The 132,339-nt window shown below is 34.7% G+C and overlaps 1 protein-coding gene across 1 annotated transcript; it reads right to left on the minus strand.

Moving 5' to 3' along the window:
- Positions 1 to 45,527: 45,527 nt before the first annotated feature.
- KIF14 (kinesin family member 14) lies at positions 45,528 to 104,895 on the minus strand. Its single transcript, XM_023501858.2, has 31 exons — positions 104,744 to 104,895; positions 103,187 to 103,278; positions 100,685 to 101,875; positions 98,032 to 98,286; positions 97,595 to 97,682; positions 92,762 to 92,860; positions 91,418 to 91,470; positions 90,314 to 90,344; positions 89,612 to 89,719; positions 89,073 to 89,189; positions 88,668 to 88,783; positions 84,643 to 84,815; positions 83,239 to 83,386; positions 82,910 to 82,973; positions 80,887 to 81,071; positions 79,375 to 79,477; positions 79,022 to 79,182; positions 78,050 to 78,197; positions 77,257 to 77,409; positions 75,081 to 75,207; positions 74,402 to 74,495; positions 72,243 to 72,381; positions 71,581 to 71,681; positions 67,663 to 67,751; positions 62,927 to 63,148; positions 62,573 to 62,751; positions 59,925 to 60,083; positions 58,353 to 58,484; positions 52,998 to 53,072; positions 49,916 to 50,054; positions 45,528 to 48,057 (listed from the first exon to the last, which is right to left on the minus strand). The coding sequence occupies exons 3-31, from the start codon at positions 101,770 to 101,772 to the stop codon at positions 47,684 to 47,686; spliced, it is 4,920 nt and encodes a 1,639-aa protein (XP_023357626.1). The 5' UTR covers positions 101,773 to 101,875; positions 103,187 to 103,278; positions 104,744 to 104,895; the 3' UTR covers positions 45,528 to 47,683.
- Between the last annotated feature and the right edge of the window lie 27,444 nt (positions 104,896 to 132,339).

A 132,339-nucleotide genomic window follows, 5' to 3' on the forward strand; every position in this document is an offset into this window, starting at 1 on the left:
ATTTTTAATATATTGTCATATATTTTATTAAACATTTTCCAATTATATACACAAACATTTTAGCATTCATTTTTAAAATTTAGAATTTCAAATTTTCTTCCTTTTTTCCTGCCTCTCCCCAATCCATTGAGAAGGCAAGTAATATATGTGTGTGTGTGTGTGTGTGTGAAGTTATAAAATACATTATTTCCATATTAGCCATATTACAAAAGAAAACATACACACAGATAAAAAAACAAAGTTTTTAAAAGTATGTTTCAATCTTCATTAATTCTCTCTTTACAAGTAGATAGGTTTTGTCAATAATGGTTATAAAATGATAAAAAAGTGAATTCAATCTTTGCATCTCAAAGATCAAAGATGCTATACTATACAAAAGATATAATTATTTCAATGGATCATAGACAAGAATACTGTCTTTATACATTCTCAGCCTGGGCAATTCTTGTCAAGATCTTTCAAAAAATTCTCCATAAAGGATCTATCCAACAAATTATAGGTCTTCTAATTCTTTTACTATATCATGAACACCAGTGTCATAGTTGGGCTATCCATCTCTTATAAATCATTCAATACCTGAACAGGCTACTTCCTTTTTCAATCACAAATAACCCTATTGATACCTTTTATACTATTTCTTATGAGTAAGCCATCACAAATAATATGTTGCATAAATTTTGCACCTATCATGTTCTTTGATCCAGCAGTGTTTCTACTGGGCTTGTATCTATCTCAAAGAGATCATAAAGGAGGGAAAGGGGACCCACATATATGCAAAAATGTTTGTGGCAGCCCTTTTTGTAGTAGCAAGAAATTGGAAACTGAGTGGATTTCCATCAGTTGGAGAATTGCTGAATAAGTTATGGTATATGAATGTTATGGAATATTATTATTCTATAAGAAACTATCAGCAGGATAATTTCCTAGAGGCTTGGAGAAACTTACATGAACTGATGCTAAGTGAAGTGAGCAGTATCAAGAGATCATTGTACACAGCAACAGCAAGATTATATAATGATCAATTCAGATGGACGTGGCTCTTTTCAACAATGAGAGGATTCAGGTCACTTCTAATGGTTTTGTGATGAAGAAAGCCATCTGCACTCAGAGAGAGGACTGTGGGAACTGAATATAGATAACAACATAGTATTCTCACTCTTCTTGTTGTTTGCTTGCATTTTGTTTTCTTTCTCTTTTTTTTCCTTTTTTGATTTTTCTTGTGTAGCACAATTAATTGTAGAAAGAGGTATAGAAGAATTGTACATGTTTAACATATATTGGATTACTTGCCATTTAAGGGACGGATTGGGGGGAAGAAGAGGAAAATTTGGAATACAAGATTTTGCAAAGGTCAATGTTGAAAAATTATCCATGTATGTACTTGAAAATAAAAAAGCTTTTATAAAAAAAAAAAAAAAAAGACTTCAGATGAGGACAAAAAAATTGCACTTATATCTACCAGACATCTTTTCATTGCTTTTTATATCATCAGTAATTTTGAATCATCTGAGATTGTAGTGTTCCATGATTCACAGCCACATGACATTCAAATGTAGCATCATTGTGAAAAATATCAATGTCAAATAAGGTAGGCTTTGCTTCAGCAATCACCTTGGATATGTTAGAAACTTTGTGCAGTTTCTCATATGTCTTACATATATACACACATGCATATACACATATACACATATATGCCTGTGTGGATAGAAAAATATATACAGCACATACATATGTGTACAACAAATATACCCATATATATGCATATGTATATGCTATATACAAACAGACTAACTCAATGGTTTGTCTAACTACTTGTTATTTATTATTCATTCACTTTACTATTTTGCTGTGTATGGCTTGCTCCAGTCTCTTGAATGACAAGGGGTTTCATTGAGAATATTCTATACTGACCCAAAATGTAACTTTGGAATTAAGATTAGGGTTATCTCTATAAAAGTAACCGTACAAAAGCTTTCATAGGGAATATTTTCTCTTTAAATCCTTTCACTTTTCTTTCACTTATGGTTTCTTCTTGGGACTTTTCCCAGGTTTTATTCCTTTGGTAGGAATAAATACTTGAAATTCAGCAATAGAGAAGTAGTACCTATATCACAGAAGAAAGCTCATTGATCTTATTGATCTTGTTAGAGAAGAGTGAACAGGTACAATGCTGTTAATAAAAACTGCCATTTAAAAATAATGACCTAAAAACAAACTTTTTTTGATGGTCTGATGTTGAGGAAAGAAGAAATGAAAATATGGAAATTAGCCTATAATGAGACTAGAGTGTAATAAACAGAAAAAAACTAAGTGATATCCATTTATTAATCTATACACATATATATGTACACATAAACACATTTTGATAGATAGTAGAAAGATATACATTACGTGTATACTGTAAGACAAGAATTTGTTCTGGAATAAAATCTAGAAAAACTTTCTTATCAGATATATATATCACTAATAAAGTATGTCTGAAACTTAGGGATCATAGATTTAGAACTAAAGAAGACTTTAAAGTTCAAGGAACATTACATAGACTATAAAGAGATGAATCTGTTTATTTGCTTGTTTTTTACCATTTTTTACCCAGGGACTTATATTTTAAGATAGGCAAGCATTAACAGTCATCAAAACTATTTGATGATTATTTGGTATTGATTGGCTAAGAAATAGAGTAGCTGATCAGGGGAATATGTTAGGTTCACAAGATACAATAGTCAACTTCTATAATAATCTAGTGTTTGATAAACCCAAAGATTCCATCTTCTAGGATAAGAACTCACTATTTGACAAAAATTGATGAGGAAATTGGAAAATAGGATGGTAGAAATGAGGCATTGACCAACACCTAACACAAAGATATATTCAAAATGGGTTTAAGTGATACTATAAGCAAATTCAAATCTGTGGAGAAGGAAGTAATTTATCGTCAAAGAAGAACTAGAGTATATTATGAAATGCAAAATGTATAATTTTGATTATATTAAATTAAAAATATTTTGTACAAACAAAACCAATGCAGACAAAATTAGAAGGGAAGCAGAAAACTGGGGAAAAAAATTTTACATCCAAGGGTTCTAATAAAGGCCTCATTTCTAAAATATATAGAGAATTAATTCAAATTTATAAGAATATAAGCCATTCCCCAATTGATAAATGATCAAAGAATATGAACAACTTTCAGGTGAATAAATTAAAACAATTTTTATAGTCATATGGAAAATGCTTTAAATCACTGTTGATTAGAGGAATGCAAATCCAGACAACTCTGAGGTATCATTATACATTTCTCAGATTGGCTAAGATGACAGGAAAAGATGAATAAATGTTGGAAGGGATATGGGAAAACTGGGACACTGCTACATTGTTGGTGGAACTATGAACTGATCTAACCATCGTGGAGAGCAATTTGGAATTATGTCCAAAGGTCTATCTGTGCATGCCCTTTGATCCAGCAGTGTTACTACTGAGCTTATATCCCAAAGAGATCACAAAAAGGAAAAGGACCTATCTGTGTAAAAATGTTTGTGGCAGCTCTTTTTGTAGTAGCAAGAAACTGGAAACTGAGTGGATGCCCATCATTCAAGAAATGGCTGGATAAATTACGGTATATGAATGTAATGGAATATTACTGTTGTATAAGAAACAATTAGCAGGATGATTTCAGAAAGAGATTTCCATGAACTGACGCTAAGTGAAGTGAGTAAAAACAAGAGAACATTGAACATAGCAGCAACAGAATTATGCAATGATCAATTCTGATGGATATAGGCTGTTTTCAGCAATGTGGTGATTCAGGCCAGTTCCAATAATCCTATGACGGAGAGAGTCATCTACATCTAGAAAGAGCCTATGGGGACTGAATGTGGATCACAATAGTATTTTCACCTTTATGTTGTTGTTTGCTTGTTTTTTTGTTTTCTTTATCATTTTTTCCCTTTTTGATCTTATTTTTCATGTGCAGAATGATAAATGTGGAAATATTTGTAGAAGAATTATATATGTTTAACATATTGGATTACTTGCCATCTAGGAGAGGGGAGTGGGGAGGAAGGGAAGGAAAAAATTTGGAACAGAAGGTTTTACAAGGGTGAATGCTGAAACTATTTTTGAATATATTTTGAAAATAAGAAGCTGTTTAAAAAATAAAATAAAATAACTGCCTAAAGATAGGCAAACATTGATGTGGATAGGTAAAGGAGGAAAAACATCTAGATATCCTCCATAACACCTTTCAGTAATTCTGAAGATTAATGACTGTCTTTCTTCTTTTACCAGGAAAAACTATCAAGTACAGGCAGCCATTACCATCAATAGACAAGCCCCCTGCTAAGATGGCTCCCAAATGATCACAGAGAGAACATTATAGAAATCAGGTCCCCAGAGCAAGCAGAAAGAATTACTCATAAAGACCCAAGAAGCTTAAACTCCTGCAATCATGCATATGTTACCTGAATTATTTTGGTCAACATATAGCTATAATATCACAAGAATCAGAGATTTTTGGAGAGTTTTTTAAAATGGGAATTTCTTTTATATACAAAGAATATACAAATTAGAATTTTTTAAATGACATTTCTTCCCCTTTCATTAGGGTATTTAGGAATGATAAATTTCATTTCCATGACTAAAATAGAGATGTCACTCAAATGACTTACAATAATAGCTTATATGGTATTCTTGTAAGACACTTCCATCTAGTGGCCAATGTGAAGACAAAGAAGCAAAGATGGTTTTCTTTAATATTATTACCTCGTTAATTTAGGCTCATTTTTAACAAAAGAATGTCATTTAAAGGATTTTATACCCACCAATAGTATCAAATACAGTCTGATCAAATACAGTTTGAAGACAGTTCTTTAAGGGTTTTTTTTTCATGAGGGAAAACTAGATAGGTTATTCAGACGCACAGGATCTGATATAGCTTGTTTTTTTATCCCCCTAGACCTCGAATGCCATTGGTATAAGAAACGCTAAGGAAATAAAATTCTCCCTACCAATATAGATCTGCCATTGTTTTGCATTCTGCTTCTTGGAGAGATGTTTGCGACACTGGGGATAAATGAACTTGATGAAGGTCACAATTAGTATTTGTCAAAAATAGGATTTGAATATTGGTCTTCCTGGTATTAACTCTGGCTTTCAGGTTATCATGCCCTACTGCCTGGCACATAAGAGCTACTTAATGTATATAAAATTAATTGAACCAGAGTCTGAAAAGTAGTAATATTAAAAGCTATGAAGATAACCATAAGCCAACATACCAAAATTGCTAGGTTATAACTAAAGCAGTATTCAAAGGAAAATTATAATTTCAACATGTATTTTATAATTTAATTTTAGTGATCTAAAGACATACGTTAACAAAATAAAAAGGACATAATTTGAGGAAACAATTTGAAAAACTGTAAAATCAAGAAGTAAAACAAGTAAAAAGAGGAAATCTTGAAAATTAGAAAAGAAAATAAACAAACAAGAAGACTAAAGATTTAAGACCGAAAATTGGTTCTTTGAAAAGACTTAATAAAGAAACCTTTAGTTGGCTTAATCAAAAAGAAGAGAGAGGGAAATCACAAAACAAAATTAAATAGCAAAAGCACAAGAAGAGAAGGAAAACATAATAATCAGAACTTCCTATAGACAAACACTAGAAAAACTGAGTACTAACGGAAATTGAGGATTATCTACCTAAATGTAAAATACTCAAATTAACAGAACAAGAAACAGAGGTGGGGTTTTTTGGAAGTTATATAAATGAAGATCTCCTTTGGGGAAGGGGCAATGAATATCTTGCATTTAAGTAGCTTTACTTTGGACTTTGTAACAGGGATGATTGAATTTACCTAATCTCATGGGACCACACATTGCTAACCAGAAGCTCTAAAGTTCAGTGGAATGAATCAGTGGTCTGGTTATTTTTGTAAGCAGCAAATACAAAAGAAAATCCATTTTGGTATCAGGAAGGCCCTTATTCTCATATCCTTGAGAAAGGGGAGCTCCTAATGTATTATTAATGTGGCTCAAGGTGGGGGGAAAGGAACCTCAGTCAATTTAACTGAGAAATACTATGCATGAGCACATAAACTCTCTCTTGTATTTGGAGGATATACTCTCTGGGTCTAGCTTGTCTATTAGGCTGCACAGTCTCTGCCTTCTTGCTTTCATCACTGTCAGCAGTTGGCACAAGAGCACATAATAAGTACCATATCACTTTTGCCTTTCCCTAAAGTTCTAGACACATGAATGAGCCATTCGCAATTGGGTTTTGCCCTCAATTCACAATGGCACTTGAAAATGTTAGAGAGAGAGAGAGAGAGAGAGAGAGAGAGAGAGAGAGAGAGAGACAGAGAGAGAGAGAGAAAGAGAGAGAGGCTTTAATTTACTTAAACTTTTATTTATGCCTTATGCTTTTTATATCATGGTTAATTTCTCCAACTATACTTCTATCACCATTTCTGTTGAATCTCCCTTTGTAACAAAAAAAATTAAGCAAAACTGACAAATGACAGTGTGTGCAGCATTCCATAAAAAAAAAGGATTATAACAATAGAAGGGACCATTTAATACAACATCCTCCTTTAACATGATAAAACTGAGGTCCAGGGAATCTAAGCAATATATATTCAGTCACAAAAGTGAGAAGTGTGTTGCATCCACTTGTTTTTCTGGATCTAGATTATTCATTGTAATTGATTTTAGTTTAATTATCATTAAGTGTTGTTTTCATTTGTTTATTGAAGTCATTGTGTAAATTATTAAAAAATCATTTTAAAGCTAATTTATTAATCTTTTAGGTTTTTTGTGAAATTTAGGTTGGTCCTGAAATATAGAGAATTTATTTGTCTAAGGATGGCAGGTTTTTTAACAGGACTTCTTAAACTTTTCCAGGTCAGGACCCCTTTTTGCCAGAGAAATGTTTATGCAATCCCAAGTATATAGGTATAGAAAATAAGTATACAGATAAAACATTTATTGATAATAAGTCATAATTTTGCAACCCTCATGTTCAGTTATGTGACCTTATATGGAACTGAAATCCATAGTTTAAGGAGCTTTGGTTTATAAGATCTAAAGCTTCCATTCATTGTCATCATATCCTAAGTAACTGCTTATTTGAAGAAAAAAACTGTTTTTAAACCTTTTACCTGATGGTAACATGTTTGAAAAGCAAATTGGATTAGCTGACCATGACTTTGCTAAGTGAATGATATGTGACTATCCCAGTGGGTAACACACAGAAAAAAATATAACAGGGACAAGTATCTTAAATATACAAATTAAACGAGTTTAGGATTTTTTTAATGAGGCCAATTTTCTAATACTTTCCACACTAAGTGTTTTGGATTATCCAACAAATTTGTAAACATACAGTTTAGTGCGAGTTGTCATTAGTGCAGAAGATAAACTGCAGTTGAAGTCACAGTAAATATTTTAAAGCCTATGCATATAGCATCCATTTCTTAAACAGCCTGTTTAACTACCCCAGTGCTTTCCAAAGCAACTCTTGCCTTTTATGTAAGTGTTCTGACAAGGGAAGTTACTAGGTTCGATACTAGCCACCCAAGAGAGCAATTATCTTCTTGTAATTTTCTATCTCTGTTTACTGCCAGCAAGTCTTAGAGGTACTTCTCATGCTGTCTGGACTTGAATCAAGGAAATGCCAGAATGAGGAGATAGGTGAACCTCTCTAAGAGTATTTGGTGTCTATGCAGGAATGGCTCTTTTGACAGTCTATGGATAGAAATGGTCATCAGTTTATTAGAGGACTAAATGTCAATGCTGAAATTATGTCTTATTCTTTACATAGCATTTTTTTTTAAAATGGCCATATTCCAGTTCAACACTATTCTATTGTCATGCACATTATTTGAAAAAAAATTATAGAAAGTTTTTTTTAAAGAAATATAAATGAAGACATTAAACAATTTCTATAAAAGTCAGTTGTTGTATACCAGGAACATTGTATTTAACTATAGCAGTCAAATTTATTCTGATGAATTTTGATTTCACAAACAGAGATAAACAGATTTCCTGTAGAGAAGACATCCTCAAAGCCCTCTACAAAGGGTTTATCTTTCAACTTTGTGAAAGTACCCAGGCTTGGAAAATCAAGATTCTAGTACAATTTCACCAAAAATATGCCTAATGAACTGGGGGCAAATCACTTATGTAGCTTCTTTCCAGCTTTCCAACTTAAAGTGTGAGTAAAGCACTTTGAAAACTACAAAATACTAGAAAAATGTGAGCATTTGTTAATACAATTATTGGCATCATCCCAGAGAGCAAAATTAGTTCTCAGACATGGGAAGACCCAGGAAGTTCCACCTCTAAGATATGTGGGCTCTGTGGTCCAGAGCAAGTCACTTCCTTTCAAAGTGCTCAAAACTTTATAAGTTTAAGGTTCAGAGAAGGTGCCCACTTGCATTGACTCTATCAATGAAATCTCAAGTATAGTCCCTAATTCTATTGTTGCCTTTACAATTATTAATTAATCAACAATTTAACAAAGCATTTGTTAAATGCTTTTTATGTGTCCATCACAGTGCAAAGCACTGGGGATGTTAAGAAAGGACAAAAGTAGTCCAATAACTGAGTCTAATGTGCTCTTTTCAATAATGAGATAATTCAAAGCAATTCCAATAGACTTGGGATAGAAAATGCAATCCATATCCAGAGAGAGAAATATGGACACAGAATGTGGATCAAAGCACAATATTTTTACCTTCTTGTTGTTATTTGTTTGTTAGTTTGTTGTTTGTTTTTTTCCTTTCTTGTGTTTTTTTTTTCACTTTTGATCTGATTTTTCTTTCACAGAATTATGAATATGGAAATATGTTTAGAAGAATTGTTCATATTTAAACTATATTGGATAGCTTGCTGTCTTGGGGAGGAGAGAGGGAGAGAGAAAGAAAAAAATTGGAGCACAAGGTTTTGCAAAGGTGGATGTTGAAAACTATCTTTGCATGTATTTGGGAAGATAAAATACTATAATTAAAGAAGTAACCATGTTTATCAATAAAAAGAAGATGATGTGGCCTGTCCATCCCAACCTCTCAGGGATTTTAAGTATAAAACAAATCATGGATGGATAAAGAGAATGTTGGTGATATAAGGACAAATATTTTTAAAGGGACAATCCCAAAACAAAAATCATACTATTATAAGGGGGGGAAGTGAGGGAAGTAGGGGAAGTAGAGAGGGAGGAAGAGAAGGAGATGGAGGGGAGGGAAGAAGGGAGAGAAAAGGAGAAAGAGAGGGCAATGGAAAGCAAGAAAGGTAAAGGGAGAGAGAGAGAAAGGAAGAGAGGGAGATGATATTACCAGAAAACAAAGTGGTTTTTCTATCACCTGCCTAAAATCATCTCTAAATAGATACCTCAGTGAGGTATCTAAATCTGACATGTTCCAAAACCATTGGTTGGTTGTTCTTCATGCACAAAGACAACCAGAATGACATCACTATGTCAGAGTTAAAGTACAATGTGTTTGACTGTGGCTAATTTGACCAATAGGAGGAGCTTGGAAGGTTCTGCCATAGTTGGGCATAAACAGTCCATGTATTTCTGTTCATAGCAATGGCCTCTCCCTATCACCCAGACCAAAACTTCACCATGGTTCCTTTCCTATCCTATTTTCCTATTCTTTTCCTAAATGTGGAAATATGTTTAGAAGAATTATACATGTTTAAACACTGTACACCAAGATAAGGTCAAAATGGGTTCATGACCTAGGCATAAAGAATGAGATTATAAATAAACTAGAAGAACATAGGATAGGATACTCCTAGAAGAAAACTGAAAGACTGGACATAAGCAAATCTGACCCGTGCTTTTCTTGTTACCATTTAGCAATTGTCCAAGGTCAACTCATACTCAGTTACAAGTGATCAAATGGCAGAAATTTCTGGATATACTAATTATGCCTCCAGATCCAGAAATAAGCCCCCTATAACTGCTTTATACTTACTACCACATGGCAACATTTTGCCTTCACACAAACTTTTAACTTTTGCTGCTCAGATCTTGTGAATGAAGAAGATCAACATTACCAAAAGCATACAATAAGCTCTGTTTGCAAGAAGCCCCCTACTAGGGCTGAACAAAAATGAGCTAAGATACGCTTCTTGCCTTTTAGAAATTTATATTCTATCCCAGTCTTAAAATAACAGCTCACATTTATATAATGTTTTAAGGTTTGCACAGCACTTTACAGACATGATTTCATTTGAACTGCATAGCAGCCCTGTGAAGGGGATACTTAGGTATTACTATTCCCATTTTAAGGAAGAGGAACTGGCAATTTAGCAGATTGCCCATGACCACACAACTAACTAGTACATATTAGAGTGGGATCCAAACATAGGCCTTTCTGATTAGAAGTTTAGCACTTTTTATCTACTGTATTACACTAACTCCCTTAAATATGAAGGTTTTTTTTTTTTTTTTTTTAATATGGATCCCAATCAGGCTAATCTGCAACAGACAATAAATAATATAGTCAGTGCTGTACCTACAAGGTAATGAATGAGCATTTGCCACACAGCATGATGAAGCTCTGAATTTCTCCACTGGTCCTTGTTCTCTTATTTGTATCATTATTCATTCAATATTGAATACAGATGAGAACATATGTATCAGTATTGTGAAGACAAATGCAGCTGGAACACATTGTGAATAATGGAACCACAGCACACCTATGATGGAGATGAAAGATTTGGAACTGCTCATATTCATTCATTGATTCATTCAACAGGTATTCATTAAGTGCATGTTAAGGGCAGAGCATCGTGCTAGGTGTGGGGTGGGAGTGGAAGAGGGGGTGATAGGGAGATGGGACACTGTCACTGTCCACCTGGAATTTAAGAGTCACAAAGAGGGACAAGACAAAGTCAATGATAATTACAATATAGGCTGCATATATTAGTTACCTAACAAAGTAGTTTGTGAAATCTTTGGGGAAAAGTCAGGGAGCAGGGAGAATCAAGAATGATCTCATGGTATTTAATAAGCAATAAGGTAGAGGTAGGCATTCCAGGTATCAGGAACACTGTGAACCAACAAGCTGAGGGGGAATGTTCACAGAGCAAAGAAGAGACCAAGGAGACCAGTCTGACAGAAGCAGGGTATGCATGGAGGGGAACAATATGACATAAGACTAGAAAGGCAAAGTGGTGCCATATTGAGGAAAGCTTTGAATGTTGGACAAAGGAAGTGAACTTTATTCAACAGGCAAGATGCCAAGGATATTTGAGCAGAAGAGCAGATAATGACATTTGTATGTGAGAAAGATTATGGAAACTTTTTGTGGTAGCAAACACTGGAAACAGAGTGGGAGCCGCTCCTCTGGGAAATGCTGAGCCATTTGTAATATATGAATGTAATAATATTATTATACCACAAGTAACCACAAGTATGAATTACAAAGTATTATATAACTACATTAGTTACATAGTAAGGCTTGTGCAAAGTGATGCAGAAGAGGAATCAAAAGTGAATTGTTATTCACAAAATGAAAACAAGAATGTAAAGGAAAACATTAAAAAACAACAGATTTTATTTTCAATATGATAACATGTCATTACTATAATCAATCAATAAACATTTGTTGAGTACTTACTATATGCCAGGCACTGTGCTTAAAGGTACAATATTTTTCCATCCTCTTAATAAGAGGTGTTGGACTACAGATGTAGAATGAGATATACAGGAACTGTCAGACATTCTATATATACCAATATAGCTTATTTGTAAATAGTTGTTTTTCAATTTTTTTTAGATTTTTGGGTTCTTCCATAGCAGGGGCTTTTACCTTTTACCTTTCTATCTTGATATCTTTAGGATTTAGCACATAATAAGTGATTAATAAATATTTATTGACTAACTTTTTTGTTACGTCAGTTTAATTTGCTTGTTACCCCTTTTAATTATATGGGACTTTTCTATGGGAGTTAGGGGAATGCTGGGAAGTATAGCAATGTCTTTAAAAGTATCATTAAAAATTGTTTTTATGAAGGTTATTCTGGAGACAGCTTTCAACTAATTGGAGTAGGCAGTAGCTTGCTATTACCTCTAGCATCACATATAGAGACCTTGATTTGATATTTAAAGCTCTTCATAATCTGTCCTTACTTACTTTTCTAGTTCATTGGTCTATATTGGCCTGTTAACAGTTTCTTACACAATATCCCATCTCTCCCCTCTGTGAGTTCTCTTGCACTGGTTGATTCTCTTCCCTAGGATGCTCTCCTTCCTCATCCTCTTCTTAGTTTTCTTCACTTCCTTCAAGTCTCAGCTAAAACATTATCTTCTGGGGGAGACTTTTCTCAGTTTCCCAGCTGCTAGTATCTTCCCTTGGATTACCTCATACTTTCTCTAAATAGATTTTGTTTATATTATTTATTATTATATATTACTTATATCTTTTATTTATGACTTATCTTATTTAAAATTATTTACAAATCATCCCCCTCTATTAGAACATGAGCTCCTTAGAAATGCAAATTAAGACAATCTGAGGTACCACTAAACACCTCTCAGATTGGCTAAGATGACAGGAGAAAATTATGATAAATGTGGAGAGGATATGTGAAAACTGGGACACTAATACATTGTTGGTTGAGTTGTGAACTGATCCAACCATTCTGAAGAACAATTTGGGACTATGCTCAAAAGGCTATCAAACTGTGTATACTCTTTGATTCAACAGTGTCTTTACTAGGTCTGTATCCCAAAGAGATCATAAAAAAGACTCCCGTGTAAAAAATGTTTGTAGCAGCTCTTTTTGTAGTGGCGAGGAACTGAAAACTGAATGGATGCCCATCAAATGAAGAATGGCTGAATAAGTTATGGTATATGAATGTAATGGAATATTATTTTTCTGTAAGAAACCATCAGCAGGATGATTTCAGAAAGGCCTGGAGAGACTTCCACGAACTGATGCTGAGTGAAGGGAACATTGCACACAGCAACAATAAGATTATGTGATGATCAACTCTGTTGGACCTGGCTCTTTTCAACAATGAGGTGATTCAGGCCAATTTCAATAGATTTGTGATGGAGAGAGTCATCTGCATCCAGAGAGAGGACGGGGGATTGAGTGTGGATCACAACATAGTATTTTTACTTTTTTGTTGTTGTGCATTTACCTTTTTCTTTCTCATTTTTTCCCTTTTTAATCTGATTTTTCTGATAAATGTGGAAATATGTTTAGAAGAATTATACATGTTTAAACACTGTACACCAAGATAAGGTCAAAATGGGTTCATGACCTAGGCATAAAGAATGAGATTATAAATAAACTAGAAGAACATAGGATAGTTTACCTCTCAGACCTGTGGAAGAGGAAGGAATTTATGACCAAAGAAGAACTAGAGATCATTATTGATCACAAAATAGAAAATTTGATTATATCAAATTGAAAAGTTTTGTACAAACAAAACTAATGCAAACAAGATTAGAAGGGAAGCAATAAACTGGGAAAACATTTTCACAGTCAAAGGTTCTTATAAAGGCCTCATTTCCAAAATATATAGAGAATTGACTCTGTAAGAAATCAAGCCATTCTCCAATTGATAAATGGTCAAAGGATATGAACAGACAATTCTCAGATGAAGAAATTGAAACTATTTCTAGCCATATGAAAAAATGCTCCAAGTCATTATTAATCAGAGAAATGCAAGTTAAGACAACTCTGAGAGACCACTACACACCTGTCAGATTGGCTAGAATGACAGTGAAAGATAATGCGTAATGTTGGAGGGGATGTGGGAAAACAGGGACAGTAATACATTGTTGGTGGAATTGTGTATACATCCAGCCATTCTGGAGAGTAGTTTGGAATTATGCCCAAAAAGTTATCAAACTGTGCAAACCCTTTGATCCAGCAGTGTTTCTACTGGGCTTATATCCCAAAGAGATACTAAAGGGAAAGGGACCTGTATGTTCATGAATGTTTGTGACAGCCCTGTTTGTAGTGGCTAGAAACTGGAAACTGAGTGGATGCCCATCAGTTGGAGAATGGCTGAATAAATTGTGGTATATGAATATTATGGAATATTATTGTTCTGTAAGAAATGACCAGCAGGATGATTTCAGAAAGATCTAGAATGATTTACATGAACTGATGCTGAGTGAAACGAGCAGGGTCAGGAGATCATTATATACTTCAACAACGATACTATATGATGATCAATTCTGATGGACCTGGCCATCTTCAGCCATGAGATGAACCAAATCAGTTCCAATGGAGCAGTAATGAATTGAACCAGCTTCACCCAGCAAAAGAACTCTGGGAGATGATTATGAACCACTACATAGAATTCCCAATCCCTCTATTTTTGTCTGCCTGCATTTTTGATTTCTTTCACAGGTTAATTGTGCACTATTTCAAAGTTTGATTCTTTTTGTACAGCAAAATAACTGTATGGACATGTATACATATACTGTATTTGACTTATACTTTAACATATGTATTGGTCAACGTGCCATCTCGGGGAGGGGATGGGGGAAAGGAGAGGAAAAGTTGGAACAAAAGGTTTTGCAATTATCAATGCTGAAAAATTACCCATGCATATATCTTGTAAATTAAAAGCTATATAATAAAAAAAAAAGAATTATACATGTTTAACCTATATTGGATCACTTACTATCTAGGAGAGGGGAGTGGGGGGAAAGGAAGGAGAAAAATTTGGACACAAGATTTTACAAGGGTGAATGTTGAAAACTATCTTTGCATGGTTTTTTTTTTTTTTTTTTTTTTTTTGCTCTGTCATTTATTGTTCTTGTTGGTACCCCTCTTTTTAATTAAAGATTTTAATTTTCAAAACATATGCATGAATAATTTTTCAACATTAACCCTTGCAAAAACCTTGTGTTCCAAGTTCCCCTCTTCCCTCGACACCCCCCCCCACCATGATGGCAAGTAATCCAATATAAACATATATTAAATCTAATATCTTTGCATGTATTTTGAAAATGAAAAGCTATTATTAATTTTTTAATTAAAAAAAAATATGAGGTCCTTGAGGACAGAGGCTGTTTCTGACTTTCTTTGCATAACCAGAGCTTTACACAGTGATTAGCATATGGAAATTACTTAATGCATATTTTTATTTCCTATCTATACTCCTTTGGACTTCTCCATCATGTTCCCAGGGACCTTATCACCAGGAACTTCAGCAGCTTACAAGATTACATCAGTCTTGTTACTCACATTTCATCAGAATCCTGTGATTGGAGGGGAAGTGAAGACCTTTCAAAAACTCCTTTTAAGGAACGGACCCAGTTCAACCATCTCTTCATTTCCCACCCAGCTGTACTCCTTTGAAGTTCAAATTGAAGATCAATTCTCTCTGATATGGGAGCCACCTGCTAGTGGCTGCTGGGGATCTAATTCTGACCAGCAGAATAGATCACATCACGTGAAAGGACGATAATGACACAAGGAGATGGAGAGGCAGTTGCAGTGAAAATCTCTGAACCTCTCTCTTTATTCCATTCTTAATACAAAATGTATATAAAAGTTTTTTAAGTATAGCAAGGTTATTAAAATAAAAGCATATATTCTTTCACAAACAACATCTGTGTTAGTAAATTTGTTTTATGACCTCCAGACGGATATCTCTGATTTCTCTGCTTTATGCTGCTCTTTCTTGAAGTTTGTCAGCTCTGCTTAGAGAGAGATAAAAATTGCCAAAACATTCCTTTCATTTCTCTAGTGTGCTGTGATTCACAGCTGTGGGGGCTGGGATTCACAGTTATAGGGGAGAAAGGGCTTTAGAGAACCAAGCCGCTCCTTAAAGATGCAGTTCCCTTGAACCTTTTTACAGGCTTTCTAGGTTCCACACTTAAGCATGATCCTCAATACTTCTCCATCTGAAGGCCAGGTGCTTTTTCTCCTCCCACCTTGTCACTCCCCACATTTCAGCTTCCTTTTGTGTGTAGTCTTCCCCATTAACACCAAGAAAACACAGGTGCTCCACTAGCAGACTCCACAAGGTCCATAAGTGGAACCATCCATTATAGTTGGAGAAATTTTGAATATTGTGGATAAATTCACTTAACTTGATAGTAATCTTCCCAGGGAAGTACACATAGATGGTAAGGTAGATGCACTGAACACCAAAGTTACTTCAGTGTCCCCAAGTACACTTGATAAGTTCCCAAGAAAGTGTGGGAGACAAGAAGTATTAGACTACAGGTCTACAGAGCCATTGTTCTGACTTCAGTGTTGTGGGGCTATGAAACCTGGACAGTTTGCCAGCCCCATGTCAGGAAACTGAATTGCTTCCATTTGAATTGTTTTAGGGAGATTCTGAAGATCACCTGGCAGGATAAAATACCAAACGCTGAGGTCTTTCCCTAAGCTAAACTAGGATTCAAATTCAACTACAGAGAGCATGCTTTATGCACTGGCTACCTAGTTCACATGTCAAATATGTTTATATGTTTATCTGAAAGAATATTTTATGAAAAACTCACACAAGGCAGATATATGGTGGTCAGAAGAAGTAATATAAGGAAACTCAAATTCTCTCTGAAGAACTTTGAAATCTAGTGTGAGACATGGGAGACATTGGACCATGCAGCATGGTGTGCAAGCATCAAAGAAGGCACTGTGTATTTTAAGTGAAGTAGAATTGCAATAGCTCAAAAGAAATGAGATTAGCAAATTTAGAGACATCTCCACACCAAATGCTCATATGGCTTTTTGTGCCCTATCTGTGGTAGAGCATCCAAGCTCCTATTGTTCTGATTAGACACCATCAGATGTAGCATACTTTGACTCCAATATACTGATGTTATTTTGGTCCTCTTTGAGAGGTAGGACAAACAAATGAGTCTTTCCCCATTAGATTGTAAATTCTTTGAGAGCAAAAATTATCTTTCTTTTATAGTTTTGGATCCCTGATGCTTAGCATACCTGGCACATAATAGGTGATGAATAAATGTTTATTGACTGACTGCTTAATTGGTTTTTAGAGGTAATAAGATCTGTTGAATATTAACTTCTATAAAATTAAGCCACTCCTTAGTGCAAATTCTTATAAGATTAATTAAGGCAAAAAATGCAAATAAAGTCATAATAAATAATAAACCTATGCTATGATCCTATTATGTATAATATATTCCAGCTGTTTTTGCTTTTACTATATCCACTAACTAATCAGTTAATCAATCAATAAGCATTTATCAAATTTTTACTCTGTGCTAGGCTCTAGGCTGAGTACTGATTAAAAAAGAAAAGTGAAAGTCTGTCCTTAGGGAACTTGCATTCTAACAGGGGATAAAATGTGTTCATATAAAGTGTATTTAGAATATATGCAAAATGAATCTGGTAGTTTTTTGGACAAGGGCACTATAAGTTAGGGGGCTAAAAGCTTCCTAGAAAGTAAGATGAACCTTGAAGAAGAAAATCAAGAATTCTAGCAGGTGGAGACAAGGAAGAAATCCATTCCAGGTATGGTAAGCAGAGCAAAAGCACAGCACTGAAGTACCCGTATGAAATGGCAAATAAATCATATGGTTGGATTGTACAGTGCACAGGAATGGAGTGGCGTCTAACAAGAATGAAAAGGTAAGAAAGGGCCAAGTGGTAAAGAACTTTAAACACAAAATGGAGGAATTGATATCTGATATTCATGGAATAGGGAACCACTAGAGGCAATTGAGTTGGAGAAGGTAGTTTTCTGCCATGATCAGATCTGTGCTTTAAGAAAATCACTTGGACAGCTGAATGGAAGATAATCTTGCTGTAAAAAGACAGTTGAGGGTAGATGATCAATTTGCAGGTGACAGCAATAATCCAGACTAAAGAGAGAGTGAGGACTCAAACCAAGGTGGAGAAATAAAATGCTAAGATTGATTTGTAAACTGATTAAATATGTGAGGTGAGGGAGAATGAAAAATCAAAGATAACCATGTTTAACAAATTTTATAGAAAATTCTATTTCCAAACATTCTATTAATTGAGGTTCTAATATATTTTCAAAATGTCCATGTGATTGAGTTAGCTAGAGAGATTTCATGTGTATTTCATATCAGCTTTTTGCTTATAAGTTGTCTTTGAAATCATACTACTTCATGATAATAATGGCAATTCTGCTGATCAGCTGTCGTTAAGCCCATTCACTCAGAAGGAATCACATGGCATTTCTTACACCCAGTCCTCTTCTCAATTTACTCTGCAGAGTCAGGAGGGACCATTAAGAGGATAAAATTGATAAATAATAAATAACATATTTACTCAGCAACTGCCATCCCAAAGGATTCTAAAGTGATTTACAAACTGATATATAAATATGCCTTGGGATTGCATTCTCTGCCTCTAAAATGGAGCTGGTCCCCACAGTGAAAAGTGACAATCCTTTAATGGACAGGAAGCTAAGCCCATTCTATTTAGTTAAAATTTGCTGGAGAATAGAAATAGAAAATAACCATTTAGAGATATTTGACCAAGATGTTTTTATAAAAAGTGGCATGGGACTTCAACATTTCAGAGGCAGAGAGATATTAGATTGAAGGGAGAGAACTCTCATTATTTTCTGTCTTCTGCTTCTCCATGCCTCTCTCTCCCCTTCCCCAAATTTTATCAATTTGACCAGTATCCATTCTTATCCATCAGAGTCTCGGGATTGTTTGTTTGGAGGTCATCAATTAGAGATTGTACTTTTAAATTCTATTATTCTGAAATGTCCAGGAAAAAAAGTGGGTCTCGATAAACTGAGTGAGAAGGACATCCAAATTTGAGCTATATTTTAGTGTATATGGAGTTTCACAGAAAAGTTGTAGGTGTCTTCTGGGTAGCCTTGCCCAGTGTTAGACTTGCCCAGTAGGAACTACCAGATCTCCATTGCTATAGGAAGAGAAGGAAAAGTAAAGCTTTTTCTGGCCAGTATGATTTACCAATTTGAGAATATGCCCTTGAAAAGATTTCTAAGGTCCTAGCCATGTCAGCAGCTTTTAGGAAAGATTAATAAGGACATGAATTATTTGGAAATGATGATTTATTATTCCCCCAATTGATAAATGGTCAAAGTATAGGAACAGATATTTTTCAGATAATGAAAGTTACAGTCATCTATAGTCATATGAAAAAGTGCTCCAAATCACTATTGATTAGAGAAATGCAAATTAAAACAACTTTGAGGTAGCACCTCACGTATTTCAGATTGGCTGAGAGGACAGGAAAAGATAATAATAAATTTTGAAGGAGATATGGGAAAATGGGAACATTAATGCAATGTTGGTAGAGTTGTGACATGATCTAACCATTCTGGAGAGCAATCTGGAACTATACCCAAAGGGCTATAAAACTGTGCATACCTTTTGATCCAGCAGCGTCTCTACTGGGTGTGTGTCCCAAGGAAATCATAAACGAGGGAAAAGAATCCACATGTGCAAAAATGTTTGTACCAGTTCTTTTCATTGTGGCAAGAATTGGAAAATAAATAGAATGTTCATCATTTGGGGAATGACTGAATAAGTTATGATATATGAAAGAAATGGAATAGTATTGTTCTATTAAAAAATGATAAACAAGCTGGTTTTTTAAAGGCCTGGAACGATTTACAGGATCTTATGCTGAATGAAACAAGCAGAACCAAGAAACATTGTACACAGTAACAGCAAGATTGTGCAACGATCAACCATGAAAGACAGTTCTTTTTAGCAGTTCAGTGATTCAAGGCAATCCTAATAAACTATGGATAGAAAAATGACATCTGCATTCACAGAGAGAATTATTCTATGTTCACTCTTTTTCCTTTTTATTCTATTTTTTTTCCTCGTGGTTTTTCCTTTTTGTTCTGATTTTTCTCTCCCAACATAAAGAAATGTGCATTAAAAAATTAATTTATGCATATAACCAGAAAAATAAAGCAATTTAAACTTTTAAAAAGGGAAATATTAGTTTTTTAGTATTATATTCTTTGGAAGCTCTTAAGGAAAGAAGACTTAGGCATTAGATTGGCTAGAAGTTTCCGGTTTAAAGCAGTAAACTGATTTGTGACAGTTTAGTAGAACATCTTTGAATTATGTAGGTCACATCATCTCTCAGCAGAGAGTGATTACTGACCCTGAGAAGATAGATGAGCTCTTTAGCTCCCAAAGTTGAAGAATTTTTCTGAACTGAAGAAGTTTCTAGAGTTTGATTACTATTATTAAAGATTTTTAAAAGCTGGGCCATCTTTACTAAGCCTCTAGATGAGCTTATCCATTAATATAGAAGGAGGAGATGGCTCAGAGGAGCCATCTAGTGATGGCTTCTTATGAAGATGAGAAAAGGGCAGTCTGGTTTGGACCCCCTGGAACTTTTTAGAGATTGCTGGGGTGAAAATGGAGTCAGGCCTCTAAAAGGATTGTCTGCACACATCAGGCTGACTTTCATAAATTCAAATAAGCCTCTTGTTCCATATCAACTTTAAATAGCCTATATAAGTGATGACTGCAAGAAATTCATTGAATTTAGAGGAAGTCTAGTTTAGTGAAAAGGTTACTAAAATTGGAGTTGGAGGGCCTGTCTTCAAAATCCAAATCCACCGTTTACTGCCTTGTGACTTTCAGTAAGTCTGTGAGCACTAGATGTGGTATTAGGAGATCTGGGTCTCGTTTTTTACCCTAGCATTGATTAATTATATGCCACAAGCAAAGCACTTCCTTTCTGAGCTTCAGTTCTAGAAAAAGAAGAAACTGGAGAAATGTTAAGCTCCTTTTCCTAGATCTAATATAAATCAGATTTTATTAACCTCTGCTGCAAATAATTAAATCAAGATCTAAACTGAGCATATTAGCTGTGAAGGTCTAGAGACCATTGCTTTGAAACTGTCAACCCAGAGGCAACATGATCTAGTAGACTGAGTACTAGAATTATGTAAAAAGACCTGGGCTCAGGGAACCTCAGGGTTGGAAAGAACCTTTAAGTCCAAGTAGTCTAATTCATACCTGAACAAGAATCTTCCCTACAACATTCATGCCACGTAGTTATCAAGCCTTTATTTGTAGGTACCATCTACTGATGAGGGACCATAAGCTCCCAAAGCCTCCCCTTCCAATTTTGGTCAGAAATTTTTGACAATTTTTCCTGTTATCATTCCTAATTCGCTTCTTTGCCACACCCATTATCCCTAGTTCTGTTCTCTGGGGCCTGGTAAAATCATTATAATCCATTCCTAGTGAATTTTCATACGGTCAAGTTAATTTTGGGGTATTGTGGTCACAAAGGAAATCACTTGGACTTTTTAATTGGATCAGTTATGTTGCTTATTTAACATGTGATGTTACCTCTCTAATGCTCATCTGTAAAATGGAAATAACACCATTTATACAACAATAGAAATGTAGCTCCAGGGGAAGCCCACTAGCAAAGTTAGAATGTCACCTACATCTCAGCCTGCACTCTTAGTGACCACAGCAACGGAACGTGAGAAGCTTGAATCTTTCTTGAGGACAGGAAAGGGGTTCTTGTCAAACAGTACATAACCCTGCAAGAGGGGAGAAGATCTGACATCTGTTCCCCTCCCTAGGAAGGGAACTCATGACCTCCAATGAATGCCAAAATCATATCAGCTGCCCTGCCTTTTCTCCATACAAATCGATTCTGAAGTCAGCTTCAAGGCAAAATAGAAAAGGAAAACCTTCTGCCTTCTCCTATTTCTCTAGTGCTATTTCAAATAAAGTGCCCGGTCACACCATCCTGCCAAAGACCCCATCCAGACGCTCTAGTGGGGCTTCTTTTTCAAATGCTTTTTTAATGCCCTGTACTTATTGCTAGAGGAACATCCAAGAGTCAGGTCTCTTTGCATAAATCACTGAGAACTTTAAAGGAGACCCATTCCTGCCCTGCGGATTTAGCAAATATCAAGTGAGGCAAAACCATGACATCACCACCCTTGCATTTCCCAGCAATTATTTTGAGGATTATGCTTTTGTGGTGGTAGATTAAAGAGTGTCAGCCTCAATATTTCAACATCTCCTAAAGAAAATGATCAGGGGACCAAGTCACTGACTCGTCAGCATCCTATCTGCTGAGTCAAACCCATTTAAGTCACTGGGCACTAAGTCCTTCTGCCTCTCTTGTGGGGAAAGCAGGGAAGGGGAACACAATAGAGTATGGTTTTTTATTGTTTCAAAAACCATTGAACTTTCCAAAAATTATATGAATGCTTAAGAGGCAATGAGGGTAAACCAGAAAATTTTTAGCATATGTAAAATGGACTTTGTTAGGAGCCGCTCTTAACCCTTAAGATGTGCTCATGTGTTTCTCATTAGACCAATTCTTTGCTTCTATGGCCAAGATAGTATAATAACTGGTCTTGTGGAAATTTTTATTTTTCTGAAAATATTATTACCTTAGCTAATGATTATGGTACATTATCATGCTATACCTTGGAAATATCAACATTAGCTATCACATAAATCTATGGTTTGCATTTTCTGTCTTCCAACATTTTCTGAAGATGTGTGTAATCAGATGAAACATCAGTAGTTTCATTGTGAAAAGAATTGTGCATTTCCTAGGGTATCAAAAGAGAGAGAAAGGTTTGATCCTGCCCCTCTTGATTCTGATAGAACTCAGTCATCCTATAATAGATATATTTATGAGAACAACTAAGGCTAGAAAGGCAAATTCAGTCACTGAAGAATTCCTTACAGTTGCTTGGCTGGCTATCAACCAACTCTTCCATCTAACAGTATAACCTGGAACATTTCTTTGGGGGCAAGAGGGGAGGTAGTTGGGGGAGGGAAGCAGCCCCAGATGTATTTTGTGATTCCACATATCAATTTCATGTTTCTATGCCAGGGCATAATTGAGGTAGTAGAACCAGTAAAGTTACACTGAAATACAGATCAGCTTAGGGGCACAGATTGGCATGGGGAGCTCCCAATCAAATTTAACTCCCTACATCCTCATAACATTTCACTCCAATCTAGGAGACCATATGGGGATATCTTTATAACTTCTGATTATATTACCCAATCCTTTCATCCCAATTCCAGAAAGAAATGAAAATCACTAGAAACGGCAAGAGTACCTCCTCTCTATAACTACTGGCATTTCTCTCACTTCCTCATATAAGTGTTATTAGTTTCCTTTTCTCAGACTTCTGACTCACCTGTGGACATTTCATAAAAAGTCAGAATCAGAAGTGACTTTGGTGATTATGAGTCCAAGCCCTTTCGTTTTACAAATGAAAAACTAAAACCCAGAAAAATGAAATAACTAGCCCAAGGATCAAGCAGACTTGATAGTTAAATAGCAATGCTCTCCCATTTTGAGCATGCCTATAATCTGCCTGTGTTGTTGCTGTTCAATTGTTTCAGTCATGTCCAATTCTTTGTGACCCCATTTAGGATATTCTTGGCAAAGATACTTGTTTGTCATTTCCTTCCCCAGCTGATTTTACAGATAAGGAAACTGAGGCAGAGTTAAACAAATAGAAGCCAGATTTGAACTCAGAGTCTCCCAGGCTCAGCACTCTCTCCACTGTGCCACTTAGCTGCGTTCAAACAGCTCATTCCTTCTAATTCATGAATCCTTGCTCTAGGCTTGGATTTAGAAGGTCCTCAGATTTAAATACTACTTTATTCATTTATTTACTAGGTGATTCTGAGCAGGCCATTTCCCTGTCAGTTATAATATGAGGGACATGGATTAGAATGGCTTCTGATATCCTTCCAGATTTAAAATTATTATCCCATGAACTATAACCACATACCCCAGATCCTGAATCTGTCACCATGAATCAGCAAAGACAAAGTCATTATTCTTGGTATCTGACACTGTCTGATCTGGTGAACTGCTTTGCCTTTATTTGGCAGCCTTTTTAGGGGCACCTTATTCTGGGTCTAAATTGTGATCCTGGGAGGTACAGAAGTAAACCTTTGCTATGTCTATCATAGCAGCTGGGACCGTTAGGAATTTTACAAGCACAAGGTTCCCCAGGGATGACTACTTCTTCTTGGGCTACCCATGATCTTCCAACAAGGGAGCACTACAAACTCTTTTGACTCCAACAGATATTACTGCAAGAATCCTAACACCTAATACTAGACAAAAACCATCCATTATCCTCCATGATTTCTGTTTATATCAAAATAATGAATTTTTTAATGGGAGAATTTCAAAGGCAATTATTTTGGTACAAAGGGCCTTTTGAACCCACAATATCATACTACTGAACTAAATAAAACCTCTCTCACTTTGCCTCCAAATAGGTAAAGTCAACTTAGGCTATTTATGTGGCCGCTACTGAAAGATAGACTAAGACGATAAATAGGATGACCAGCAGTACATCTTTAGCTCAGAGAATGTGAAATACAGATGAGAGTCCTAAACTTGACAAACTGACTTCTCTTAGCTATCCTGACATGCCATTACTGGGCTCTAAGAGAAATTAGTCTCTATACAAGCTCACACTTGCAGTTCCATAGGAGTAGGTTATTTCTGTATTTCCTCACAGAGGAAGTATTGGCCTTTTCCCTGAAACCAGCTCTGCTTTATAGATGCTGATCTCACGAGGATGAGTCAATATAACAATAATAACTTACATTTGTATAGCACTTTTGATATTCCTAAAGTATTTTTTTCACTCCATTTTTATCATCACCTAGGAGATGAAACAGCATTTAAAAAAAAATTCTGTTTGGGGTTATTTGTTTCTCATTAGCTCTAGATACTAATGAGAACACATACCAATTAACTCTATTATAGAGACAAAGAGAAAACCACCATTTAATTTGTATTTTAAAACATTCTGTTCTCTTCAAAATATGCTTTTAAATGCTCAAGAAGAGAAAATGTTTCCAACAACAGAAAGATGATAAAAGTTTTAGAATTTGAAGAGTTTAGTTAAAGTGTTTCTATCCTACTAGCACAGTTTCAAAGCAGATTGGAATGAGAGAGACTACAGCAATTTAGTTGTAATTGCTGTAGCATTCTACAGTACTCTAATCATAACAAATAATTCCAGCTGATGACAGTTATTTCTTAGCCTGGTTTGGGAGTGGGGGAGGAAAAAAAGAGAGGGTCAGGGTATGTGTGCTAAGCAGTTGAAATTAATCAAGGAATTTGTACTTAAGTGTAATATTTCTTTTAATTCTTCTAAATTTATCTCTTGGATTATACCTTGCAAACATAGAAATTAAATATATATTGCTATTTTTTAATAATTTTTGCTTTGATATCATCTCCATTTCAAATATATTTCTCTCTCCTGCTCATTATAACAAAGAATAAAAAAGAAAGTTGTGGGGGGGGGGAGAGGAAGAAGAAGCTCATAAAAACCAACATATGAACAGTCTGAAAGATTATGTTTCATCTCTGCAAAGAATCATTCAAGAAACATTTATTAAGCACTTACTATGTGCTAGCCTGGAAAGAAAAGAAGGAAATTTGATTTGTCCTTCTTTCATTTAGCCAAACTTGAATGCTATTGTTTTATTGAAATTTATATCTATAGAAAATAAAGTATTGGGTGGATCACATGTTTTGGCTCATTTTTCTCATTCACAACTGGGATGCTCTGTGGAAAAATAAAAAGAACCCTGGGAATTGTGGGAAGAAGACAGTGTGTGAGAATCTGGAGGAGTTTCACACCTCCAAACACCCAAGGAGACATCTGAAGATGTACCAGATGTAGCAGTGATAAAGAAAACCAAAGGTACATATCCTTTAAGCTCCTTCATACAGACCAGGGCTACCCAAAAAGACTCCCATAATTCGGAGTGATGAGCCAGGCTAGGCAGAAGGGAAAGCAGATTCAGATATGCAAACAAGAGATGAGGCCCCAAAGCAGAACCGCCCTACCAGAAGCTTTAGAGACAGAGCAAAAAACACATGCTGAGTATCTGAAGTCCTCAATGTTTTACCAAGACTTCATAATACTTAGTAATACATTCTAGATTCCTTTGAGTGTTGTTATTTGTCCTCTGAGAAATAATCACTGATTGACAAATTTGAGATGTATTAGGAGGTTTCTTGTTACATCATCCATCTACCTACATATATGTAAGTGTACAAATATATTATGCACATATGTATGCATATGTATACACATCTATGTATATATGTAAATATCCATATGAATACATACATACACCTTAGTAAGATGGCAGATCTTTTGGATGTTTTTCTCAGATTGATAGATAATTAATTGCTTTGCAAACTATTATAAATAATACATGGAAGAGAACATTAAAATTAACTTCCATTATTTTAAATCAATAGTATTACCTCTTTGTCAAAAAATGTCCAAGTTATCAAAAGATATGAACAGACAATTTTCAGATGATGAAATTGAAACTATTACCACTCATATGAAAGAGTGTTCCAAATCATTATTGATCAGAGAAATGCAAATTAAGACAGCTCTGAGATACCACTATACAAATACCTGTCAGATTGGCTGACAGGAAAAAATAATGATGAATGTTGGAGGAAATGTGGGAAGACTGGAACACTAATACATTGCTGGTGGAGTTGTGAACGAATCCAACCATTCTGGAGAACAATCTGGAATTATGGCCCAAAAGTTACCAAACTGTGCATACCCTTTGACCCAGCAGGGCTACTACTGGGCTTATACCCCAAAGAGATACTAAAGAAGGGAAAGGGACCTGCATGTGCCAAAATGTTTGTGGCAGCCCTGTTTGTAGTGGCCAGAAGCTGGAAAATGAATGGATGCCCATCAATTGGAGAATGGTTGAGTAAACTGTGGTGTATGAATGTTATGGAATATTATTGTTCTATAAGAAATGATCAGCAGGATGAATACAGAGAGGCTTGGAGAGACTTACATGAACTGATGATGCTGAGTGAAATGAGCAGAACCAGGAGATCATTATAGACTTCAGCAACGATACTGTATGAGGATGTATTCTGATGGACATGGTTCTCTTCAGCAATGAGAGGATCCAAATCAGTTCCAATTGATCAGTGATGAACAGAACCAGCTACACCCAGTGAAAGAACTCTGGGAAATGAGTATGGACTACTTGCATTTTTGTTTTTCTTCCCAAGTTATTTTTACCTTTTTAAATCCTATTTTTCTTGTACAACAAGAGAACTGTATAAATCTGTACATCTTGTATTTAAGATACACTTTAACATATTTAATATGTATGGGATTACCTGCCATCATGAGGGAAGGGGGGAGGGAGGGAGGGGAAAAGTTGGAATAGAAGTGTTTGCAAGGGTCAATGTTGAAAAATTACCCATGCAAATGTTCTATCAATAAAAAGCTATAATAAAAAAATATCCAATTTATAAACTGGACTTGAGCCAAGACATGGGGGTAATCTGTAATTCTCTGTCAAACAGATTTTCAAGCCTTTTTCTCATCTACCACAGTTGTTATGTATTTAAGCTATAACTCTTGAAGGATTGTAAGTTACTATTGTTGCCTAAGACCTAATCATTACATTTTTGGTTTGGGCTTCAGTCAGCTAGCAGTCATCCAATAGTATTTATCAAGCAACTCTTATGTGTCTGGCACTTCGTTAAACACTGAGAATTGAGTCTGGACCTGAGAATGCATAAATATTGGGATCTTCCTAATGAGGAAACTTCCTCTAACAAGGCTGATAGGTGACTCCTGGACAATTTATATTATTAGATAGTTGCCCAGGACACTAAGAGGTTGACTGGGATGGTCAGGGTCCCACAATCAATCTGTATCACAGGCTGGACTTGAACTCAAGGAGTTCTGACTCTGAGGCTATCTTCTCAAATCACTATGCACTGCATCTAATCGCTGCATAATATTATTTAAATTATCACATAAACATTACATAATTTCAATTATATAATGATAAATATGGAAATATGAAAATTCCTCTCACAAGAAGCCAAGAAAGATTTTAGTATATTAAAGAAGGGAACTTCATGTCAGACAAAGCTTTGGATTAATCAACAGACATTTATTAAGCAAGTGCTACATGCTAGGCACTGTGCTAAAGCATGAGATTACAAGGCCAAAGACAGAATCAGAAAGGAAAAGAAGTAACATGGTGCAGAAGGACACTTAATATAGAATTTAGGGTTTGGGTGCAAATCCTTGCCCTGCTACTCATGTGACATACACATTAAAAATCAGTTAATTTCCTTAAGTCTGTTCTTTTTTTCTATAAAATAAGAGGTTTGCATGAATTGATCTTAAAGTTCCCTCCAGCTTTAGCTCCTGCAAAAAAAATTACTCAATTTATAACGTCTACATTACTCTGCATTATGCAAGAAAAATCCAATCCTCTTGATTTGAGGCACAAATGTGACAGAAAGACATGTACTAATTAAATTATTCTAAGCATTACTACTTAGAGAAAGGAATTTAAAGGGACAGAGAGCCATTCTGCCTTTGAAAATCTCTCAGATACAAACCATTTCTACTCACAATTTATAGGCTTCCCAAGCAAAACATAATATTACATAATTGAGATTAAACAAAAAAGACAAATTTTTAGATAAGTTTTACTTGGTCAGACACAAAAAAGGCAACTTAATTTTCTCTGTACCCTGGAGAATGAATGGCTTTACCCGCAAAATTCCTCTATAAGCACTTCCTCTAGGGATTTTTCTTTCAACTTGGTCAAAGATGAACTCAAGAAATACTTCTAATATTTGCATTCATCAGATATTTTCTTCCTTCTTAGTTTAATCATTACCCTAATCAATTTCAGGAGGATCCTTAGTGAACTGATCAGGACTTTCTCTTTAGAAACTAATCAGACCAACTAAAAAAAACACCAAATTCCCAAGTAGTGACTCATAGAATGTTAGATCTAAAAAGGACCATAGACATCATTTAACCTTCCCCATTCTCTCTCTTTCTCTCTCTCTCTCTTCCCCCTCCCCCCCCCTCTCTCTCCCTCTTCTCCCCACCTCTGTCTCTCTCTTTTTCTCTCTCCTTCTCTCTATGTATATATATGTAGGTAGATATAAAAATTCTTATATGTGTTATATATCATATAATTATATTAGTCTATAAATAATATAATTTATAGAATTAGCATAGTATTAAAAAACACTTATTTAGAGTTTAGAGTTTAGGTACAAATCTTTACCCTGCTACCTCTGTGACATGCTAAAAAATCCATTACTTTCTTTAAGCTTCTGTTCTCTTGTTTGTAAAATGAGAATGTTGGATGAAATTTCAGATCTTAAGGTTTCCTTCCAACTTTAGATCCTGCAAAATTAAAACAGGCCATCTACTCAATTTATCACTTCTAGGGTACTTTGTATTATGCAAGAAAAATTCAATACTCTACATGTGAGGAACAAACATGTGTGTGTATACACAACACAATACACATGCATGTGTATATATAGACAGATACATTTATGTGTACATATACATGTACATATATACAATATCCTTATATCTTCATTAACATGTCATTTTAAGGGAGTAGACTATATCCATTTTAAGATGAATTAAGTAACTATGTGAACTAGGGCATCACTTCCCCTCTGGGTCTTAGTTTCTTCATCTGTAAATATACATCGATCAGAGAGAACATTTAGATGAATCCAAAGGGAAAAGGGACCTTGCCCTTCTTTGTCCTTGTACTCAGTCATTTGGTTTAATTGGGCTTTTTGCTGACAAGCCAGGTGAGGAGGAAGTCCTTTCCCTCAGATTTATTCTTCTCTGACCTGTGTCAGGACTCACGATCAGTATTACAAAACTTGGCCCTCATTTTTTCCCATTCGTTTATTTTTTTTCTTATGTCTGAGTTTTGTCTTCCCCTCTTTGAGGAAAAAGACTACATCTTGTATTTCATTTGCGTAGCAAATAACACAATACTGTTTTCTATGGGTGCAAAATCTCCTATTGCTAGGCTGCTGCACTGATTCAGAATTTCTATGGTAAACATTTTCATTTTCATTATTTTAAAGATTACTCACTTTCATCTTCAATTTAAAGAATAATTACAGTGGGAGACAGTGTGGTACAGCAGAAAGAGTGTCTGAAGCCTCTTAATAGCTTCGTGGCCCCTGGCAAAGGGGGAAGGGTAAAGAAGCATGTATATAATGCTTATTATTGTGCCAAGCACTGTGCTGTGTGTTATAAATATTACTTGATTTAATCCTCACAACAATCTTGTGGCATAATATTAATAAACATAAATAATAAGCATAAAATAAACAATGTTATCATCTCCATTTTACAGTTGAGATAATTGAGGGAAATAGAATTTAGTTTAAATCACATAACTAGTGTCTTGGGCCAGATTTGAACTCAGGTTTTCCAGTCTCTAGGGCCAGCATTCTAATCTAATCACTCTAATCACTTAACAGCTGGCAAGTCTTTTCATTTTTCTGGGTCCCAGTTTCATGATCTGTAAAATGAAGAGATTAGACTAGATGATTTCTGAGGTCTCTTATTTTACATCTATGATAGAAAAAACAAATGAATTTTTCTAGATTCTATCTGTTTGTATTTTAAACATTTGATATAAATGAGAAGAAAAGTTATTGGACAGTATATGTATTTGGAAAAATAAAATACTATTGAGAAACAACAAAAAACAAAAATCCAGTTGCTAATTTGCATCAGCAAAGAGAGTTTCCATAGCTTTGGAATAAAAAGGTCATGAATGTGTCTGTTTTCGTGTAGCTTGTTTAATTGAAAAATAAAATAAGATGGAAATAATAAAAAGAAATTCAGGTCTAAATTCAAAAATCAAGTATTTCTGAGGTTCACTGCTTGGTTGCTGAGGGATGAATCATGCAATCACAAAAGAGGTTGGGGATCAAAAGACAGGGAGGATCTTATGCTCTACTGGACATGAGGCTAACAATAGGATGGGAAAAAATGTCTCCTGCCCTTAAAGGGCTATTTATGAACATATAAATTTGCAAGACAAGAGTGTCACTATGTATATAGATTTATTTATGAGACTACTGAATAGCTACTTTTTAAAAACAAGTCTGATTTTATATTATATGTATATGTATGTACACATATGTGTATGTAAGTACACATACATATTTGTATCTATCTACTTTTTTTCTAAGGGAAACAGCTATGATTTACCCAAGTACTTAAAGCAATTACTCAATAAACCATTTGCTAAGCATCTTTTATGGACCAGATACCATGCTAAGCACTGAGGATATGAAGGAAAAGCAAAAATAGTCCCTTCCCTCAAAAAGCTTACATTCTACTGGAGAAGACAGGTGAGAAGAGAGGGCATTGCAGGTAGGGTATTAGCAATCTAGAGAGGGTTAGCATAGATTTATTTCATAATTCAAGATCATCTAAACCAAAGTTCTCATTTTACAGATAAGAAAACAGGCTTAGAGAAGCAATTTACTCAAAGTTGCACAGCATATAGTAGATGCAAGACTTGACTCCAAAACAAATATTATGAAAAAAAGATTAATATTCTATTAAGGAGATTTCCAATATTATATTAAGACATGAATTAGTCTTTAGTCATATGGTATTCTGCTCTCATTAAAAATCAAACCTTTGAGAAAATGGCTATTTTTTTAAAAAGTTTGCTTGCTTTCATCATTCCTGCTGCATGCATTGGTTTTGTGCCATTTTCCACTCTGGGATGGAATGCTGCCCTGAGAATGTGTCTAATGAGGAGAAGAACAGAACAGTCCTTAAGACTTCTGGCACAAGGGCTGGGTTCATAGGGGACTCACAGCAGCCACTCTTGCACAAAAGGGCCATAGTTCTCAACAGGCTGGAATGATAAGAATAAAACACAGGCCCTTTCTGTCCTGTCTGGCCCCAACTGGGGAATGCCTCTCTTTGGGAACAAAATATTCAGTTTCCTTTAGAGTTAGGAGCCCTTCCTGGGAATGTCTTTGACAAAGATGAATTATCTCTTCCCTCTTTCATTTTTTAAAATTTAAAAGGAAGAGAGTCTTTTTTGCTTAGAAAGAAGCCAAGGAACTCAGGACCGTGACTAAGACCATCACTTTTTTAGAATGCTAATGTTAGAGAGGGTCTTCTGGTTCACCTGGAGATGCCATTAGTGAACCAGCTGTCACTCTTAGTACTTTCTTCCAACACTCTGATTATAATTTACAATTACAAATTACAAAGTAATTTGCTCTTCTATTGCTGATTGAAAAGAATTCTTTGTGTTCATTTGCTTTTCGCTGCATTTATAGTATAGAAAGATGCTGCTACATATTTAAATGTAAAGGAGGGAAACAAGCAATTTTTAAGCACTTACTATATACCTGGGGATTTACAAATATCATCTTGTTTGAGCCTTACAAAACCCTGGGAAGCAGATGATAATTTTATCTTCATTTTACATTTGAGAAAACTGAGGCAGACAACTAAAAATGATGTATTTGCCTGAGTTCACAGTAGTTAATTTGAAACTCAGGTCTTTCTTGAGTCCAGGCCCAGTCCTCAATACCCCAGGCCACCCAGACTCCCATAGTTACTATGGTTCTTTTGAAATTTCCCGGAACCCTAAAAGCAAGTTCCTAGGCCTGAGATTCATTAGGAATTTCTATGAGAATAGTAGACCATCATAGTATCATTGATTTTGAGTTAGAAGGGATCTTAGAGGTAGTTTGACCTATTTTAATCAAATGCAGGTCCTCCTGACCCCAAATCTAGTCCACATTTATTTTCATCAAGTAAATTCCAAAGTGGCAATCACACATCCAAAAGATAGAAGGTTTGTGGGAACCCTGGTTCTTGGGAACCACTCTTACAACTCAATCAATTATTTATTAAGCATCTTCTATGTGCCAGCCTTGCTATATTGTGCTAAACTTACTCCTGTCATCCATGGAGTTGGAGGTGAAGGTGGTAGATGATCAAAAGCAATGGCAGTATCTAAAACTCTGTAATAACTCCTTATTATTATAGGGCATTTTACAGTTTACAAAACCTTTTATTACATGATCCCTACAAAGTTTTCCTTTCAATCTGGACTTGTGATTTTGTGGGGATAGATTACTTTGGCTAATTATATGGCTTTGTGGATACAAAACTGGGCCCAGAGTTAAGGGGACATGGGTAAATCATACCCTATATATATATCTCAGTTTCCCCAACTGTAAAATGGATTTAATTCCAGCACCCTATTTTGCAGTTATTGAGAGGATTCAATAAGATAATTGTAAGACACTTAGCATAATACCTGGCACATTTTTGCTATTCCATCATATCTGATGTTGTGACCCCATTTGGGTTTTCTTGGCAAAGACACTACAGCAGTTTGATTCACTAGCTCATTTTACAGATGAGGAAACAGAGGCAGGTAGGGTTTGCCCAGGGTCACAAAGCTAAAAAGGGTCTGAAGCTGGATTTGAACTCAAGTTTTCCTTTCTCTGGGCCCAGTGCTCTAACTACTGTACCACCTGGCATGTTGTGGATGCTTCCTCTCCCTTCTCCTGCTATGGAACTTCCCTTCTCTGGAAATTGTCTGTAAAGTCTATCATAAAGTTAGTTGCTTTGGGCACTGTGAGGCTATAACTTGGCCACTGTCTCGGAGCCAGCAGGTACCCCCATGCCTACCCAACAAGGTTCGAATCTGGAGGAAAGAGTGAGGCTGACAACTTTGCACAGATTCACACACATCCCTTTGTGATATCATTGGTTCTCTTAGAGAACGAAGGACCAAAAACAACAATAATAATACAAATGGGGAAGCTGAAGGTTAGAGAGCTGATGTGTGACTTGCCTAAAATTACGATTACCACCAAGTGTCAGGGACCAAATTTGAACTCAAGCTAATGACTTCAAATTCTGTGTTCTCTTCTTCATCCTATCTCACAAGAGATATAAACTCTGCTATTGAATGTGAATGTAATTTTTAAAATTAAAATTATTATTTTCCAATTTTGGGCCTAGACTAGGTTTTTTTTTTTTTTTTTTTTTTTTTTTTAAATGGTAATGAGTCCTCTAATTTGCACTTCCAGCTTGCCTGGTACTTTGCTGAATGGAGAACAAAGGTTACACAAGGAAAAGAATCAGATCCCTCCCACCTGGCCCAGAAAGAAGTGGAATAATTCTGAGCAAATACACTGTGGCACACAGAATGAATATGGTCAGAGCACATGTTCACTCTCTCTTCTCTATTACCATGGCCAGCTCTCTATGCCTTTGCACATATTTTGTCCAACTCCCATATGCAAGAGTCCCTTGGGAGGAAGTCAACAATATGCTCTCTTTGTCTGGACACAAGCACAAATAACATTTCCTTTGTCCTTCTGGCAAGAAGGGTAAGGGGAACAGTTTTGCTTTATGTGCAAAACTTTCCTCTTCCCCCCTCCCTTCCATCCTCTGCCCATTTTCTGATATGCCCTCTGACACATCCAGAATGAAATAAAAGTATCCAGATTTGTAATTTATTCCTGAAATACATCTTCCAAGATCTACAGATATCTCACAACGTCAACCTCTCTTAACCTGAACCTGACCTGTCACCCACATTAAATTACTTTCTAAACCAGAGGCAAACTTTATATCATAAAACACCATTCATAGCCACATCAATCCAACCTGAAATCTGCATTACTCTCTTGACCCGAACTTTCTAGATATCCACAATTCATAGATCGACCAGCTTTCCTCTATCAATATGCCTCCCCCTGATAGTGTATTACACTAATATATTATGAGAGGCCCAGCTCGCTTTGTTGATGTATAAGGGCAATGCATTAGGAAAGCGGTAGCTCACTTCCATGATGTATAGCTGTAATACATCGTCAGAGGGAAGCACTTGGGTGATGAATAACTGCAACAAGGGCACCAACGGAGAGAGAACAAGTTCAAAGTGGATTCGGTTTCGCTTGCAGAGTCAAGATGAAGCACATCTAAGATTGGACCAAGTCCACCTCCTCACCCACCACAAACAATGCCGGGTCTGTGCATGAAGAAGGGCCGTCGTACAAATTCAAAGACCTAATTTTTCAGCCCATGTCTTCCCTGCTTTTCACAGTGACAACTCATACAGAGGCAAGGCAGGAAAGCAAAGGAAATTCACATAAACATTCTATTGTAATAGCACCGAGGCTTAAAGCCTATGTTTCAGATGAGGCTGATTTTCACTTCATCCTCTCCTTCCCTCCTCTGTCGCTGTGTCACTTGCTCAAATCAAAAATTCTCTGATGTCAAGTTGCCCAACAAAGGGAAATGTCGCAGCTTCTTGCTGCATTGCCACCTTCAACCCCGCTCTCATCAAAAATGCAAATTAGTCCCCCCAAGAAAAGTACAAATTATCCCCTCCAAATGCAAATCAGCCCCCCAACAAAAGTGCAAATCATGGCTCTAAAAAAAGTACAAATCATTCCCTCCAAAATGCAAATCACCCCCCCCAACAAAAATGCAAATCATGGCTCTAATAAAAGTACAAATCATCCCCCCAACCAAAGTGCAAATCAGCTCTCAATAAAAGTGCAAATTTTCCAATGTTATTATTTGGGGCCAGTCTAGCTAGACTTGAACTCAAGAGGTCAAAGTTGAAAGGTGGTACATTCCACACTTTTAATTTGTGGGATCTGGACCCATCATAAAGCAGTTCAAACTGTCAGCACAGAGTGCTACTGGGAAATCAAACCAGAGCTGAACCAATATTTCTTTGGAGTTTGGAAATGAGATGGAGAAGTCATATTTCTTGATTGGAAATATTAAAAAGATTGTGATAAGCATGTGCATTATTTTATAATGGCATTTTTGCAACCAATATGATACATGACAAAGAGAGTCAGCTGCTTCACAGAGGCTTGTTATATTATGTAGAATTTCATATGCCCCAAGAGCTTAAAAAAATGTTTTTTGAATGAAATCAAGTGAAATATTTGCATTTAGGTTGACATCTATATTAACAGAGTACCGTGTTTTCATTCATTCAACAATCTTCATTTAACAACTACTATATGACACCATACTGGCCTACAGATTTTATAGCAACCTTTGGGCAAGTTCTTCAGTATTCTGATGTACCAATAATGTACAATAGCAAACTATGGATTTAAGGGTTAGAGTGGGCTCTTTCTCCATGGATAGAGATGGAAATCCACTCATACCTTACTTGGACCATTCCCCAATCTTTCCACAAATCTTATAGAAAGGTACATGTTGCAAAAGAGGCTCATGTAGGCTTGCTTGAAGGGAATATATTCTAATTTAGACCAAATACAACTTTGAATGGGCAATCTTTGGTGGTAGTTGGTTCCTCCTCAACTGAGATCTTCAAATAATGGCTAGATGTCAGATTTTTTTGTCTAGTCAAGTCATTTTCAGGAATGGATTAGATTAGAATAACTTTGAAATCACTTCCTCACCTTGAAATTCTACAATCCTGTCAACACAGATATTTTCCTCCAATTTTAAAAATTCTCTTTGGAAATATGTACAATTCTTAGGTTGTCCATTTGTTGCCACTGCATACACAGTCCACCTCTTTTTTTTTTTTTCTATTATATTAATCCTCAATGATGCCATATATGCTAAGTAATCATTGGCTACTCATGGCTACTATTTAGAGAACCATAAATGTTAACAATAGCAATAAAAACAAGAGAAAGAATAATAGCATAAACATTGGCAAAGAGATTATACAATTATTCTCATTTGCATGTGAAATAAATGCTTCCTAAGACACCTCAGAGAATCAGTAAAAAAAAAAATTGATATAACTAATAATTGAGGCAACTAGGTAAGAGTCAAGAAAACCTGAATCTAAATTCAACCCCCAACATTTACTAGCTATGTGACACAAGACTAATCATTTAATCTGCCTGCCTGTTTCCTCGAAAGTAAAATGAATATAATTGTTGAGGTTGGGAAAGGGGACCCCAGACTGCTTTACAAGGTGTCTCAAAAGAATTTGAAGGCTTGAACCCATCTTCTAATCAAGGGGCAAAACTTTATTGTAAGTAACGCTATTATAAAAGCAGGCTTGAATTCTAAGGGAATTCAGGAGGAAAGAGAGGCAAGGAGATACATTTATCCAGCTTCTAACATTCATATGCTAATTCAAAGTAGGTTCTGGAATTTAGTTCTAGATGACATTATAGGTTAGCAATGAACTGAGGGAATGGCTCTGGAACTTGGTTCCCACTAATAAGATTATCAGTCATCAATGAATTGAGGAGTGGTCTTATTCACTATTGTCTCAGGAGTTAGCTTCAGGCCTCAGGAAACTCCCACAGATCAATCTGAGTAAGGAGTGGTCAGACATTGGGTGTGGGGATTTCCTGAGACAGTTTCCAAAGCTAGAATATTTAGGACTACTGACTTATTGTTAGACCGTAAACCCCCCAAGGTCGGGGACCCCAAATCTATGGCTACATTTCCCTAGAAGCTATAGCATATCATAATTAAAGCTTCCATCTCCCTAGATTGTTGTGAGGATCAAACAAAAAGCTTTTAAAGTGCTTAATGCAGTGACTAGCACATAGTAGGAACTTATTTGTTCCCTTCCCTTCCTCTTTTAATTGTTTTAATATAGTATCGAGATATGAAATCTACAAAATTATCATTTATATGCAGCAGTAACAAAATCCATAAGTAAATAATAGAAAAAAAATTCTATTTTAAAGAATAACATAAAGTATCTGAGACTTCATCTATAAGGGACACTCAAGATTTTATAAATACAATTAGAGAACAATTAAGAATTAATATTGATTTAAATGATTGGAAGGATATTCATTGCTAATGGTTAGGCTGTGCCAATATTAGAAAAATACTGTCTAAATTAATGTAGAGATTTGGTACTATACTAAAGTAGCAAGCAGAATACTTTATTACCAATAGATCTTGGATATGATAACCAACACAAAATATTAAGGACCATGCCTGGGTGAAGGGACAGTCAATTCTCCAAGAACCTCCACAACTGTGGATGTGACACTTGAGGGAGTTGAGGGGCAGCCTTTGCTGACAGAGGTGTTGCTTATAGACTGGGAATGAAATAAATTGGAGGCAGAGGGAAGAGGAGAGAGATCAGACAATGCAATGGCCTGTCAGTGGAGAGGTCAGAGAACAGCAACTGCCTCTCGGTCAGGAGGTCAGAGTGAAGGGAGAGGGAAATTGTTCCCTTTAAAATTAAATTGTGTCCCCTTTTTGATCTGAGATCAGGCTCTCCCAGGCTCCAAGGAGTCTAGAGAGAGGGCCCATCCTCCCAGGATGAGATAAGTAACACTATTCAAGGGCAAATCAACTCCCATTGATATTTTTGAAATTCTAAATTCCCATTCAATTGAGAAATCCTGGTCTGATCAGCTCAGGCTGTGCCAGCCCCCTCACCAAGAACTATCCATATAATAGATTTCCTTAAGCTCACTCCTTGCAGAGGTCCAAGCAGGTGCTAGGACCCTGCCAGCTGAGAAGGCATTCTCTTCTCAATATCAGACTCCATTTCCCTAATAGGACTTTACCACTATAGAAGTCAGTCTCTTAGCAAACCGGTTTCTATCTAACAATAAACTTTTATTTTTGCCAACTAATATTTTGGATAAGTGAATTCTTTCACTTTGAACCAAAAGGGGATTTTAACAACACTCTTATCGCCACTAACTTCATCACCACTGGGAATCAAGGGGATACAAACCTCATCAAGCGAACAGCAACCTTGTATCATCATTCTCCTCTCAAAAATGTTGTTTTTTTAAGTGCCTAAAATGTCCATATTCTTTGAGCTTACTGCTAGAATGTCTCAAAGATATCAAAAAAAAAAAAAAAAAAAAAAAAAAATGAAGGTCTCCAAATGTTCATAGCAATATTTTATGGTAGCAAAGTAGTTTTAAAGAATAGATAAATAAATTGTTTTATGAGACTGCAATAGGAAATTACTATTTTTTTTTTAAGTAATGACAAATATAAAGAGTTTAGACACCCAAGGAAAGACATTTATGAACTGATACTATGTTAACTAAGCCAAGAGAGAAAAACAATATGCACAGCACAAATGGAAAGAACAACAACTTAAATGTAATTTATGACCAGTTTTGGTCCAGAGGAGAGTTGAGAAAATTTTACCCCCTTCCCTTCAGTGCAGATGAGAAAGAAACTCTGGAAGTCAGCTACTGCACAAACTCTCAGACCATGGACAGATTGATCAACTTTGTGAAACTCCTTCCTCCCTACACCCTTATTCTTTTAAAAAAATCTCTATCACTAGAAAGAGCTTGCTACATTAAAGAAGGATATATTGTAATGCTGGAGAAACTGAGGCAAGACAGAGATTAGGTTTTTAATATTTTAATAGTGGAGAATTTGGACTAGTGGCCAAATAGGACCCATGTCCGCCCCTCCCCCGACAGCTCCTGGATAAATGGGACTCTTGTTTCAAAGAATCCAGCGCCCAGCAAGTAATTCCAGAGACTTTTATAGGGTTCCAGCTAATAGGGAAACAAAGGCAAAGGGTGGTTGGGGGGGGGGGAGGGGGGAGAGAGACAGAGCACTGGGTGAGTAGAATTTCCAGTAAAGGACCATAACTTTTTAATTGACAGGTTGGGGGTCAAGAAAGTAGTCGAGGGCCAAAAAGATAGTGAGTACCATCCAGACAGTTGAGATAAGACATCTGTAGTTTTATGACTCTTTGAAATGTGAGAGTGGCCCGAGCTTCAAGGCCCCAGTTCTCTTAGTACCGATGGGGCAAAGAAGGAGGGTGGCCACTAGGATAAGTGAGGCAGAACAATTCAGGGAAACTGAGGTACTTCAATATTTGGAAGTTAATGTGTTGTAAAAACAAAGGGCATCAAGGAAATAGGATTTTAAGACAATTAAGAGAAGTAAATGGGTATAGCCAAAAATATGCTCTGCTTAATTTGGGAAATCTGGGTTCAGGTTCTACCTACAAAATTATTAATATGTGATCAAAAGCAAGTTATTCTGGACCCCAGTTTTCTCTATAAAAATGGAGATAACAGCTGGAGCAAGTACATGAGAGGGTTGTTGTGAAAATCAAAATGAATATAAAGCAATCTTTGAAATACCATATAACAGGGCTTCTTAAACTTTTTCCATTCAGGACCCTTTTTTGCCTGAGAAATTTTACATGACCCCAGGTATATGAAATAGGTATGAAAATCAAACATTTACTGATAATAAATCATAATTTAATGACTCCTCCATTCAGTTAAAAGACTCTATATGGGGTTGCAACCCACAATTTAGCCTTATAATATCACCTATTCCAATTTTAACATTCTCCTGCTCAAAACCCATCATAACTGACTATTGAATCTAGAATAAAATCTAGACTTCTAAGCCTGGTATTGAATACCCTCTATAATCTGGCTCCAAATTGCCTTTCCAGAGTAATTTCATATTTCCCTCCTTATATCCATAGATCTTTAGAAGGTCTATCTTCATCTTTTCCTTTCAGAATATTTCTTCAAAGTTCAGCTCAGTGCCACTTTCTCCATGAAGCTTTATCTGACTCCTCATCTCATCCCCAAATGAAAATTTCTTCTTGTTGAAACTTATGTTGATTACTCTCCACTGGGTGAGGTTTGCAAGATCTGCAGCAAGACTCCTCTTCCTTCTCCTCTCTCATTGATTCCTCAACCCAATAATTGCTCTGTATTTGATTCCCCATCATATTCATAGTATCTGGTGCAAACTTCTTTTCTCCTCAAACTATTCACCATACATATTCTCTTAATCCTTTCAGCTGAGGGCTTTGCATCGTTTCACTGAAAAAATTGAAATTATTCACTGAGCTCCCTTTTCTTTCCTCCATACCATCTCACATCTTCTGACATCTACCCTAGCCAGTCCTTATCCACTACAGGCTCTGAGGATGAATGATATGGTCCCTCTGCTTGCCAAGGTCAACCTCATTTTGTTACTTTTGAAAATCATCCTTTCCCATTTTCTCCAGTAGGTTGCCCCTGCTATCACCATTTTCTATGTACATATTACTTCCTTCCTACCTGCAAACATGCCCAAGTCTCACTCATTCTTAAAATAAGCAATTAGATTATCAAATTTATTGACATAAAGTTAGACAAAATAATTCCTAATTATTGCTTTAATTTCCTCTTCAAGGTGCAAAGTCCTCTCTTTTCATTTTTGAGACTAACAATTCTTTTTTAAATCAAAGGTTTATCTATTTTGTTGGTTTTTTTCAACAAGCCAACTCTGTTTTATTAATTCAATAGTTTTCTTATTTTCAATTTTATTAATCTCCCCTTTAATTTTAGAATTTCAAATTTGGTATTTCATTGGGGGGTTTTAATTTGCTTTTTCTAGCTTTCTTAGCTGCAAGCCCAATTCATTGATCTTTTCTTTCTCTATTTTATGCAAGTAAGTATGCAGAGATTAAAATTTTCCCTAAATATCACTTTGGCTGCATCCCACAAATTTTGATATGTTGTTTCATTATCATTCTCTTGGATGAACTTTTTGTGTCTATGATTTGCTGTTTCACCCATTCATTCTTTAGGATTAGATTTCCAATTAATTTTTGGTCTATTTTCCACTGGCCTTTTATTGAATGTAGTTTTTATTGCATAGAGATCTTAAAAAAATATTTACTATTTCTGCCTTTCTGCATTTGATTTTGAGGTCTTTATGCCTTAATATATGGTCAATTTTTATATAGGTTCCATGAACCACTGAGAAAAAAGTGTACTCCTGTCTCCATTCAATTTTCTCCAAAGATTTATCATACCTAACTTTTCTAATATTCTATTTACCTCCTTAACTTCTTATTTTGTGATTTGATTTATCTAATTCCAAGAGACCAAGGGTGAGATCTCCCATTATTACAGCTTTGCTGTCTATTTCTTCTTGTAGCTCTCTTAACTTTTTAAGGAATTTAGATGCTATAACACTTGGTGCATATGTTTAGCATTGATATTACTTCATTATCTGTGGTACTCTTGAGCAAGATACAGTTCCTTCCTTATCTTTAAATTAGATCTTTTTTTTGCTTTTGCTTGATCTGAGATCAGGATCACTTTTTTTTTTTTAATTTTACCTGGAACATAAGAGATTCTGCTCCAGCCTTTTTACCTCTACTCTGTATGTATCATTCTGCTTTAAATGTGTTTCTTGTAAACAACATATTGTAGGATTCTGGCTTTTAATCCAGTCTGCTATCTACTTTCATTTTATGGGAAAGTTCATCCCATTCCCATATAACATTACTAACTCTGAATTTCCTGCCATCTTATTTTCCCCAAGTTATATTTTTCTCTTTCTCCCTTTCCCTCCTCACCAATGTTTTGCTTTTGACTACCACCTCTCTCAATCTGTCCTCTCCTTTTACAATTCCTCCCCCTTTTCTTATCTCTTTCCCCTTCTATTTTTGTTCTCCCTTCTATTATTTTCCTTTTCCCTTTCTCCTTCTATTTCTCTATAGGACAAGACAAGTTTCTATATTAAACTAAATATGTTTAATATTCTCTCTTTTGAGCCAGATCTGATGAGAGTGGTGTTCATACAATGCTCATCCCTCTCACTTCTTTCCCTCAATTGTAAATAGGTCTTTTTTGCCTTTTCATGTGATATAACATACCCCATTTTACTTACCCTTTGCTCTTTTTCCCCAGTACAATCCCTTTTCCACTCATAGCTTCTTTTTTATATTATCACAATAAAGTCCAATTATACCTATACCCTCTAAGTATAACCCTAATGAATATATAGTTCTGAAGAGTTAAACATATCATCTTCCCAATATAAGCATATAAACATTTTAACCTTTAAAAAACACATATTTTTCCTTCTCTTTTTACCTTTTTATGCTTCTCTAGTTCTGTATTTAAAATTAAAATTTTCTGTTTAGCTCTGGTAGTTTCATCAAAAATAAGTGAAAATCAATGTTGGAAAAATTACCCATGTATATGCTTTGCAAATAAATAGATTATTAAAAAAAAAAAAGGATCAAGACCCCCTAATATTTTATTTAAATTGATTATCTGAAATAAAAGGAAAATTAAGAGCCAAAAAAAAAAAAAAAAAAAGAAATTTAAAAAAGTGAAAATCCCCTATTTCATTGAATGTCCATTTTTTTCCTCTGAAAAATAATGCTTAATTTTGCCAGATAGTTGATTCTTGACTGCGGTCCAAATTCCTTTGCCCTCCAGAATATCATATTCCAGGCCTTTCAATCCTTTAAAGTGGAAGCTGCTAGGTTCTAGGTAATCCTGATTGTGGCTCCTCAATATTTGAATTGTTTCTTTCTAGTAGCTTGCAGTATTTTCTCCTTGATCTAATAATTCTGGAATTTAGCTACAATATTCCTTGGAGTTTTTATTTTTGGGTCTCTTTCAGGAAGTGATTAGTAGATTCTTTCATATTCTGGTTCTAGGACATCAAGGAAGTTTTCCTTGATAATTTCTTGAAATATGTTGTCTACCTGTGAGAACTGAGTGTGGATCACAACATAGTATTTTCATTCTGTTGTTTGTTGTTGAAACAAAAATTTTGTTTTCTTTCTCCTTTTTTTTTCCCCCTTTTTGATCTGATTTTTCTTGTGCAGCATATTTGTGGAAATATATATAGAAGAATCGCACATGTTTAATATATATTAGATTACTTGGGAAGGGGTGGGGGAAAGAAAAGGAAAAAAATTAAAAACACAAGGTTTTGTAAGGGTGAATGTTGAAAATTATCCTTGTATGTATTTTGAAAATAAAAAGCTTTTAATTAAAAAAAAAAAAAAAAAACATGTTTTCTAGGCTTTTTTTCATCGTAGTTTTCAGGGAATCCAATAATTCTTAGATTGTCTCTCATGGATCTAGGATATGGGAAAGGGGGAAAGGTGATAAAAGATAGGGCATATTGGGGGAGGGAGTTGCTATTGACATAGCACAACACTTTTGAAGAGCGATAGTGTGAAAAGAAAGAGAATAGAATAAATAAGAAATAAAAATAATAATTGTAAAAAGAATTTTTAAGTAAGTTTCTGTGATATGGCCTCATTTCTCAAACACAGAAGGAACTGAGTTACAATTGATAAATGATCAAAAGATATAATCTATGCCTAAATGGCTATAAATTCATGCATATCCTTTGACCTAACAATACCACTACTAGGCATGAATCTCAAAAGAGATTAAAAAAAAAAAGAAAAAGGACCAAGATGTATAAAAATATTTGTAGCAACTCTCTTCTCAGGGCAAAAAACTAGAAATTAAGGGAATGTCCATCAGTTGAAGAATGGTTGAATAAATTGTGGTATGTCACTGTCATGGAATACTATTGTTCTATGGGAAATAATGAGCAAGATGCTTTCAGACAAAAAACCCAGAAAGTCCTCCATGAACTCAAGCAAAGTGAAATGTGCTATATACAAAATAATAACAATGTTTTGGGATGATCAGTTGAAAATGACTTTGCTATTCTCAACAGTACAATGATCTATAACTACTCTGAAGGACTTAAGATGAAAAATTCTATCTATACCCAGAGAAGAAACTGATTGTGTCTGAACACAGATTGAAGCATTATCTCTCACTCTTTATTTTTCATGAGGGTCTTTTTTTTCCTAATTAGAGTGGGAGATCTGTTTTCTTTTACAACATGACTTTTATGGAAATGTTCTACATAATTTCACATATGGTTTCTTAATGGGAGTTGGGGATGGAGGGAGACAATTTAGAATTCAAAAGTTTTAAAAACAAATGTAAAAAATATTGTTTAAATGTAATTGGGAGAAAATATTAAATAATGAAACAGATCTCGTTATCTTTCCCTCTAAACCGACCTTTCTTCTGAATTTCCTGTTTACTATCAAGGTACTACCATCCTTCTAGTGATCCAAGTTTGCAAATATATTGTTATAGTTACATCTACAAGCATCTTTGACTCTCTTCTCTCACTACATATATTCAATCAATTACCAAATCTTCATCAAGAATATTCCTCACATTCTATCCTCTCCATTCACACCCTATTTCAGATGTTGATCTCTTCTCATCTGGATTACTGCAACAGATTTCTAACCAGATTCCTTCCTCAAAGCTTTTCCCCATTCCAATCCACACAACTATCCAAGTGACTTTCCTACAGTTCAGGGTTATGTCATGATCTCTCCAAGCTGCCAAATAAACTTTAATGGCTTTATTTTACTTCTAGGATCAAATATAAATTCCTGTTTGGCATTTAAAGCTCTTCAAAACCTGGCTCCCCTTCAAACTTTTCTAGTCTTTTAACATATTGATCTCCTCTCCATAATCAATGGTCTGGCCTTTCTTAGTCTTCATACAGCTTACTTCCTAATATACACTGCTTCATCTCTTATCTTTGCATTGCCTGTCTCCCACACCTACATTGTTCTTCCTTCTAACTTTTATTTTGGGGAACCCTGGTTTCAGTTGAGACAGCTTAAGTATTACCTCTTCCAGGAGATCTTTCCTAGTCCCTCCAGCTCCTAATGAGTTCCCCATTAAGGTTTCCTTTCATCTACTCTACATATTATGTGTACCTATTTATGTATATGTTGACTCTCCCATTAGAATTTAAATGAATAATTAGGAGAGTTGGTTTTTATTATAGCAAAGTAATCAAGGTAATTCTCAATCATGAATTGGAAAAATGGGTAAATGGATATTAATAAAATAGAAAAACTGAATATAGCAACATTTCACAAGATTTATTAATAGCATTTTTGTTTTAATATTTTACAGTTATAAACATGATTCTGAATAACAAAATATATGTTTCAAAGCCCATTCAAACATAGGGACTTTAGGAATTTAGAATATAAATATGTACAAAAAATTTACACATTTGACTTAAAAAGTTTTGACCAATGTAGTCCTGGGTTTAGAGGGGTGGAAGCAAAGATTAAAATAATGAATATGAAGATGAAACCTGTCTTAGGGAGGTCATATGAAATAGTAAATTACTATGTTGATACTTTAAGGCACAATAAATGATGCTACTTTTAAGCAAAAAATAAAGCATGCATAAATATTTAGATTTTTGAATATTTTTGGAGGTGAAATTACAGTACAAAGATTTTATTAAAAATATCATGTTGAGGCTTAGAAAAAAATGCAACTCAAATGCAAGAAAGCCAATTCAATTTGGCACATAATGAAAATAACATGTAATCATGTAATGACTAAGGTATGATGGCAGAAGCTCATTAGAAATTTCTGATTAATAAAACAATTATCAAATAGATGCATTATACCAAACAGCCAATTTCTGCTAGGCAAGTAATGTGCTATACCAGTATTTAAAAGGAAAAGAGGCAAAGTGCTTGTGTTGTTTAAAAGAATTACTTTCCAGGAACTGTTCGATGTCATGAAAATGGTATCTTCAACCCAACACAGAATCACAAATTATCCACATTTCTTGTACAGTTCAAAGATAATTATCTTTTACATGAGATCCTACAAGTAAAAATGTTCCTGTGCCTAAGCATCTCATGGGCTTCAGTTTCCATGCAACTATAAATTCTTCTTTTAAATCCATAATGAAACAACTGTGCCATCTGTGAAAAGTCCTACCTTTGATTCCTTAGGTTCTTTCAGTAGCAGGCTGAGATTCTGGCATCGGGATGTGATTTTTAATTAGGTATAACAGAACTACTAAAAAAGAAAGAAAATGTACTCCCTATTATGATGTAGATTTGAATATTTGATGAAAAACTGGTTTTCTTCAGTTAACTAAAACTCTTTGAAGAAACAAAGACTCATTTGGCATTTGAGTCAATGCCAAATTGACTCTCTAAGACAAGAAAATGAGACCTAATATTAATTATAAACATTAATGATTTAAAGATTTGAACATATAGTCCTATAGCCATCAAGAGAAAGTGGAAGATTATGAAAAACCAAAATAAGGGGTCCTATAAATATATGCACAAAAGTATTCTATATTTTCTTACTTAGATGAAAATTCAGACATTACCTTCATTCATAAGATCCTATAAACAGTAAATAAGCACACACCTTTAAAAAAGCAAATATAACAGAAAATTCATTCCTACCACTTACCTAAACACTGACCCTTTTAGTAGGGTTAGGAAGAAATCGATAGAGTTTAACAAAGTAGGCGTATAAAATACATATATTTTGGTAATCATCTTTATAGCTAGGGAAAATTAGGATTACTATACTCCTGAGTATTTTATTTTAAAAAATGATGCAAGAGCTTGAGAAGAATAGTTACAATTTAAATTTAAATCACTAGAGCTATGTTCTCATTACCAATCCTCTTAAAAGACATATTTCCTCTTATTTTCAGGTTTTCACAAACTCTTTTTAGCTGAAAATATATACAAACACATTTCATCAACTGTTGATATTTTCCACCTTTAGGGAACCACTAAAAAAGCTAATTTTGAACTACTGAGCTTTGATTAATAGCTAGTATCAAAACCTCAAATTCCTAGCACCATAAAGCAAAATAATTCTATCGGAGACTAAAGGCGTGATGACCACAAGTTTGGTCTTGGATTCCTTACTTCACTTTGTCATAAATATTTGGGGATTTTGTTTACAAAATTCCAAGAAGTCACAATTAATTAAGTGCTTATTTAATAAAGTATCTTTGATGTGCTTGCTGTTTTAACATAAGGGAGAAAATTGTCAAGTGGCTTTGTGGGTATCACATACATACATTTATTTCTTTTAAAATAAAGATTCCATAATACTTAACATGTAAAACATATTCTTCAGGTATATGTTTTTAATGCTAACTTTTCTCCTATATTAACAAAGGGACTAATCAAATTTTCTTTTTCTTTCTTTGATAGTCACAAAATAATATATACATACATATGAGTTTATACCCACTCAATATTATTAGGTGAAAGTTCCTCTGTGCAAAGAGCAGAAGATGGAATCTGGAATTTACAATCATATTTTGGTTCATCGGTTCTTATTAGTTTATATTTTTCTTCATCCTTACTATTTTGTTTAGATATTTCCTTGGGTTTTAACAAATAAAGTTGTTCTTCAGATTCAAAATCCAAGAGAAGTGATTTGGCTAGAGATTGTATCTCCCTGAAGTCAACATCAGATATTCTATCATCATGGGCACTTGTTGAATCCGAAAGTGATGTAAACAGACTGAAGTTATCATTAAAATGTTTGGCCAAGATACAAATATTTTCAACACAATTCTTGAGCAGAATAACATCACTGGAGGATCCTAATCCTATACAGGGAGGAGAAAAAAAAACAAAACTAATCAACTTTTAAGTTTTCTAGGCATTTCTAATTTTTGCAACTTAGTAATTTTCTTTTAGATCAAATATAAGCTAAGTACCTTAAGGCATTTAAAACTGATAAGAAGGAATAGTCCTTGTTATTAGTTTTATAAGTTAGCAAGGAATTATTTATTAAATATTATTTACTAGTTAGCAAGAACTATTCCTTGTTAACTAGTAAATCTTTATCTCTGCAATAGTCACTCCATAGTCACCTTTAATTATGTGGACTTTTATTAACTGAATAAAAATGATTAGGTGTTATAACTAATAACCAGACTTAGTAGATATCACTCCTGCACTTCAAAGTGGAGATAACACTTGAGTTGAACACGAAATGAAGAAAAAGATTCTGGAAGGCAGCAAGGAGGACAGAGTACATTGAGGGACAACTTGAATAAACACAGATGAGAGGTGTCAAGCTAACAACAGATCTAGTAGCCTAGTCTGACTGGAAAGCTGACCATGTGAAGGGGAATGATGGCAAATAAAGCTGGGAATATAGTTGAAAGTCATATCATGGAGGGCTTTAATATCAAACTCAAATGGAAATTAGGTCACTAAACTGTACCTAAGGAACCCTGCAGGCACATACTGACTTAGAAAACTAGATACTAGTTTATTTACATTTTATTTTTATTTATTTTGCTAAATATTTCCCAATTGTAATATGTAATCTGGTTCTGCTGGCAGTTGGCAATATTATGGATGGCATGAAGACCCGAGTTCTGAGAGGAGGAAGCATCTCTGTTCCAGACATCAGGAAATCATCGAAGATTTCCAAGCAGAGGAGTGACAACATATTTGTGCATTAAGGAAAATTACTAGAGAGGAAACAGACTAGAGTCAGGAAAATCAATTAGAACATTATGATAGACCAAAAAAGTCTAAACTGGTGTGACAAGGGAAATAGAGGTAGAAATATTAGTGATAACATCAATAAAAATAGGGAAGCTGAGAGGAAGGACAGTTGGTTCTCTAAGAGATAAATATAACTTTGGAATATTTTGAATTTGAAGTACTGATGGGACATCTAGGGAGACATGCCTAGTTAATAGTTATATGATTACATATATATGTTTTAAATTCATCTGCAAAAAAATTAAATTTGAATTTATGAAGTTTATGGTATCTTAAAGGGAGAAACTGTGGAGAAGGGAGAATTTTGGGGGAAGTCCAATAAGTGAAGGAGGCTTATAAACCATAGAAGACAAAAAGGAAAATCAAATGGACAGGAGAAAAGCAAGAGAGTAGTGTCACAGAAGTCAAGGGAGAAGAAAAAAACACAGGAAAATCAGTTGTCAAGAGCATTCCATGCTGCTAAAAAGTCAGGCAGGAAGACAACTAGAAAAAAAAATTCAATCCAAAACTAACAGATTTAGCATTTTAAAAATCTGCTAGTGATCTTTAGAAACAATTTTAGTAAAATGGTAGAATTAAAAAGCCAGAGTGTAATTAGTTGAGGAAAGATTGCAAAGTAAAGAAATGAAGTTCACACTTTCCTCTATTTTTTCAGGAGTGAATTATAAAACAAAGCTTAAAGATACTGAAGAGTTAAAGTCAGATTTTTTTTTTTTTTTGAGGATAAAGGAGATTGAGTAACAGGTGTTAAATAAATTAAATGTCTGTTGAAGTGGAAATGGCTATCAATTATTATTATGTCAATTACGTCAGTAACTATACTTGAAGTTAAAGCTGATGAAGAAAAGAGTCAACTACTATTAGAAGTACTAATGAAAGTGGAAGACAAGTGTGCTTACAATAAGATGATTTAATAAAACAATGAATCTCATTTGGAGTAAATACCTTTTAATGTAGAAATAACAATTTGACTAATTTGTTCTAAGCAATGCTTCAACTTCAAGAATTCTGTAGCAAAATTGATTAGCTTCTCCGCACCTTGGTATACCGATTCCTCTTCTTTAACTTGAGCTCTAAAACCCTTCTGCATTTACAAAGCAAAGTTTATTTAAAATGTGCAGTATCATCACAAAGCAGTAAATTTATCAAAATGACTTTCAATGGCTATAATCTTATTACTACGTTAAGGACTTTTGAAATAAAATTTTTACAACAATTTTTTTAATGTTAAGAAATATCAAGATAAAATTGTAAAGTTATGCTTCAAATGAAAGAATTCTGTGAATACATCTAGCCATTCTGGAGAGCAATTTGGAACTATGCTCAAAAAGTTATCAAACTGTACATACCCTTTGATCCAGCAGTGGGCTTATATCAATACTGAGCTTATATCCCAAAGAGATCTTAAAGAAGGGAAAGGGACCTGTATGTGCACGAATGTTTATGGCAGCCCTCTTTGTAGTGGTCAGAATCTGGAAACTGAGTGGATGCCCATCAATTGGAGAATGGCTGAATAAATTGTGGTATATGAATATTATGGAATATTATTGCTCTGTAAGAAATGACCAGCAGGATGATTTCAGAAAGGCCTGGAGAAACTTACATTAACTAATGCTGAGTGAAATGAGCAGGACCAGGAGATCATTATATACTTCAACAACAATACTATATGATAATCAATTCTGATGGACGTGGCCCTCTTCAACAATAAGATGAACCAAATCAGTTCCAATAGAGCAGTAATGAATTGAATGAGCTAAAAAACTCTGGGAAATGAGTGTGAATCACTACATAGAATTTCCAATCCCTCTATTTTTGTCCACCTGCATTTTTTATTTTCTTCACAGGTTAATTGTACACTATTTCAAAGTCCAATTCTTCTTGTGCAGAAAAATAACTGTATGGACATGTATACATATATTGTATTTAACATATACTTTAACATATTTAACATGTTTTGGTCTACCTGCCATCTGGGGGAGGGGGCGAGGAAGGGAAAAATTGGCACAAAAGTTTTGCAATTGTTAATGCTGAAAAATTATCCATGCATATATCTTGTAAATAAAAAACTATAATAATTTTTTTTAAAAAGCAAATGAAAGAATTCCTTCTTAAAATTTAAATTAAATCCTTTTACATTATTCTAACAAAAAAAGTTGTTTTAAATGAAAAAATGGAGAAGGGATAGTGGCAGAATGCAGAGGTAGTGGTAGGATAAGTTTGTTATCTGACCTGGCAAGGAAAATCTTTATTATTACTAGATGACCCTTGTCTGATACCTATTAAACCAATCTGAATGACTTGAGGTCTTATGATCTTCATAAAAATGTAATATGTGACAGGTCAATTTAATATAAACTTTCTATGTACATTTACCAAGAAAGACAATATGGGAGTTGAGAAAGCACCTTAAAGATCATCTAATCCAACTCCATCATTTGACAGAGAAGGAAGCAGAGACCCAGAGAAAATTAAGTAACTATTATTATCTCCAATTTAAAGATGAAGAAACTGAGGCAGATAGAGGTGAAGTGACTTGCCCAGGGGACTCAAGTCTTCCCGACATCGATCCCACTGTTCTATCCACTGTACTACCTGCTATTTAGCAAGAGGAGAAATGACAGATTCTTGAAGTATGAAGAACTACTATAGATATAGCTATTTACTCTCATACCCAAGAATAATTCCAATAAATGAGTTCAAATGGAAAATAAATTTATTTAACTATATGATCAGAGTTAGATTTACATTTTCAGAATCATAGGGCAAAGGCTCTTGCTTCCATGTCAAGAACTACTCTGATCTGTGTCCATAATAAAGACCAAAAGGTTTTTCTCTTTCCAAGATGTACCCAGGATACATAACATTTCTATCCTAACTGCTAGCAATCCTATTTTCACCACTGCTTTTGCATTCTATGGCTTTAAAAAATAGCCATTTCTATTAAATCCTGTATTTTCCTAGAGTGCTTTCAAGAGATTAAATAGTATATATCATACATATTTACAATATGTATAAATACTATATATAATTCTTAAACACATATCCTCATGGCATCTATAAGTTAATATGTATGTATTCTTTAAAATATCAAATGCCCATCTATAATTTCCTTATCATTACATCATTCCACAATCATTTCCATTTTTGCTTATGACATGGAAAAAAATTTAACACTTTTCCTAGTTCACTTATGTCCTCTCTCTATATTTTTGTTATTATCTATGTATGCATACACACACACACACACACACACACATCACATATCTATGTTATTCACAATTTTCTTTTTTTATCCAATGATTTAAAAAAGCTAATAACTACTAATGGTAATAAAGAAATAATTAAATGAATTTATAAATCTTTTCTTTGTGTGTAGAGAAATAAATAGAGGAAAAGAGTATTTATTATGCTCAAAGAGGGAAACTAGTTTAGCAAGTTTTCCTTAGGATTCAGCCAATATAATCAAATGAGGATGAAAATGATGAATCAAATTGAAATGAGGATTAAAATAAAAATAAATTAATTAATTATGGAAATGACTTTGTAGATTAAAAGCACTTTATATGGGTATATAAATTATACTATTCAATTGTACTTTATATCAATTATTCAGGTAGGAAAGCATCATGATAAAATAGAAAGAAGATGGGATTAGGAACCAAAAGGATCAAGATGACATTCATCTCTCCATGAATGGAGGTGTGTCACTTAAAATCCCTGAGATTCCATTTCCCTGTTTAAAACTAAAACAATTTAAATCTGCATTATTAATTTGTTGTGAAACTCAAATTCTTTGGTGTTCAGACATATAGTAAGTGCCTAGTGAATGCTTACTGATTGAAACACTGTTCACAGGTAGGAAATTATTATCTTTGGCTGATAACACTTTTAGATTCATGCTACATATTTAGAACTGTTGAACAGAAATAATTTGGGAAGATTAAAAAACTAAGCTGCAATTAAAAAAGAAAATCAAATGAAATGAATTATAGTATTTAAGGAGAAGATATTAGGTATCTCATACCTTTTTCCAATCAGCAATGGTATTTTCAAAGAATCTGGTCAATGCCATAGCATTAGTTTTCATCTTTTCTAGAACCTATAAAGGAATTATATTATTTAGACAGAATTAATGAGAACTACACAATCCCAGATTCTTTACCTGAAAGGAGATAACATTGGTATAATAAAAATAAACAAAACAAAACCCTCTAGCCAGGAGATTAGGACATCTTGGTTCTAGTCCTAGCTCTAAAACACTGTGGGATCTTACATACAGCACCTCTTTACTTACTTACATACACCACTTTTTCCTGGCCTCAGATATGTAAATTCATAAAAATAATAGGTTAGGCTAAATCAGTGATATCAAACTATAACAAAAAGGAATCCTTGTGGGCTGCATATTGTATTGGAAAATCACAAAATAACATTGTTTTGTACTGTATTTTTACATATTTTGGTAAATATATATATATATATATATGTTTTTTTTTGAGGCAACTGGGGTTAAATGACTTGCCCAGGGTCACACAACTAGGAAGTGTTAAGTGTCTGAGACCAGATTTGAACTCAGATTCTCCTGACTTCAGGGCTGGTGCTCTATCCACTGTACCACCTAGCTGCCCCCTGTCAATTATATTTTAACCTGGTTTTCCCTCTACTCAGACAGCAGGCCAAGAGTTTGCACCTCTGGACTAGCTAGATCATCTCCAAAGTCCTTTCCAGCTCTAAAACTCTATTATTTTAACATCTTATTATAGATTATCTAGTTAAGCTCCTGCCTCCAAACATAAAACTTAAAGAAGGCAAGAAAGATACATGACAAATAGGACCAATAGTGTTACAACTGACTACTGCTGCAATCCAAATCATTGTATAATGAAAATACTTGAAATTCCCAATAAATGGGCCACTCATTCTGAATCATATGCAATGTGATGCTTTGTTGATTTAATAGTTCTAGGACAGGGTGTCATACTGAGATGCAGACCATCCTTTGATGCAGACCACAACTCCTCCAAGTATTCTTTCTCCGTTTATACAATTCTTTTCTACATTTGTCACTAAATCTTCCATAAAGGATTCACTTAAAAAACTGGGTACCATCTTCTGGGTCTTTAATATCTTGGAGGTTTTGGTTTTAAGTAGTCAAATTTTAACTTAAAAGTATGTCAACTTGTGTCCTTTATTAATTAATTGAAAAATAGTCAAAACTGGAAATCCTAATACAAAGTGACAAATTTGAATTCCTAATCATCAATAAGACTTGATGGAATGTGATTCCTGACTGGAATATGGGTAGAAGGGTCTGCCTTATTTAAAAAGGAAAAAACAAATAAAGAAGATAAGTCAGAAAAACAATATATAGTAAGCAATTACACTCTTCTGAGAAAATTCACTAACAGGAAAAGGAAATATGCTGAAAATAGGTAGAGGAAAAAAACAAAAGTGATACAGTTGTGTGAGTATACATGTGAAGAACAGGGTATTTCAAAAGTATTAATTCAATTTATGACTGTGGCTTTTAAGGACACCCTACATAACAGTGATGAATGATTTCAGTTAAGCAAATATTTGTTGAAGCTATTTTGGAGATAAGAATGACCACACCATCTTATGAAACAAATGGAGAAAAAAAGGTATCATCTTCTTTCACAAACTCTCCCTTTTTTCAAACTTCCCTGTCACTGTTGAGAAAACCATCATTCTTCCAGTCACTAAAGTTTACAACCTACATGTCATCCCCAAGTCTTCACTCTCTACTTCCCATATCCAAACCAATGCCATGTCCAGTCAATTCTACCTTTGTAACATCTCTCAGATATGCTCACTTCTCTCTTCTGACACTGCCACCCCAATGCCTGGCACACAGTCAGCATTTACTAAATTTTTCTTGATTTGATAATGTATGAGAGATATAGTCTAGATTCTTTAGAAAGACTCCAGAAAGTTCAGGAAAAAGGATCAGTTCGACTTTGTGGAAAAAATTCTGCAGGGGAAGTCAACCAAGAGTAATGGAAAATTCTTAAGAATGAAATTTAGAAAATAAAACTAAAAACATTTTTAATGAGAAAGAAAAGAAAATCTGTCTAAAGAGACTGAAATAGATGCACAGAGAATTCATTGACCAACTTGGATTTTTAAAAGAAATGAACAGATGAGAATAAGAAAAGGTAAAAGAGGAAACAGCATAATCTTGCCAGGATAAGGTCAGAAGCCCTAAAGCTCAGAAATAACTTGGACTGATGATCACACACACACACACACACAAACAAAACAAAACAAAAAAAAAACCAAAAACAAAAGAGAGCTTCATGGAGAACGAGGAAGATCAAAGAAGGCTCAGAATATCTATGTGAGGTAACTGGGATGGTGTCATTGGTTGATGGAGAGAATGCAGAACCATTCCACTTTTATTTTCCTCTGTTCTCCCTTCTAAGAAGAAAGATCTTTAAACTAGAAAGGACAAAATTAAAAGGGTTAATAGGAGATGAAGCCCAAAACAGAAGAGGAACAGTAAGTTCCTTTTGATGAATTCTAGTAACCTAAGTCAGATAAATTAAGTGAATGTTGAATCACTGTCAAGGATATCTCAAAGCAGAGAAGAACAGGAAAAAAAAAAAAAAAAAGAGGTCATCAGACTAGAGAAAGACAGGTTATGACCTGATGATCAAAAAGGGTGAAAGTAAATCTGCAAACTCTAAATCAATGAGCTTAATTTCGATTCTAGGCAAAATTTTAGAAGATATCATTGTTATTAGTTCATACCCATGATATCATCAATATAACGTTTGCAGTTAGATGGCTCAGTGGATAAGGTTCCAGGCTGGAGAATCAAGAAGAAGAGTTCAAATCTGGTGTCAAATACTTATCAGCTACATGAACTGAGCAAGGCATTTAAGCTATTTGTCTTAATTTCCTTCTTTGTAAAATGGAAATAATAAAAACACCTATCTCTCAGGGATGATGTGAGAATCAAATGAAAAAATAATTGTAAAAGACTTAGTATACTGCCTGATATTAAATACATGTTAGCTATTATTATAAGCAATTCCTAAGGGAAAGCTTCATATACAAACCAATTCTTATGCAACTTATAGTCTTAAAGCATTATCCTGGGCACTGAAAAGTTTAATAACTTGCCCAGGATCATAAAGTCAATTAAACTTGGTAGGTGGAAAATAGGGAGAAGAGGGCAGGAGAGGAATGACTTGAATCTAAGTCTTTCTCACTCTGAATATAACTCTTTATCCATACCAGTTCACTACATCTCTAGAACATATTATTAAAGAGATAGCTTGTTAATATTTATAAAGGAGAGTGATGAAGAAGAATCTACATGGTTGCATCTAGAATAAGTAACATCAGACTAATATTACTTCTTCTTTCAATGGGCTACTGGAGTGACAGATCTGAGAAATGCTATATACATTAATCTAGCCTCAAACAACATAAGTGACTGGGTTTCAAAAATGCATAAATAGGATTATCTATATACTGTCATTTCTTAGTCAGGTACAAATTTCCCTTTAATAAGGTCAAGGGAACAGAATGACTAACCAAACAAGAAAACCATACCCTGGGGGTATGGGGGGGTCAGCAGTTGTTCAGACTAGGTCATCAGTGGAGACTCTGGGCTCAAGCACACCCAGGGAAGCAGACACTTGCATTAGGGGATAAAATGTCAATGGATTTTGAAAGGTAGAGAAGGAAAAAAGAGGGAGCCTGAAATATAGAGAAAGGCCTCCAACTTGTTGGGCAGATCTTGTATGAAGATCTATGGAAAGATAAGGACAATAATCACACAGGAAAAAGTATTAATGAAAAAGAGTACAAACATTTATGAGCTCACATATTTAATGAAGTATATGTAGAATGTTAACATGTTATAGTTATCACCTAAAATAATCAAATAGCAACTAAATGAATTTACCAATATTCCTAACTTAACATTTAGAATACAGAAAGGTCATTTTTGCTAGAAAATGTGAAAATAAAATATTTATGTCATTTAATTCATTTGAATATATTTTGTCTGTGTCTAATATATGAAAGGCACCTTCCACTAAAGTCTTATCCTAATATTTCAACATAGTGTAGATATGGCCTTGTGTTCTCAAAGACTGTAGAGCAATAGAGCACATGCTCTGGAAGGTATTGCTGAGCTAGACAAATCTGGAGTATGGGCCTACCTGTGGACCATGTGACTTTGCCTAAGGACTAGATAAAACAAGACAAAAGTTATCTCTAAATCACAAGAAAACTTTGGGATAAGATTTTATTTGGAGATTTTATTGTGACATAACAAATATAATATATTGTGATGTAACAAAAAACTGTGCCAATTGAAGGCACTCATTACATACTTGTTGATTAATTCATTCATTAGTTGAGATACTACAGTCAATCTTTTAAAACGGAATTTCCGGAAAATGGAAATATTATACTAATAGCATTTTTATATTCTCATAGTTCAATCAATTAACAAATAACCACATAATAAAACATTCATAAAAACTTGTCACAAATGCATGTTTTCCTATAATATGTCAAGTGAAGAATTAACAACATAGCATTTGAATACCATGAATTTTAATAATTCTGAAAAGGGATGCTTTTAAATAGATTCACTCATTACAAGAAAAATGAAAGTATTAGGACACTGCATTGAAATTTGTCATCACCAGATCTAACCTATATTTTCCTAATTTCTGCTACTGCTTGAACTATCAATCCATAATTTATTGCTAGGATAACCTTCAAAAAGAGCAACCACAAAATGGGCACTAGGTGGCACTGCTACATTTCAATTTCAGGAATTATTTCCACATTACTAAGAAAAAACGTAACAAAAACTCAGTAGAATGATTACTGAAAGGTGGAGAGAGTGCTACAACTAAAGCTGCACAACATGCTACTGTGATAGTAATATTGATCTTCTAAAGTCATATATGTACAAAAAAAAAGTAGAGATTCTATAATTAATCAATCTCTTCTGCAAGAAAATAATTCAACTTATCTACATTTCTAAAGAATTGAAATTATTCTGAAAGTCAACTATCAAATTTGCATTTACAGCCAGGGAACATGGACCATTATGCAGACTTCCTATATCCCTCACCTTTGGCTCTACCCTCTTTGGAAGTTCTAGTGAAGTAGCCAGAGGGGCTTCAGTGCCTGGAGTAGAGGACATTGCATAGTTCCACTGGTACTGCTGTTGCCCCCACCACCGCAGCCCTTGCCAGTCTGCAGCCTGTCACAGAGTAAATTTTTCTAATGTAAATTTACATAAATCAAGAACTCTCTCTAGAGGATACTCACTCTCTTGGGCTTTTATTACTATTTTATAATCACTAAAAATTTTCTTTCATCTTACCTTATTTTGTGAGCATTGTTGTCTGAAGAGTTCAAGTTCATGCAGAAGCTGCCTTATTTTTTCTAATCCAGAATTCAAAAGAGTATTCAGACCAAACCTTACACCATCACAAATAGCATTTATGAAATCCTCCTAAAAACGCATGCATTAAAAATCAAATATTGTTTTATATTAAATTATAATGGAATAGTTTCACTGGAATTTACAGATATCTTTAGGACCATAATATATTTTATAATCATTAGGTAGATAAAAATAATAATAGTTATTAAGCTAAAGAATAACAAGTGATCAATGTTCTATACTATTTATAATTAGTAAATCCTTGATTTGGGGTTTAATTTGTTCTTCTATTAAGAAAAAATAATTATTTATTACTTCAGTTTTATGTTCTGATGGCAAATATCAGTACAAAAAAACCCATTAAATCTGCATTCCTGATCATAGATAGTTTTTATCAATTCAAATAAATTTGTAGAAATTCAAATTTAGTCTCTTTTTGACAAGGCAAAGGGGAAAGAACCTGTGATTCAATTGCTATGAGGAAATCCAAATGTGAACAGTCTTCCCATCAATACTGATCAACAATCCATCAGAAACTTAGAGTTGAAAGGGAATTGCCTATTGTCCTAAGAGGTTAAGTGACTTGCCTACAATCACACATGAATCAAAGAATGTTTTTTTGACTCCAAAGTCCATTATGACACACTATTTTTTACTAATGACTAATGATTTTCATTAAAATAGAAAAAATATCTTCTTTAAAACAAATGATTACTCTTTATGATGAAATAGAAATAAGGGCCCTATTTTTTATCAATCTCTTAGCTGCCTTCAAAAAGGCAACAATATATGACTGCCTAAGGAAAAAAAGGCAAAAATCATACTAAAACCCCCAAATTAAAAACATACAATAGGTTTACAATTTATTTTACAATTTTAGGATAATTCAAAATAGCTTAGTTTAATAGTTTTGAAATTGCATATTAACATCATCTTAATCTTCCCAAAATAATGCTATCTTTTGAATGAAATGAATAACCAAAGTAAATAAATACTATATAATGCTGATCTCAATACTGTAAATGATTTTTCATTAATTAATTGGCTAGTCTTGATTAAATTGCTGATAGCAGATCATTAAAGCTACTAAGGCAGAAAGAGAAAATACTTTTTAAAAATTTCAATGTTATTTTATTTTCCCAATTACATGTAAAGATAATTTTCAAAATTTTTTTAAAATTCAGAGTTCCAAATTTTTTCTCCCTCCCTGCCTCACCCTCCTCTTTCCTTAAAACAGAAAGCAATCTGATGTAGGTTAAACATGTACAATCAGATAACAGGACTTTTAAAAAATCATTTAATGAATTAAGAGTTAATATCCTAAATTTAGAGCAAAATACACATAAAGATTTTAAAATACTTCAAAGCTTATATATAAACTTTTGAAATTTATGTTAACAGATCTTTTCTAGAAAACTAAAAATTTGTCATTGACTAACAAAACTCAATCGAAACCCTCTTACATTCCTCCACACATATGTTTTTAAAAATATATATAATCCATTTTACCTGAAGATTCACCATTTTATCCCTATTGTTTTCTGAAAGATGAAATTTGGCTCCTTTAAGAACTGCTATCTGCCCGACATATCTTAATCCTTGTAGCACAGTTTGTATAATTTTCTTTTGAACCTCATTCACCATTGAGGAAATATCTGAACAGCATCCCTGAAACATTAAAATTGGCCAGCTTGTTAGATTGGGAAGGTTAGAAATAAGAAAGCAGTGACAAGAAAATCTGAGAAAAGTAATTTGACAGACAATAATACAATGACCATTTGTTGTTGTTCGGTCACATCTGACTTTATGACCCCATTTGGGGCTTTCTTGGCAAAGATGCTGGAGTGGTATGCCATTTCCTTCTGCTGCTCATTTTTACAGATGATGAAACTGTGGCAGATAGGTTTTTGGTTTAAGTGACTTACCCAGGGTCACACTGCTAGTATGGGTCTGAGGCTGGATTTAAAACTCGGGCCTTCCTGACACTAAGCCCAGTAGTCTTAGTCATTGAGCACCTAGTTGTCCCTATAGTTCACAGAATTTAGAACAAGTTCCAGATTTAAATAACTACAAAAATGTATGGAATTTTATGATTTGAATTTTATCCTTTTTTAAAAAAAGGCAACTTATCCTATTTCTCTATTTTTATTTTTTTAGTAACAAACATATGAAAGACAACATGAAGTAGCAAATGACTGGCTTTGGAGTCAGAAAGATCTGGGGTTAAGTCTTACTTTTGCCACATACTGACTCTGTGACTAGGAAGTCACTTAATAAACCTAGTCATTTGTCTTAGTTATTTATTATCAATGAGATAATACTTGTAAAGTGTTTCACACATAGTAAACATTTATTGTATCACATTTATTTAACCTATCAATATCCCAGACAACTCTCCAAAACGATCATTTGCAAAACAATTGTTAATATGCATTGGTGTAAGACATTCCTCACTGAAAGTTCCCATTATTATATCTCTGTAAAAAAGTAACACAAAGATAAACCAGATTCCTAGAATTTGATTTCAAGGACAGCATATTAAAACTGAGAAAATATTTATGGACATCTATAATTATCAAATATCTATATGTACACATTTTCCTTCTAAGCCATTTCTAAAGTTCATCATGGCATGAAGCTAAGGTTGAGTTCTTGAAGCTACATTTTTATTTTATTTTATTTTATTTATTTTTGCTGAGGCAATTGGGATTAAGTGACTTGCCCAGGGTCACACAGGCAGGAAATGTTAAGTGTCTCGAGGCCAGATTTCAGGGCTGGTGCTCTATCTACTACACCAACTAGCTGCCCTGAAGCTACATTTTAAAAAGAAACACCAGTGAAAAAGAAGCTCTGCAAGTCCTATCATATTGGATAGCGTTCATCAAGTAAGGTCTAGTGACTAACTATATCATTACTATTTGAAGACAGATCTAGTTAAATTCAGAGAGGCTCATCACCAACCTGTGTAAGTGAAGCTAGCACCCACATTAGAAGAAAATAATTTGCTTTAGATCCTATTTCTTTACTATAAGCAACTTTCCAAACCCCATGCAGACCTGCTCTGCAAATTACAACATTAGCTAGTTCCACTGTGAGGGGGGTTGTCCAAGATGTCATAGCCATTATGGGTCAGAGTGGGGAGCTGAAACCAGGGCTGTAGTTACTGTGTCAAGATGGCTCTCTTCATACACATTAGTAAAATTACAGCTTCCTTAAGTATTAATACTTGGATATTTACATATACAAACAAATATACGCATGTATACACACACATATGTAGTATGTGTTCTATTGAGACAATCAGGGCATCCTAACAAGAAAAGTTCTTCCTACTTGCCACTGATTTCATCAGCAAATACTCTCCAAGGGTGTAAGGAAAACTCTTATTTTAGAATGCTATCTTAGAACCCCCTAGCCATGACTTATTTTATAGCAAACTGGCAGAATATGAAATGTAAACTCTAAAATACACTAACCACTTTACTACACTATAAACAACTTAAAATATAAAAACTACCTTGCACAATGTAGTAACTGAAACAAGTTTGTATTTTAGAGCACTATAATGCTTTATTGGAAGATTTTCAACTGTGAGGTTGCAAAGAAGCTGCTCTTGTGCCTCAGTAACCAGTATAGTTAGAACCCAGTTTTGTTTAGCTTCTCTCCTGGACTTTTTCCTTCCTGTTTCATAGGTCCTCTCATTCTAAATCATGTTCTTTCCTCTACTTCATACTGTATCTCATAATACAGTACATAATACAATTTTGTATTAAATATATTTAATTATTAAATTGTTGGGTAGGCAACTTGTCTACTTACTATTAAATACTCATAGCACAAGTTTAACTAATCAAAGCACAAATGTGTAATATTTTTACTACATTTGAAGAGAGGCTAGATATCTCTATACAAATTATGTTAATTACCCCGATGCATAGAATTTAGCTAAAACACAATTTTATATAAAGGACAACTTCAACTTTCAAGTACTAAAACAGAGGAAAATCCACTGATTAGAACAAGATTTTGCCATTTTTCCTTAAAGATTTTTTGAGATCAAATAGTTTTGGTACCTCAAGAAGAGAGTTACTAAATTATTTGTAAATCAAAATTTCAAAGACAATTTGATGTCAGGGGACAAATTCAAATGAATTTACCTGCAAAAACAATTGTAAATACCCTCCCAATTTTTTAACTTCCTGTGTCAAGTCGTCATCAGGTATTGAAGTAGATTGTGGAAAATCATTAAGCCAATGTTTGGTTAGAACAACAAGCTGTTCAAAAGCAGATGTCATTTGTATACAAAATAACTGAGTTGCTCGGTCAGTCGAAAAAACTACAAAAAAGTATAACATTAATCAGCAACAATCTCCTGATAAAAGAAAACTTTACTCTGAACAACACAAATACATTTTAATATGGTCAAAAACAGTCCATAAACAACAAGCAATAATTCAAATTAGGGCAAAAAGTATAGAAAGTAATCATTAAAAAGCTGAGATGGCACTCACAATTATCTTGACTTTCTTCATCTTGTTGTTCATAAGCTTTGGAAATGGCAATCATACAAGAATGAATTTTAAGAAAACTGGTAATTAAGCTGTCTTCCATAGTCTTTTCCTCATCATTTTGACTTAGGAAATCTAATGCTGAACCAATCAATTCCTTGCAAATTCCAGGCAAGAAAGATTCTGTCGAGTTTGAATAAATACTGTCTGATTTCTCCATTAAACCTATATAAATAGAAAATAACAAACAAAAAAAGATAGCAGTTGTACCCAGCACTCAATCTTTGAAACAAATCTATCTTTTGAAGGAACAATATAAGTATAGCAGAGAACCAGCCCAATACATTTTAAAAAATCATTACTATGTAATTTCCTTATGTTCTTTTTCTACAAGGTAAAGCTAGAATGACTAATATTACAGTGGAATAAGCAATTGCAATAAATATATTTATTTGTAATAATAGATTAAATTCCTCTACAGCAATAAGAATAATCCTCAATAAATGAAATTCATAGATGAGCAGCAAATTTTAACCAAATTAAAAGTTTCCATCTCCTCCTTTATCAGAAATTTCAACATAACTTACCATTCTCTAACTGAAGGTACTTAACTAATACATAGGAAAGAAAGCAGAAAACAAGGCAAAAATAAAATACAAACCATAAAATCAGTTACTAACAGAGCTGACTCTAAGATAACCAGCTTTATTTTATGGTACAAGAACAGACTAATGATAACCAAGCCTATATAGTAACAGCCTATTTATTCAGAGGTGAGACTTTTATCAACCTCAGTGCTGTAAGTAAAAAAACAGCACTGAAGTAGTAGCCATATAACATCTTCACTAATTATTACTGAACTTTTCTTCTAATCTGTCTTACTGATCCTTATTTCAATATAATTCTTAATCACAACTTGAAGTTATCTAATGTTCCAATTCACAGCACTAAAAGTTACAGATTAGAAAGGGAGGCAGAGGGGGAACTATAAGAATCCAACACTATGAAAGCAAAAGTGACATCTGGTAGCCTGATGTAAAAGGAGAAGAAAAAAAAACTGAGAAGCACAGAAATGTATTATTGCAAAGCATAATAGATGTTCCTCGTGATGACAAGTCATCAGGAAGAGATAAATTATGCTCCTTCTTATCCTGCCTGAGGTCCTATTTCAATGTTTCATTCCAGTGGGGAGATGACAAGATTATAGCAGTGAGTTCAAGGGAGAATAAAAAAAATTTGATAACATGACTTAAGTTTGAGAAGCTAAAGAGGCCAAAACCTTATAGATTACTGAGGGGCACAGTAGATAGAGCTCTGGGCCTAAAGTCAGTCAGAAAGACCTGAATTCAAATCCAGCCTCAGACACTTACTACCTGAGAGACTCTGGACAAGTCACTTAAGTTTTCTCAACTGAAAAATGCAGATAATAGCATTTATCCGACAGGGCTGTTGTGAGGATAAAATTAGATATTTGTAAAATACTTAGCACAGTGCCTGGAACAAAGTAGGCACTAAACAAAAGCTTGTTCTCTTCCCCACTGTATATTTATGTTAGCATTTTTTTGTCAAGCTTTCAGTACAGTCTCAGGAATAGACTAAGTATATTATCTAGATGCTAACTTAGCTGAGAATGGCAAAGTTCATCACCAGGAAGCTACAAAAATCTATGAATCAAAGAAAATTAAAACAGCCCTCTGTTCTGGTTGTCTTCTGCTGCCCAGTGATGGTAGTAGAAAAAAGGGTGACTGATGCTAAGACTCAAACAGTTTTCAGATAAACTATAAACAGTAATTGTAAATAGTCTAAATGTGAACTATTTGTTAAATGACTAACAAAATAACATGTAATTAGAAGATTTAAACCACATCATATTGATAATTTCAGAATAAATGAAACTAAGAGACAAAAGGAAATTGTACCCAAATGGAAGGATCACTCATGGATCCTTGAAGAAGCAAACTAAGGAGTTGATTTCATTATGTACCCAAAGGTAAGAATAAACTTCATTTGACGAGACACTTTATCATCCTACCATGTAGTTAGTGGTCATGATAACTATAGTTTATGTATCAACATATATTGCATATGATGAGAAAACAGGGAAATTCTGTTTCAGACCAAATCAACACATAATTTGATACAGAGGAATATCAAATAAAAGACTAGCATAGGAGAGGGGAGTGAAAATTATTTGAGTGTATAGCTTTGATAAATTAAGGAAACCTCATAATGATATAGCATGAATATTTTCCTCAATAAAAGTAAACAGATATTCATAGATAACTTTCTACTATAGTTCATATCATTACAGCTGACTATAAAGTACAAAGAATACAATACCACTGTACTTAATATTTAAGGATTATTTTTTATAGGCTTTTTATTCAATAGAGCATTAATAGTCTTACAAGCTCTACTTCAATATGGAGTACCTCGTGCATATATTAAGATCATACAAGATTTCTTGACAAAAGCAACCACAGAAATAATTGATTAAAAATATCAAGCAAAGATGAAAATAGAGAAGTGCATCCTTGCTAACGGTGTTTGCCACTGATACTGAGGAAGTATTATATAAATGTCAGAGGAGATATTCCCTATAGGTAGTAAGATCCCGCAGGTGTTGCTGTTTTCAGATATTTTTCTGATTCTATCAAAGCCCAGAACCTTATAGGTTCTCCTGAAAAAGACTCATAAATATTCAAGAGATTGGCCCAATATCTATTCAAGAAAAACTAAAATGATGAAAAATGTTTATTATCCAAATTCTATGTAGATAGGTGCCCAGCCATTGAATCAGGAGATATGTGTGGTTTTTTGTGTGTATGTGAATGTGTGCATGTGTGAATACACATATACATGCACACACACACATGCAAAAGTTGTATAAGTAAGGCTCAGAAAGGAACAAAATACAAGGAGACATAAGGTAGGTTGTTGCATTTGGGAAGCTGCTGTGTTTTTAATTATCCTAGTTGCTGCTCAATGAAAACATCAATTTATCCCAAAACAAATCTTTTTCTTAAAAGTGCTATATAATTACAAATCTGAGAACAGTAAAACCAATAAGGAATTAAAGTTGCAGATGACCCAAAGGAAAACAGATGCAAATAAACTGAAGCCTCTTTCTAGCGATGATCTCTGTGAAAAAAGTATTATCAGGGATATCACAAAGAAATCTATTGGAAAGGAAGTATGTCAGTAATGCAGTCAGAGTAAAAGTTAACAGATGGAAACACCTCCTCAAAAGATACATCTGTGCAAAAAATGTTTGTGGCAGTCTTTTTTTGCAGTGTGGCAAGGAACTGGAAATTGAATGGATGCTATCAGTTGGGGAATGGCTGAATAAGTTATGGCACATGAATGTAATGGAATATTATTGCTCTATAGGAAATGATGAGTAGGCCGATTTCAGAAGCTTGGAAAGGTTTACATGAACTGATACTGAGTGAAGTAAGCAGAACCAAGAGAACACTGTACACAATAATAACAAGATTATGTAATGATCAACTGGCTCATTTCAACACAGTGGTGATTCGAGAAATTCCAATAGAGGTGGGATGGAAAATGTCATCCTCATTCAAAAAGAGAACTATGGAAACTGAATGTGGAAAGAAGCATAGTATTTTCTCCTTTCTTTTGTTTGCTTTTTTTTTTTTTTCTCATGGCTTTTCCCCTATTGATCTGATTTTTCTTGCACATCATGACAAATATGAAAATACGTTTAAAAGAATTATACATATTTAACTTATATTGTTTGCTCTCTGGGGGAGGGGAGAGAAAAATTTGAAACACAAAAGTTTTACAAAAATAAATGCTGAAAATTATCTTTACATTTATTGAAGAAAATAAAATGCTATTTAGAAAAGAATTAAAAAGAAAAAGAAAGAAAGCACTTCCTTGGGTATCCTCAAAAAGTAAAAAGCCTGGGCCTGGAGAAATGAAAACTAAAAAAGATCTGAATGGGTAGAGATCTGTACTAATAGAAGAAATGCCTACATCAAAGAGCTCAGAAATGTATTTTAAGTATCTTCCAGGTAAACAAGTAAGGAAATAGTTAATATTTTTTAGAGAAATTTCAATCAAAAAAGAGTTATTATTTGAAAAAAGTTCTCAAGTTTATAATGAATGGTAAGCAGTTATGTGAAATATCTATTTTCTGATAATGATAATTTTCTGATGACAGTTAAATTAGGTGTTACTGTAGTTATACATGGTTTTGCACTGTAAACAAGTGAATATTATCTTAGGTAATCTAAGAATAAATGCCAAAATGAGATGTCAATCAAGTTGTCAGTTTAGCTCCCCTTACAGATTGCTTTACAGAGAGAAATAGTCATGTGTTTTAGGATTTTAGAAACATCTGTTTTTACCTGAATAAGATTAGATCTGCACTTTTTTCTTCCTGTTAACCTTTATGGGACTATGTCTTTAATTACTCTATAATAATGATAACTATTTTCTTTTATGTCCTTTTATCTTCCTTATAAATTATTATATATTAACCTAAATTACACATACATAAATTTTAAAAACATTACAGCACTTAATTTCCTTCTATTGAAACACATGGTCAAGTTATCATATCTTGGCACAAATATTTAGTCAGACTAATACAATCTATATAAATTTATATTTATAAATATAAAATCTATAAAATTCACAAATTTTCCCTCCCATAACTTACATAACTAAAGTGATTTGAAATGCAAATTAATAAATTTGGTAGAAAAAAATACCTGATGTAGAATTTAGATTCTGAACTGGATGGACTTTTATATCTTGCAAACATCCAGAAATTCTCCTATTCTTCATCAAACTCCTACTCCTACCAAAAAAAAAAAAAAAAAAAGGTCAGAAGGTAAGGAACTATATTACATGTTATATTCTTATAAAGGATCACTTTTTTGAAATGAAGCTGGACATTCTATTTCATCAAAACTCCATTATAGAAGGAGAAAAAGGAAGGGAAGAAAGAGAAAGAAAGAGAAGGTGAAGAAAGAGGAGGAGGACAAGGAAAAGGAGAAAGAAGAGAAAGAGAAGGAGGAAGAAGAAATTTCAATATTTAATTCTAGATCATATATACTAATGAAGGAGAGTGGTAGATAGGCTAAAATGTCAGATAATTCTGTAATTATTTATGTTGGCTCTGTAATAGATGATCTTTCAAATTCTTATTATCATCACAAAATGTTGCTGTTACTATAAACAATAGTCTCCCGATTTTGCTCTCTTCACTCAGCATCAGTTCATGTAAGTCTTTTCTGACTCACATGACTTGTCATGTGACCTAAGTTTTTTTCTGAAATCGGCCTGATCATCACTTCTTATAGATCAACAATATTCCATTGCATTTATATAGCACATTTATATGCCACAACTCATTCAGCCATTCCCCAATTGAAGGGCATCCCCTCAATTTCCAATTCTTTGCTACCACAGAGAGCTGTTCTCAAAAATGGTTGAATCAGTTCACAAGGGAGTAACTTTTAAGTGCTGTCTTATTTTCATGTTTATGAATTTTTAAAAAAAGCTTAAAGTCTCATTGGAAGAATCAAATATATTTTATGTTCTAGGACTTATAAATTGGGTGTTTTTGTTTGGCACAGTACCCTTTGAACACCTTGATAATTGAAAAGTACCATATTTATTTGCTAAAAAAATTAATTGATTTGGGGGTCTTAGCCTTTATCTGTGATAAACTTTATCTATGAAGTTTAGCTTTGTACCAATGTTTATAAGTGACCAGCAAACTTGAAGAATATTGGTATATAATGAAAATACTAATAGATTCTTAATGATGGCACTTCTGTCTGAGATGACACACTGTTGTTCTGCCACAAAGCAGTTTGGTTCAGTTGAGTCTAAATTTGATATGTACTGTTGACAATTTCTATCTTGTAGTTGAGTAAAAAAATAATTTGAAAGGACCTTGACTTGGAGCTTCTTTATTTTTAGTGTAAACATAATTTTAATAGATTAGTTTTGGAACAAAAACCATTTTCCTGTTAAAGTTGTGATAGTATTAATTCTATACCAAAACTAGCCCCTAAGAATTTGATTTTTCCAAATTCTTCTAATGTAGGTTAATAGATTTGAGATATAGAAAGTACCAGAAAAACCATGTTTTTAGACCTCAGTTGACAAGAGAAACATTTAGATTTAACTACCTCACATTTGGGCAAGACAGTTTATCTCTTTGGGTCTCCATATCTGTAAAATACATGGATTAGGCTCTTCGATTTCTAAACCTCCTTCCATTTGTGACTTTGTCTTTTTTTGATGGGAGATGAAATATGATCCTATTGCCTCAATGAAGGAGAAAGGAACAGAGGCTTGAATATTCCAAAGCAACAGGCAAAGGGAAATGCTCACAATTTTCTCCCTTCTTCCAATATACTGCTTCAGAATATGAGTTAATTTTAACATTGAGTGTACTGTAACTGCTAAATTCTCAAAACAAGAATTATAAAAAATTAACAAAAAAAAAACAAAACACTAAAATCAGTGATAGTAAAAAAAAAAAAAACCTGCAAATCGCATCATAACAGATTGGCAAAAATGACAAAAGAGAGAATAATCAACATTGAATGGGGTTGTGAAAATATAGGGACACTAACTAATACATTGTGACAGAGCTGTGAACTGGATCAACTATTCTAAAACACAATTTGGAACTATGATAGGAAAGAATCTTAAATGTCCACTGGCTTTAACTCAGAGATTCTACTGCTAGTCATTTGATCCAAAGGTCAAAGTCATAAGTCTAATTCAATGCAAAGTAGGAGCATTTTTTGACATAGTAAAGAACTGGAAAAAATATTGATGTCTATCAGGAGAGGAATGGATATACAAATTATGATATATTAATGTAATGGAATATTATTGCCCCCTAAGAAATAACAAATATCATCCTGCAAGATCAAATAAGCCTCGGTTCTTACAACTTATCAGTGCCCTCTGTTCTCTGATTGAAGTCATGAGCCCCCAAAGTTAAGGTGTTAAGGAGGGGGCCTAGGACAGCTGTGACCTCATCCCTTTTAAGCTTCCTTTTATATGATGTTTTCTTTCATTAGATTGTAAACTCCTTAAGGTCAGAGGCTGTGTTTTTTTTCCTTCTTATTATCACCAAAGCTTAGCACAATGCCTGGCATGTAGCAGGCATTTCACAAATGCTTGTTAATTGGTTGACTGAACTGACAAAAATTTTTTTTAAATGGAATCAGATAGACAACAGACATGATAACTACAATATCAATGGAAAGAACAGTAACAACAAAATTGAAACTAAAGGGGGCATGATTAGGACAAAATTTGGCCTCAAGAGACAGAATTTCATTTCTTCTCCTTTTTTACAAAGACAGGGGTATATGGATGTAGAACTCTGGATATACTGAAAACCAAAATATTGGTTAGTTGCCAAGTTACTTTCCCTGCCTTTCCTTTTTATTCATTTTCATAAGAAATTGATCTCTGGGTGGGGAAGGGATATGATGGGAAATAAGAGTAATTTAAAAAAAAAAATCAATATAAAGAAAAAGACAGCTGAAATTGCAAATTGCTAGAAACACCAAAAGGAACTCCAAAGAAACAATTTCAGATGATGCTGAAAAAAAAACTTGAAAAGCAGAGACCATTATTCTCTCCCCTGTAGAAAAAACCCCTAAAGAGTGAATTTTCCAGTGACTATAAAGGGTCCCCAAACTCTCTTTCATGATCAATCTTTTGACAGTAACACCTGTTTGGAAGACAATTAGCTCAATTCATAGATATAATCTGAAGCTGATGTCAGGTAATTGACTGGGCAGAGGGTTACACTTACAGAATCTCAGAGTTCAAAAGCCTCTGAGAGAGAACTATTAAGAATATCTGGGACATTTGATCATTCAGATTCTGCCTGAAGATCTTTAACAGTGGGAAATCCACTGCTTTCAGAGGCACCCTTGGACGTTTTTTAGACATTTCTAATTGTTAAGATGCCTTCCCTCATATAAAGCCCCAATCTGCATATCTGCAAATCCCACTAGCTCTAACCTCTTGGGCCCAGAGGAATGAATTTAATTTCTCTTCCACGTGACAGCTTGAATTATACCAGGACTTATTAGATTCTTTTCTGTATCACCTCAGGCAAGGAACTGATTTATAAAATGGCCCCCAGTTGATGGAAATAATTTTTCTTTGAAATCCTTCACATTGCTTCTAAATTCTCCTATGGTTTAGTTACTGAAAAACACATGTCTATCTGGAACCTTTCCCCTTATGTTAAGATGTGCTTTATCACCCAGATTTATAATTTTGAGGATATTCATATTATAATTGATAGTACTGAAGATTCTATCACTTAATAATGTAATATAGAGATACCAAGTTTTAGAGGAAACTGGACTTAAAAAATAAGCATGGTTAATCTTTTATACTAAACCTAGATTTATGCTAGGCCATATGACTTTATAAAAGCAATGAAATACCATATTTTTGTATTTTCCTTCAACCTGAGTGGCAAGCAATTTAATACTTAAAATTGACTACTATAATTCGATCAGTTTTATAATACACCTGATGAAATCTGACCAGATGGCACATAAAAAAAACTAAAACACCCAGTTCCTTTAAAACAAAAGAATACTCTGTGTATAGGGCGAAAATATAGTATTTACCTCCTTCTAGAAAATGAAGAAACTGTTGTATTTGCTAAATCAGGTTCCCATTCATCTTCTGGATCATAAAAGATATCTTCACTTTTAACACTACTATTATTCTAAGGAAAAAAAAAAAGAATTTATTCTGATTAATTTTTCTTCCTTAACTTTTCCTTCTGGTCTTTTTCATAGCACATTTCCTGTCTTCTAGTCATCATCTTTATTTTCCTGCCATTGGAATCCTGGATTCTGGCTCTGAGACACTAAGTTTTGGCCTTCAGTCATCTGGATCAGACCTCCACATAACTTCCTGATCATCTCTATGTTATGACATTATTCACCTCCCTTGTCAGCTCCTCTTTAAGTCATCTTCCCCCATTAGAATATAAGTTCCTTCATGGCAAGGCTTTAATTGCTTGTATTTGCATTCCTGGTGTTTAAAGCATAGTGCCTGGCACATTGCAAGCACTTAATAAATGTTTGTTATACCTAATTCCATCCATCTCAACCAAAATCCCAATTCTACAAGTGTAGCTCTGACATTCTTCCAAGTTACAAAAGGTTTTACAAGAAGGAAAATCATACTAAGTGTTTTACTCCCTTTTTAAGTATAATGTAATTAAATTAATTGATATTAAACTTTTTTCCAAACAAAAAAAAAATTTATTAAAATTCCATACCTCATAAAGTTCTTTCATTGCTGCAAGTTTAGATTCAAACTTTTCCAGGCTCCAGAAAGTTGAAATTCCCAGTTGAACATTACGAATTTGGACCTGAACAAAAGGCTCAATAGTATTTCCTTCACTTGATATATCATGCCTGAATGGGGAAAAATAACAATAAAACACCCCTAAAAACATAATACTTTAGGGAACATTTTCTTAACTAGAATAAAACAAAAATTCTTACAAAAACTCTTCTGTAATTAAATATTTATATAATAGCAAAACAAAACAAAAAAAAAATACTCAATATGAGTATGTAAAAAAAAAAAAAAGTCTGAAATACTGCACAAATTGCTGATTGAAGAGGGAATCCCCAAACTGAAAATCCTTAAAGGAGAAAGCCTCCTTCAACTCTGCCTCAGTGAGGAGACTCCACCCCAAGCACAGTTTCATCTTTGTAATCTGGGTGGGGTGGGCTCAGTCCTGAAACTCATTGAATTCAATTCAAATTCTAGCCCTAACTGAAACCCAGTGAGGAGCCAACCTCCACCCACAAGCCCCCTATTGTAAAAGAACCAAACTAAAATCCTCTCTTTGCAGAGGTTCCAAATATGCTAGCTACCATGCTTAGCACCCCAAGAGCCTCTGCTCACTGGAACACTGTTTCCGGTGCACTCCTCTTTATCCTCACCTATTTCCTTAATTAGACTTTAACCTTACTTCCAATCCCTATAATAAACCTCTTTTATCAGTCTAGGTTTTCGGGTCTATAAATTCCTTTACACGAGACTCTTGTGCCACCAGAAGGGAATCCCAGAACTCCCTACTCTTGCCCTGCCATTAGACCTCATTTAGACCTTATTTAACTCCCTGACCACCAGTAACTCTAATTTCATTTGGGTATACCAAATCTAAACCTCATCAATCTCAAAAGATATCCTATTTTAACTATGAGAAGATATGAATTAACATTTTAGATTCATAATGAAATATTCTAATGGATCTATGATCCTGCCATTTTGGAAGATTTCTCCAACACTGGAGAATGCAAACCAACCGTCAATACACCTCTTGTCCACATCCACCCATAATTTCATCTAAAGGATCCACTCAACCTGCTGAGGGAACCTTCCTTGCTTTCCCTCAGCATCATGACAGAATCAGGGGAATGCTGTCAATCTGTCAACACTGTTTTCACCCATGTGAGCAACATATCTTTTCTTCCTATATTATTTTTCCTTGTTGACATCCTTTATTCCTGTTCTACTTCAGAGCCCCTCATTGGTTATACATTGCAGCTTGCTCAAACCCACCATGGGACTTTACTTTTTTTATGAGTTAATACACTATCTCTTCCTAGGTTTTCCTATGAATGATTACAAAGTAAAATGAAAACAATTGTTCTTTAAAAATATTTTTGTCAGTGCGTAATATTTTTATGTTTCATTTATTTCTGGATATATCCCTTCAATTTCTAGTAAGTTATTGCCTATAACACGAGATTTAAAAAGCACTTCAGTAAAACTAATACACCTCAATAATGCCTCACAGTAAATACGTTATTTCACATTTGGAGTCCCAATCCCAGTTCTTTTTTTTTCCTTTTTAAATTTTTTTTGCAAGGCAATTGGGGTAAAGTGAATACTTAGTAAGTGTTAAGTGTCTAAGGTTGGATTTGAATCCAAGTCCTCCTGACTTCAGAGCCAGTGCTCTAGCCACTGTGCCATCTAGCTACCCCTTCCCTCCCCCCACCCCAATCCTTTAATGAAGAGAGGGAAGAACATTTTTTTCACCTACTCTCTGGGGCCAAGATTGGTTATCATAATTACACAGTAATCAATTTTGTTTAGAACAATTGTTTTTTAACACAAATCTTGGAAATAAAATGCTTGCAAAGCTATTTCAGTAATATAAAGTGTTACTGACCAGTAATATAAAGCTAGTTCACCAGTCAAATCTCCTCTAGATCAATATGAATGGTTTTCCCTGCTATTCCTCATTATGCAAAAATACTGTGTCAATTACCAATGCAGAGTGGCATTTGGGGTTATAGTCTTCACCAAATTTTTATATCTTTAGATAACTGTAGAAAGCATGACTAAAGTTGAAATTTGGAAGAAGGGCTGGCAGGGATAGAAAGCATTTGTTAAGTAAACTAATATTGCATCACTCACCTATAAAAAACATAACACTTTCTTAATTTGTTGCTAATGGTGTTGGCTTCTTGGATCATCATTGAGAGCTTCATGAAATTCCAATTAGGCTGAACTAATGTAAAACATAAATAATGCAAAACTAAGCAAGAATAAATAAATATATGTTTTTCTAAGAACAGCCAAGTTACTAAAGTTTTGAGGTAATTACTAGTAATAACTGATTATTAATTATATCATATATATTATATAATATATATTATAATAACTAAAGTGATACTTATATAACATTGCATATTAAAGTACTCTATATGCATCATTTCACTTGACTTTCATAATCCCGTTGGATATTACAAGAACTATTATCCTCATTTCATAGAGGAAACTGAGGCTAAAAGCAGTTAAATGACTGGCTCATAGTCATACAGACAATATGTTCAAGAAGCTGGATTTAAGTCCAAATCTTTCCTATTCTGATGGATTCCCATCCATTATACACAGTGCTTCTCTAATTACATAATGTAAAGGATTTACTTATCTTATGTAAAAGTTATAGTTTCTCTAGTAGAACATGAATAGCTTGTAAGCAAAGAGTCTTATTTTTCCCCCATTTCTTTTCTCTATACACATATACTCATGTTTATCAGGTAACCTACATAGCTTTACATTAAGATAAATACCAATATTCTCCATCACTTACTTGTTAACATCTTATCCTTGTTATTCCGATTCTGTTGTAAAATCTGTACTTCTTTAACAATTTTCTGCTTCTCAGCCTCCAAAGCTTCAAGAATCTTTGTATGCCGAACAGTATGATCTTCTAAGGCCTAAATAACATCCATTTTTATAAGTCCATTCAAAAAATAAAGCAAAAAACCCGAAGCAAAACATGCAAACATACTGACAACACATACTTTATGATTGAACTAGGCATTTAATGGAATAAGTTTAATTTTTTACATCTAAAAATTTTGATGAAAAGTAAAAAACCTGCCTACAAACATGATCAGAAGCATCAGTGGTCATGAAAAAATATTATCATTTCAGAGATTATTTTAAAAACATCTTTTGCATACATCAATTTCTTGCCACTCATATTACCACCACTGTAGTTCACACCAGGGCCTGATCACATCTCATTTGGACTATGAATTGGACTCCCAACCTCAAGCCTATCCCATTTCAATCCATCCTCCTCAAGGCTTCCAAGTTTCTTCCTATGTCCTATACCCCATCTTCCTATATTCCATGTCACCTCACCCAATTCCTTATACAAATTATGACTCATTATTTTCTCTGGGAACAAATATAAATTTTTCTCTTTAGCTCTTTATAACCTAGTCCCTTCTTATTTTTCAAGTTTTTAAATATATCACTGTATTCCCCTCCACACACTTTCTGGTCTGTTAATTTACGCATCTTTGTTGTTCTTCACATGCAACATTTCCTTCTCTGTTTCAAAACTTTTATAGTGACTGTCTCCCATGCCTAGAAAACTCTTTCTAAACTCTACCTCATGGATTCTTCAATTTCCTTTAAGATTCATCTTAAGCACTATCTCTTCCAGAAGGCCTTTCCTAGTTTACCCAGCTGCTACCTTATAACTCTATTCCATCTACTCTTAATATATCTTGCTGATATATATATATATTGTATCTCCACATAAGAATATATGCTCCTTCGTGCTCTCTTTAACACTGAGATGGTTGGACCAATTCCACTTGTGCAGTGATGAAGAGAACCATCTACACCCAGAGAGAGAACCATGGGAACGGAGGGTAGAACACAACATAGCATTCTCACTCTTATTGTTTCCTTGCATTTTGTTTCTTTTTTCTGTTTTTCTTCCTTCTTGATCTGATTTTTCTTGCGCAATTGGATGGCTGTGTGAATATGTATACACATATTGCATCTGGCATGCCTTTTGGCATATACTGAACTGCTTGCCGGGTGGAGGAGGGGATGGGGGTGGGGAATAAGGGGAAAATTTGCAGCAAGGGGTTATGCAGGGATCAATGTTGGAAAAATTACCCACACATATGCTTTGTGAATAAAAAGCTTTAATAAAAAAGAAAAAAAGAATATATGCTCCTTGAGTGCCAGAACTGGTTTTTTACCTCCCCAAAGCTTAGCACAGAGCTTTATATGTAGTAGCCACTTAACAAATGCTTGCTGATTGATAGACAACATGAAAAATTCTAATATATCACAAAATAAATTTTGAAGACAGATATGATTCCATGATTTTCTGTTAGAAAATATTCTAATACTATTAAGGTTTATATCAAATTATTTGTATTTTAGAGAATAGTGGCAAAAAAAAGGGGGGGGGCAGCATCTACGAAAGGCAAAATATTCCTTAGTTATTTAGATTATTTGGAATCTCTGTCAAGTAGTTCAATTATGCTTAGTATTAGGAAGCAAGCTTTGCTGCTTTCTGCTTTGAAGTAGAGAAGAAAAAAAATAATTGCACAGTAGTCAGTTTATCTAACTAAACCTTACCTACTGATTCAAACCTTAAACTTTCCAACCAAAAATAAAAGATGGAAGAAGGGAAGGAAGAGATCTATTAAATCTAGATGAAAATGAGAAATGGTATGAGAAGGCGTTATAAAATTATACTAGTCTGTAGAGCTATTCTTAATGGCTCTGTCGTTCTGGCTCTGAAAACTGAAATCTAAGAAGAGTACCAGAAAGAAGGCACCTACCAGAACTTTGGCCAGACAAGAAAACTTTTTTATTTGTACGCTTGCATTTTTATATTTCCTTGCAAATCTTTCAAAAACCACCTTCTTTCAAGATCCTCAAAACAGGAAAAAAGGGCTAGTGTTTTCTTTATTACTAATCAGAGAGATTAGTTATATATTGGAAGTTACCTGTTTTGTAGCCAAAGTTTCCATTTCTAATCGCTTTTTATTAGCATGGACTTTCTGTTCCAGATGCTGTTTTGCTTTTTCTAATTCCTGTATTTTGTCATTAGCCTTCTGATTATTTATTTCCTGCATTTTCTTCCTCTCAGATTCTTCTTTCTTTATAAAGAGGAACAACAAAACAGAGCACGATGAATACTATCTTCAAAACAAGGATCCAGGTCCAGCAAAAGGATCATGGGTTAAGAAATAGAAGACATGAGTACAAATCCTAGCTCAGACACTTTGATAAAGCATTTAACCTCAGTGGCTCAGCTTTCAACTGGATCAAAGTGCCTTTCCAGGCCTAAAAAAGCAAAACCTTAGTCAACACATAATAGACTTATGTTTACTAATGGAAAAATGACCATACCAACACAACTTAGAATAAAATTTGGATAAATAACTATAAATAATTATCAGTGCTTTTAACTTTTAGGATCTTCCCCTTCAAAAAGGATCTGTGGAATCCTAGAGAAGTGGAGTGTCAGACAGTAACTACTAACATAACTCTAGCTACAAATCTCAAAGTATACGTATTTTTTTGCTTCTTCTTGCAGGAATGACTTTCTCTGTTGCTATTATTCCTGTGGCAGAAGAAATAAAAGTATAAAACCTCTTGCCTCCCACACTCATCTGCCCAGAGTCCCCAGCACCCACATTCTAGATGCTGACTCCATCGTACAATTAGCATGAGATTCCAGAAAAAACTAAAAATAAACTAATGCTGCTTTTTCTTTTCTTTTCTTTTTTTTTTTACCAGTTCTGTTTCCAGGGCTTTTATTTTATTTTCATAGGCAGCTCTTTGAGAAGACAGTTCTTGCTGAGCCATTTCTTTTGCAATCTGGATTCCTTGCATCATTTCTTCCTTAGCTTTTAACCGTGCCTCTTCTATTTCCGCTTCAAGTCTATAAAGTAGCAAGAAAATATTCATTTTCTGCATTTCTGTTTGTCATGAATAGTTCCAAACTATGGTCCAATGTTTCCCTTGAACAATTATTTAAACTTATCTAAAAAAAATTAACTATATTTACTGTATAAAAATGCAATTTTATTCCAGGAAGAAATTTGTTAACATTCCTTAATATAAGGATATTTTAAATAGAAATAAATTGATGATGGTTGAAACAAAAATTCCACATGGAAATCAATAACATCAATGTTAAGAAAATAAAATTTATGAAATGTAAAGAAATGTAATCCTCTAATTCATTATATTTCAAGTGACTTATAATTTGGTTTGATAGATAAAAACTATAAAAACAATTTTAAAGGACTCAGAATTTGCTTTCTTGCTTCTGTATGAAAAAACAAGCCTTCTTCTTTCTTCAGTTTTAATAAAAAGAAATTAAAGAAAAAGAAGGCCAGAGGCAAAAACAGAATCAGACTTTCTTACAGAGTCCCATGGATAATAGGATAAATCTACTTTAAACTAGGGATGCAACAGAGCATATATATATATTTATCTAGAATATCCTAATCAAATCTTCTAAGGACTAATTCTTTTTGACAGCTGCAGCTATTTCTACTACCATAAGAAGGGATAGGAGAGAAACCAGAGAGATGCACATATAGAAGCAAAGTTATTTTGAAGTCAGGGAAAAACTATGTCTTTACCAACTAACAGAAAAAATTGAATACTAGATGGCTGAATTATGTATCACTATATAGCTAATGTTTACTTCTGTGCATACAGAATTCGACACCTAATAGTGTAAACAGTAATACTTACTGTGATCTCTGAGCCATAAGCAATTCATTTTTTGCAAACTCAAAGTCTTTTGGACAATCATTTGTGAGAAGAGACCCACAAAATGATATTTTTCCTTTCTGTACTTCTACTGGATGATTAAATCTAAAATAATGATCTCCACCAAGAATGACACGATCGCCCTAAGGAGGAAAAAATAGTACAGATTTGATAAATGAGGTTGAGGATCAACTTAGAAAAATAAGGAAGAGTAAATCACATTCAAAAACTTTATAGTTTATCAAAAATTTAACAGCAATGTTAACTTTTTAGACACAATGTGGATTTTAAACACTTTGTTTACAGAAATTAATTTTTCGTATCAATTAACTTACATGATGCAGAATGGTAGATTCTGAAATATGTTTTCCATTTACATATGTTTTTGCATCTCCTAGTGGAATAATACTGACTGTTCCATCAAAATTTTTAATAATACTATTAAAATAAAAAGCAAAATTATTACAAGTTTAAGACACACAAAAGGGAAAAAAATAGATTATTATAATAAGATTTCTCCTTGTGGAATTAAAGTTTATGCTTAATGTCACAGTCAACATATTGTTTTGTTATTTTTAAAATACTTTTAATTATGATCAGCAAGAAAAAAATTAGACCCAGTTAAGAAGATCATATACAAGAAACAATTATGTCATTAGCAAATTAGAAAACTATGGTTTATGGCAGGACTCACTATTGACATTCCAAAACATTTTCAGTAAGATCAAAATCTAGATGATTTTCAACATAAATATAAAAGGATATAAATTTAACTATAGTTTCTTTTAATTAGGGCCTTTGGTATATATATATTTTCAAAAGAACTAAGTTGCACAGTACTGGCATGGAAGAAGAAAGGGTCATGGTGATGGGACAGATTGGGATGGATCAAGCCCAAAGATGCAGCTAAGGGCCTTGCTTCCCCAAATGCACTGAGAAAATATGTTCAAAAAAGCATGATGATGGTGAAAATGACCCTGATGAAGAGCAAAGAGTTAAATGAGCAGAAAAATGAACTTGAAATGACCCATTCCATATTTTTAACATGATATCATATTAAAAACAGGTCTGTATATTGCAAGAAACAAATTTTTTCCTTTTATTTAAAGGATATCTTTTCCTAGCATATTCCTAGAATATCTATTCCTAGAAATAGAATATTTCCTAGAATATTTGTAATATCTTTGTAAAACATGATGAGAGAGTATGATAGGGCAAGCATAGTATCGGTTGTTGGTAATTGGATGGCTCAAGGTAGTGGTAAAAGGAGGGCAATTTCTAGGTCGAATATGAGAAATGTAATAGCAATTAGGAAGAATTTTACTGAGAATGGGAGTCGGGTGGAGCCTAGGGAGTCAAACCCGCATTCATAGGGGCTAGATACTTCTAGGTAAGAAATTGTACTATTCATGTATTTTTATATATTTTATAGATAGTACTCTAAAGCAGGACTTCTTAAATTTTTTCTGAGAAATCTTTATATGATTCCAGATAGATGAGTATATAAAAAGGTATGCAAATCAAACATTTATTGATAATAAATCATAATTTCACAACCCCCACAATTTAGTTACAAGACTCATATGGGGTTGCAACCAACACTAGAAAAAAAATAAGGAAAGACAGTTGAAAACTGTCTCCGATGGATTAGTTCTCCTAACATCCTCAAAAGCCATATAGGTATTCCCAAGATAATAAAAGATGAAAAATAGCATAGCTCAAGTATATATGTGTACGTGTAAACACTTTAAACTATAACCATTTTACAGCTTTTTAAAATTAAAATGAAAGTCTCAACAGCTTAAAAAATTTTTTTTCAAAGATACTGTTTTTATGAAATAACATACCAGTGATCATCAGCAATTAGCACCCCTGATAACTGAATATCATGATCTGAATTTGGTTTGTACTTCCCAACAGTAGTTTTTCCTTCTTTTATCATATAGAGTAACATCTCTGATAATTGTGGATCTTCATTGAGATTGACAAGATTTGGTAAACGATTATCCATTTTGAATGTAATTCCTGCTTTCTAGGTAAATTCATCAAAAAAAAAAAAAAAAAAAGAATTTAATCAGATGTGACAATGTTTCTACTTGTTTAAAAATTCTACCTTTTGAGCTGCAGTCACATGTGCCTGTCTATTAGAAAAATCAAATTCCACAAATTTAAGATAAAACTCATTATCTTTCCCCCAAACCCACCTTTATGCCAAACTTCTCTATTTGTATCAAAGGCATCACCATACTTCTAGTCACCTAGGTTCAGAACCTTCATGTTCTTCTTGATGCCTGACCAAAAGCCAATCAGTTGTCAATTTTTTTTTTCATTTCTACCTCCATAGCATCTTTCAAAATACATGCCTTTCTCTTCATCACACAGCCACCACCTTATTTCAGGTCCTCATAATCTCTTGCCTGTACTATTTCAATGACCACCTAATTGGTCCCTCTGAATTCCATCCTCCACATAGTTACCAAAGTTATTTCCTAAAGTATAGTTCTGTCTCTGTCACTACTCAATATTCTCCATTGGTTTCCTAATGCCACTAGGACCAAATAGAAATTGTTATTTTGCTTCTGAAACACTTTCTAAGTTTAATATACATTTCTTTCCTTTCTATATGCTATGGTCCAACAAAACTGCCCCTCTTATTATTCCCCATATATGACTTTCCATATATTTTATACCTGTAATTTAGTCTCATTTTGCCTCTGCGTTTTAGCAGAAAAGGCTTTTCTTCTGAAAAAGCTTTTACTTCCTTCAAAAGCTGTTCAAGAATCTACCTCTATATAAAGCCTTTCTCCCAACTGTCACTGTCCTGGCCCTTATATTTACCTTGTACATATTTGTTTATATACATGCAGTTTCTTTCTCCAAACAATAGCAATTTCATTTTTAATCTTTATATCCTAAGCATAGTTGTTGGCATATTATATACACCTAAATATATTTATTGATTAAGAAACCCGAGTACTAATATTCTGCATGAAATTTCACAATAGAATAAAAATATAATTTATCTATAATCTTCTCCCTTTTACTTCTTCATTACTCTTAATGGCACCATTATTACCCTGGTTATCCATTCTAAAGAATCCTCAAGTTATTTTTGACTCCTTTTTTTTCTAGCAATATACTAACCACTACTGCTACACCTGAAGTATCAAGTTGTATCAGTTCTTCCTAACATCTCTTACATATTTTCCTTCCCTTTTATTCCCACTGTCACCATTCTAGATCACACAGTCATTTCATGCCCAGATTATGCTAATAGTCCCTCCAATTTCATCCTGTAAACTTCTGTCTGGTTAATTTTCCTAATTCATATCTCTGAGACAATCTAGGCCTCCTCACTACTCACAAATCTTCAGCATCTATAGAATAAATCCAAAATCCTTAGCCTATTATTTAAAGTGTTTAAATAAACAATTTGGCTCCCAACTACCACAATATGTATTTTACAGCAATTGATCTCCTCCTACTGGCCAACATGAACCTTCAGGCAAAATATCCAAAAAGACTGTGCATTTTTTTTTCTTTTCAATTATTCTCCTCATTCTTTTACTAGCAAAATTCTACCCAAATTTTAAGACCCAACTCAACTACCATTTTCTCCATGAATCCTTTACTGGAGGTAGTTAGCCTTAAGAGAGGAGAGTAAAATTGATCTCTCCCTTCTCTGAAGTCATAAAGCATTTGTTTGTGCTACTTATTTTATAACTAAATTGATTGCCTTTTATTAGTTATTTTTATGTGATTGTGGTTTATTCTGACAACTAACTTACAGTTAGAAAGGCACTGGCTAGAGGCCTATCATCCTTATTAACTCCACAGCAACCATTTTTCTGTCTCAGAATAAAGTAGTACCTGCAATTCCTTAGTTTCCTGAAGCTTTCTTTTTTCTGCTTGTTCAAGTTTTTCTCTCCATGCCCTTTTCAGAAAGAAACAAAGTCATTAAGGTAAATATTATAACACATAAGAAAGAACATTCTGACCATAAGAAGTACTAAACACTTGAAAAATTACCCAAGGAGCTTTGGGCATTTTTTAAATTCTGAAAGTATTTCAAAATAGAACAGATTAAACTCAAATTTTTTGAAAGCAAGGGAATGTACTTAATGCCTGGAAAAAACTCCCTACTAGTTCTAAGATTCCTACACAGTAAAAACACTTAAAATTTAAAATAATTACTCCACCTGTGCATTTCTGCTATTTCCTTTTCTTGTTGGTGAAGTTTCATTCTTAAGGAAGTTATTTCTTGCTGACAGCGTCTGTATCGTTCAGGGTCAATATTCCGAGTGTTTCGTTGAGTGGCTTTCAGCTTTTCAATTTCTGCTTTTAGTTCTAAATATTTTTCAAAAGAAACATGCACACATGATTAATATATGGCACACTTGAAGGTATAGTTCTTCATTTGTACTTTGAAATTGCTTTTTTAATACTTAAAGCATATTAGATTTATTTAAAAATGTATTTTATCTTGATTTTTAATGACATAAATATGTTTCCATATTAACAAAGTTTGTTCCTTCCTTAGATGACAAATCAAAGAGACAATTGTTTCTTTGTTGTATAAAAGAAATTGAATAACAAATCTATGTACAAAGGATGTAGTTTACAAAATAATTCCAGATATCACTTATTCCATAGAAATGTTTTCTTAAACATCTTCTGAGAAATCCAAATAATTATAAGTATTCAAGTCCTTAATTAATCTCTGATAATTGTTTCTAAAATATAAATTCAAGAAAATAATCTATGATAATTATCTTTCTAGAGATCTTCCAAGATCAAAAAGATTTATTTAAAGAAGAGTATCATTTGTCCACATTTCATAAAACTCAGAAGTATCTAGGCAGGGAAGGTCTGTATTGTAGAATAAGTCTATGGTTCTTGCTTTTGCCTAGATCAATTGTTATATGAAACTGCAGGCAATGAGAGCAGGCAATAGGACATGGGAAAGATAATGGATTCATATACAACATCAATAATGGTCCCATTTCCTAAAAAGAATCATTCAACAAGGTAAGGTTTTGTCCTTTGAAGAATGCATAAGCCAGTATGTGAATCAGAATTAACAAGTTATTAGAAGAAACTACTTTAGAAAAGCCAATGATAGAAATGCAAATCTAAGTTGTGCCTAAGTCACTTAATAAAGCAAGATCAAGTAGGAATGAAGAGCCCAGGGATGGAAATAATGAAAAGAAGTCCAAGAAAAGGTGGGACAGTAGACAAAAATGGCAATTTGTATAATTTGGAACATGAAAATATGTAGCAAAAGCCAGGAGTTTCTTGAAAATGACAGGTAAATGTATTAAAGAGCCCAGCATTTCTAGATGGGACTTTTTTTGAACTCCCCTTCATTACTTTCTTCCTTCCTTCATTACTCTTCATTCCTATTAGACTTACTTAATTCCCTTATTCTATCTCCCTGCCTTTATCATTCCCAAACACACTGGAATAATGTTAAAATCAGGAATTGAGAAAAAAGTCATGGACATTTTTATAAATCATCAATTTCAGTTTTGAAGTTATTTATGAGGCTAGCATTACATCTATTGTACTTATCTAGGTAAATATGTTGATAGAAAAATATTCACCTCTAATTAACTTGGCATTCACATCTTCATTTACTTTGGCAATGTTGATTATCAGACCGGCTTGCTTAGCATATCGAAGTGTGCTCAATGTTTCTTCTATGCTACTAGCAGCTGGACTAATTGTAGCAATCATTGCAGTTTTTGAATTTCCACCTAAGCTTTCTTTTAACAACCTTTAAGAATAGAAGTCATAGTCTTTACTCTAACAAGAATTTAATAGCAGTAATTTTCTAATAACACAAAATCAAACTAATACAACATGTGTTCTATCACAGATTAAATGCTATTTGGAAGAATTGGAGAATATGTAAATTATATAAGTTCATAAAAAACCTATTTTATCAGTCAATTTTTCATTTTTATCACAAAGAAGTAAACAAATTTTAAAAGAAGGTTAATTAGAATATACTTGAGTATTATATACCCTGGTCAGAAATAAGGTGTTAAGTTATGCTCTAGGATAAAGCCATACAATAAGCAAGCCTTATTTTAGTTGATTCCAGGTCTTGGTTATCAGTCTATAAAATATATTTCCATTATCTAAAAGTCTATGATTTATGCTGAGCAAGATATATATTGCTTCCTATTTTTTGATTCCTTATTCAGGTGAAAGTATTTTTTTCCCTCTTTCTGAATTATACTTTTAAGAAATATAAGGGGAAAAAAAGAAAATACAAAGAAAAGACAGTTTCATATTGCTATAAATATTGTGCATATCTAAATGTGACAATTCTTTTTAAGAAATCAATTATATAACATAAAAATCATCATTCATATGATCTGACTGAATAAAATGATATCACAATGCATTAAATTATGTATTTTCAGTTTAAACATGTTAACTAACCTAATTAGCAAAGTGAAGTTGATTCCTACTTGAAGGACTTTGCAATACTGAAAAATGTGAAATTCAACAATAGCTGATAGAAAACAAATTTTTGAAAAGACTATATTAAATTAACTGAGTTAAATTTCATCTACATTCCAAGAAATAATTCAGCTTTACAAAAAAAAATTGTCAGAATAACAGCAAGAGGGACTGAGATTCCCTAATAATACAAATGACATTAAATTAGCTTTTACTAAAAATTTTCTGTGACCAAAAACTTCAATATATCAAACAAATGAAATATTAAGTCAGTTTATTCCCTTAATTCAAAAAAGTATTTATTGCCTATATTACAAAAAAAGTACCTGGGAAGTAAGAAAGAATAAACCAAGGCTGAAAAGAATAGAATGAAAAAAAAAAAAAAAAGCAGATTTTCAGAGTGGAAAGGGATCTCAGAGGCTACCTAGTACCTAATATATACCTTCTACGATATAATTAACAAATGGTCATCTAGCTTGTGCTGAAAAACTTCTACTGAGTGAGAACTTTTACTTCTAAATCAGGTCTTCTCCTTTTGGGTAAATCTCAATAGGAAGATTTTCATGACCTCAGTTCTAAAATGGCTTCTACCTAAAACTTCCTTTCAGTGATTTTAATTTTGCCTTTGGAACCAAACAAAACATATCTCTCTTCCTTGTGACAGGGCTTCAAACACTTGAAGGGAGCGTTCATGAACTGCTTAAGTAGCTTTTAGGAGCTACCTAAGCCATCTCTCTTCCAGGAAAACAGTCCCACTTTTTCCAGCTTCCTATGGTACATTCTTTCAGCTCTCCACCATAGAATAGGTGCTCTCTTGTTTATCCAAGATGTAGTACCTAGAACTAAACATAAAGTCTACATGTAGTCTGACCATGGCAGAGTATAGAAGTATTATCCTCTCTTTTGTACTGAACTCAAAATACTCAAATCAATTAATGATTACATTGACTCAGAAATTCCCTTTCATGATAAAGATTGTGATCTATCCATTCCTGACCATCCTCTTGCTTACATATTCCTATAAGTTCATCATAAAGAAAAATCACCTAACATACTGAAGGTCCTTAATCCATTTTTTCTGGCCACTGAAGGAGTACCAAGAGAGTACTCCAACTATACTAGTCATCTCTCACTTTCACCATTGCCCTCTATCTTATTAAAAAAAAAAACTCCTTGATAACACATTTTACTGTTATTTTCTCAGAATTCTTCATTACTTAATTTATTATAGTGCTCATGCTCATCAGGTATTTTTTCACTGCCCTCAATGTCACATTTATTTTTAATTCTGCAAAGACTGTTCAATTCCATGTCTTACTTCCATATAACAACAATATTGAACTTTTAATAGAAATCTTAAAATATAGGCTATTGCTTGCATGAAAAGCATAGCACTGGACATTCTAGACTGTGTTTTTTTTTTTTTTTTTAATGCATTCTAAGACTGCCTAAACATTTAAGGTTGCCAGATTAACAACATTAAATCACAATATTGAAGTTACAGCCCACCAAAATCCAGATAATTTTCAAATTATCTTATTTTTTTGCTATATTTCTTCCATCCTATACTTGTGAAGTTGATTTATCAAACCCAGGCATTTATCTCTATTATCCAATTGAGTCCACTGATCTAGATCAAGGGTGGAAGAACCTTTTTTTCTGCCATAGGCCATTTGGATATTTATAACATTATTCATAGGCCATACAAAATTATCAATTTATAGAATTCAAGCAGTGGGAAGTTGCTATACCTATCTTTCAACTCATCATCACATGGTTGCCTTACCAGGGCTAGGCATTCCCTATCCCTGATCTAAACAGTCAAAATCTTCTAAAAACAAATAATAACTCTGTCATCTATTATTAGCTATTTTTCTTAGCTTTGTGTGATCTTCAAACACAATGAACTATGTCTATTCATGTTTCTGATTAGAAAAGCTAAAAGGGAAAGGCCAAGACTAAACACAAATGCCTGGAGCATTTTATTAGAGATTCCTTAGCATACTGACATCTAACTATTAAGAATTATTTTTTGGTTCCAGTTCAAAAATTATATACCTGGATTATTATCTAATTAACATCATTCCATCTTCACATCAATTTGTTCTATTCTTTTCCAGTCTAATCATTTTCCTTGGCAGAGAAAACAAAAGTAAAATATTTGAGTGGTTCTGCTTTCTATCTATCATAAAATATCATCCCTCTCACCCTATATATGAATTCCAATCTCTTCTCTGAATCTCTTTTCCCACAATAAAGAAAAAAGTAAAAAGAAAAAAAAAATCAACAAAATCCCTTGTTTTTGTTATCATAGTTTTCATCCTCAGCTTCATCCCATTCTAGCACTCCTAATGCCAGTCTAACAAGAACTGGCAATATGTCTTTGTTACTTGTCTTTGTTTCTAACTTCCATATCCATCTTTATAAAAATTAGGTCTGGTGATAAATTCCCAGTATTTAGATATTTCTCCCTTTTCCACTTTACTAGGATTGCTTATCTTTGTGTCTTTAGAATTTCATCCCATTCCCCCTGCCCTAATTTACCCTATAAAATTTTAGCCCACGGAATACTGTGCTTCTTCTGAAGCCTTTGAAATAATGGTCTCTTAAAATTTGGAATCCATTTCAAGTATATACTTGGCTTTCTCCCTCTCACTATCACAAATTCTAAGATGGACTAATTATTCTTCCTTGAGGGTTCTTATGATTTTTACCTTGGTAACAAGTTGGTGAGAATCAAATCTATAATAGCAAAACATTTTTTTCTTTTATTAAGGTATAATGAATTTTATTCTTTTTCAATAAGTTTTAAAATCCATGAAAGTCTGGTTATTCCCTATAGGCTTCCAAGTGGTAATTCTACTACAAGACATCAATTGCAAAGTCACATCTCTGTAAAATGGAAAAATAGCCCTGATTCCAAGTGCTCAGGAAATAGTCTAAATACTGTATGTCTAAACTAAAAGATAGACATATTAATAATCACTGTGATAACACATAAATATAAGTAGTGCACATTATCTTACAGCTGAATAAAATAAAATTTTAAAAGATAACTCACAGAATATGAAAAGCTATTATGTGAATACACACACTATTTTCCCCCTTAGTCAAGGAGTTATTTTATATAATATTTTGTATTGCAAAATATACTCACCATGTAAGAACAGATTCACGATAAGGAATAAAAACTCTTTTTCGGTTTGCTTGCTCAGAAAGAGCAGAAATAACCTTTCCCAAAGTTAAGAGTGACTTGTTAATACTCACACCTTCCTAAATTAAAAAAGAGCAGAAGAAACCATAACTGACATTTCACAATAATTTCTCTTCTACTATTTAACTGCCAACTCAGTTCTGATTCAAGAGTCTACAAAGATATTATTTTGAAAAAGCAGTTATATAATTTAAAACAATTTAAGATCACAGCTCACATCATACCATAGGAGTATATTCTTGTAAACTGAAAATTAAGATGACTGCCATTTGAAAATCTTGTGGTTTTCTCCAGATATAACATTCTTTACTATAAGTTTCATTAATATGGAAAATGGAAAACACTTACCTTCAACCGTTCCCCACTAGTCCGTGTTGTTGAACAACGTTCACTGCCAGCCAAATCAATTAAATTTATGCGACTGATGATCCTGTGATCATGTTCTTCATCTTCCACAAATTCTGTCTGTAGTAAAAAGATAGTGAAAAATCAGTGCTCTAAAATCAGAATCAGTTATGTTTAGGCTAAAAATCTTCAAAAGGAAAATAATCATAGAAAATTGCTTTATTTTTGAAATTATTCACTCCCATTTTTTGTGATGTGGCAATTTTATCACATAATAAAGCATTCATACTTTAAATTCACATAACAACATTATAAAATGTATAGAGCTTATAGAATTGGGCTATCTAAATGAAAGAAAAAACAAACATCAAAGAATGAATTTATTGCTTTAAAAAAACATTACAAACTATTAGCTATATTGACAGAGTGATCTGCTTGGTCATATACTGTCTTCTTTATGTTATTCACTGTATCATATAGCAGAAAAACTCAAGCTTCCATTTCACCTCTGAAATATATGCAAACTAATCATCAAAAAGTACCTTTGTTTGGGTCATCACCAAAGTAAAAACCGAATGTGACCGGGAACTTTTATCATTCATACCAGTAGCAGCAGTTGCTCTTTGCTTATTTCCCAATTCAAGCCAACCCTAATTAAAAAATTAAAATTAAATTAAATTTAAAAAGGAGGAAGGAGAGCAAAATAACAGACTAAAGGTAAAGTCAGTCTCATGGCATAATGGAGAGGCTATAACTTTTAGAATTAGGAGATCTAGATCTGAATCCCTTACTTCCCAGATAAGTGACTACAAGCCAGTTTCATAATCTTTCAGAGTCCGTTTCTTCTTCTCTCATGGAAATAGTACATTTACTATCTTTCTCAGGGAGTTGCTGTGAAGAGTATATTACAAGCTTTAAAGGTTCTAAAAGTGAATTATTAGCAGAAGTGATTAGCAAAATTCGCAGTTTTTATTTAATCTTCCTTTTTTTTCTCTCAAATAAATCTCAATTGGATAATAATACTCTACCTTTTAAAAAAAAATTCTATTCTAGTTTGATATAAAAGATATATTTTTCTATAAGAGGAACAATATATTTCTAGCTACAAAACAAACAATTCACACACACAAAAATTGACCTTTTGTACATGTCATTAGTAGTTAAGAAGTAACAACTTTATAAGCAATAGTCATCTTTGCAAACAGATTTTTTTTTTTTAAAGTAAAACAGACATTATATCTTACCTGGACATCAGAATAAGAACTCACAACATTCCTATTTTTTAAAAGACAAGAAGGAAAAACACATCTCACTAAAAATAATTCTAATTTTTATTTTCATAAAACACAATTCAATTCAAATATATTGTGGCTATAGTTAAACACATTAGTGAAATAATTCACAGAGTCTTTATTTGATGTCATTTCCTATTTGGTAGGAATACATCATTCGTACTTGACAGGAAATAAAGTAATAACTCAATCTTAAAGAAAATGAATATTCATTTAACATAATACCCAACTCCCTAAATATAAAGTTAAAATTCTACACACATGCTTATCTGATTTCAGAACAATTCTGGGTTTGTTAATCATTCCAATCTCTTAAAAGGTAATTTTGCTCTCCTGCTTAAAGAAGCACAGTACAAAAGGCTATGGGGTCAAGGATCATCTTTTTTAGCTCAGATTCTTTTTTCCCACCTCTCCTGGCAGCACTGACGCAAGTTCCTTAGAAAAAGGAATGGTAGGTTAGAAAAGGAATATAGGAAAGCTAAGAAAATTGGTTATAACGAGAGTTAACTGTAGGAATCTCTATGCTAGGGACTCTGGAGGATACAAAAAAATAAAAAGATATGATCATTGTTGTTGGGAGATTCTATGGATACAGCTTACAAGAGATAGAAGTAGCAGAAAGATAAGGTTGGTGGGGTGGAAAAAGGAATGGTGATCTAGGATATTTGATGTGGGTAAGTAGCTAGGAACTTAAAGAGTTTAGTGTCCTTGGTATAAACATTTCAAATTCCAAATAAGTTAACCTATTTCTCAGGTCCTATTTCTGCCAACTCTTCCATGTTAGAAATCCTGATGTTATCTTTGATTCTTCCCTCTTATATTAATCCTATATTAAATGTTAAGTTTCATGAGAGCTAAGAATTTTGCCACCTAATTTTTGTAATGCATTTCTTCTAGTAATGCATTTCCTCAACACTAATTCACAATAAAGGTATTAAACAAATATATATTAAATTAGGTGAATAACATTTACTCTAAAAGGTTGTATCTACACATCTAGAATACTAATAAAAATATATTCAGTCCCATTTTTCCCTAATACATTTCAAAACTTACACTGACAGAGCTTCTACGTAGGGTCCGGAAACTGGGTGCTCTCTTATTCTGAGCTGGTAAAAATTAATATTAGCATTATCATATAAATCACATAGTTACATCATATAAATAATGCAAAACATAATTTAAAGGCATCATTTTTCTACTTTCTGAATTTTAGAGTAAAAGAAAAAAACCTATCTTTTTTTTACTCAGAAATAAATAGCAAAATATTCTCAAAATTAACAATTTGCAAAGCAGAAAGATTACTCAAACACTAGCAGTTTTTAGAACATGTGAAATTCAGAAAACTTATAAAAATGAATTTTTATTTTAATCAAAAGTATTTATGCATTTGCAAAAAACAATACATTGATGTAACTTCTAGCAGTAGCTACCACAAAACTTTGCACAGGAACAGAAAAACTAACAAGAACTTTGGAACAAAAGGATTTATGTAACTTCAGTATATTACTACATATAATGTCATTCCCCCATTCATAGTTTAAATGTGATATATTCTAAAGTCTGTCTACTGTCAATATAAGAAAACAGAAAAGAAAAACCACATTAATGATGTTTAGAAGTGAAATGATAAAAAGGAAAGGGACAATAGGTATGCATTTTGCATTCATCATCAGAAGCAGTCCACATATCAGCTAGTTTTATTAAACTTTTTTTCTTTTTCTTTCTTACTCTTTATTAGAGGATAAATGGAAATGAATTTGGAAATGAATGTTAATTCAACAAAAGGTATCAATTAAAAGACAAAGAAAAAAGAAAATTAAATGCTTAATGAAAAAGTATTATATATGTGTGCACAGACACACATTTATTTATATACACACATTCAATTTGTTTTTATGCCACAGAATAACTGGACAAATATATTAACCTCTCTGGAATTCAATTTCCTTAGCTGTGAAATGAGGGTCCTCTGTAATCCCTTCCAGTTTTTAAATCACATCATTTTTATCTAAGAGAGAATATGCACTTATATTAAAAGAGAATTTTACATGAGATCTATGAGATAGTGGGTTAATAGTCTTTTTAAAGGAATGTCCCTTCTTAAAACTATGCCAAGAATACTTTTTAATTATACATTAGTTAGATAAAAGGGGGAAAGTTCAGTGGCTTTTTTTTTTTTCACCTTGCACTCAATTAAAATTAAAGTAAGTATCCTAACAAGTGATTTAATTTTTTTGTTAATCAATAGCATTATTGTTTAATAAGTGTTCAAGAAACAATATTGTAACTGTAACTCATATACACTGTTTTATGTATAGCATCTTCAAAAACTGAAACTATGTATTCACATCTCATAAATTTAAAACAGATGAATAGAAGAGAACTTTGAAATCTTACAGGTTGTTTCTTCTGTCCATTTTCAGCTTTACACACAAGTAAATCATGAATTTTTTCATTGTAGATTTCAAAGAAACTCATTTCAAGGTGATAGGAAACCTAGTAGAAATAGAAAAGGTAAAATGCAATAAACCTTTAAAGCTAGATCCTTAAATTCCTTGCATGGGCTAGCATGTTATTAAAATGCATCTATTGTATCCAGAATACTATGGGGAATGCAAAGTATAAGATACAGCCCTTTTTCCTTAAGAAGCACCAGCAATGTGCAGAGTATTGTATAAGACGCTAGGAAAGTCAACTGCAAAAGGGAGATAATAGACATAAAACATAAGTTAAAACAAGGCAGTATATGATTTAGGAAGAAAATAAGAGATCTAGGCAACAAGGAACATGAGACAGTAAGAGAAGGAAAATATCATTGTAGTCTAGCTAGAGTGTTTTGAGAAAGTCTCATAGAGAAGAAACCTGAATCCTGGGGGTCTGTGAACAATTAAAAAAGGCAGTCCCAAGAACCAGCACAAAGGAAATAATAGGGACAGCAATGAAGATGAACATTTGTGAGATGGGAAGATGATCAGCCTTGCTGAAAGAAGGGGAATAATGGAAAAGAAATGTATTTGACTTAAAAAAAAAAAAATTATATATATATATATATATATATATACATTTATTTATTTATTTATTTATTTATAGCATGGATAACAATGGAATTTCAAGCATTTTCGAGCAGAATTTTGTTAGATTAGGAATTGGTCCTCCTAGATGCACAAGAATTAGTATTTGCAGAGTATAAGATAGTGAAAAGGAATATAGTCAGTGGGAAGCATGTCAGAACAATATCATAAAATCAGAGCACACGTTAACTGAATGAAAATGCATCTTTGCTGAGAAATTAAATCTTAAGCCAATCCAAAAGATTTTCATGTCAGTTAAGCAGTGTTTACTAATTGAAAAGAAGCTGGAACTTTAAGTTATAGTATAGGGCGTTTGGTTCAAACAAATACTAACTGGGATAAAGGAGAGAGGTGGAAGAAAAGACAAAATACTCTGTAAAAAAAGGGGCAGAAGGAGGGTGTGTAAAAACGAATTTGAGGGCTTCCTGGAAGGGGTGGTTCCTATGCCCAAAGATGGATACAAATTAATATTCATTATGCAAACACATAAGAAAAAAATCATTAAAAACAACTAGAAGGCAAGACAGGAGGAGAAGAATGGGAGATAGTACCTACTGCTATTTGTGATCAATTGTGATCAAAACTTCAATAGATAATATTCCTACTAGTATCCATCTACGAAATGAAATGGAGTTTTGGGAAGATAAAACTGGTCATGAAATGCAAGATAACTTAAGAAAAAAACTGGTGGCAGGAAGATAAGTTAGGAAGCAACTACAGTGTTAAAGACAGGAGACAGTGAAGGTCTGGTCTTGGTTGGCAACAATTGAACTAAATGATAAGAAAATCATTTTAAAAGACATTTCAAGGAAAGACTTCCAGCCTAGTAACTCTTTAAATGAAAGAGTAAAAGATAAACTTGAGTATGTGGAAGAATAAATGACACCAATAGAGAAATTAGGACAGGAAATTAAATTTTTTTTTTTTTTTTTTAAAAAGGGAGTGGGAATATCAAATTTAAGATCTTCTTTTGATGACAGAATAATCCAGTAGAATAGAAATAGCCAATCAATGAATGACAATATGGATTGGGAGGGAAGGCAGAAGTAAAAGCATAGATTTGTCAGTCATCCACATAACTGTAATGGTTAAAATGTTGAGAATCTATTAGGGTTTTTTTACATAGTAATTATAACACTGTAAATGGAAAGAAAGATGAAATATCAAAAAATCAAAAGTAAATGTAACAAAATTATAAAGATCAAGTGGGACTTGAATGAAAAAATGTGAGAAGATACCCTCAAATTCTTCCCTGGAGGGTGGAGTTCACAGGTTTTACACATTACACACTTTTTAATTTTTAAAATGAATCAATCAGCTGTACTGGCTTTCTTTTTTTCTTCTCCAAAACGTACTATTTGTCATATGAGATGTCTGGGGTGGAGCTAGGATGACAGGGGGAATATATATAAGAAACAAAATATTAACAAAAACTTATCTTTAAAAATAATATATTAGTTTTTTGAGTGAGGATCTATAATGTGAAAAGAGTCAAAGACTAACCCTTGCAAAATGTCTGGACCTAGGAGCAAAAGAATGTGCACTGAGTCAGGAAAAAAATTGGAAAGCATCCTAAGATACCAGAAATGGCCAAAGTAGTAAGAGAAGAACCAGGAAAAAAAAGATAGGAAACTAGGCAAGTGTTAAATATTGCAGATCAATCATGGCACTAAAATTGAGAAAAGACTACTGGATTCGGTTATTAGATTAATAAAAAAAAATAAGACTAAAGCACAATATGTCTATATTGAACCTACAAAGAAAACAGCAATATGGTAATTTTTTAAAAACTAGTTGGATTGTTTATCTATTCATAAATCCAATTAAAGGGGCCTCCTTTCTGTCTTTACACATGACACTCTATTTCCATTTTTTTATTATTTAATAAGCCCTCCCCTCCCCATGCAGAATATACTAGAACATACTGCCCTATTCTGTTCTGCTTCTAAAAATTTCTAGTTTCCATTAAAACTCGGTTTCCATCAAAATCTCCCTCCTACATGAGGTCTTTCTTAATACCCTACCCCAATAGCTACAGTCTCCTTACCAAATGACATTGTTTTCATTTTGTATATATATATATATATATATACACATACACACTCTTTCTTCCTATAGAATGTAAGCTTCCTAAAGACAGGTATTTTTTATTATAGTCTTTAGTCTTTGTATCGCCAGGAGTTAACACAATGTCTGTTATATGATTAAATGATTAATAAGTGTTTCACTTTATTGTTGTTTGATCTCTGTGTTTTCCTTGGCAACAATACTGAAGTAGTTTGCCACTTCCTTCTCCAGCTCCCTTTTTTAGATAAGGAAACTGAGGCAAACAAGGCAAAGTAGCTTGTCCAGGGTCACACAGCTAGTAAGTATCTGAAGCCATACTTAAACTAAAATCCTCCTTATTCTAGACCCTGTGCTCTATCCACTGCACCACTTAGCTGCTCAAATGTTTCAGGTATCTGGTACAATATATTATCCACACATACCTACACACACTATATAAACAGAGTAAAAGAAACAGAAAGAGAAGAAAAGAGAGAGATTTGTGTGTATATATCTATTATATATCTATCTACAAGAAAGAGATGAATAGGTAAGTTAATTTGATTTCCAAGCAGCAAGTTTCCTAACAGTTTTTTATTAAAAGGTACTAACATTATGCATATAAGCAGCAGAAAGAAAGATGGAGTTCTCAAGTAAATATTTCTGAGTTTTAAGAAACTAGAACATATGAGAAATATGTGATTCTTGCACAAAATTATGCTTCTACTTAATGACAACTTGACTGGAAAAGAAAGCTATCATTGATGAGTAAGGTCTATACAAATGCCATTTACTCTCTTTGTTTGATTCAAACTAAATTCCCCAAATGTATGCAAACAAAGAGTTTTGCTCCATCACATTTATGGGGTAATATATATTAACAACTTGAGGCAACTGGGTGTGAATCCCATCACTAAGGATATGGCTTTTGCCTAGAAAACTAGAAGACAGTCAGCAAGCAATTAGCAGTAGCAGTCCTGTCTGGATAAATACAGCTGGCAGAGATGCAAATTTCCAGATATCTTCTAAGAGACTTGGTAATTCATCTGGAAGAACCTAATGTAATTATGGTATGAGAGATACTAGGAGAATGTACATTTTTTCTTCTTTTGTATATAAAGAACCTTTCCTATAAAATGGGATTCTCCTCACAAAATGATTGTGCATTATATAACTATAAATTGAAAATAAAGAGTAATTATACATAATGCCATTGACTAAGTTATTTTCTCTGATTCTCAAGGCCTTATATTTGAAAGATCAAACACCTAACCCAGAAATGTCAAACTCAATCTCAAAATTCTTGAGTGCAGCCCAAGTCTAATCAAAATGTAACAGAAATATGTTTAAAAAAAATTAAAACAATAAAAATAGATGTTAATTTGTTGTTTTCTTAGTCAAAAATGCAACCCATAGGGGTCCATTTCTATTTGAATTTGATACCACTGATCTAGGTACCAAAATAAGTCTCAATATCATTTTTAGTAGCTTATTCAAATTGCAGACAGACCTTTGAGGTTTAGAGAGCATGTAAGGGGACCTATATTACTTTATATAGGTTTAGGTAATGATAGATGTCTCAAAAATATTTGTTTTTTGTTACAATAGACAGAGAATATGATCTTTAGTCATCTCTCTAACTCCCATGAAGCAGGTAGGTGATTCAGTGGATTTGCAGTAAGGAAATCCTAAATTTAAGTCTAGCCTCAGACATTTACTAGGTAATTACCCTGGGCAGGTTCTATTTGCCTCAGTTAACTCATTTGTAAAATAGGGCTAATACAGCATCTATTTCATAGGGTTGTTGTGAAAATCAAATGAGATATTTGCAAAAAAGTATTTAACATAGTTCCTGGTACATAGTAGGTACCTATATAAATGCTTGTTCCCTTCTTTCTCTTCCCAGCTACAGTGAACATACACAGTAGCTTAGAGTAACTACAAGTCCTAATCATCATATATATCACCAATACCAGAGAAGTTAGAAAGAGAACAGAGAAGAAAGCATTATCATGATCATGTCTCCTTATAATACTTTATTTCCTACTACTACTTGTTTTAATTGACAAGCTTTCTAGAATAAGCATACAACACACAAATATTCCAGGCATACCTCTTGTGTTTCTTTTTTGGCTATTTGAGAAAAGAGATCCTCACAAAATCTGGGAATTATTCCCAGTTCTTCCCCAAATCCCATCATCCTAGAAAGAAAACATTATATTAAGGAAAGACTATACCTTTAAAAAGCAACAACATTTTCTAGTTTCTTTGGCCATGGTAAATTAAAATCATATATCATATTATCCTGACTATATCGTTAAAACAGAAGCCACTAGAAGAAAAACTGAATGTCCAATAGGAATTTATTCTAATATAAGTGTTAAAAATTCTCTAGTAAGATAAAAGATAAGTGATGACAAAGTACTCCTCATTCCCAACATGTGCCCTAACCCTGTGGCATTACTGCCATAAGTTTGTCCTTACTATAATAAATATGTAACTTAAAAGTTTAATAAATGTCTGGATAGCTACACATACAATAAAACTTACGTATATGATTTTCCAGAGCCGGTCTGTCCATAAGCAAAGAGACAAGTGTTATATCCTTCAAAGGCTCTTTCCAGAAGTGGCACTGCTAATGTCTCATATACTGTACTCTGGCTTGCATAGTTAGGATGACATTTGTCAAAAGACCAGAATGAAAAGTCATAAACAAAATTATAGTTCTGTTTCATGTCGGGATGTTGTACGGTTGTCTCTTGGCCATTCATGAAAACCACCTGAGATGCGTTATCAGTTTTCTCTCTTTAAAAAGAAATAAAAAAGAAAAAAAATGATAATTAATGTGTTTCTTCTTTTTTGCCCAGTATAAAATCAAGATCTTACAATTATTTTAAACATGATTATCTTTCATAGGATATTCTACTTTTGAAAATATAACTGATTTTTATATGGGGGGGAAACACATGAAAATGTTTTCCTATTCACAACCTTAAGTCTAATTCTTCCTTCTTTTCAGTAAGGAAAAAAAAGTTATCTTCCATCATTTACAATATAGCTTGAATAACAAGTATCTATATGGAAATCTCACTGTATAAAGTCCTTTTGGTATTTTAATAACTAACAACTTTAGAGTGAAGTTCAGTATGGACCTATTATATATTGAATTCCTATCTATGATAAATGCTATAGTGTAAAATGATAGTACTGTTTGTGTGTACATATATGTAAATTTTAATTCTTAAAAACTCATGGATATTTTATCAAATATAATCTATTTAAACACATATCATCCTCTAGTATCAAAAACAAACACTTAAATAATGTATTTTTTCCAATTTTACCAATATTTACCCCAAGGCCTTAAATTCCTTCATTACTGTTTATTAACAATTTTTTCTCCTGTCCTATTAAAATGCATTTTAATATTTATTAACTCTCTATATATGCCGAGCACTAAGTGAAGTGCTGAGGACACAAAGGCAAAAGTACAAAAGTACTGGCCCAAGAAGCCTGTGTTGAAATGGTAGACAATATGTAAATACACAGGAATATAAGATGTATGCAAAACAGGCAGAGGAAGCAAAGGTTGAAATATGTGGGGAATAAGATCTGATCAAGATGATACTTGAGCAAAGTTGTAAATTAGAGAATACATGAAGTAGAAGGAAGGAAGCACAGCACTCTTGGCACAGTAAAGTGTCAAGGCAATACACAAAGACAAGAAATAAAAAATAAAAGCACAGTAGCAGAAAGGCCAGTATTGTTGATCCATATAGAACATAGACTGAAGTAATGTGTAAAAAGAGCAGAAAGGCCTTGTGAAATCGTGAAGAGCCTTAAAATGAGTTTAAAAGATGTTTATATTTAATCCTAGAGGAAACAAGAAAAGAAGGAAACAAGCCTTTTATATCAAGTATCCTAAGTGCCAAACACTATATACTTTACAAAAATAATCTCCTTTTAACATTTACAACCACCTTGGAAAATAAATGTTATGTCCATTTTATAGTTGAGGAAACTGAAACACAACAGTTAAGTAACTTGTCACAAAGAGTCTTGTCAGACTCTAATTCAGTTCTTGCTGACTTTTGGTCCGCTGGTCTATTCCTAAACAAGGCATCCTTTGCCAAAGACTTTAAAAAGTACTTATTTCTGCACTTCTTAGTAACAGTGTCTGTTACAGTTATTCATATTATTGCCTAATAGAGTTGGTTCATGAGTAAAAGGATGTTGTACATAGACTTTGTATCACACCCATTGTTTAAAGCAATGCTCTGTTTACAAAAGGGGCTTAATAAATTTGTTGAATGACTGGAAGAACTGGAAAAATACTCTACCTCTCTTTTTACTCATATGTTGTTGAACAGAGCTAGAAGTCACGAAACTGTAGAATAATTCACATAGATAATAATTTTAATTAGATTTTAAAGAATGTGGAGGAATTCAAAAGACAAAGAATATTCAATAGACATGCATAGGGTACTATGTAAATAAGAATATGAAAATTGAAAAGGGAAAGGAATAATAGCCATGTAACTCCTTGATTCCCTAACTTACATTCCTGGCTTTCAAGGCCCTTTAAAGTCTGGTTCTACTCTAATCAGAATAACTTGCAATCACTAGCTCAATGAACCTGAGCAAGTCATTAAACTTTGTCAACCTCAGTTTTCTTATATGTAAAATGAAGCCATTGAATCCAAAGGCCCTGAGATCCCTTCTGCCAGCTGTAGGGCTAAGACCTTGTGATCCTACTCTCCTCCATGAACACTACATTGTAGTCAAATTAGATTATTCTCATCTCCCAAATATGCCCTACTCTTTTCCATTTCTACAATTTTGTTCATACAGCTCTGTACATGAAAAAAAAAAAGGCTCTTTTTGCTTGCCAGAAATACTTTAGTATCCAAGACAAACATAAATAGATCTAAGAACCAGAAGGACTTTGAATTTCAGTGTCTATTACTCAGTCACTAGTTGAGTAACCAAGGGAAGTCATTCTATCACTCAGTGCCTGAGTTTCCACATCTGTAAAATAGGAACCATAATTCCACTTCTACCCCAAAGAACTGTTTTAAAGGAAGTACTGTTAAATTAAATTGCTTTTAAAATAAGTTTTTATTTTTACTTGTCAAAAGTAGATGAAATATAAATTCATTTGTTATAATCATTTTGGATTTTCATGTCAAAAGTGCATACATACCTGCTGCTGAAAGGTCTTACTCGTACAGCCACTATCACTTGACTATTCTCCACCTTCAAAAGATTTGATTGTCTATATGTGTTCTGAGTAGTTTCTTCTCTCAATAAAGTATTTTCTTGTGATCTTTCCCTTTTATTTTCAAGGAAAGAACTAGGTGTGCTTTTTTGTTTTTGCACAATCTGAAGACATGTCCTATTTTTCGGAATTGACAAAGCTGTGACTCTGCCCTGTGGAATACTACTTTTTGGTGTAAATTTGCTTTCTTCCATAATCCACTGTCTGGGTGTTCTTGGTTTTTCCATACTTCCAAATTTATTATTTAAATTTTTCGTTGTTTCCTTTCCAACACTTCTATGACTTAAATTTCCTGTTGTAGTTATCTTTACATCAGATGAGTTCTGCATAGGCTTCATTCCTGCTGAGTGTCCTAATCTACTAACTTCATTCTGACTTTGGGGCTCAACTGCTTGAAAAACAGAAGACCTATCATGTAAAAGGTTGCCATTTTCTGCCCTGGGAATTGAAAATTTTTCATTGTTTTTTTCATCAATAGGTGGGTTTTTTTGTTTTATATCTTCAACTACAGATGAAACAGATTTACCTAAAGAGAGTTTATCAGTGTTTGCTGTCTTTACACTTTTATTGCTCTGTTGCAAACCAGATTTCTCATTGTAGACTCCATTTGGCACATTTTTATTTGTCTTACACTTTTCCAAAGTGTCTGTTGTTATCCGACGCTGCAATGTAAGTTTTCCTGTTGTTTCTTCCTGTAGCTGACTACCAAGCAAAGGTTGTTCTTGAATTTTTCTAGTTCTTCTTTGGAGTGCCAACTTGCCTTCCAAGTTAGGTGTGAGAGATACTTCTGGTACTTTTTTACAGGCTGAAATAACATAAGTCCTATTTACTTCTTTGATTTTATTCAGAGATTTTGACAACGAATCATCATTTTCACACTCTGGAATCTCTGATTTCATATGTTGCTTAAGTCTGCTGCTTTGGTTAAGGGCAGTAAGTGATGATTTATTTTGTGAAGATAAACCAAAGGCATCATTGCGATTTTGTATAAAAGTTGTATTGTACATTGACATATTAATAACAAATAGTCTTTTAAAAAGGACTCAAGCTGAGGAATTTAACTCTTTGAGAATGTTTATGATTTCTGGTCTTTTCTTGAAGACATTTTAAAAAAATCTGTCAGATTCAAAGAAGGAAAAAAATTAGATTTCAGACAAACTTAAAAAACATTTTAGTATATTAAGAATCCTACACTTTTATGGAAATCCTACTAAGCATATTAGTAAGGTGCTACTTAAATGAGAAAGAAATAGGTAGGCTTCAGCAAATAATATCCTACAGATAATCACATCTTTACTGTAATACAAACAACTGAAGGTATTGACAAATACAAGATCCCACTCTGGTTATTGTTTACTGACTTTGGACAAACTCTTGATTTGGTAGGACAAAATACAACCTTAAAGATCCTCTTTAAGATCATTATATACTTCAACAATAATACTAGATGATGACCAGTTCTGATGGACCTGGCCAAACTCAGCAATGAGATCAACCAAATCATTTCCAGTGGAGCAGTAATGAACTGAACCAGCTACGCCCAGTGAAAGAACTCTGGGAGATGACTAAAAACCATTGCACTGAATTCCCAATCCCTATATTTTTGCCTACCTGCATTTTTGATTTCCTTCACAAGCTAATTGTACAATATTTCAGAATCTGATTCTATTTGTACAGCAAAATAACGGTTTGGTCATGAATTCTAATTGTTTATCTAATTTATATTTTAATATATTTAACATCTACTGGTCATCCTGCCATCTGGGGGAAGGGATGGGGGGGTAAGAGGGGAAAAATTGGAACAAGAGGTTTGGCAATTGTCAATGCTGTAAAGTTACCCATACATATAACCTGTAAATAAAAGGCTATTAAATTAAAAAAAAAAAAAAAAAAAAAGATCCTCTTTAAAAAGGCATCTCTCCTGCATATTTAAATCACACAAGAATCTGGGAGAGGGGGTGGGGGGTAAGAGGTGAAAAATTGGAACAAGAGGTTTGGCAATTGTTAATGCTGTAAAGTTACCCATGCATATATCCTGTAAATAAAAGGCTATCAAATAAAAATAAATCACACAAGATTTCTTAAAAGACACAACAAAAAAATTTTTGAAAATTCTTTTATCGTATCAATACAGGCATAAAACAAAGAAAAAAATTTTCAGTAAAAGGAAGCAGAAAGAATATTCAGTAAAAAGTCCAAAGGGAATAAAGATTACCTATAAATGATGATGTACTACAATGTTCCCATTTGTAGATATGTTTATACATGTGTGTGTGTGTGTATATGTATACATATCTATGTATGTGTTCCTGTTTGTGCTAATGTCATTGAGCCCAAGAACACTGCAGTCTTCTAAATGAGATTCATAATCACTTGAGTTTTCAGCCTATCTACACAAGAAAAAAAAGAAAAAAGTCTGAAGCATACCTGTTATTCAGATGATGATATATAATTAAACGGATAACCAGTCCATTTGTATATATATACCTTCAATAAGCAGTATAGACAATGAACTGAACCTGAAATTAAACAGAAGAAAACGAGAGATTTTTTTAAGAAGTTGTGCAGAGATTACAACGACACTAAGCTTTTCTCTGAAACGAAAACCCATCTTTTAACATTATAATACTTTCAGTGCTGCTATATAACTATGAATTATAGAATATAATGGATTATCACTTTCAGACTCTGGCATCTCTGACTTCATATGTTGCTTAAGTCTGCTGTTTTTGGGTAAGAGCAGTAAATGATGAGTTATTTTGCAAAGATAAACCAAGGCTATCGTGATTTTGAACAAAAAGTGTATTGTTCCAAAGAATCAAAATTAAGGCCATATAAAAGGCAACAGAGATATGCATAATGGGCATAGAATAAGACATTACTAAAGATGAATTGCACACAAGAAATAAAATAAAAAAAGCATCAGAGGAATGTTCAACTAGAAAAGGTGAGCTAGTCGGGTAGTATTAACAAGGGAAAACAGACAAAGTCTATGAAAGACAGTGATGTTTAAATAATATCACAAGATTTAGAGAAAGATCCTCAACATGTCAAGTAGATCTTCAGTTGTAGTTTGTTCTTTCTTGAAGAGGAGCATGACATCAGGGAGGTGGTGCGATGGCGCGCCAAGTTAACTGGATTTTACCATGAAAATGGCAGAGACATGGAATATGGACATACTTTCTGAAGAATTGAAGACAATTATTTCCTTAGAGGGTAACGGAGGGGACCATTTTGGACATTAGCAGACTGTGCTATATTACAAATAAAAAACCTTAGTAAAGAAAAAAAAAAAAAAGTTAACTGGATTTATGGGAGAAAGGGCTGTGAGGAGTCACCACCCTCACTTTTTCCTCGGAAGCCACCCGAGTCAGTGGCCAAACGTAGACCAGGACGACTGGAGACAGCCTGCGGAGATGCCGTGGGACACCTTGGCCTTTTTTAGCTAGGTTAAAGCTTAGTCGCCTGAGGCAATACCCATTTAGGGGTTTAAGACTAGGTAAGAAGAGACGCAGGGTGGCCCCTTTTACAGATGAAGAAACTGAGGCAGAGGCCGACTTGTCAGGGTTATCATCATCTTCTGAACCGACTGAGCAAACTTCCACGTTAGACCTCGCTGTTTCTGGGACGTGGCTGCCAGTACGATTATTAGGGGAGAGTAAGGCACTACCCAGTGCGCGGGGCAGGAAGACAGAAGCCACCTGTGAACGCGGCTCCCTTCCAGCTTCGCTCCCCCAGGGGGCCAGTCCCCGCAGGGCCTGATGGGTAAATTACCCACGCGCCAGATGCCCCGCCGCTGTGACAGGCCGCGCTTCGGTCCCTTCACCCTCAGCCCAGCCCCAGCTCTTTTCCTCGCTTCGCCTCCGGCCTCCCTCTCTCTCTCTCTCTCTCACCCGGCGGCCCCTTCTCCCTCACTCCTAACCCCGGACTGCCTGCCGAGCTCCCCGGCGCAGCAGCAGCAGCAGCAGCGGCGGCGGCACTTACCTCCACCTCCAGCCGCGCCCTCGCGCCGGGCCAGGTTTGAATGAGCACCCAGCCTCCTGATTGGCTGTCAGAAGAGCAAGTCAGACGCCGCGTCTTCGCTTCGTCCCGCCCCTTCACGGAAGAAACTTGAGTTTGTTTGGGTTTGCTCTCCGGTGTCCGAGTGTCCGCTCCTCCCCGCCCCCCTCCCCGGGGCTTCCGGAATAGAGGTTTCTGGGCGCTAGGGGGCGGGCTAGAGCGCAGAGTGGCCCTTTCCCCATCCCCGTGCCCTGACCGCGCTGGGACTGCCCCTTTTTTCCTCCAGCGCTTCCTCCGCAAGCCTCGCTCACTGGGGAGGAAGAAGGGGCTAGGAGCAGTCCCAGTGCCAAGGACCTGGCCTCGGGCGTTCCCTGAACTGGAATAGTAGTAGATGCGGGGCAACCTCGCGCTGGATTTTTATCCCACCTCCCCCAATGAGGGGGGGAGGGGGGAGGGGGGAACCCATCCCAAAATAGAATAAAAAAGCCGGGGAAAGCCCGGATTGCGCCGCGCAGGATAGGCTCTAGCTCAAGAGGATGACGGATGCATCCCCTCCCCACCCCCACCGCCACCCCGCCCCCTAGTGGCAATATCCTGGAAAAGCTCTACCTCAGATGCTTGGGCTGCATCTCTTATCATTTCAAAGATGATCTTATTTTCCATGGACTCTGCTCTGTCATATTTTTTTAAACTATTAATAAGATTCCTTTGAGGGTTTTTTTTTTTTTAGTTGCATGTTGACAAGAGGAGCTGGTAACACAATTTCCCAGATTTTCTTAGTGGAACAAAAGAGTCAGAAAAGAACTTAATAAACTCTTGTTGACAACTCATATGGATGCCCTTCGATGACGAACCAACTCTCTCACCTTTCCGTGGATGTGACTCTTATCGCTCAGCCCACGTAAGCGTAATGCCTTGTCTCCATCAGCATTCCCCTGCTATTTCCCGTAAATCTTCTAACCTGAGACTGCAGCGATCTTTCACATCGGGGTGGTGAGGCAGGAACGTGGGTAGGTCTGCTAGGCTCCAGAACGTCAAGTTCGGGCGGGTTCGCAGCGAGAAACGCCACACAAAAGGATAAGAAAAGGCACTTTATTAAACACCAAGATATTCTCTTAGTGGGCAAAGTCAAAGAATTGCAAAGAGACATTTTCTCAGGGCTTCCTTATATACAGAAACAAAAAAAATTTTGGGTTTTGCATCCGAAAGGAACATACTTGAGATAGGGTGTGGGAAAAGAGTCTTTCCCAGGGAATGTAGGTTTTTTTTTTAATTTAATAGCCTTTTATTTACAGGATATATACATGGGTAACTTTACAGCATTAACAATTGCCAAGCCTCTTGTTCCAATTTTTCACCTCTTACCCCCCCCACCAGTAGATGTTAAATATATTAAAATATAACTTAGATACACAATAAGTATACATGACCAAAACATTATTTTGCTGTACAAAAAAAGAATCAGACTCTGAATTATTGTACAATTAGCTTGTGAAGGAAATCAAAAATGCAGGTGTGCATAAATATAGGGATTGGGAATTCAATGTAATGGTTTTTAGTCATCTCCCAGAGTTCTTTTTCTGGGTATAGCTAGTTCAGTTCATTACTGCTCCATTAGAAATGATTTGGTTGATCTCGTTGCTGAGGATGGCCTGATCCATCAGGACTGGTCATCATCTAGTATTGTTGTTGAAGTATATAATGATCTCCTGGTCCTGCTCATTTCACTCAGCATCAGTTCGTGTAAGTCTCTCCAGGCCTTTCTGAAATCATCTTGTTGGTCATTTCTTACAGAACAGTAATGGAATGTAGGTTTTGCATCCAAAAGGTACATAATGTGTGGGAAGAGAGTCTTTCCCAGGGAATGCAGATGCTCTTCTGAGCGAGGTTGTTTTGTCCTCATCAGTTGCATCTGACTTTTGGGGCACTGCAGATGTAATTGGACAGATGTTATACACAAATATTATAAAGTATTAAAATTCTGTGGAACAATAGTAATACCTTTTTTGTGGGTTCTCTATTATACTAGCCTATTATGATATTAAACCGTTAAGATAATCACTTCTCATGATTATAGTAAAGACAATTCCCCTTTGCTTTCTATGCTTCCAGCAGGGATGAATTCCTCTATTCTTACACTGGTTGTGGTACAGGGCAACGCAGCCAATTAATGATCCCAGATACTTGAAACAATAAAGAAGAAATTGTGGTACTTGTCTAAGTCCTGGATTTGAGGGAAGTATGGGAAAATAGAAGGAGACATTCCTGTGCTGAGAAGACACCAGACTTTTGAGCAAATATGTTTGAACTTGGTATAGGTGACCCAGTAGGAAAAGAGCAGTGTATTCCTTTTTTTTTTTTTTTTTTTAAATTTAATAGCCTTTTATTTACAGGATATATACATGGGTAACTTTACAGCATTAACAATTGCCAAACCTCTTGTTCCAATTTTTTACCTCTTACCCCCCCCACCCCCTCCCCTAAATGGCAGGATGACCAGTAGATGTTAAATATATTAAAATATAACTTAGATACACAATAAGTATACATGACCAAAACATTATTTTGCTGTACAAAAAGAATCAGACTGAATTATTGTACAATTAGCTTGTGAAGGAAATCAAAAATGCAGGTGTGCATAAATATAGGGATTGGGAATTCAATGTAATGGTTTTTAGTCATCTCCCAGAGTTCTTTTTCTGGGTATAGCTAGTTCAGTTCATTACTGCTCCATTAGAAATGATTTGGTTGATCTCGTTGCTGAGGATGGCCTGATCCACCAGAACTGGTCATCATCTAGTATTGTTGTTGAAATATATAATGATCTCCTGGTCCAAGAGCAGTGTATTCCTAATCCCTGGGAAATTTTCCATAAAGTCGGAGCTCAAGAGGAAATATAGAATGAAAGAGTAATTTTAGAGTGAAGGTCCCATGTTGTATCCGCTGGAATAGAATGAATTATGTCTTGTCAAGATCAGGAAATCCTGGTGTGTCTCCTCTAGTCTCTCCCCCTCTAACTGACAGAACAAAGTCCACAGAAGAACTAGGATACTGAGTGTTTGAATCTTTTGCTGCATGTTTTGCTAAGATGAGTCACCAACTAAGGAAATGTAAAAGGCAAATTTTGCTGGGAGTCTAATAATATATGACTCAGGTTCTGTATGGGTCTCTGGGGAGATGATTGCTCATTGGAGGATGATCTTATTTTCCATGGACTCTGCTCTGTCATATTTTTTTACACTGTTAATAAGATTTCTTTGAGGGTTTTTTTTTCCTTTTTTCTTTTTCTTTTTTTTTCTTTTTTTTTTTTTTTGAGTTGCATGTTTACAAGAGGAGTTGGTAACACATTTTCCCAGATTTTCTTAGTGGAACAAGAGAGTCAGAAAAGTGGGAAACCCCCCCAAATACATCAGGCTCTTGAGGTTAAAGGAAAAGTTTTGACACAAGCATTTATTTAAAGAGCTTTTTACTGTGCTTTATGAGAAGTCAATATCATAAAGAGGAAAGAACACCAGAAGTCAGAAGAATGGGATTTCACTGAATTGGAAAGTACATCAAATACTTTTGCCTAATCCTCTCTGCAACACCTTCCACAAGTAGTCATCTGATCTTTGATGAAGCCCTATAAAATTAAACATTTACATTAATTCTATTTTTAAAACATGGTAAACTGGCATGAGTTTAATGCTTTCTCTTTTTGACAGTCACTAGAGTAGTGATTATATATATATGAAATTCCATGTGTAGTGAGGGACATATATCATTGTGTAGCCCAAAGGAAGGCAAAATAGACACCCCTAATCTCTTCTTTCCCCACCCTTCTCCAAAGGAGATTTTAATACCTGCCAGTAGTGGAAGCAAGAAGTTGGGGCCAGAGATCACTCTTCTTCTCGGAGGAGGAGGTACTAAACTAGAATTATATCTGTTAGCTTAAACAGAGTTAATTTAGGAGATGTCAGATTCAACCTAACTTTTGATCACTTGATTTTGGAGGGATGGAGGACCCCAAGTTTTATCCAAACTTTGATTTTCTTCCCACCAAATACCCATCTCATAATAAACACACATCAACTAGCCAAGAAACTCATTTATCCAAATCTTAACAAAACAGAAGTCAGAGAAAGTATACATAAAAGAATTTATAATAAACTGTTATCCCAAAGTTCCCTTTTAATGGGGTGACCAGTTCCTCCAATTGTCCTATTTCGTAATTCTGTCTTAGGTTATAACCGTCCCCTCTTAATGTTTGAGATAAAGGTTTTATAGACATTCCTTAATGTTTGACAAGATAAAGGTTTATCCATTTCAGATGTCATTAGAATATCAGTAATGTCATTGTTCTTGTTATTCCATAAAAAGCTTGCTGCCCTGATACTCTGGGCTAGACTCTTTGAGATGGTAGTCTCTGTCTAGCCCTGGAATCAACATGGATGCATTGGTCCCAGTATTTCTCTCCATTTAATAAATTATTGGTCTTGTTGAGGTCTACATTTGGGGTACCTAAATGAAATTAGGGTTTAGTTAAAGTCTAGTGGCAGGTTTGGGGTACAGGGAGTCAAACAAGAGTCTCTGCAACGCCTTTGATTTTTTGTGGGTCTGGGGCCATTCCAAAAAAGCAAGCCCAGAGAGCTAGATTATAAAAGGTTTATTATTGAGTCTAGAAGAGGAGATAGGTGAAGGTAGAGATAAAGAGGGCACTGGACAGAGGGTCCTCCATGGCAAACCATGTTTGAATTCTAAAGAGGGGTTCCAGTGTGATCCAAGTCGAGACTTAGCTCGAGGGGCTTTGGGGAGCCCCAAAGTTGGCTCAGATTTGGGGGTGAAGGTCCGACCTTCTATTAGTTAAGGGACCAATTTGAGTCAAAGGGACTTAATTAGTAGGGGTTGGAATCAAAGATTGGAATCTTTCCCGATCATTCCCCACAAGCAGTTGGAACTTAAATTCATTTAAGGAAAAGAATGGGGCAAAGTCAGTTATTGAGACAGAATTGAAGATTTTTCCTTCCAGGATTTTCCGTTCGGGTCCTTCATCCCCCTCGAGTCACCCCAAAGGCATGTAAAAGGGGCTGATTCCTCTTAACTGTTTTAGCTGGCGGGTCAGAAGGGGTTCATGCCAGGAGGTGAGGCGGAGGTTGGGATTTGGGAGGCGCAGGGCATTTAAGGGGTTTGTCCCGCAGTTGCCCTCCAGTTGTCCCTGCTCCAGGCTGAAGGGCAAAGAGTCCAAAGATTGAAGCCCAGATTCAGGAGCAGGTTAAAAAGGGTGTCATCCAGGGTGAGATGGGGTATACTCCCAAAGAACCCATCTAAAAGGAGAAGTAGGAGAAATGCGGGGAAAAATTTTTGTTATAGTAAAAGAGTTAATAGCCTAGAGTTTAGCCCTTTCATTCTTAATTTCCAGGAAAGCCACCCTCCAGGGGTTGGAAAGGGTGTGACTAAAGTAGGGTAGGGGGGCCCATATCTCTAGTCAAGATAAGAATGAATTAAGCCGGAAATCTTTAACTGTGCTTTTCTTTAAAAGAGGGTTCTTAAATCAAAGACCTTGAGCCCATCCCCCTTTTCCCCATTTTGGGGGGGTAGAAGGGGTCAGAGGAGTGTTAAAGTATCTCAACGCCAACCCAGCTTACCGGCCCCTGAGGTGTTGGGATTGTCCTGGGATAAAGGGGAAAGGGTGACCCCCCCACCGGGAGTAGGAGGAGACCAATTCAGCCCCTGTTGGGGACGAAGCCCGGTTCCTCCTGCCAAACTCAGGGAAGAGACTGGGGTTCCTCGGACAGTTTCCGGGACACCCATAGGCTAAGTCTGGGAGAGACTCTCCCAGATTTTTAGGGCGCTTGTTTGATGAGGGAAGTTCCCAAAAAAGGTTTAATTCAGGTTGGAGGAAGGAAAGCAACAAACAGGTTTTAGCAGATGGAAGAAAATGAGGGACCCTAAAAAGTGAGGTGGTGGGTGGGTCCAGGTTTCAATAGGTTGTTTTCAACTTTAAAAAGAGAAAGGTGTGGGGTGTTTTCTCTTTTGGGAGGGCACAAGTGTTAATCAGTCCCAGGATTAGAAAGAAAAAGCACTTTAAAGGATGGACTTGAAAGAGATTGGAATTCAGTTAATCTATTCAGAATTCAGGTGTTGAGATTAAGGCATTTTTCCGCCCAGTGCATTGAGACAGCTTAAAACTCCAGGGATGAGGGAGGGAGGCCAATTCATTGCAAACCCGAAGACTTTCCCATTCTTATAACGAACCTTCTAGACGCCTCTAGAAGGTGTCACAAAGGGCCTCCTAGAAGGCCGCTGCCAAAGAAACCAGGATTTCGACCCACGACGCCTCGTGAGGCAACTAATTTCCCAAGACTCCCGAGTCTGTCAGCAAGCCTCAAATTAGCAAGAGACTTTGGCCCGTTATAGAAGGGTGATGTGGTGGCTTGCCTCGGTGAAACTTCCTCAGAGGGCCACCATAAGGGCAAGGTAGCGGAGAAGTGTGCTAGAGTGGGTGTGGTGGTAAGAGGGTGTGATCTCACTTCAATAGCTCCTCACTTCAACTCTAGACAGTATGAATTCTATAGCCCCGGCCCCAGAGCCGAAGTGTCTCAAGGAATGGGGAGGGAACAGGGTACAAGTCTAGAGAGCTTGAGAAAAGCAGAGACAGGAAAGACAGACTTCTTTCCTAAGGTGTTCACCAAATTCTTAATGGTTTAGTTTCTCCCATTAACCATTTCTTGCTGCAGTCAAGGAAATGAGGGAGAAAAAAAAGAGCCATCTTCTAAAGAATTTAATTTGCCTCGACCTGAATTTTATTCCCATATCATTCCAAAGGTCTTTCTTGAAGCTGCAACCTGGCTAGGGTTGGAGCCCAAAGAACCTTTGTTGGCAGGGAATAGAACGCCAATCCAGAAAATAGAACAGTGTGCTAAGAGCAAAAGGTTTTAGGACTGAGAAAATTAGGAGCAAAAGAGTTCCCACCTGTAGGGTTAGGTAGGAAAGTGAGAGAGACATACCTAGCCTGGTTTACCTAGGTTATCTTTCCACAAGCAGCTAAAAGGTTTTAAGTAGTGCCCTGAAGCTAAGAAAAAAAACCGAGAGCAGTTTAAAATCCCCTGTCTTTGTAGACAGCCTCCATGCAAAAGCGTAATTCTGACGCTTCTACAGCCTTTTAACTGTTTTGGTCAGGGAAACCGAGTCCCATTTAAAATGTATGGGCTGAGCACGCTTCCTGAGGGCTGGAAGCTGTGGCTTTAAGAGCCAGATAGTTCAGATTGCCAGCAAAGATCTGTTTTAAAAGTTGGTGAAAACCTTTCCAGAGATTTGAGAAGAGTAAGAGTGAGTCCCCAATCTCCCCACTGTATAGTTACCCAAGAAGGGGACAGGATAGGAGTATTTAAACAGCAGGCTGTTGCCACATGGGAGGAGGTCTGAAACAGGCCTCGAGTTTACACCCCACTCCATGGAAGAGGGAGAGGAAAGGCCAGAGCGAGGGTGGGGGAGAAAAGATGCCATTCTTACCCAACGCGTGATCCCGAATGGCAGGGCTCCTCTGGCATTCCATGTTGGAACTTGAGGCGGGCAGCTCATCTAAGCCCCCAAATCTTGCTGGGAGAGCAAGACCTGAAGGAGAGACCGCCACCCTGGTCCAGGGAGTAGCAGCCGGGCAGAGACATTCTCTAACTTCACCCCAAGTCAGGGACCTTCTCCTCGTGGCTGGGGCCTCACCATTAGAAACCCATTGCATTTAACAGTGGAGTGGGAGAAGGGTTAAACACGGTCCTTCCACGTTTCTTCCCGTTATCTCCCCAGCACAAATCAAAGAGCACTGGCCTGGGACCCCGGAGAAGGGTGAGGTCACCAGAATGGCCATGTGTCTCCTTGTCTGGAGGGGGGTGGTGTTAAAGAGACACTTCCTCTCCTGTCTCAGAGTCCCTGTCTGAGAGCAGGGCTTTCTAGTGACGAAAAAGATTAGAATGCATTGAAATGCAAAGGAAGGGCCTTGTTCTCGAAGGATTTGGACAGAGGGAGTTTCCTCAAGTAAAGAATCTGCTCCAGGAAAGATTTTAGAGGCAGGGGAGTGTCTAGATTGTGGACAGGAAAAAAACTTTTAGTTTTCCAAATCTTTGCAGCCTCTCTCCTATCTCTTAGAGACAGAGAGCCAACAAAAGAAGCCTTTTGTCAAACCGCAGCAATTCCTCAAGAATTGTGCCAGAGCTTAGAGCTCCCACCGACGACCCAAGTCCGACCCGAGGTCGTTGGGCGTCCACTGCAAGATTAGGAAAGAAAAAAGTCTTTTACCTTATCCAGAGTTCCGGATTGCCTGGTCAGAATAGAGGCCTTTTTCACCTGAAAGTCAAATAGGGTGAGACGGAACGCAGATATTCTCCCCACTACCTTTAGAGAGAGAGAAGAAAGAAAGAAAGAGCGCAGATTCTTCTCAGAAGAATATTGCCTGAACAGCTCAAAACCCAGATTGGTTCTGAGTGCACCAAATGTTGAGGTTAGGAACCTCATTAATTGACATTAGCTAGGGGGGTTGGGAATCAAAGATTGGAATCTTTCCCCGCGTCAGTCTCTAATCTCTGTCTTCTCAGTTTCTTCGGCATTACAAAACAATGGAGTGAAAAAATTCACCATTGGGAGTAAAGCAATTCAGTTCAACAGAGAGAGGGTACTAGATCTCACCCAAGGAGTAGTTCCCAGAAGCTTCTAGTGTAGCAAGCTGGGAATACAGACACAATGGAGACTGCCAGCTCCTCTTAAGTATTCCTAGAGTATTTTCCTTCAGTAACCATGAAGTTAGCCTCTTCTATCTTCCTTCACGAAACTGGAAGCCAGACTTGAAGATAGAGAACTCAAAGAAGACTCAAGTTCAAATAATATGTAGAGAAAAACTGAGAGCACAAGACAGTCATCTCTACAAATGAAAGAGTTGAAAAACAATGGTTTTTGGGTCCAGTTTAACTAGATTTAACAATTCATTTGTTAAAGTTTTTCATAGTTTTTCTCCAGGACAAAGTGGAGAGACAATACAATAGATAATTCAATTATGTAGATTTGATGCTGCTTGAATTTTTAACAAAGGGTCAAAAATATTGCCCTCAATCATTACTGTTAAGTAGAGGATTTCAATCAAGTAACATTTCAGAGTTTGTATTTTGAAGGAATATTGGGGGGAAATAATCTGGAAGATTCATACTTTATCTGTATGAGGATTCTGAAAACACTGATGAGGCAGGTAGGTGATACAGTGGATAGAGCCCGGAAGTCAGGAGGACCTGAGTTCAAATTTGATCTCAGATACTTAATACTAACTAGCTGTGTGACCCTGGGCAAGTTACTAAACCCCAATTGCCTCGGAAAAAACATACCATTCTCACTTTAATTCCACATTAATTTCTTAGAATTCAGTAGCATGTTAACTTTTATAATGATGTCCATGTTCACTATTCTCTTTAGATGGTCTTGCACAGTTTACAGATTATTTCCTCACAACAATCACAACGTCTTAAATTTTTGTTTCTTTGTTTGTCCCAGGGAGGATACTACTTCTGCCAGTACATCAGTATACCTCTATACCTATTTTGCAACTTCTAGTTTTTTTCCCTTCTAATAGTACTTTAATTACATGTAAAGATAATTTTCAGCATTCATCTATGTTGATTTTGAGTTTCAAATCTTTCTCCTTTTTCTCTTCCCTCCCTTCTCAGCAAGATAGTAAACAATCTGATATAGGTTACATATGTATAATCTTGTTAAACATAAGTCCATGTAAGTCCAGGATTTTCTGACATCAGCCTGCTCATTTTTTCTTACAGAATAATAATTTCATTACATTCATATATCATTTGTTCAGCTATTCCCCCAATTAATGGGCATCCCCTCAATTTCCAATTTTTTTGCGATCATAAATATTTTTTATATGTGTGGATCCTTTTCCCTTTTTTTAATGAGCTCTTTGGGATACAGACTTAATTGATATTGAGGTTGAGTGACTTTCCCAGGATTATACAGCCAGTGTGTGTTGGAGGCAGGTCTTCTCTCTAATCACAAAGATAGCTCGATGGTACAATGGATAGGGTCAGGAAGTTCAAATCTGGCCTCAAATGCTTACTAGCTGTGGGACACCAGACAATCACTTAATTTCTGTCCACCTCAAGTTTCCTTTTCAATAAAATGGGGATCATAATAGCATTTGCCTCCCAGGCTTGTTGTGAGGATCAGATAAGGTAATAATTGTAAAGTACTTAGCATATTGTCTGAAATATAGTGGGTTCCATATAAATGCTTATTTCTTCCCTACTGTCATGCTACAAATGTCATTCCCTTTTTATGAATAAGGTAATTGAGGCTTAGACAGGAAAAATAATTTGCGTCACAGTTATTAAATGTTGGAAATAAAACTCAGGTCCCTTGCTAAAACCAATTCTCTTTCTATTCTATTATGCTGGTATGCTATGTTTCCCACGAAGTAGCTAGGTAGCAGATAAAATGTTAGTCAGTAAGACCTGAATTCAAATCCTGCTTCTAATACTTAATAGCTACGTAATTCTGAGCAAGTTATTGAATCTTTGTTGACCTCATTTTCTGCATCTATAAAATCGATACCTAACTCAGGATTGTGGAAAGAATAAAATGAGAATGTTTATATAAAAAAAAAAATTTGGTTTGTAAACCTGAATGCATTATATAAATTCTAGCTGATATAAAGTCAGCTATGTGGCACCATATGAATATTTGCTTATTTCATGTGAATTAAGTGGTTTTATAGCAACAGTTTGTCAGTTCTTGGCATTTTTTTCATGTCTAGTCCTTTATATTTGGGTTAAGACTAGTTCCATTTCATTGTGGACTTGAAGTATCCTTGAAATGCTTATTCACTTTTCCATTGTCATGCTACAAATGTTATTCTCACTATTGTCTTCATTTATGGCTAAGGTAACTGAATCTTAGAGAAGAAAAGTGACTCAAGTCTCTCACAAGCATCCAGTGTCCACACTAGTAGTCTCTTAAATGTCTCTAATAGTCATTGAAATCTGTTCCTTGAGAGCTTTAATTTTTGCACTTTTCCTTAGAGTAACATACATAGAATTAAAAACATCACAGAGATTAGGGTCACATGTCTATGACATGAAATCCACACATTTAACTGATAGAGATCTAAATAAAGGTGGAGACACCAGCTCAATCCAGCTCCATCTATCGACAGTCAGATACTCTGTCAATAGAATCACATACACATGACACTGCAGTCACAAACTGAAACTATGAAAATTATTGCTGAGACCATATAATTCCCATGTCATGATGTGCTCTACTCTTGAAATTTTTTGCTGTATAGCTTGCATTTAATCATCCATATTCTCTTTCCCTCTTTGTGTAGTTAGCAGAGTAAAAGCCTTCAGTTAAGGTGAGGATAAATTGAAGATATTTCCCAGTTATTTTTTTTAACCTGAAAATACATTTTTCAGGCAGCTGGGTGCTTCAGTGAATAGAGCAGGGAGGCCTGGACTCAGGAAGAACTGAATTAAAATCTAGCCTCAGGAAACAGTGAGAGACTGACAATCACTTAACTTCTGTCTGTCTCAGTTTCCTCCACTGGGAAAAAAAAAAAAAAAGGGAATAACAGCACCTATTTTGAAGGGTGAAGATCGATTAAGATAATGTTTGTATCATGCTTAGTACCAGGTAGGTATTTAGCCAAAGTTTTGATAAATGTTTTGGTTTTTTCCTTCCTAAATCTATTTCACCAATTTATGGAAAGTAAATACTTTTTTCTGATTCTCCCTTTTTTCTTTATCTTTTTTTCTATCTTCTTTTCCATTATCCTCTTTTTCTCATTTCTTGTTAACCTCTTAAATAGAATTCACGGGACTTGCCTGAAAGGGCAATTGTGAGGGCCAGTGGGCAACAGCAGAAAGATCAAATTCTCCCCGATTCCAAGAGGGCAGAGAAGCTGCCTGGGGAATGACAGCCTGATGGACACAACACTGGATTTGGAAGGCAGACAGTCCTAGGTTCAAATCCAGACTATGCTTCTAGCTAGCTGGATGAACATGGGCAAATCACCTCTCTGGGATTCATTAAAAGACTATTGGATTAAATGAACTATTTACTTCTAAATAAAAACCTTGATCTTATAAACTAGCTTCCTTGTGATGCCAAAGAAACTGAGCAAGACAAGAGATTAGAGACCAATTCAATAGTTTATTAAATGGAAAGAAATATTAATGGAAAGAAATGGATTCATGGTTGATCCCAGGGCTAGACGAGACTATCATCTCAAAGAGTCTAGCCCGGAGTATCGGGACAGAAAACTTTTTTTATAGGATAACAAGAACAATGACATAATGGGGGAGGCACCTAGATGGGGATAACCTAATGGTGGGGGAGGTTACTGATATTCTAATGACATCTAAAATGGATAAACCTTTATCTTGTCAAACATTAAGAAGGAATGTTTGTAACCTAAAGTTATAAAACCTTTATCTCACACATTAAGAGGGAAAGGTTATAACCTAAGGCAGAATAACTAAATAGGACAATTAGAGAAATGGATCACACATTAAAAAGGGAACTTTGATACAACATCCTGACCCCCACTTCTTTTATCTGGCACACACATACTGGTTAGTATGACATGGGAGTCTCCCAGCTACCCACATCTTATCAGTAAGTCTGATCTGGCTGCCAGGACCCCCTACTCCAAAGCTTAGAGGTAGTTAAGTCTCTGAACTTAGGGTGGAGAAGACCCAACTTCAAAACCTGACTTGGACACTTACTATAATCTATGTGACTCTGAACAATGCACTGAACATTTTCTCATCTATAAGATGAGTATTACAGTAATAGAATCTACCTCATGGATTATTTTAAGCACCAAGGCTTATGTTGGAGAATATCATCAAAACAAGTTGCTAAGCAGTAAGCACCCTAAGTTCACATCTCAGAGCTCTCTTCTATTTGATTAGCTGAGTGACCTCAGCAAATCATCCAATAGCCCTCAATCTCAGTTTCTTTATCTATAAAATGGGGATAATAATAATATTGATCTCACTGGGTTGTTTCGAGCATCAAATTGGGCATTTTATTTTTTAAAAAGTCACTTTATATAAATATTGTGTAAAGTTTAAACATTAAATGCATAAATGCTAAATATATAAACATTGGCTATTATCTATTATTATTGAAAGTAGTATGAGATGGGGACAGCAGCCTGTTAGTCAAGAAGGCAGAGTCACCCCCAACTCCGACCCAGCTGTCAAGGCTTGTATCTGAGAAGGGGATCACAGCAGGTGTGCCATGGGCAAAGCATTGCTAAGTAGCAAATATGTGGAGTTCTTCAGACTCTATCACTAATTAGCTATGTGACCTTGAATAAGTCACCCCAGTTTCCTCCTCTGTAACATAAGGGACTAGACTACCTAATCTTTGAAATATGACTTAAATATCCAGGATTCTAAAATGTCCTAAATAACAGCATGACCATAATTCAGGCAATAAAACAAGTGTTACAAAAATATCCAGTAGAGGGAGACAAATTGAAAGATAATATTAAAGCTCAAGCTCACAAGTAAAAAGCCTCCCAGATCTTCATTCATTTTTTGACAGGAAAATAATGGATCCAGAAAACTTTAAATATAATACTGCCAATAAGTTGTCTATTTTTCATTTTACAAATATGTTGCCATTTATTTTCTCTTTTTAAAAAATATAGTATGAGCTTAATACTTTTTAAAAAAGTTATTATTCCCAGGAAAATCAACATCACAAAGTCAATTTAAGAATTCTTGAATATGTCACATATGTCATATGTCAATATGTCTTGAATATATTTCTGGAAAATAATAATAAATAAAATCAAGCAAAGTAAATAGTTGTCCCATACAGATTGTTCAGTGGCAGGGTTCTTGTCTGTCTAGGTGAGTACAGGGGGTACAGGATGGATTACCTGTCCACTTTCATGCTGTTTGAAGTAGAAAGAGGCACAGGATTCAGAGCCTGCAAGAAATTGGGTTGTATCCCAGCCCTGCTACTTATTGCAGGAAGCCCTCTTAATGTTAATGCCTTCCCTCTGCTTATTATTTCTGTTTATCCTATGTCCAGCTTGGTGGTGCATAGTTGTCTACATGCTTTCTCCCCTTTATCCTGGGAGCATCTCAAAGGCAGGGACTGAAATTTGCCTTCTTTGTATCTTTACCCCTTAGGACAGTATCTGGCATATAGTAGTCATTAAATAAATGTTTACTGATTAGCTGGGTAATAGTGGTAAGTGACAACCTCTTCAAGTTTAGCTTTCCTCATCTATTAAGTAAGGAGGTTGTTCTAGGTAACCTCTGTGATTTCTTTTCTAACATTTCAGCTCTAAATCTATGCCCCCAATAGATTAAAGGGGGCATATGCTCATATTCTCAAACATATGCTCACACTTATTAGTCATGCTTTTTCATCACTATAATAGCAACTGCTGACCAACTGTTACCAGTAGGCAAAGAGGCACTAGAATCCGGGGAGTGGCAGCACTTCCCAAGGCTCTGGTCCTGTCTCTATATTGGGGGAGTAACGTTGCTGGAGAAAGGGCCAACAATCATGCCAAATGTTGCCAACCAAGAATCTTAGGAATATAAGAACAGAACCCAGGGCCTGTAGCCATCAACTTGGGGAAGCATGCATACATCCTGACTACCATTCCTACAGGTGCTACATTCATATTATTGAAGACCCAAAGAGGAATATTCCTGGCACCTAAGTCCATGGTACTGTCATATAGTTCAATATCAGAAAGTGATGTGATTTTATCAGTGGAAATGTCATTAAAAGACAGCTATTACATCTGCTTTGCTCTTATACATCAAGGACCTTGGGACTTTCTATCCGACTTATAGCTGAAACCTTCTGTGTGCATTGTCTCCCTCATTAGAATATAAACTCTGTGAAAACAGAAAATATCTTACTTTTTCTATATCTATAACCAGTATATATTGAGCATGTCTATGTACCTGCCTATCTCTCTCTCTCTCTCTCTCTCTCTCTCTCTCTCTCTCTCTCTCCCTCCCTCCCTTTCTCTCTCTCTCTCTCTTTCTCTCTCTGTCTCTCTGTCTTTGTCTCTGTCTCTCTCTTTCTCTCTCTCCCCTCTGCCTTAAAGACTGATTAGAGCCCTCTTGAAAATAATCAAACTACATCTCTCCTCCCATAATTCTCTGTGTAATCCATTCCTACAACATTTTCCTAAGGTCTTGCCAACAACTGGAGGTATTTCCAGTGATTAGAATAAACCAGTTGTAATCCCTTGCTCAGCAACTATTTTGACTTTTTATTATCCAGTCATTTCCATCATGTCCAAACTCTTCCTAATACTATTTAAGGTTTTCTTGACAAAAATTGTATAATGGTTTGTCATTTCCTTCTCTAGTTCATTTTTTTTTGGTCATGTCAAATTTTTTGTGATATCATTTAATGTTTTCTTAGCAGAGATACTGGAGTGGTTTGCCATTTCTTTCTCTAGTTCATTTTACAGATGAGAAAATTGAGGCAAACAAGGTTAAGTGATTTGCTCAGAATCACACAACTAGATTTGAGGCAGGATTTTAACTCAGGAATCTTCCTGACTGACTTCCAGTCCAGTACTCTATCCACTGTGCCATCTGGCTGTCTTGTTATTCTGACTGTCTTACACTAATAGCCCCTGGTGACCCAATGGATTGGTAGTACAGGATATTTAAGGTAAGGAGAACAATTAAGAGGCTCTCACATTAGTCTAGGCAAGAGATGACAGGATATAAATTAAGAAGATAGCTAGCTACCTTCTAACTAAGAAGGTATGAGATGGATAAAATGTTGGGGAGCTGTAAATGGCAATATTTGACCACTTTTTAGCCATTTGAGTAAGGAAGAGTGAGAATTCAAGGATAACACCATGATTTTGGACTTGAGAAATTAGCAAGTAAAGGTGCGCAGCAGAAATAATTAAATGTGGAAATAGAGTAGATTTGAGGTGAAGGATAATGAATTCCCTTTTGAACATATTGAGTTTGAGGTATTGCTGAGACATTCAACTAGAAATGTCCAGTAGGCAATTGCTGAAGCTCAGGAAAAAATCTGAAGATTGCTATACAGAACAGAGTAGTCATTAGAATAGAGAAGATCATTAAATCCATGGGAGCTGATAAGATCACTAAGGATGAGAGAATACAGGGAGAAGATAAAGGATCCCGAGACAGAGCCTTAGCGTATGCTTAAGAAGGAAAATTATATAAACGATCAAAGAAGCTAAGGAGAACTAGGAGATTATAGTGTCATAAAAACCCAGAGAGAAGAGATTCCAGGAAGAGAAGGTCAATATGTCAAGTCCCCATATTTACAAAAATTTCAGTTGAGAAGGGAAGTGGAGATAGTGCGTATATTTATTTCTATAATCACATGTGAAGTATCATATCATAATATGGAGGTTTACAGATCCATCATATAATTAGAGAGTCTCAAAACTACAAGGGAGCGCAACTCTGTACCTGAAGCAAGAAATCCCTCTTTCTGAGGTGATAGGGTAAGAGATAGGTAAGGACTGAAGGCCTTCCTCAACCCTGTGGCTCACAGGAAATATCCTATTCTAAAACACCAAATAAAATCCATAAAGACTCAATTTCAGCTCCATTGTTAGTTCTTCTACTCCAAAACTAAACAGAAAAGAATAAGCATTAGCCCCTCAATCAGTCATAGCCAGAAAGAGGTTAACCAACTTCTGTATGTTGGACTGAAATAAGGCAGAGAATATTCCTCATTCTTAGTATGCTTTCCAGGAAGGGTGAATCTATGGACATTTTAAAAGGCAGAATCATCATTGGCCAGTCTTCTATTACACAAATATTTATATGTAGTTACTCTATGATAAATCACAATATTTTTATGGGATAATGAGTCAAATTTTCTTTATTTTAATTGCAAATTTCCCAGCTGACACATTTTAGGTGTTTATTGATTTTATAATTTATACATTCTGAACAACATTTTCCAAAAACCAAGTTTTCATTTAAAAATACAAAAACTAGTTCTCCTTATTTGCCTTCACTGAATAATGCCTAGGGTGGTAAAAATGCAGCTGCCAAATAAAAAGCTCCTCAGATTACAAAAACCAACCATAGATTCAGTCTTTCCAGAGGGAAAAAGGAGTGTTTCTCTAACCTTATAAGATTCATGAATAATTCCACACCCATGCACATGTCCAAACCAGTTTACATAAGCCTTTTTTTCTTTTCTTTTTTTGCAATTTAGCCCACAATCTGTACTCTGACTCACTAAGGGGAAAAAAAAGTCACCACTAGAAAGAATTCTGTATTTTTCACTCAGATCTTAAGTGTAAGAACAGTCTAGTATACAACAAACTAGCTATTGTTCTGTTTGGATTAACATTTCACATTCAATTAGTATTAAAAAAGTAGATAAATGACACCCTTCTTTCTGTTTTCTGTGTTGAATTTTGTATTCACACGATATGAATTGTGGGCTTCTGTAGAATTCATGAATTTAATTCAATTCATCAGATCCACTGCCCAAAGAAATGGGTAGTCACCGATTAAACTGATTCTGGTGGGACATGACTATATACTTATAATTTCTCTGTTGACTGGCATCAATTAGGCTCGTAAATTTTAACTGGTGAAGGCATTGCTGGGAAGGTAGAGGCCAACTACCAGGCTATCAAACTTGAAGGAACATAATGTAGGGGAAATTTGTTTTATTCTCCAAGAGTCATAATAGTTTTGTTTTGTTTAATATAGTGATCCAGGAGTGAGATATTAAGAACTTGGGTCTCTAAATTAAACCAGTCATATGAGAGTTTACAGAATCTCAGAACTGGAAGGAGCCTCTACTTAAATTAGAATGTTCTATATAATTGACAGGGATTCATGCAATCTTTGCTTAAAGACACTCAGGGTGAAGAAGTCATTAGCACCTTCAAAATTTTATTCCATTTTTGGCTAGGTCAAATTAGAAGGGTATTTTCCCTTCTGTATGGAAACTCAATTGACACAAAATAGGAATTAATCAGTAAAATAGTCTTAGAGATACCTAAGCCAATAACAATTTAAGTATTTTGCCTTTGGTTACATAGTTCCTTTGGAAGAAGGACTTTAACTTGGGTGTTCCTGACACCCCACTCTATCGCTTAGGCAAAGCCTAAATTTTAATCTCTGTGTAACTTCTATCCAATTTTGTTTTCCAAGGTCAAGAAAAACAAGTTTAATATTTTTTCTATAGCATAGCCCTTGAAACACTTGAATACAGATATTTTGGAGTCTGATTAGGGGGGGCACAATCAAACTATTCCAGATTATAGAATACGTCAGATTTCAGGGAAGTAACCTATTTGGAGATTCTAAAGGGCATAAAACTGGAAATGGCCCATTCATACCTTGTAAGTGAAGTAAGTATAAAGAAATTCCTCCATCAAACAATGGAATTGTAGGGTGGCTAGTTACAAGATGGCTAAAGGATCAACAGCATCTAAAAAATAAACTTATCAGCTCTATAGTTGGTGGAGACAGGAGCTTTGTCAGGTAAGAAGTCAAATCTGGCAGGTTAGAAGAGAGCCAGCCATGAAGAAAGAACCTAGTTCTTGAAAGAGAATTACTTTTCACTTTTTATCTCTAACTTCTTCTTTAACAAAATGGCAGAAGCTAGAAGGGGATTATCTTGCCCACTTCCAACAGCAATGGGGGGTGGGTGAGATAAACTAGTGGAAGAACTCATCAAGTTGGAGATATAGCCATGAGGAGAAAGCAGTCCAAATGAGGAGTTGGGTTGAGCTGTGGAGAAGTGCAGGCCTAGGAAGCCCAGTTAGAGTAATGTAAAGACATCATATGAAAAAAAAAAAAAAAGACATCAGGGGCCCTATGGGGACTAGAGTTGTAAGTTACCTTGTTCACATGTGTTCCCTCTTGGTACATTCTTGATGTTTCTAGTTCATCATCCTGATAGTACTCTTCTGAATACTCTAGAGCTTATCAATGTCCTTCCTAAGATACAGTGCCCAGAACTGAATATAATACTCTAGATGTAACCTGTCTAATCTGTCTAGGGCAGAGAACAACAGGATAATCACCTTCTTCATTCTCTTACTGAAATATATATTTCCATTAGCTCTTTTGGCTACCATATCACCCTATTGGCTCAGATTGAGTTTGCAATCCACTAAAATACCCAGTCTCATTTCAAACTAGCTAAAGCTTTGCCTTTCCCATTTTGTATTTGTAAAGTGGATTTTTTTAAAGTAAAAGATTTTGCATTTATTTCATTTAAATTGCATCTTATTAATAAATTTAATTAAATTAGTTAAGACAATTAGTGCAGAATCTTATTTTAACCTAAGGCAGAGGAGACCCTGCTTTCTTTTGTCATGATACTTAAACACCCTGCTGTCTCCACTATAAGCTTCAAGAAATTTTTGCCTTCCCTTAATGTTTCTTTTCTGGAAATGATTGATTTTTGGCCTTGGAAATACTGGACTCCATTCTACCCCTTAATCTCTAGCATAACTACACACTCCTGGTACAATGAACTTCTACTTCCCTGACCTAACTTGTACTTGACTACTATGTATTCTCTCTCTCTTTTTTTTTTTTTTTTAAATTTAATAGCCTTTTATTTACAGGTTATATGCATTGGTAACTTTACAGCATTAACAATTGCCAAACCTCTTGTTCCAATTTTTCACCTCTTCCCCCCCCCCCCCCAGATGGCAGGATGACCAGTAGATGTTAAATACATTAAAATATAAATTCGACTATGTATTCTCAATCAAGTTTTAGATTGATATTTTAATTTACTGTCTTGTTGACAGTATGATTAACAATTAACAAAGTCAAATTATTTGACTTTTCTTTTCTACATTCTGTCACATTTACCCTTTATATTTGATTCAATACCGAAATTATTTAACAGAGAAGGGGAAAACAAATACCTGGCAGAGAGATGAGAGAGTTGGTAAAGGACTCTAGGATGCCTTAGCAGGTATTAGCATTTGAGCCAAAGTATGGAAAATGCTGCTTTCAGTATTTAGTTTGTAAAGATCATGTACGAATCCAATGCCCAAAATAACTTTCATTCTCCTTGTATCTCCTAAATTATTCCATTCTTCTCCCCTCCTCCTGTCTCCTTTTCTAACACAGAACTTCTTTTCAAAGTAGATGCCTAGAGTTGCAGGCAAGACTCCAAATGAGATAAGAGAAGCCAATTTGGAAAGTTCAATCATTATCTTCTTTACTTTATAATGAATTCCCCTGTTTAAAGCTAAACCCTTTATAGTATTGTTAACTAGCCCGAAGTCTCTTTCCTCATTAATTTCTATAGCTCTATTCTCTTAAGCCTGCATTTAAATTTATTATGATTTCTCCTTAGATGCATAACCTTATGCTTCATGGCACTGAATTTCATTAACCTCTTTTCTGTCCATTTCCCTAAGCTGTTTGAATCTTTAGTAATCTGGTACATTCCTGGAATGTAGCAACTGATACTCTTCCCCTGTGTCATCTGTAACCTTACCCTCTTATCCAAGTGTACAGGGTGCCCGATTCTCCCTTTTTATAAAAAGTTCATGGGTTATAATTAAGGTGGTTTGGTTGTACCAGGCTCTGGACAGAATGGGTAGGGAGCCCATGTTACAAGGTAAAAGGTCACTAGTCAGACAATGTTGAAATAATCAATCAGCAAGTATATATTAAAAGGCTATTTTGGACTAAGCATAAGGCTGGACACTGGAGAGATAAAGGCAATAATGAAGCAGTCCCTCTGTTACCAGAGGAAAAAAGAAAGGGATATAATGTATGTCGGTGTGTGTACGTGTGTGTGAGATTCTTGATCTCTCATCTTTGACATCTGACTTGCCAATAGCTGCTATAGGCTAGAGTATCCCAAAGTTGAGAATTTAGATATTTTTATGGAAGTATGATATAATTTTGGTTGATGAACACTAGATGAGGTCATCTAGAATATTCTATAATTCTATTACTCTTCTGTATTAACATCTCTAATAAGTAGTTAATATATATAGCAAGATCCATTCCTTATCTTTTGTTATATCAGCAGAACCAGGTTTATTCTTAGGATGAGTGGGTAGCCAATTATATATTATAATTTAGGATCTGCCAGCAAACAGCAGTCTACTCTCTCTAAATTCCCATACCTTTCCATCATTGATATCTAAAATTCCATTTTTAGCAAATCATTCCTTTAAGCAAATAAATAGAATCCTCTACTAAAAGGCAAATGTCCCTGGGAAGAGCAAAATAATCATTACCCACCAATAATACCTTTATGTGAATTGTTTTTGTAAGATTTTATAGGGGGAGACATGAAACCAGCATGTTTAGGGGGAAGGGAGTCTAGAAGTCAAGCCAACAAGAATTTAATAAACACCTACTATGTGCCAGGCCCTGTGTTGAGTTGGAACATTTCTCTAAAAAAGTAGGCTATTGAGGAGACAAATGCCACCTAGAGGCAATCAGAGGGTTCAGTTGAGATTCAGAATTGATAATTACTGCTGTCTTTTGGCACCTTGTCCTCTCCCTGTCATTTCCAATATTTCCATGGTTATTTTCAAGCTAAATCACATATATACCAAATATTCATAGAAATACCTTTTTTGTAGCAATAAATAAATGGATCTGTAATCTCATCATTTTAGAATTTTCTTCTAAGTCTGGCAATCCATTCATTCCTGCTTTTTTTTCCTGCGTTTTCCCTAGTGTTCACAGCCAGAGTGCTTCCAGCCTAGTAGAGTTCTTCTTTCCTCTTTCTCAACATGATAAGGGAAATAATTATTTGTAGACAGTTATATTATACATCTTGTTGCCACATAGCAATACCAAAAGAATTGTCATTATTGAAAAGAAGTGCCTTTATTCTCAGGACCAATACAAGTGTTCTATATTTCCCCTCAAAGTAATCTGGGATTCTTTCTTCATTCTTTTCAACTATAGACCCACCTCATTGTTCATATGTATTGTCTGTCTCAGATACATGATTGAACAAATTCTGTAAATTATTTTGTAATGCCGGAGAAACTGAGCAAGACAGAGATTAGAGACCAATTTAATGGTTTATTAAATGGAGAGATATACTAGGACCAAATGGATCTTAGTACCAGGGCTGGAGGAGACTATCCACTCAAAGAATGTAGCCCTAAGTATTAGACAGCAAGCTTTTTTATAGGATAACAAGAACAATGGCATAATGGGGGAGGTACTTGGATGTGGATAACCTAATGGGGGGAGGTACTTAGGATGACATAATGGGAGGTACTGGAGAGGCTCCTGATATTCTAATGATGTCTAAAATAGATAAAGACCTTTGTCCCATTAAACATTAAGAGGGAATAAGTATAGCCTAAAGTCTAAGATATAAGACCTTTATCCTATCAACCATTAAGAGGGAATGATTATAACCTGAGGCAGATAGGATCTGGGGAAACTAGGACTAGACATCAAAAGGGAACTGTGGCACAACAATTTTAGGCTGATACCTATTAGTATAATAGAAATCATCTATTTGGACCTTCCTGTGTGGATGGACAGGCAAAACTCCTCTGAGTAAATACAGATCTCTTCCAGGAGATTTTGCTACATCTTAAAACAAACCATACAATCACACAATGTCATCTGCAAGCAGGAGCAACTGCAGGATTTCATCACCTTCCTTGACTTAGACTTGATGTTGGATTTCTTTCATCATAGTCCTGAATATCTCTCTCAAGCAGATGACTGTTTTTTTGCCTAGCCTCACATTTATTATCATAGTCATTGAAGAGAATTATTTCTGTAGTTGTATCTTCCAAAGAATTCTAATTGAATTTGATGTGAATGGGAAATATCTTGATCTAAAAGAGCCTATAAGACAGCATTTTCTCCTACAGAATCAGATTTTTTTGGTAATTAAAAAATAGCATAATAGGATTTTATATTCTCTACAGCTTTCAATGAGACAATCAAAATGTGGCTCATTGTTGATCATCACTTTTTTTTTATGTTGAAACTACATTTTTTTTTCTTTTCTTTTCTTTTTAAAACTATTTTATTTTCCCCCAATTACATGTAAAAACAATTTTCAACATTAGTTTTTAAAATTTTAAGTTCCAAATTTGACTATCATTTTCAAAAGTCTACTAGTTTTCTACTAATACCTTTTTTAGGAATGTCCTCAATTTATGTACAGATGACTCTCATCAAGGATGTCCTCAATTCATAAATAGATGGCCTTAATAAATATTTTATATAGATGGGAGACTAGATATAGAGATCAGTAGTTAATGCCATTCTCTTGGACAATTTTTTTGGTATTAATGTAAAGGTATGATTGAAATCACCCTCCCTCCCATTTTAGCTTTGATACTTTAAATAGGTGAGAACATATTTCAATCAGTCAGTGATGAATAGTACTAAAAAGTCTTTGGCACATGAAGTTTCACAGAAGAATCATATAACTGTGTTCTCAGCCAAGCAAATTTGACCACAATTCTTCTGTCTATAAATTATCAAAGGAATTGAAAAGGAATGGAATTCTACACATTGGAATATGTGTGGAGTTCTAGCTAGACTCCCAAGAAGGAACTTGTGGATGGAGAGGTTTTGATCACATTTCCTTCTCTTTCTCTTCCTTTGATTAGACAAGGATCTTGCCAGTCTCAGAGAGGTTGGAGGATGTTGGACCTCTAATTCCACTGATGTCATAGCATCTGTTCAGGGACAACAACAGCTCCTATATTCCCACTGATATCCTAATGGACCATCTGGTTCTGATAGATACCCCTAGATCACGTAGCAAAAGTGACTATCATCGGGAACCAAGGACAGATTAGACTCATGATTCTACAAGGAGTCTAGTAGCAGAACTTCTTGAGCACCCCAACAATGGAAGAAAAGGATTCCTAGCAATCAAGAATGGTGAGTTATCAATAGAGACTCTTATTAGCCCTATTTGTTCTACAACATTAAGCTCACTTTCCCTGAACTATGTATGTCTTTATAGGAAAGTGTATCATAGGTTTCTGGGGATAATTGTTCTTAATATTGTCTTAGTAAATGCGTTTTCTTTCTTTTTTTTTTTTTTTTTTTTTTTTTTTTTAAAGTATTGCTTAATGCCAGCTTATGTGTGCTATACTAAGGTCCACATTTGTCCATAACTTTGACATCTTCTCCTTCATCAAAAATACTGTATATTAGTTTTGCCACAATTGTATCCTGTTAATGAAACATACTTTTCCTTTCACAGTAGAGAGGTGAAAGATTAAGGTTGTGGAATGAGGCATCCATTGTTGAATATGGTTAATGTGTTCATTTATTTTCTTCACTGAACTTTATTATTACAAACAGAGGTTCTATTGGGTGAACAGTTAGAAAATCATACAATGTTGCAAAAAAAAAGCATCAATAAAACATTTTAAATGTACATATTAAATAAAGATATACATTGAATTAAATTAATTATATAAAATTAAAGATTACTCAAGGAGGAAAAAGGAAATGAAAAAATACAAAAAATATTAGCTCCAAAATATCTTATCTTCTCATCTAAAATCTAAGTTTCCTGGAGAGCAGGATCCTTAGAATACATATATAATTACATTTCCTACAACCCTTAGCAAAGGGCTATAGACCTATTTAGTGTTAAATAAGTATTTTAATAATTAAAAGAAAAAAGAATGGATGAAAACCAGAAGACAAAGGACCATGAAATTTATTTGTTTAATTACAGATTAGAAAAAATTGAGGTTTTGCTCATAAAGTCTTTGCACTCTGGGCTTTGGAAACTTTTAAAACAGGCTTTTTCTTAGAGTGTCCAAGTCTGAACTTGGGTTTCTATAAGAAGACATTCTTAGTAACATTGGTAGTTATGTCAACTGGATATAAACTGGTTTGTTTTTTTTTATGTCTGATATGTTAACTAAATTCTAACAATTTGTCCCACAGTTTTGTAAGCTGCTGTTCTGCAAGTCTGTCATTAACTCTAATATAAATATTAAGCACTAGAAGTTAATTCCCATCATACACATGGCAGGAGAGAATCTGGTAGGAAGGCTGAGAATTTATTCCTTTTCAAGTTTTCAAATCATTTTCCAACATTCTCCCAAACAGCTGCTAAGAAATGAATAGTAATGCCATTTCAGAAAAATGAAGAAACATATACATGCCAAAAGTCTCATTAATTTTCCTAAAGTTATGTAAAAAAAATCAATACAGAATACAAATTAGATTGTCCTTGACTGGTGTATCCTGTTAGTTGGAATCAGCCAGGCAAGGATTTCGCTTCACATTGGCAGAGAAATGCTGATATCTTTTGCACAATTGAGAGAAAGGATCTGGAAGATAGGTCTAAAGTCAAGAGAAGCACATAATGGATCATATATAAAACTAAATTAAACAACAACAACAAAGAATCAGAAAGAAAAGTTATCTTGCCAATGGAAAAAGTGTTTGGGTAAATAAGTATGTCAAAATAGATCAAAGGAACCAAAGATTATATGGCTTTATTAAAGCTGAAGAATTAAAAAAAAAAAAAAAAATTCCAGGGGCAGCACATCAAGCACATTACTGATAGACAATTTGAGATGAACAAATTTATGATGAAATTGAGTGCTCTGGCCGTAATCCCTTAAAGATTTGGCCACATAATCAGATAGATGCCAGTGTTTCTACTTTATCATCTATTCAAGAATGCTTTACCATGTACTTAGCACTGTACTGGGCACTAGGTAAGTATAGTCCTTGCCACTGGAAGAGAACCAAATAGCAAAGGTATTGAAATGAAGCAGATATATTCAGGATAAGTAAATCTACTTTTTTGTCTTTTTTGGTTCAGAGCATTGATGTTAGAGATTTCTATTGGCCCTATATTAGTTAAGTAAACTCCTACTGCTGTAAATTGGTAATTATACTAAGGGAATTATAGATTAAGTGACATGTCCATAGGCACATAGCTAATGTTAGAGGAAAGACTTAAATTCAGGTCCTCCTGACTCAAGGTCAGAACTCTCTCTTCTATATCATATTGCATCTTATAGAGATACTATTGAGGCTAAAATTAAACATACTTGCCCTTGTTAAATTTTGCCCTGCAGCTACTAAACAGTTTTAAAATGATTATGTTCCTATTTTACTCATTATAGACTCACAGAGTAATTTTAAAATTTCTTTCTTGCGAAGTGATTACCATCATCACAGAGGCCTAGAAACTAGATCTCCTATCTTACAAGTAATTATTAGTTAACAGTGATTTTTTAAGTGCCAGATCCAATGACCTTTTCTCAGGCCTTATCCTTCCTGACCTCTCTGTGGCAGAGGACCCCTTTTCTCTTTTGAATACTCTTATTCTCTTCAAATACTGTTTTTTTGGGGGGCGGGGGAGAAGGGGGAAACACTGCTCTCTCAAGTCTCCTTTTCTCTGTCTCCTTCACTAGATAATTGATTATTCATGTCTTATTCTCTACTTGGGGGCATAGTCTATAGCCTTATCCTGGACCCTTTTCTTTTTTCCCTCCATATTCTTAATCATTCCTCCCCACCTCACCCCTAGAGTTTAGTTACATCTCTGTACTGATAACTTCCAGAGCTATATATTCAGCCCAGATCTTTCTACTGAGCTCAAGTCTCTACTGGGCATTTTGAACTAGGTACCCTGTAAGCATCATCCTGCATCTGTCCTGCTGCTGAACCTTTAGGCTACCATCCCTCCAGAGATCATACCTGGAGGATCCCAGGTTTAGAATTACTTCCTTCTTGATAGACGAGTGAGTGGGTAAAAACTTACAAAGAATATTATTCCTAGACCAGGCCAGCCCAAGTGTCACCTTGGAAACATGAAGCAACCTATTTGTAACTTACCTTTTTCTCCCTCTTATCTTTCTCTCTATAAACTTAAAGGATTTCTGCAGTTTTTAATCTTCAGAAATTGTGATGTTTTGGGCTTCATAACCATACATTAACAGAGAGAAAATTTGTGTTGAAAAAAATATGGATCTCTGTTCTGGGAAGCATCTTGGGAACATTAAAAGCTCTACATAATTTCTCTAACGTGATCTAGCCTGATTTTTGTTTCCTTCTAAAATCTTGAGTCATCATCAATTGCCTTAATTCTGTTCTGCTATTGGACAGTGGTGGCTTCAGGAGAGAGAGTGAGGTTGATGACTTTGGGCAACTCTGTCTCAGTTAAGTCCAATTTACACATGAATCAAAAGGACCCAATTCATATTCCAGCTATAGTACCTGTCCTAGGTATAAATAACTTTATAGACAAGGCAGCCAAATCCATTATAATTAAGACCATAGGCATTCTTTATCTATTTTTTCCTTTATGTATTATTAGACTCATCTCTTTTGAATAATAAAGAATTTAATTTCTGGGTCTTGATGTAGTCAGCACAATTTCATCGTAAATAGTAACATGTAAAAGATTTCACTATCTACAGAGGATTTCTCTCCCATTTGGACTTCACATGGGACATCCTCTGAGACAGTGGCAAACATTTGGCCAAATGCATATTTCCCTAAGTGTAACTATAGTATGCTGAAAAGATCTTGAGTATAATCCTGGTACAAACTGAGTATAACTAAAAAAATAAA

This window comes from Sarcophilus harrisii, chromosome 4, assembly GCF_902635505.1.
Source record: "Sarcophilus harrisii chromosome 4, mSarHar1.11, whole genome shotgun sequence".
NCBI lineage: Eukaryota > Metazoa > Chordata > Mammalia > Dasyuromorphia > Dasyuridae > Sarcophilus > Sarcophilus harrisii.

Bases quoted from the DNA above. Each gene is read 5' to 3' on its own strand.
- KIF14 (XM_023501858.2), bottom strand. From the start codon at position 101,772: ATGTCAATGTACAATACAACTTTTATACAAAATCGCAATGATGCCTTT. The intron at 75,208-77,256 runs GTAACTTCCAAT...GATGTTATTTAG, and splicing joins AAACTTTGGCTACAAAACAG to GCCTTAGAAGATCATACTGT. The intron at 72,382-74,401 runs GTGAGTGATGCA...TTCCCCATTCAG, and splicing joins AAGTGTTATGTTTTTTATAG to GCATGATATATCAAGTGAAG.